The 115,000-nt window shown below is 38.9% G+C and overlaps 4 protein-coding genes and 2 non-coding genes across 8 annotated transcripts; 2 read left to right on the forward strand and 4 right to left on the reverse strand.

Annotated features, from left to right (window-relative positions):
- Positions 1 to 4,045: 4,045 nt before the first annotated feature.
- Positions 4,046 to 34,707, forward strand: LOC135100524 (apoptosis-inducing factor 1, mitochondrial-like). The gene is made up of 14 exons (XM_064003496.1): positions 4,046 to 4,205; positions 6,430 to 6,593; positions 8,236 to 8,797; positions 18,162 to 18,268; positions 19,189 to 19,319; positions 20,639 to 20,814; positions 21,338 to 21,523; positions 23,035 to 23,234; positions 24,167 to 24,307; positions 26,127 to 26,238; positions 27,968 to 28,152; positions 28,470 to 28,625; positions 32,036 to 32,143; positions 34,091 to 34,707. Exons 1-13 carry the CDS (start codon positions 4,121 to 4,123, stop codon positions 32,105 to 32,107), a joined length of 2,277 nt encoding a protein of 758 aa, XP_063859566.1. The 5' UTR covers positions 4,046 to 4,120; the 3' UTR covers positions 32,108 to 32,143; positions 34,091 to 34,707.
- A 1,814-nt stretch (positions 34,708 to 36,521) lies between these two features.
- On the reverse strand, positions 36,522 to 36,718 carry LOC135100986 (small nucleolar RNA U3). Its single transcript, XR_010268992.1, has one exon. It is a non-coding gene; the product is annotated as a small nucleolar RNA U3 (small nucleolar RNA).
- A 2,983-nt stretch (positions 36,719 to 39,701) lies between these two features.
- On the reverse strand, positions 39,702 to 39,898 carry LOC135100988 (small nucleolar RNA U3). Its single transcript, XR_010268994.1, has one exon. It is a non-coding gene; the product is annotated as a small nucleolar RNA U3 (small nucleolar RNA).
- Positions 39,899 to 47,924: 8,026 nt separating this feature from the next.
- LOC135100525 (uncharacterized) lies at positions 47,925 to 50,918 on the reverse strand. The gene is made up of 3 exons (XM_064003497.1): positions 50,472 to 50,918; positions 49,674 to 49,870; positions 47,925 to 48,469 (listed from the first exon to the last, which is right to left on the reverse strand). The coding sequence occupies exons 1-3, from the start codon at positions 50,650 to 50,652 to the stop codon at positions 47,987 to 47,989; spliced, it is 861 nt and encodes a 286-aa protein (XP_063859567.1). The 5' UTR covers positions 50,653 to 50,918; the 3' UTR covers positions 47,925 to 47,986.
- Positions 50,919 to 55,897: 4,979 nt separating this feature from the next.
- LOC135100526 (uncharacterized) lies at positions 55,898 to 85,679 on the forward strand. Of its 3 annotated transcripts, none has more exons than XM_064003499.1 (18): positions 55,900 to 56,074; positions 56,786 to 56,912; positions 57,815 to 58,174; positions 58,761 to 58,921; positions 60,194 to 60,308; positions 61,371 to 61,512; positions 61,860 to 62,053; positions 62,198 to 62,310; positions 63,523 to 63,760; positions 64,671 to 64,843; positions 65,542 to 65,677; positions 66,787 to 66,934; positions 73,865 to 74,052; positions 74,226 to 74,413; positions 74,919 to 75,045; positions 76,170 to 76,238; positions 76,634 to 76,741; positions 83,888 to 85,679. In XM_064003499.1, exons 2-18 carry the CDS (start codon positions 56,786 to 56,788, stop codon positions 83,968 to 83,970), a joined length of 2,670 nt encoding a protein of 889 aa, XP_063859569.1. In that variant the 5' UTR covers positions 55,900 to 56,074; the 3' UTR covers positions 83,971 to 85,679. The 3 variants fall into 3 exon arrangements, with proteins under 3 accessions (XP_063859568.1, XP_063859569.1, XP_063859570.1); XM_064003500.1 differs by lacking the exon at positions 83,888 to 85,679 and adding an exon at positions 78,767 to 79,323; XM_064003498.1 differs by lacking the exon at positions 83,888 to 85,679 and having other exon boundaries at positions 55,898 to 56,074; positions 76,634 to 78,708.
- LOC135100527 (serine protease nudel-like) lies at positions 85,454 to 89,633 on the reverse strand. Its single transcript, XM_064003501.1, has 5 exons — positions 89,389 to 89,633; positions 87,132 to 87,843; positions 86,807 to 86,908; positions 86,283 to 86,471; positions 85,454 to 85,593 (listed from the first exon to the last, which is right to left on the reverse strand). The coding sequence occupies exons 1-5, from the start codon at positions 89,410 to 89,412 to the stop codon at positions 85,454 to 85,456; spliced, it is 1,167 nt and encodes a 388-aa protein (XP_063859571.1). The 5' UTR covers positions 89,413 to 89,633.
- Between the last annotated feature and the right edge of the window lie 25,367 nt (positions 89,634 to 115,000).

Raw genomic sequence — 115,000 nt, forward strand, 5'->3', positions numbered from 1 at the left:
AAATAAAATTTTGAGGCACTGAACAAAATTGGTCCTGCCCCATTTTGAAACTAGAAATATCTGATGTTTAGCGCTCTGTGGCTTCTCTACCTAAACTGTTTGATTCATGTTGCCTGTAAACTAAAGAAATAACAACTTAAAGGCTTAGCAGTATTATAGAACAGTACTGACTTGCAATGTTTGTTTGTTAGTTTCTCTGGTGGCATTAAGTATGATATCTAATTGCGGGGCGTCGTGTTTGTGTCAGTTATGTCATGTCCCCTTTGAAGCATGGACACGCTGATAGATATGAATGAGGGCGGGATAAAATGACGCAGAGAGGCTGCCGGCGGAGATTGAACCCTGGCAGGGCACTCAAGGCAAACTTGTGGGGGCGACATGTTACCAGTCAGCCCGAGACGGTGCCCGACGAGTGAGTGGATTTTGGCCGGCCTTGACTGTCCTGCCCTCCAATTATGTTATGGCAGGTGGCGGGTTTCTGTGGTGTCCGTGATATTGTTGTTGTAACTATAGATGTTGCAAAGCATATGGTTGTTGTGACTATGGTGAAATGTTTTTGCAGACTATGTATTCTAATGTCTATGTTTCCGGTATTTTACCATTTACTGATTACAACTTAATTTTAATCGAAAGTTCTGACAGCCGGTGAATTTACTCAGATGTACCTGTTAGAAACAGGAAGAGATACACAGAACGAAAGTTAAAAAAAAAAAAACGAACTTTATAAACTGATTTCAGAATAAGTTTGCAACTAACACAAAGTACATTGAACTATAAATTATCTTCTCAATGTAGGATACCTATACCATAAAAAGTGTGTGTGTGCGGTATATTTTTTTTTCATGCTACTCATTTTTTTTTTTTTTTTATGCTACTCAATAAAGCATTGAGTTTGGAAGTCAGAAGGGAGGGCATGACCCAGGGATATAGAGGCATGTGTAGAGGCATCACATTTGAGTACACATCTTGCTATCAATGAATGTCCTTTCTTTGGTTTCTTAGACACACACACACACACACACACACACACACACACTGTCAACACGCTTATCCTGTAATTTTTTACTACCGCTTTCGACTTTGTTCGAGGACCGGTACCTCATTGGGCCTTTTTATTTTCTTTTATTGCAGTTTTGTTGCCCTTGGCCGGTGCCCCTTCTACATAAACACACACACACACACACACACACACAAATCAGATGAAATGTGCTATATTCATACTTGTACCTCTGCATTATGGAACAATTTAATTACAGTACATTAGAACATAAGAAGTAAGGGAACCTTCAAGAAGCCGTCATGTTTACACGTGGCACACCCTGCATGAAAAAAAAAAAAAAATGTTTCCACCTCTCATCATACGTAAATTGACTTTCTTTAAAAGCGCCTTCATGACTCAGCACTAACAATACGATTACTGAGTCTATTCCATTCATCTGTCACTCTGAGAACCAATTCCTTCCCATTTTTATTTATTTCTATTTTTAATCTGACTTTATGAAGTTTGATTCCATTTTCTTTTCCTATCCTTATTTTGCTTATGTTACCTTTGTTATATATATCCTATGCTATTTAAAGACCGCTATCAGATCCCCTCTTAATAATCTACGCCTCTCTAATAAATATAAATGTAAATGCTTCAGTCAATTAGAATACTTAAAGGTGAGGAACAGTTTTGATTACCTTTCCGCTAATATGGAACTGCAAGATGAGGAGGCTGAGATTCGCATGATTGCTTCGGTTTTGTCGACATTAATTTAAAACCCATTCATATTCCTCACAAGGCTTATGATCCTGTTGAATTCTTCATATGGGCCTCAGGTATTCTGTGCTTACTCTCTGGTCTCTAAATATCAGACTACAAAACTCATTTTTGGGTATGATTTGCTTGCATTCATTCTATCCCAAAAAGAAGTGACGTCTCTGATATCCAAACTTCTTGTCCTATCCACTCCTACGCTGATGATACCACCCTGCACTTTTCCACGTCTTTTCATAGACGTCCAACCCTTCAGGAGGTAAACATATCACGCAGGGAAACCACAGAACGCCTGACTTCTGATCTTTCTAAAATTTCTGATTGGGGCAGAGCAAACTTGGTATTGTTCAATGCCTCAAAAACTCAATTCCTCCATCTATCAACTCAACACAACCTTCCAGACAACTATCCCCTCTTCTTCAATGACACTCAACTGTCCCCCTCTTCTACACTGAACATCCTCGGTCTGTCCTTTACTTATAATCTGAACTGGAAACTTCACATCTCATCTCTAGCTAAAACAGCTTCTATGAAGTTAGGTGTTCTGAGACGTCTCCGCCAGTTTTTCTCACCCCCCCCCCCACCAGCTGCTAACTCTGTACAAGGGCCTTATCCGTCCATGTATGGAGTATACTTCACATGTCTGGGGGGGTTCCACTCATACTGCTCTTCTAGACAGGGTGGAATGAAAAGCTTTTCGTCTCATCAACTCCTCTCCTCTAACTGACTGTCTTCAGCCTCTCTCTCACCGCCGCAATGTTGCATATCTAGCTGTCTTCCACCGCTATTTTCATGCTAACTGCTCTTCTGATCTTGCTAACTGCATGCCTCCCCTCCTTCCGCGGCCTCGCTGCACAAAACTTTCTTCTTTCTCTCACCCCTATTCTGTCCACCTCTCTAACGCAAGAGTTAACCAGTATTCTCAGTCATTCACCCCTTTCTCTGGTAAACTCTGGAACTCCTTGCCTGCTTCTGTATTTCCACCTTCCTATGACTTGAATTCCTTCAAGAGGGAGGTTTCAAGACACTTATCCACCAATTTTTGACCACTGCCTTGACCCTTTTACGGGACTGGCATTTCAGTGGGCATTTTTTTTTTTTATTGATTTTTGTTGCCCTTGGCCAGTGTCCTTACATAAAAAAAAAATTTCAAACTACCACTCTTGCCTTTGAATTTTTTTGTTTTTACTTATTTACTTTATTTATTTATTACTATAATTCAATAAAGAAAATCTAAAACATGTACCACTTCATCATCTTCTGCATGGCTGGCTGTTTCCTTGTAACTTTGGGATTTATGAGCAGAAAAAGAAACCCTTCATAAGATTCATGCAGATGCTAGGCTCCACGCCCAAGTTGTGCCGGTATGCCAGATCCTTTGCAGGTTATGTAAGAGAGAGAGAGAGAGAGAGAGAGAGAGAGAGAGAGAGAGAGAGAGAGAGAGAGAGAGAGAGAGAGAGAGAGAGAGAGAGAGAGAGAATGCAAATCCTACTGTCTATAATGAAGTGGGCTATCCTTAAAATGTTTTCAGAAGGAAGCATGGTTGGCATGAAAACCACTGATTGCTTGTAGCTAAACTGCTTTTATTTTTTTTCAGTAATTACTGCTTATGCCCCCTACCGCAAAGGGGCTTCTAAATATACGTCCAATTCATAAGAAAAAAAATTATGTAAGAGGCCTTGAAAGAATGGTAGGAATAATTAGGTACACATTCACGGACCTTAGGTATGGAGATAAATATAAGATATTACATAACAGGTCTCTGTCTAGCGCTGGTGGAATTCATAGTCTTCTAAAACTTTATAAATATATTAATTTTGTGTCCACAAACGCTATATTAGCTGTTTTGTGCCATTAGAATATGTAGTTTTGATCATTAAAAATAATATTGAATTTTATACAGGTATGTGGATACAAACTAAGTTGAATTTTGTAGTAAACAATAGTCTGTGAAATCTATATAAATGATTGATTGTTATATGTGAGTATATATCTCTAATCTATACATTTTTACGAATAAATCCAACCTCTTTATCTTGTTTGTAAGACTGTAAACAATAAACAAATGCACTACTAGAGTATAGCACCAGACCTGTGGTACTGTGTCACTGAAAGTGTTACAGCAAACTAATACTTTTGCTGGTGTGGAGGGAAAGAAGTAAAAAAAAAATCAAAACTAAAGTGAAAACAAAAGGTAATAATCATTATGAAAAACGACGGAAATAAGAAAATACAACTAAAAGAAAATGAGCCGTTGCAAATAAAGATCTACAGCTGTGCTCAGCCAGTATTGGAACTTCTCTTTCTAGCGCCGTCTGGTTCACCGTAAGGTTAGAGTGGGGCAGCAGCAGCAGCAGCAGCATGTACCGGTGCCGGGGGCTCGTCAGGCGAGTGCCTAATTCTTCCAGGACTGTGAACTGTGTTACAAAGCATGGGGAAAAAACAGGTAAGCCTCAGAGTTAAGCTTGAGTCATGTTAAGAACAGAACGTGTGTGGCCGGCTGGCGCCAAGTGTGCCCTGCCCCCCTCCACCTGTGCCGGCGAGAGCTGCCCAACTCTCTCCTCCACAGGCAGTGCTCCGGTAACAGTCACTCAGTCTCGTATGTAGTGCGTAGGAAGGCGAGGGTCAAACTTATCCAGGAAATTTATGTCCTTGTAATACCTTCATCCAGTAAATACAAGGTATTCTTCGTGGGTCTTGGCGGGGTCGTGAGGTCCACATGCCCTGTGACCTAGCAGTGGCACTGACCGCTTGATGTGATGCCTCAATTTCAAACGTTTTTGACCTTAAATGAGTAATAGTAAATCTACAAAACAGTTTCGTTAATTTTGTTTGTGTCCTGTTGACTAACCGGAAAAATGGGGCGCCCAGAGTGAATGCAGGATTGTGCCGTGGGGGAAAACAGGACAAACCTAGCAATAACGAAAAGACTTTAGGTGCCCAAAGACAACAAAAAAGTAAGAAATACAGTCCAATGTAGGGATTATCCTTGTATCAGAAAATTTCCCTTCTTGTCCAATCAAACAGCACAAATTTGATAAATTGTAATGTGGATATTGATAACATTGAAAATAGGCTAGTACTACAGTTTTGCACAACACAGCACCTAGGTATGGCTGTTTTCCTGCCATACATCAACTTATTGAGAGTATTTTGAATTCCTGCATCACTTGTTAGACCAGTAATTTCAGTGATGATGATTTTGAACAATATGACCAAATTTCCATCTTGTCTCTGCTTCATGGAACCACCTTGAACTTTTCAGCATTCAGTGTAAACATTATAACCTATTGTTTATGTGAGGGATTTGTTGGTCAGGTTGGAGCTTGATCTGCCTATACATGATGTGACTGATCCAGCTATGTCATTGCTTCAGCTAACCATTCAATTTGCCTAATCATCTGTTGCGTTTCAAATCCTTGTATCAGATGTCATATTTATAGTCTCACAGTAGCCACTATCAAGGTAAGAAATAGTTTTATTGGCTAGAATCACATGGAGAGATTGTATCTAGTGAAGAAGTGACAAGATGTGGATTGAGGGAGGTGAGTATAGTGCTGAGAGTGAAGAGATTGAAATAGTTTAGGCACAGGGTGAAAAGAAAGATTGGTGAGATTTTGGGGAGTGTGATTGGAGTGGAAATGCAAAATTGCCATCCAACAGGGAGGCCAAGGATGACATGGAAGCAGGGCATTGAAGGTCTGGCAGCAGTGGGCATTGATGAGCCTGAGGCAATGGATAAAGGTTGTTGGAGGCATGTCATCATGCATCTAATCTACCCAGCCTCACAAGGGATCATGGGAAAAGCCTGACAAAGATATGAGGCTCATTTGACTGGGGGATCCATTCATTAATGCATGAGGCTGGATCTTGTTACTGTGGCTCCTTATCGCTATCCTCAAGCTGTGTGACATAAGGAGGATTGGTTTCTACTCCTCAAAATTTGAGGTAATACAATGTACTAGAATTGCATCTCTCTGAAGCAAAGTCCTGATCCCCAACTTCAGTATCCTTATGGCAGCTTCCAAACCTAATTTTATATAACTTAACTAATCATTGAGTGTACAGCCATTGAATCTCTTAATTTTTAAAACTTAATCATATATAAGTATTGCCAAACATGCTGAGCACGTGTGAGGGTTTAAGAGTATTTAATTGATATTTTGTTTCTAAAATCCGGTTGAATGACACATTTCCAAGTTTGCAGGGAAAGTGAAGATTTTAAGTTAAAAGAATTGAAGTTTCTTCATAGACTTATCAAATATATAAAAAGAATTGAAGTTTCTTCATAGACTTATCAAATATGATGTTGCTTCCTGCAGATTATTTTCTTGCCAATTTATTTTCACTTGTGTAGCAGATTTATGTGTAATACTATTGTAACTAGTCTAACATTGTTAAGTCATGTTATGTATTTCTTTTTTCCAAAGTTTCTCTGAAGTAAAGTTACAAAAATTTTGTTGAGTAGTGTGAATACATGATTGTTGAATTTTCCGAAAGGTAGGTAACCACTAAGGTCCTCTGGTGTGAAACTAGTTATTGAGGAGATGGAGGTTTATTTTTGGGCTAACTATTAAGGAGTTAGGGGCTCTGCTCTCAGGCTAATTACAAAAGTGATATAGGTAGTTGAATAATACTACTCTAAGATGAGTGTTCCTTATAATTTGCAGTCAATTCAAGCAGAGGGTATGCTGATCTACCTTACAAACCCCCATCCATGAATGAACTTCCAAAACCGCAAGGATCATGGTCTCAGAGGCATGAACGTATACAAAGAAAGTACAATCTACAACTGGCTGCTGGCATTGGATTCAGTGCTTTTACCCTCTTTGTTGTAAGTATTGGTGAAGTTTCACTTTTGATCACTTTATAGATATATACTAATCATGTTTTGCTGTAGATATATAAAATTTCAGTAAGGCAAGAGATGACTTTAATTACATTACACTAGGTTTATGGGTAAATAGATTTATTTATTCATGAACTTATATTGTCAATAATATATGTCTGAACTTCAACGAATCCTGAGTGAGATGCTTAATTTTTCAGCATGTGAAATGTTCTCATGGCTTGCCTTTTCTATACATCAGTTGATAAACATTACTAGTGGCTTATATGATGCAGACCATAGGTAGTGATAACCAAGTCATATGCTGCTGCTGTTGCTGTTTTTGCTGCATGTTGTTACTGCTTCTGTTTTGATTTCCCAAATCTTTTTTAATATAAATGTTCTGACAGTCACTATGAGCATTAATCTGTTGAGACTATTATAGCATGGAGAGATGTTAGCTAAGTATAATTGGAGCTGAACTTCTTTAATTTTGTTTATTTATAAACCAGCAACTACCACCCAATCTGTTGTACAAAGAAACACTGTATTAGGTTAAAAGTGCCAGTTTTGTGGATATTATAGTCTGCTTCATTTATGAAGTTATTCAGGTGTGACTTGGTCAGGGATTTTTTTCTTACACTATGTACAAGAGGATTTATAATTCCACCTTGAAGAGCAACTACTCTCACTGCCAAAGCTAGGGTGAGGATTGGGCACTGGTGGATAGGCTGACAAGTGCCCTTAACCCATTAGAGCTAGATTTGACAGTGCTGTGAAGGGAATTTTCCAGTGAGCCTTACCCAGAATATCTTTATAGATGCAAGGCAAAGTGTATCCAGTAATGGGAACTTTTGGTTTATAAAGTTTGAACTTGAAAGTTGACTAGCCACATATGATTGGCTTATACTCATGTTGGACAAAAGTATGACAAAAGCATGCACAAGCCACTTCACTAAGAGAACAGTCAAAGCAATCCGGAAGTAATTTTAGTAGGGTATGTATTTTTGAGTATTATCAGGAGAAGCATTCTGGCCATGCACTCCATAGCCAGATTGGAAGAATGTTGTCTCTGCTGTATCTGCATATTGTAAAACTTGACTAAAGGGACATAGCACTGTGACTGATAATTCACTCCCATTATTATTAATCCTACAGAGAGACAAGATGTGACATCTTATTCCAGCTAATGCCCTTTCAGGGGGTTCCCTTCCTAGAATATAGAAAATTTATAGATTTTATAGCTTTGGGAATTGGTTTATTTTCTTCCTTGAATATTGAAAATTTGATGATTTGCAGGCAGTTTGAGATCTAATATTGCACATTTTCTGGTTGCATTTGTATTTTAGGAGATATGATAGTATGATTGTAATAGCTGCTGGTAGTAAAGTGCAGTTCACTGGAAAGCAAAATATTACTTTGTAGTGATTTGCTAAAAGAATTTAGACTCCTAAGGTGCATCTCTCTAAAGGTGATAGGAATGCTCTGTGTAATCAGAAAGAATAATGAACTGGAATGAATACAGATTTTTATATTTTAAAGGATTGTTTGTGCTGCTGCTTTTGTTGTATTATGAAGGCAATGAGGATATGATTTATTTGAAAAGGATACTATTCAGCCACTAAGTATTTGTTTATTTTTTTTCCAGCTTAAATCAAGTGGAATGGTAGATTTTGGACTGAATCCAGGGAAGGCACAGTTTCCTAAGCCAGACCCTGCAGCTGCTGGAGCAGTGGAGGAAGAAGAAGAAGAGGAAAGTCCAGTAGCAGAAGCCTCTGCAGAGGCTGTCGAGGAAGAGGCTCCTGCTCCAGTAGAGGAAGCTCCTGCTGCTGTAGAGGAAGCTCCTGCTCCTGTTGAGGAAGCTCCTGCTGCTGTAGAGGAAGCTCCTGCTCCAGTAGAGGAAGCTCCTCCTGCTCCTCCAGTAGAGGAAGCTCCTCCTGCTCCTCCAGTAGAGGAAGCTCCTCCTGCTCCTCCAGTGGAGGAAGCACCTGCTGCCCCAGTGGAAGAAGCTCCTGCTGTTCCAGTGGAGGAGCCACCTGCTGCTCCAGTGGAAGAAGCTCCTGCTGTTCCAGTAGAAGAAGCTCCTGCTCCAGTAGAAGAAGCTCCTCCTGCTCCAATAGAAGAAGCTCCTCCTGCTCCAGTAGAGGAAGCCCCTGCAGCAGTTGAGGAGACTCCGGTCGCAGAGGCAGCACCAGCAGCTTCTACTGAAGGTAGTTAGTTATCTGTCTGTCTCATGACTAATTTGCTCAAAAAATTACCTCATTAAAATTTTTAGGGCTTCCAGGATCTTTCCTTTTGAAGGAAGTGCAAACTGCCATAGTAGAAACGAGTATAGAGTAGATCTGATAGTGCAGCTGTATTTTAAAATGAAATGTGTTACCAGGTTAATGGCCTCTTACTGGCAATATCTCTTGACATTACTGGTAGGCAGAGAGTATAGATTGCTGATATTTCATATTCAGGTTTTATTGTTATTTATTGAAACACAAGGTTGATATGAATGTGACTGAAAAATGCCAATGGTGCCACAGTCAAGGTACAGATACATCACTAATTTACTGGCTTCTTTGGTTCCAAAGTCTAGTTTGATAAACTATTTTGATGGGCAAGCCAGCCCTTTAATTCTTCAATAATTCTTTAGAATAAATTACACTGATCCATTTATCATAAATCTGCAATGCCTCCAAAGCATCATGGATTGCTAGAAGAAAAGTAAAGAAATATTAATATCATATCCACAGGCTGATATTCCCTCTGAGAACATAAGCAAAATACAACATTGCTCTAACTTCATCATTTTTCTTTTTTTTTTTTTTTCTGTAGGACTCAGATTATATTGTATGATAAAATTAAATACATTATTGTTCAAGGTCAAGGTACTAAACAGCTTGAGAAATGCCTGTGGTTACGAGGCATGGATGGTGAATATAATGAAAGTGTAGTTAAAAGCATTGGTACGTAAAGATTAAAGAATTAAATGTGGAGTGGTTGAAGGTCTGCATATTGTGCTGATTTGGCCATGAAGGAATGGCAGAACACATGCTGAGGAAGTAAAATCGGAGAATAAAATGCTGGAGTATATGGGAGAAAAGTATGAGAAGACAATGAGAGACTTGTAGTTATTTCCTTGAGCAAGTTCGAAGGAACAGATATAGATGCATACATATACTACAGCAGTCTACAAAGGCAGTTATAAATAGATCATCATAATTGTTTACAAACTCCAACCTTATTAAAACCCATGTCAGCATTGCTTAACTGTGCTGAGTACAATTATCATATTGCACAGTGTTCTGATATTCATTCAGGTCCTGGAATCACTCCCCGCACATAAATATCTTCTGTGATGTGAATTTAAATCCCTGAACATTCAGTTAATGAATTTTCCCAGTTTTGAATGGAGTCCTTTGCCTTCCTGATTTACAGTTCCCTTATGTCCAGTACAAATATTAAATGCCTTAAACATGGCCTGGAGGAATATAACCAACAACGCCATTGCATCACCAGCTGTTTTATCTCTCCAGTTGTGACAATACCTTAACAATTGCCATTCTAGAAGTGTTGGTGATGACCCACAAAGTGCCACTAATATCTTAGTATGGGTTTTCATCAAGGACCTCATTTGTGTCATTGCCAGATTCCCATTTCCTTGCTAAGCCCCACTGCCTCCACAACTTGAATCTTGCACAGCACCAGCCATAGAAGGGCTGTGTGTCTGTCCATTAATTTCCTCACCAGAGATAAGTTTTTAAGAAGTCTTCAAGTTAACCATAGTAATTGATTCTAAGTAAAATGGTATCCATTGAAAATTAGATAGTAGAAATTAATGTCTAAAAGATGGTTAGGTTATGGAGTGGCATAAGATTAAACTTAGAAATACCCTTACATTACATCACGTCCAGCCCTGCCACTGTTCACTGCTGCTACCTCACCTGTGACTTTGAACCAAAAAGATTGCTCAAGAAATTAAGTATATAAATCATCATGCAGAGGAAAATCAACGTGTGGGTGAGTTTGTCATTGAAAATCTGTCCAAATCAAATTCCTGTTCCTAAGAATTTTCTGTAGGGAATGGTTGTGATAGAAGTCTTCATTTATTCCTGTCCATGCATTTCCTTCTTGCATGCTTTAATCCTCTTGTTGTCCTCTTATTCCCTTTTCTCATTCCAACTCTATCCTTCCATTTTAGTGGAAATTAGCTTATTACATGCAGTGCTTGTATCATACTCGTTATACTCTTTTGGTCATCTCACTTTCTGGCATTCTCACTCTGAAAAGTTTCTAGATATAAATCTTGATCTCAGTATGTGCTGGTGTTCTGGTTTGATGTCAGCTAGCAGACACCTGCATGTCTCTTTGAAAACAAGCTAAGATTTAATGTGAGAAATAAGCCAAAACTTTCACAAAATTAAGTGATAACCACAACGGTATGCTCTTTAAACAATGAAAATGAGTGCATGCAATACAGCGTAGGCTATAGTCTCACCCTGTAAACTAGTTTGCCGTCCATGGGGATTTCTATCTACCTCTTGTAGCTTTGCTCAAACTGAAGGTGGTGGTGAGCTATCATAGCTGGTAAATCAGTGATGTATCTGTTTACAAATATTGATAGACCTTGACATGTGTTCTAGAATTGAAAATTTCAGAGCTAGTCCACTCCTTTGAGCATTTGATGCTCAAATATTTTTTTATATCCTTATAAAATGATACAGGTATTCAGGTATATCTGATACAAAATATTTTTTAAGCGGTAAGTGTGAGGCATATATTGTAAATATTTCCTGCACAATAAATGTGCAATTATGTTACTTGTTTCATTATTCTCTTAGGGATTTGACCAGTAGAAGGCCATTATTAAGAAAGCAGGATACAAGAGTATTATTGATGACTTGATAGATTAAGCTATGCAACTTTTCTCTCTCTCTCTCTCTCTCTCTCTCTCTCTCTCTCTCTCTCTCTCTCTCTCTCTCTCTCTCTCTCTCTCTCTCTCTCTCTCTCTCTCTCCTTTGATATCACTAGCAGCAAAATATAGTTTTCATTTAATGCAGTGTAATTCAAACATAATTTATGGTTCATATGCACAAGTAATGCACAGGCAGAAGAGCGTAAGTAACATCAGGAACCTCTGTGGTGTAGCTTTGGAGCAAGAAATAGATAGATGGGAGAAAATATGGTTGTCAGGCTTGCTCTGCCTCTTGAATTTTTCCCCCCTCCAGTAACTTTTGATGGGAGTATTTTGTGTGTATATATATATATATATATATATATATATATATATATATATATATATATATATATATATATATATATATATATATATATATCTGTTATTTTCTTCTAATTTTCATTATTACATCAAACATTCCAAGTTGGTTGTGTTAGTTTTATCCCAAATTCCTGCTTCCTAACTGAGAAAGTAAAGTGAACATTCAGATAAAGTACCCTTAGCAATATAGATTTTCTTGGGCATTTTGACTTGTTTCCAGTGGCCTAAGGGGATATCTAACTAAACTACATATTTGATGCAACAAAAAGAATCTACTCGCTAAAAAAAAAAAAAAATACCTCCCAGTTTTATCCCAAATTCCTGCTTCTAAACTGAGAAAGCACGGTGAACATTCAGATGAAGTACCCTTAGCAATACAGATTTTCCTGAGCATTTTGACGATTTCCAGTTGCCTAAGGGGATATCTAACTAAGCTACATACTTGATGCAACAAAAAGGATCTACTCACTAGAAAAAAAAAGAAAAAAACTCAGTGTTGCTTCTCTTGTGCTTGTGTGCTACTCATGTATAAGTAGCAAAGTTTCATTGGTTACTTACGTAAAAATCAGACATGGATGTGACTCGAATCCTCAAGGTTTATTCTACGACATCTTTTTATGCACATCAGTTATATAATATGTATGTGCACAGATGTAATTAATGAGAATACTGAAGCAGGGAGTAAATGTTATTGATGTCCAGAATGGGTGGAGAAAAAAATTTAAAAATAATACATGGGATATTACATATGTAAAGATAGGACTTCTGTTTTCATGATTACTGCTATTCTGAATTGAAAAACTATATTCCTCCCTTTTCTACCATAGCCTTACTGCACTAGCTTTTGTATCTGATTTCATTTCTTTTCTGCCTAGCTTAATTTTGTGAGAATTAAACAGTATTTTCACTCCATCTCTTTACTTATAAATGCTAAAACATTGCTTTGTTGTGTTTTTTCCACCTTCCTGTGACTTAAATTTAAGAGAGGAGTATCAAAATGCCTTTGTAGCTGAATAAAATTGGCTGACTCCCTTTTGTAATTGTACTTTGTGTGGAATCCCTGATCTGGAATGTTTTTGACTCTCTCTCTCTCTCTCTCTCTCTCTCTCTCTCTCTCTCTCTCTCTCTCTCTCTCTCTCTCTCTCTCTCTCTCTCTCTCTCTCTCTCTCTCTCTCTCTCTCTCTCTCTCTCCCCCAAAAATTTTAGAATGCACTTATGTATTTCTTCATAAATTTTTTGTATGACTTCTCCTTCCATGCTCCATGTGTATGTGCCCCTTATCAGCCATACTTCCCCCTTCACTCCATCATCTACTTCCCCTTGACTCCACCACCCACTCTATTCATACTACAAGCTTGTCCTGCACATTTGACCACAACACTTTTAACCTCATTTCTTCCACATGGCTGTAACCTTACTCTTTCACTGCATCCTATGCACCTTCAAACCTCTGGTACTCCACCTCTCCATATCTTTTGCCCAACTCATTCAGTTTCAAAACTTTGCTGTCACAATGAACTTGCCATGCTCTCAGCTTCCACAACTTTCTCTTCAATAGACAGTGGTCGGATATGCCTCCACTTCTTTCTCTCAACATCTCATATTCAGCAATCATTTTATTATATTTCTTGACAGTCATATAATCCATCACTACAGCAACCTCTCCACCCACTAGTCTCACCCGAGTACATGAATGTATAATTATCCTTTCCTTGAACATATTTCTTGTACTCAATCATGCTTAATGTATAACTCATTTTACATTTCATTCAGGCTTATCATGGTACTGGCAGACTACTAGTAATTATTTTTATAAGTAACCCATATTATAGATGTGAGGCATGAATAGGAATTATTAAAAGAAGTGAGTTTTCTTTGGGAATTGAGTCATGTACTGTATCAGGAATTATGGAATATAAAGATGTGGCAATCCCACCACACTGTAGTCTTGTTAATTTGTGGTGCTGTGTGTATGGATGAGCATTCTGGTTAATTTAAGGTCTAAACATTGTCATGCCAGAGTGAAAGCTGAAGAGGAGATAAGAGTAAACTCATTCTGGTTAGCTACCCTTAATAATGGGTCATTCCTGAGGGAAAGAATGCTGTTTAAGCTTGGGAGACTGTTACCTAAATAGCCTGTGATAAGTATTAAGGAAGACAGTTATTATCTTTTAGGCAGTATCTGCCCAAATGCAAAGCTGATGAAGAAGAAAGGATTTTTAGGAAATAAATACTTCTCCAGACAGCAGTAATAATATCTAGGCATGATTTACTGATGAGCAGCATAACTATCAACATCTTTATATTGTTGCTACCTTCTTAAGGTCATGAATAGCCTGTCTTGAAACACTTACATAACTGTGTCAGGGGATTCTCAGTTGACCATACACTCTAAGCATGAAACTTATCTCCCATTACATGCTGATAGATGGATATAAGGTGGGATATTGGTGGGAGGACAGCATGGGGACAATACTTTTTCATTCAACTTCCCAAGAGTTAATGAACTAATGGCTTTATGCTGACTACTGGGGGAGAAAGGAAAGGAGAGTTGTACAGAGAAGACAGGAGGGAGTATGAAGAGAGTGGGGAAGGGTACATGAAGAGTATGTCAGGTTGCAAGCAAATGTTAGCACACTGGGCGAAGAAGTCAGCCCAGCCTTGTACAGATACTTCATGACCTTGATTTTACCGTACACACACATACACACACACACACACACACACACACACACATATATATATATATATATATATATATATATATATATATATATATATATATATATATATATATATATATATATATATATATATATATATTTATATTTTTTTTTTCTATTATTATTATTATTATTATTATTTATTTTTCTCTAGCAAGTCTGATTCAGCTTTTTGGAGAAGATGCAACTCTTATTTAATATGCACTATTGAAATGGACCCCATCACTTTGGTCCTTTCAAGTATCATCACCTTCTGTACCCTTTGTATATGTTATGAAATTATTGCTAGCATTCTCTCTTAAAATTATGCATATTCAATATTCAGTAGTTACAGGAATATTATTTGTAAGCAGTGCTTTAGAAGTGAACAAAAGAGGGATGCTGGATGACATTAATATTAGGAATGCCTGAAGAGAGCATTACGGTAATTTATTAGATGAGATGTTTGACCTTGACAAATTCTGAACTGTTGCTTCTGCTCAAGTCCATTTTTGATGATGGGGAGCTGCAAAATGAAAAAAAATATTGTTAAAAGAATAGTAAGACTGGTATTATCTCTTTAAAAATGTGCTGAGAGAGTAAATGGGCAGAAAATATTGTTATGGGGAATAACTGAATGAAGGAAATTTAGGATAGTGATGCCTCCTGCTGACAAAGAGGACACTGAAAATTTGAAGAGGAGGATACTTGTCCTCAGATATAAGAAGTACCTAAACATGCCATGTGTGTTAGGAGTGTAGGGATGGTATGTGATTTTCCTACAAGTGTTAATGGTTAATGAAGTGGATGGCTTGTGTAACTAAAATTATATGAGACAGGTTTGGTGTGCTATATAAAAATGAAAAAGAAAGAATTAAATATGGATTGGTGGGATTAGCATAATACTATTGAGTTGCTGTGGTTACTCTTTTTAGGAACAGGTTGAAAGTAAGCAATCTTTAAAACAGAAAGGAAACCTGGGTGTAGATAGACTGAAAAGTTAGTAATTAGAATGTACCTTAACTTTAATTCTTAAAGGGTTGAATGAACAAATAGGGTGTCTAAAATAATTGATTAGGAGTACTGTTGGGATTTATTACATCAATTTCTTTACATTTTTTTTTCATATCCGCCTTGTCTCTTTTACCCCCTGAAAGGATGATGTAGACCATTTCTGGTTTCTTATAATAAGCACATACATTATGACAAAGGAGGAAAGGATTGCTAGCCTTAATTTTCATTGGTTTGTAAGACCACTATTTCTTGCTTTACATTCCACACCTATTCACAATATACTATGAAATGAGACAAGCCACAACTGTCTCCACAAGGCTTAGGATTCAAATTAGGAATCCTTCACTAGTAAGGTGAGCAAGCTAACCCAATAGAAGAGGTGAATAAGCCAAAATATCTTGGTTTTATTCTGTGCAGGGATGGAAAGAAGGCAATACAAGAAAATGAGAGGATCCTGTGGTGAGTCATAGGAAATAATCAGTAGTGTGTGTGCAAAAAATCTGTCATGTCTTGTAAATATGAAAGGATTTATGAGTGGTGAAGGTCAGATGCAACTGTGAAGTAATTGGGTCACCTAAGAGGAAGAAAGGATGTAGGTTAAAGCATCTTGCCTAGTCAAACTCTTTCAACTTTGTCTGTCAACATCTACCTTTCCTTCTTGCTGGAAGTTTGCCTGTTCCTAAAAAAGGGTGACCATTCTAATCCCTCAAACTACCATCCCATTGCTTTAATTTCCTGCCTATCTAAAGTTTTTTAATTTATCCTCTTCAGGAAGATTCTTATACATCTATCACTTCACAACCTTCTATCTGATCGCCAGTATGGGTTCTGTCAAGGCTGCTCTACTGGTGATCTTCTGGCTTTCTTACCGAGTCTTGGTTATCCTCTTTTAGAGATTTTGGTGAAACTTTTGCTGTTGCCTTAGACATAACAAAAGCTTTTGATATAGTCTGGCACAAAGCTTTGATTTCCAAACTACTTCCTATGGCTTCTATCCTTCTCTGCAACTTTATCTCAAGTTTCCTTTCTGACCGTTTTATTGCTGCTGTGGTAGACGGTCACTGTTCTCCTTCTAAATCTATTAACAGTGGTCCTCAGGGTTCTGTCCTGTCACCCACTCTCTTCCTATTATTCATCAATGATCTTCTAAATCAAACTTCTTGCCCTATTCAGTCCTATGCTGATGACACCACCCTGCACTTTTCCACGTCTTTTCATAGATGTCCAACCCTTCAGGAAGTAAACATTTCATGCAGGGAAGCAACAGAATGCCTGACTTCTGATCTCTCTCAAGTTTCTTACTGGGGCAGAGCAAACTTGGTATTGTTCAATGCCTCAAAAACTCCATTTCTCCATTTGTCAACTCAACACAACCTTCCAGACAACTATCCCCTCTTCTTCAATGACACTCAACTGTCCCCCTCTTTTACACTGAACATCCTCAGTCTGTGCTTTTCTTATAATCTAAACTGGAAACTTCACATCTCTTCTCTAGCTAAAACAGCTTCTATGAAGTTAGGCATTCTGAGATGTCTCCACCAGTTTTTCTCACTCCCACAGCTGCTAACTCTGTACAAGGGCCTTATCTGTCCATGTATGGAGTATGCTTCACATATCTGGTGGGGTTCCACTCATACTACTATTTTAGGGTGGAATCAAAAACTTTTCGTCTCATCAACTCCTCTCCTCTAATTGACTGTCTTCAGCCCCTTTCTCATCGCCGCAATGTTGCATCTCCTGCTATCTCCTACTGTTATTTTCATGCTAACTGCTCTTCTGCTCTTGCTAACTGCATGCCTTTCCTCCTTCTGCAACCTTGCTGCACAAGACTCTTCCTCTCACCCCTATTCTGTCCATCTCTCTAATGCAAGAGTTAACCAGTAATCTTTATCATTCATCCCTTTCTCTGGTAAACTCTGGAACTCCCTGTCTGCTTCTATATTTCCATCTTCCTATGACTTGAACTCCTTCAAGAGGGAGGTTTCAAGACACTTATCCTTTAATTTTTGACCACTGCTTCAGACCCTATTCGGGGATCGGCATCTCATTGTTTTTTTTCTTCTTTCTTTTTTTTTAATTAGATTTTTGTTCCCCTTGGCCGGTGTCCCTCCTACAAAAAAAAAAAAAGGGAGAGAGAGAGAGAGAGAAAGTGTAGGTGGTTATTGGTGTCAATTGAAGGTATGGAAACATGGAATGGGATGCCTTTTCTTATGGTTTGGGTTACTATCCATACTTAGCACACATCCAGATGCATGTACGTTTTATATTATCACAAACTGACAGAAATACATATGCAATCATGTGTTTGTAATAATGTCACTGATGGAAACTATACTTATAAGAATATTTTACCCAAAATTCTATTAGTTTGTTTGCATGTATTTAATTAAGAGATGACAATAATCAGGCTATTTCCTACATTCATTATACTCTGAGTGGCTTTATCTTCTTGGCTATGTATAGCATCACCAAATATTTCCAAATGATAGAGCAAATGTTTAATATTTTCTGGACAGGATTTGCAAAAATTGTAGTGTGATAACTAATGATATACTTGGGTGCCATTGTTTTACTGAAGCTTTGTTATGACAGGTGCAGCAAAGGTAATACCAGAACATGTGACTTACCTCATAGTGGGTGCTGGCACCTCTTCAGTGGCAGCTTTCAGAGCCATCAAAAGTAGAGATGCTAAAGCAAAGGTGAGGATTTGTAGCATGAAAAGTTTGGAAATTTCCTAGCTGAAATATTCCTATGACAAGATGTAATCTTTGTTGAAGTTAATGGCTTATTTATACCAAGTTTATGTACTTTAAATGTTGGGGTAGGAGAGGCAAGGCATGCATATGTGCACATACAACTTCAGTGTGTTATCACTTTAAGACCCTTCCTGTGGCACCTTCAGCTTATAAAGCCAGGTATCACAAAGAGCCATATTTACAAGTTTGGGAATTTTGTGATTCTGAGTTCATCACTTAGCCAAGAAATGCAGCTGCCATTTCCCTGACTCCCACAGGTCCTGTCCAGGTTCATTCTTCCCATCAGATCTAGGATTTGTTGACCAGCACTGAATTCATAAGGTTATCTGAGCTCCCTACTCTCTAGACGTGACTGTGGGATTTCTGCCTATTTGTAAGGCTAAATATGGTGCTGAAATTTTAGTCAATAAGACGTCAAACATTATGTGACAGCACACTTGATAGCCTCTCTGGATCACAACTTTCAGAAATTTTTCTAGCAGTGGAAGGACATGCCTCTGAAAATTAGGAAAGTTAACTAAATTTCACTAGCTTCAGTTATCTGATAACTTAGTGTTCTAGTGTGAATCTATAGGATATATGTAGATTTCCATTATTGCATCCTAAGCTGCTTAATTGCAGTTTTACCATTATTACCCTTCTTGAGATATGGTCTTACTGTATGTTTCCATTATTGCTGCACTCAGTTCATGGGAAATTGAGTTATAATGTCTGGGAAACTGTGTTATGATGATGATGCAAGAATATTACTTTCTCTATTATTTAATGGGTTATAGAGACAAAAATCATTTAAAGTTTCTTCTAGTCCCTTCCTCAAACTCTGAAGAATATGTTACAGATATTTTGTCTTGCAATGTTTCCAGATCTTGGTGGTGTCTGGTGAAGGTGAGAAACCTTACATGAGACCACCTCTCAGTAAAGAGCTGTGGTATACAGAGGATCCTGACACAGCCAAGACTTTGCGCTTTAAGCAGTGGAATGGGAAAGAGAGAAGGTAAGGCAGAATCTAATGTATATTATAATGGCTAAACCCTAAAATTCACTGATGAATGTGGCCTGAGCAAGAGTGGTTTTTTGTTCCCATCACTACATTATATTTTTACATTTCATTCATTCATCCTCACTAGATGAATACAACTCCTTGGATATTCATTCAACATCTATGATGTTTACACTTTACTTGAACGTGGTGCTTTGGAGAAGGGAATTAGTGAGTTGCTTAATTGATTTTATAGCATAAGAACTGAATACCACCAGGAATACTATATGATAAGACTTGGAAAATAATTAAGTTGGTAATTTTAGATATGCAATCACAGAAGGATAGAGAGTTTCTTAGGGAAAAAAAATGCTTTAATCATTGTGTAGAGGGAAAAGATGGACAATAAGTATGGAGATCATGAAGCAGTACCAAAATAATTTAAGTTTTGACATAAAAGTAAAGCCTAGATGTTGAATATAATTCAAAGTTCCTGGATTCAAATGTAGTTATCATAGAGGTACCTAATGGCAAAATTAGTGACTATGAAACACCTACAAACTATATATTGGCTAAATTAGAATTCTGTAATGATTAAAAACAAATTGGAGAGCAGTGTGGTCACTTTTTAATTTCTTTTACTTTGATTTTTGCCATTAAATTTTATGTCCATGGAAAAAAAATTCAGAATTAACTGAGCAGTTAAAGAAGAAAACATTAAATGTTCGAAGTTTACTGAATAGAAGCTGCAAGTTTTGACAGAAATGGGGGTAATTCTAGGGAAAGACACAACACTAATCTCTGTCAATCACTGCTATCAGTATTCTATGTCTGTTCCAAAAAAACATCTTCAAAGGGGATGGCCATGATAGGGTTCAACTGGGTAGAAGCTGACTGCTTCATAAGAGGACAGCTGAGGAATATGTTGGAATAATTATGACCACAATAAGCCTAGATAACAGGTATTTTTGCTGTGGTTATATTAGAGACAACAGTACTAATGTTCATTGATTGGTTGGGAGATGTGCATGAGAGAGAGAGAGAGAGAGAGAGAGAGAGATCTGTATTCTGCTGATATTCACTCTCCCCACAGAGAAGTAGCCAGAAGACAAGAAGTCTAGTGTTCTAGCTGAATGATAAATGACAGGTCCAGCCAAGTGGGCAATGCATGTGCACATATCTTTTGTTAATCATTAGTATTAGTGGAAAAGTAGCTAATAACTATTACCTATATTGGGCATCATATTGATTGAACCAAAGATTAAGTATTTACAAAATTATTTTGAAATATTTAGCTAAAATTAATGCATTATTTTCATATTGTTAAATTTCAGTATCTACTTTGAACATGAAGACTACTATACTCCAGTTACTGAGTTGGCCTCCAGAGAGAATGGTGGCATATCTGTGTTGCAAGGACGACAGGTAGTCAAGTTGGATGCACATAAGAAACGAGTTTACCTAGATGATGGAACTGAAATATCTTATGACAAGTGTCTTCTTGCAACAGGTATGTTTGAGAATAAAAGGTTATAATTATAATAAAGTGTGAATAAGAAAAATTTAATATAATTGTAGTAAAGTATAAGAATAGGAAAGAAACTGCTAATAGTTAGTCATTGATGAAGTCCATAATACAAAATATTTTTTATAAACACATGTTAAAAGAGCCATTTCTATGAATTTCTGTCTGCAGAGAATTATTGTCCTAATTCTTCAAATTAATTAGTTAGTTAATATTTCCTGTAACTGTTGTGAACCAACTCCTCATCCCTACCTTTTGTAGACTTGTCAGCCTCAGATCTTTGGGTTTTAACAAGAGTTAGAAGTATGTAGTATTTTGACACTCCTTACTAATATTAATACATTGGAAAGCTGTAGAACAGACTGATACGATTTCATACACTAAAGAGATAAGAGTTTTGGGAGGTGGATGGCTTCAGGACCATGAGAGAAGAGAGATACTGTTTGTTTGGTTGTTTTGTAACATTGTTCAATGTTAATATTGAAAAATTTTAAATTTTTTCATGCAGGTGGATCACCAAAGCCATTGCCAGTCTTTGATAAAGCAGGAGATGATGTTCTCAAGAATGTCACACTGTTCCGCACCATTGCTGACTACCAACGCCTGAATGAAGTGGCTCAGCAGGGAAAGCACATCACTATCATTGGTGGAGGATTTCTGGGTTCAGAAATTGCCTGTGCTCTCGGACATAAATGTAAGGAGGATGTCTCGTTGATTTGAAGTTAATTTTTAATTTTTTACATTTCAAAATTCAATATTTACAATGGTAGGGTCATCTTGTTAAAATTATATATATATATATATATATATATATATATATATATATATATATATATATATATATATATATATATATATATATATATATATATATATATATATATATTCAGTAGGGTACACGACAACGAATGTAATTCATTCCAATGTAGTGTTTGTTATGGCAAATAAGCCTTACGGTGCCTGAAGAATCTATGGGAGAAAATTAACTGGTTCCAGGGAACCAGATAATAACATAAAAAAATACATAATAAAAAAAATACATAAAATGAGCACATTAGCACTACTACACTTGAGATAACACAACAAATATATACAGTACCCTTCTGAGTTTCCCGCCTAATCCTAAATTCTTACCATCCCAAATATCACACATTAGCACCTTGAGTTTTGCGCTGCTTTGACAAATATCGGTCACATTTACCTACTGTTGGCGTCTCTCTCTCTCTCTCTCTCTCTCTCTCTCTCTCTCAAAGTAAAAACTCCTAAAGATTGCTAAATAGAATGAGACTGAATGAGAATAAAAATGGAATTACATATACGAGAATAAAAAAGAATGGGAAAGGACGAAGTGCAAATGATATAAAATGAATGAACGAGAAAGAGAGAGAGAGAGAGAGAGAGAGAGAGAGAGAGAGAGAGAGCGCAAGCACTTGCCACTTGCTTGGTATCACTCCCTTGTCCCTTATCTCTGACAGATAAAGTGGAGGTGAGGTGACAGGGAGGGAGGTTTGAGACAAAAGGAAAGAAGGGAGAGGAAAGAAAAAAAAGGGAGGAAGGGACAGGCAGCAGATAGGTGGCCAGCAGCTTGCACAGCTGGTGAGATAGTCTTGCGAGTTTTACTTTATTATTCCCTTTACTTTTTTTAATCAAAATTTCAGTGCTCGCATGAATGGCAAGTTTGTCTTGCCAGTTTTGGTTTGTTATTCTGACTAAATATTTATTAAAATCTGAGTGCATTATTGCAGTTATACATTATAACGACTGTGTTGTCGTGTACCCTACTGTATATACTTTTCTTGCTAAACTTATGACCAATATTACAGCAATAGTAATACAGCCTGCAGAATCACGTGTTACGTTGGTGACGTAATTGGGATGTGGACCATTTAAAGCACTTATTATGTGAATCTTGTATCCAAACCAAATAAATACATACACATTAATAGAAAATAGGAACCATGCCTCTTTTGCAAAGTCATAGGATGTGTCACAAATGGCAGAGTCATCATATGCAAGGTGGTTAGGTCTATTGTGGGTTTATGCTCCAATGTTGCAAATATTTTTGTTACATGCTGCAATACCTTAAGGTTAGGAACTCATCAGTGCAAATCCATAGTTAAGTAATTATTTACAAAAGTTCTTCTGTAGTTGTATATGATGTCTTTTTTAAACACTAAAAGAATGTTTTGCTTACTAACACTGTAGCCAAATCCACCAAGAGCTCAGTGACACAGGTGTATCCTGAGTCTGGCAACATGGGCAGGGTCTTACCTGAGTACCTTTCCAAATGGACTACTGAAAAAGTTAAGGCTGAAGGTGTCAGTGTCATCACAGACTCATCTGTTAAAGGAGTCAAGAGTACAGAAGATGGAAAGCTGTCTCTGTCACTTAACACAGGCAGTGAAGTAAGTCTTAGATGTAAGATATATGTAGAGTAAAGTGATATTAAAAGGGAGAAGGTTTTGATGATTATAAATCTTGTGTGGAAAAAGCATTAGGAATAGACTGGATAAAATCACTATGATGTTTAAGTATGGTATAGAAATTCCAACTCATCACATGTGCAATATGTGATGTGCAACTTAGCATGGAAGGGAGGGAAGGTACCTAAGGACTAAACAAGGTTTAGTGTAGTATCAGGCTATAGTAAAAATGATAAAATGAAAGGGAATAAGAGTGTACTTGAAGGCATTGAGCATACCAGGCAAGGTGTATAACAAGTCCCTAAGCGAGTATGCAAAAAATTATGAGTGATTGACACTGGTAATGAACCAGGCACAATAAATAGGGATGGGTTGTGCATGTCAGGTTTTGTAATGGAAAAATAATAAAGAAAATGTTAGTTGCACATCAGGAAGAAATCAATTAAATCAATAAAAAGCAAAAGACTCCATGATTATGACAGTGAGCACTAGGTTGGGTGATAGCAACAGGACACAGCATGGTAGGTAACTTTTGTTCAGGAGTCTATGCATGTGTCTTTAAGGCAGGTAATGCACATGTACATTCAGCAAGTGTTGTAATCATGTGGTCTTTTCTTCCAGGGGCTAAGTGACCTAAGATTTGTTTTATTTTATTATTTGATTATAGTAATGATGATGATGATGATGATGATGATTATTGTTATTATTATTATTATTATTATTATTATTATTATTATTGTTATTATTATTATTATTATTATTATTATTACAATTTTGTGTTGTGTCTGTGTGTGTGTCTAGGTGCCCTGTCTTAGCTGATCTACTATGCACAGGTTGTCAACTTGATATAAGGATATATAATTCTGGAAATTGATACTATCTTTATACATGTAACTGTTTATTAACTTTTCCAGATTGTGACTGACCATGTGGTTGTGGCTGTAGGTTTAGAGCCCAATGTGGAGTTGGCATATTCCTCTGGTCTTGAGGTGGATAATGACCACGGAGGATTCAGAGTCAATGCAGAATTAGAGGCTCGATCCAACTTGTGGGTGGTGAGTACTAGGCAGGATTCTGTTATTGTTGTCAAGTCTTTGGAATATCTGTAGTTTTCATGATGTATTTTCAGTGTGAATTTTATTTTATTCTAGAAGGACATCCAAACTTATTAAAGACTTGTACCTATGTTCTTGCTGCTCATTAATGAGATTGTATGTATGCATGTCATTCCCAGTGATAAATTTTAAAGTTTTCTTCAATATGAGAAGTTTACCACTAGCTGTAACTAGTCTGTCATTCTCAGTGTCTCTTGTAGTCTCATTTAAGCTATAATAATTGGTGCATTTATTTTGAATGAAAAGCTATAGACCACTGTGTAATATTTTGCATGAGAGCACTCCTTGATTTTAATGTTTTTGCTTTTAATCCTTGTTTGTTTGCACTGATTATTTGTTTCAGTCTTATGAGGGCGTTTTCTTGTATTAAACTTGGCCAATGTTAAATGAAATCATAGTTTAATATTAATATACATTACCCAACATGAGCTTTTCACATAAAAATCAAAAGTAGGACTAATAGTTTAATCAGATCAATTATATTAAAGTAACTAACTTACTTTGCATTAAAAAAAAGAATTAAGCTCATTGAACTTCATAATTACATTTGTTGTTGTTATCATAAAAAAAGATCTTTTTTTTTTATGCATTTGAATATTTTTCTTGTTAGAGATAGCAGTGGTTCACTGGTGCCTGACTTAATGCAGGACCAGTACAGTATCAGTACACTCAGTACAGGACAGACTTGAGACTTCCTGTGCAACTTTTTCCCATGTTCCTATATATATATATATATATATATATATATATATATATATATATATATATATATATATATATATATATATATATATATATATACTTTTTCCCATGTTCCTATATATATATATATATATATATATATATATATATATATATATATATATATATATATATATATATATATATATATATAGTTTAAATCATTAGATATTTTGGTCTTAATATAACTTAAATAATTTTTTTTAATACACTGTATTAAATTTTTATTTAAATCATGTTTTTTTTACTCTCAATATAACACTTAAGTAATTTATAATATGTTACATTTAATTTTTATTTAAATTATGATTTATTTTACTCAATATAACACTTAAATAATTTTTAATACAATATATTTAATTTTGATTTAAATCATGACTTTTTACTGTGATTTAAATTATTTAAATCAGTTGATTTAAATAATTTTATATAAATCAAACTAACCCTGTCTGGAGGTGAAGTACATTATCATTATTGATGATAAAGAACCCAAGTTGACAGCAAAATTTCTTGTTCCCAGTATTTTTTTTTTTTTTGTTTTTGTTTTGTTTCCTGTTGTACATAGCTGCAACTAATACATGTTAACTTGCTAGCTCTTCAACTATTGAAATAGAGATGCTTGGAAATCACAGGTAAACATGCCATTTTTTCATTGTACTCAGCTGATCAGAGAGGAAGAAAAATGGTGTCTGACTGTTGTCTAATTTAATGTATCCTGGAACTTAAAAACAGCTTGTATTTCAATGTATACACAACATTTTCTTCACTTACTCAGTCATTCATTATCCAGAGACCATTTCAAATAAGGTGACCATCACAAGGCTCTACAGAGCAAAAGCCAACTGCCTTGAAGTATTACACTTAGGAAACATGGTAACCAGAGGAAGCTTAGATGCCACATATTTATTCTTTAGTTATGTAAGCAGTAATCAATGCCAAGTGGCTAGTTGGGCTTAAAGATCTTAGTGTCTCAGAATAAAGCCAGCAATTTTCTTATTGAAGATGATTTCCTCACCAGGCTGGTGATGCAGCATGCTTCTATGACATCAAGTTGGGCCGACGACGAGTGGAGCACCACGACCACGCCATTGTGTCAGGCAGACTAGCAGGAGAGAATATGACTGGTGCTGGTAAGTATGTTTATGTTTACCTCATTAATGTGCTCATTTGTTTTCATCCACATATGAAAGTAATGTATTAATTTCAAAGAAATGGTTCTTGTTTGTCATTTGGGATGCCAGTGCTCATTATTTGCAGTAAATCTGACTTTCTTATTGCAAATTGAATAAGAAATGTCTCTGCATCTAAAGGCCAAAGTTTCACACCAACAGGAGGCTGAAATTTTTAAGATTCAAATTAAAGTTATTATAAAAAGTATTTTTATTGCATACATTACCACAGTAAGTTGGGAGGCTGAAATTTTGATATTGAGATCATAAAAAAGTATATTTTATCTATTCATTTCCAATGTAGATTAACAGGTGACAGTGTCAGGTGGGTGTGATATATCAAAATTTAGATCTAACAACTTTAGACAAGCAGACACTGTTCACCTTAACATTATTGACTAGCAGCTTTAATTCAGTTATACAAAAACGTGTTTCATCGGGGCTGAATACTTGACATATTATACACAAGTAGCACTGTATGATATTCAAGTGTCCACATAAAGTTAATTGTTCAACTTGGACAAGCAAGATAATCAAGGTGAGGTAAGAACATAAGAAAATAAGGGAAGCTGCAAGAAGCCATCAGGCCTCTACTTGGCAGTCCCTGTATAAAATATACGTACCTATTTCCACCTATCTTCCTCATGCATAAATATTTCCACCTATCATCCCCATGCATAAATACAGTAAAATCCCTCTCATCCGGCATTCAAGTATCCGGCAGCTTCAAGTATCCAGCACATTTTTCCCCAAGCCTTAAAATCAATAAAAAATTAATGTGTACTCATAAAATCGATTAAAATTCCCGCGCGAGGCATACTTTGTCCCCTCGCCACCAGAGCACACTGCTTCGCGGCACCCGTGGCCCACTGCACTGTGTTTACTCAGTGACTCAGTCCCGCGTGTGCACTGTTTATCGCCTGACGCCTTCATCATGCCTAAAGTTGTAGAAAAGAGGAAGCGTGTTGTGCTTACACTTAAGCAGCTGATCAGATCAGCTGCTGATTAAGATCAGATGATCTTTGTTATGGTAAGATGCGTGAGTGTAGGGTGGTTATTGTAGACATAATTTCACTTCTATTCAAGTATCCGGCATGTCGGCGGTCCCGTTGATACCGGATAAGAGGGATTTTACTGTATGTCTAATCTTCTTTTAAAGCTCTCTAATGACTCAGCAGTAACAACCTGATTGCTGAGTCCATTCCATTCATCTACCACTCTATTTGAGGTGTTACCAATTACTTTCTGGTTCCCAACCCTTTGAGCACACATTTGTTAACAAGAAACATACTTAACTATACATGTCAAAATATTTCAGCAATTTAATATATATATATATATATATATATATATATATATATATATATATATATATATATATATATATATATATATATATATATATATATATATATATATGCCTTGAGACTTAGGCATCTCACCTTATGAAATACAAGAGAGGCAGATGTTAGGATAAGAGGATAAATGTTGTATAAAATAGTAAGCTGCTGGAGGAGGTGAAATGTTTGTAAGCTCTGAATGTCATGTCTTGTGGATAGAGGGATAAATATATAGATAAATTATGGAATAAATGAAGAAAGAAAATAGGTATGTTCAGTAATTTGGTAATTGATTATATTTTAGTATGAATCAAGTGACATGAGACCCTAATCTTAGAAATTATCAACAGGCAAGCCTTACTGGCATCAGTCCATGTTCTGGTCTGACTTGGGGCCTGATGTTGGTTATGAGGCCATTGGCATCGTTGACTCTTCTTTGCCAACTGTAGGTGTCTTTGCCAAAGCAACGACCAAGGACACACCCAAGGCTGTGGTTGAGGCAACTGGAGAAAGTTTGAGGTCTGAAACTGAACAGGTATGTCAAGAGTATAAGAAAATGTAACTGAAATATTATATGAAAATTCTGTTTCTCTTTCTCCACACGCTCATACATGAAGGGATTGAGAAAATATAATCTTAATACTATTATCTCAAATTCTTTGAAGGTATGTGTTTATACAATTATAGTCTGTTTATTTTATTTATATTTTATTTATATTTTAGATGAGTGAACAGTCTTTTTCAGTATTTAATAAGACAAATGTGTTAAGAACAGCATGCATTTCAAATATTGGCAATAATGAAGTTTACATCAAATGAAGGAAAGCAAATTATTATAAAAATCTCTTTCAGACTGCTGACACTACTTCCCTGATGTACTCAAGTGCTCCTCATGCTCCACTGAAAGGAGAGGACTATGGCAAAGGAGTAATATTTTACCTCAGAGACAATATTGTGGTGGGCATCGTACTCTGGAATGTCTTCAATCGTATGCCCATTGCTAGAAAGGTAATGTTTTGAGATGATGCTACTGGCTAACATTATCCTTAACAAGTTTTCTGAGGTATTTATTCAATTCATATTGGGAGAAGCAGGTGCCAGAGGCATGAATCAAATTGATAGAAAGAATATCCTTATCCATTAAGAATATATACATTTATATAAATGATGTTGTATGGGAGGTAAATGTGAGAATATTCAACACAGGTTTAAATCTGATGAATGCAGTTTTAAGTGATAAGTTGGCTAAAAAGTAGACTGCTGTAAGTATTTAGGGTTGCATATTGTTATGCATAGAATAGGTAAAGTAAAGCTTAAAATGAAAGAAGTAAGAAATACATGGGGAGAAATGAGCAGTGTGTATAGGTATAACTTGGAATCAGTGCAAAGAGTATGTTGTACAGTCAGATCGCTGGTAATGTGGAGGTTTGGCTGTGCTTTCAGCCTGCATTAGACATGATTTGCATTAGTTTTAATCAAAGCAGCAGCAGGAAATGATAATGATTCCAACCTGGCTGAGACAGGCACCTCATAGGGTTAAATTATTTCCAGACTACTTATAAGATTCAATTTTTATGCCATCATAAGATGGCCACAAACTTTTGGATTGGATGTGTATGGGATTAAAAAAAAAAAAAAAATTCCAAGATGTGAAACAGCCTGATAAAACTACCAAATGTTAGATCTCATTGTGGACTCATTGTGGAAGGAGTAGCTAAAAATTAAACAACCAAGAGTACATGAGTATGATAGATTCAGAGAGTGCACGAGGGAGATCTTCAGAAACAGAAGGTTAGAGTAGTGAAGGATATGAGAGAAGATGGCATGGGAGGGTTTGAACATGCAAGGCAGTAATAGGACAGGTATTTTATCAGGTATACAGGATTTTGTCAGGTATATAGGAAAAAGAATAAGGAAATAATAGGTCCATTAAAGGCAGTAGATTGGGAGCTGGTTCTGAGAAGGAGGTTAGTAAAATTCTGAATGAGTATTCTTTAACTGTCTTCACCCAGGAAAATGTGCAGGAAATGCTGAATACAGTGAGCTGATGTTTAGAGCATAAGAGAATGAGATGACATATTACCATAACTAAGGAGCTAGTGGAACAGGAGATAGATAGGCAAAAAAAGTTCAAGACACCAGGACCAGATGAAATATATCCCAGAGTACTCAAGGAATGCGAATAGGTTATTAGTGAACTGTTAGTTTCTGTCTTTAGGAAATCATTCAAGTCAGGTGAGATACTGGTAATGTGGAGGCAGTGAATGTAGTACCCATTTTTAAGAAAGGAGATAAAACTTTAATATCTAATTATAGATCTATCAGCTTAACTTCTGTTGTGGGTAAAATAATGGAGTCAGTAATAGTGAAGAATGTTAGGGAGCATTTAGACAAACATAACATGATAAATCAGTCACAGCTTGGCTTCATGAAGAAGTCTTGCCTGATGAACTTGTTAAGTTTTTACTGTAAAGTTTATGAGGTGGCAGATAATGATGATAGTTATGACATCCTGTATCTGGACTTTAGTAAAGCGTTTGACAAGGTACCCTATCAGAGGCTCTGGAGAAATGTTAGGGCGCACAGGATAGATGGGAAGGTTTTAGGGTGGATAAGGTCATGGCTAAGCAACTGGCAACAGAGAGTTGTAATACGGCTCTAAATCCGACTGGGTTCATGTAATTAGTGGGGTGCCACAGGGATCAATATTAGGGCCATTGTTGTTTTTAATATATATCAGTAACTTGGATAGTGGAATTAATAGTGATGTTAGTAAATTTGCAGGTGACATGAAGATAGGTAGATTAATTAGGTCAGAATCGGATGCAATCGCCTTGCAGGCAGATTTGGATAGGATGAATGAATGGACAGACAGATGGCAAATGCAGTTTAATATCAACAAATGCAAAGTACTTAGTGTAGCTAGAGAAAACCCACACAGTAGGTACACAATAAACAACAAAGCTCTGGTGGGTTCAGGGTATGAAAAAGATTTAGGAGTTATAGTTATCTCTGAACTCCATCTATGAAAGCAATGCATAGAGGCCAGAAACAGGGAAAATAGGGCATTAGGATTAATTTTTAGGAGTGTTAAAAGTAGAAGGCCCAAAGTAATGTTAAAGTTATATTTGGCGCTGGTCAGATCTCATCTAGACTATGCTGTGCAGTTCTGGTCTCCACATTACAGGAAGGGTATAGGTCTATTAGAATCAGTACTAAAAGGATACAGGGAATGAGGAGTATTCCATATGAAGCGAGATTGAAGCTATTAAATTTACATTCTTAAGAAAAACATAGGATAAGAGGGGACCTGATAGAAGTCTTTAAGTGGTATAAGGGTTATAACAAGGGGGATGTAAGCAAAATTCTTAGGATCAGCAACCAGGATAGAACAAGAAATAATGGGTTCAAGCTTGAAGAATTTAGGTTTAAAAAGAGATAGGAAGGAATTGGTTCTCAAATAGAGTAGTAAATAAATGGAACAGACTCAGTAATCAAGTTGTTAGTGCTGAGTCATTGGGGACCTTTAAGAGAGGATTAGACATATTTATGGATGGGGAAGATAGGTGGACGTGGGTAGGTATATTTCATACAGGGACTGCCGCGTGTAGGCCTGATGGCTTCTTGCAGCTTCCCTGCTTCTTATGACAGAAATAGATTATGACTTGTTGCCGTCATGCTATTGAAGTAACTTCTTAAAAATAGGCTTTGTATGTAGATAAAAACAAATTCAAGGTAGTAAACACATTAATAGCCATCAGATAAAACTCATTGTCTTCACCCTCTTTCCCATTGCTGCAATATTGCATCTCTATCATCTTCTACCACTATTTTCACACTTACTGCTCTTCTGATATTGCTAACTGCATGCCTCCTCTCCTCCCATGGCCTCACTCTTTCATTCCTATTCTGTTCACCTTTCTAATGCAAGAGTTAGCCAATATTCTCAGTCATTCATCCCTTTCTCTGGTAAACTCTGGAACTCACTGCCTGCTTCTCTTTTTCCTCTTTCAAGAGAGATTTCAAGACACTTAACTTCTGTGTTTTTATCATTCTATCTCATCACAATAGGCTGAGAATGATTGGCAAGAGAATGATTGGCAAGAAAGAATAAGGGGAAACACTCTTACAGGTTTATTGGTAATTCTCTGTAGGGAAGATAAGGCACATTCTGAGACCCATTGGTGTTGGTTGTGTTGCATGAATAGATTGTACATAGACTGTACATTTCTATGATTTTCATTAAATTATTGTGATAATTTTGTTTTGTATCTGCATAAAACTGTGATGAATTATAGATATCAACACTCAAACACTTTTAGACTTTGGAGTTTCATATTTAGGAATTCAGGATAAAGAAATCTCTGGTTTATTTTTGTTGGGTACTGTGAGTTTAATTTTTTTTTTTTCTTTTGCAGATTATAAAGGATGGCAAAAGCTATGATGACCTGAATGAAGTTGCCAAGCTTTTCAGTCTGCATTCAGAATAAAGAAATAGTAGTGTGACTGCTCAAGAGTTCCATAGGGTTTGTACTGTACATGTTAATAAAATCATCATTGTTGAATTCAGAAAATAAAAAATCGAGTGATGATTATAACTCAGTGCCATAACATAATGTAAATTTTGGGAAAATCATATTTCAGTAGGATTGAACATAGTTTTGTAAAGCAAGCTTTGCCAGAGTGCCTTTTTTTTTGCAGCACTGCGGGTGATGGTTATGTTTTTAGTGCAGCCTTTTGGGTTAATTCTTTAGCAATACGTACACATGGTGCAACATTGGATATGAAACTTCTTAATAGTTTTAATAACAATTTGCCATGATAAAATTTTTAATCATTTGTGGATTGTTTTAAAGAGAATCTTGCTTGGAGTCTGGAACAGAAACTTTTCATATACTTATTGTTTTTATTGCCTCATCATCAAAAGTTTAATTTCTAAGTAAATGTATCACATAATATCAGCAAATTTTTTCAGCAGCTGGAAGAGCATTATTGTTACAAATCTGTGTATTTTCCTCCAGCACTTATTAACCCTAAGGGTGCAAGCTCAGACTTGCATACAGCAAGCTTTTATCTCAGAAAGTTACTTTAGAAATAATTGTTAAAATTAAATATGTTCACTATGTGACAAAGTGGATTCACTGCCTTCAAAGCCCTTTGTTGCCACCTACTTGCAGGGATAGAATATGAAGTACACAGTATTTGTGTATACCTGATTACATCCAGAAACTCCCAACTTTAGGGATTCTTGGCAGGAATTAAGTCAGGAAGTGAAAGTACCTTAGTTTTCAGGTAGATGTCAGCAAGTGAAAGTACTTTAGTTTTCAGATAGAGTTGTTAACATTCCAGCCTATCTATCTGCTATAGTTCATTTGTGTAAAAACTTTGTGTTACTCTGTATGTAGGTTGTCATTCATCAGTTGCTCTTCAAGACGTTTTCAAGGTTATATATGTTCCTTTCGGTGATGGTGACACTTTTAGGATAGTTCTATATAACACTGTTCTTTGTTGTTGTGATACATATGTTAGTGCAGTACTGCTAGGCTGTTACTGATTGATAGTGATAATAAAATGGGGTTAGAGGGGTCTGAAAGTTTGATCATAGCTTAAAGAGGAAGGAGGAAATTGCCAGTTGAGTTTATGAATGTGCAGGTCATATAGTTGAGTGTAGGCTGAGTGTGGCATCTTGACCCCAGTGACTTAATGCTGTGCAATGAATGCCATGTGCAACATACAATTTTACCTCTGGTAGCGTGACTGCAAATTTTTTTTTTTGGCTGAAGGCATACTGAGACACACGAGTCTGAATATATATATATATATATATATATATATATATATATATATATATATATATATATATATATATATATATATATATATATATATATATATATATATATAATTTAACTTATATTTTAAACTACAGAAGTATTCTAATGTGTATAATTACATAACATGTTTCTGATACTAAATGCATGTCCAAAGGGTTAATAATAAATTCAAGTATTCACTAACACATTACCTAGATTGTGTACTCTTGCATGTGCAAGTTGAGCAGTTATTTGGTGTAAACAATCAAATGTCACATGATGTTAGTTTGCATAACACGATATGAAGCACTTGGCCTTGATTAAATGTGAGTATTTGTTTGGTTTAAATTTAGATATATCAAGTTTTATCATAAGTAGAATATATCAAATTTTGAATCTTAAATTCTATTTTCAAGGTGATGTGCATCATCATGCTGATTAGATTTGGAGGCATTTTTTGTTCCAATCCAACATGGTCAGATTTATTTTTGAATAATGAACACTAGCATCCCAGATGATAACTAAGAACCATTCCTCTTAATTACCCTATTGTGTTCAAAGAAGGAAAGGTCTTTTGCATTTCCAGTGTGATGAGTTGGTTGTGTGTGCACCAGGCTAGTGGCTCCAGCAATCTAAAATAAGCCTCTCCATCTCTTTTAGGAAATACTTTAACTGCAAGAGAAGGAGTTGGCCATCACTTCCATGTTCCTGGAAAATGAAGAATACAATTTTCTGCTTTTCTAGCAGGACCACCGTCACAGCTTGTGTACATATCTAAAGATGCTCTTGGCAGTAGATAAAAAATTCTTTCCAACCACTGTAACTGTGAGAGACCTTTTCCATAAAAAAGAACTGAAGAATATTTGATAGGTTTAATATTTGTAGAAAATTTTACTTGGGAGATAACAACAAAGGAAGTTTGGCTTTGGTATAGTGTTTCTGGAGGCAAGTTTTGTGTTAGCTGAATTATTGTGAAAAATCAAAACTGCACAATTCATGATTACTATATTAGTTCAGTGGTAAGGATAGATTAGTACATATTTTTATATTTATTTATTTTTTACAAAGTATTACTTTGTTATTATTGTTTATTATTTTTTTCCATGTCTTGTAAACTTCAAGCTTGCTAGAATAATTTATTCTTAAAATATAAGGGTTATATTGTGATGTATGAAAGAAAATGTGGCATGTGTAAATATACACTGTAAACTGTGTACAATTTTGTATATAATGTAAGTGATAGAGCTCATGAAACTGAGCATAAAGTATTTTAGTAATGATGCTTTTATTGAACCCACAAATAACAAAAATGAAATATTCATATTCTTTATTGGAATACAAATATGGTACTTCAGTGTGTTTGCATTTATACTTAAAATAATTGTTATTAGAAATAAAAGTATTTTATTCATATTTGAATATCACCAAATTCATATTCTTTGAATAATCTCAAGTTTATGACAGGAAATAATAGTGGTTATTTCTTACAACTCCCTGGGTGGTTGTGTTTTGTAGAGGTTTGTGGGCTTTGGCAAGCATGTCTTAGATTCTTACTTCATTAACATTTGCCAATAGATGGTGGGACAGGCTTGTTGGACTTTCACTCTCCTTACCACTTAGATATGTGCAAAGAGCTGCACTGTTTCAGGGAGGGAGCTGTGAATTAAGGCTTGTTGGGACTACTCTTTCCTTATCACTTGGATCTGGGACGACTTTCTATGGTCTCGGCATCCTCTGTGAATTTGCTGAATAGATGAGACACCAATGACACCAAGAAACATCAGCTAACAGCATAAAAAAGCTAGATGAACAATAGGTACAAATATAGCAGCCTCCTCTAGGAAAGCCATAAGGATACTACTGAATGGCAGACACAAGTGCTTCCCTTGCCAATAGACTCCAAGTGAAGATGCCCTAAATGTGTGTCTTCAAAGACCACACCACTGACACAGAGAGAGAGAGAGAGAGAGAGAGAGAGAGAGATTCTCTAATTCTTCATATTGTTGAAGAGGAGTACATAAGTTAATATTTTTGTAATTCATTCATAATTGATGAAGCTTGCAATGCTGAAAGTGAGTGAGGTTGGAGATAAAAGACTGAGGTATCTTTACCTCACCCAATTTCTCTCCATATTGAACCAATCATAGCCACTGTCAAAAGTCAACATAATAAAGATGTTTCCACAACATGTCACGTCCCCTCCTGTCAAAGACGTCCCCTGACAAGTGCAGAAGTACCTAGTTGCCATGTCAGGTGAAGAGCCAGCCCAAAAACGAATTCATCGACCTAATTTTGGTCATGAAGAGATCCTGGTGATGACTGAGGGTTGGCTGGAGAGATAGGTGGTCCTTAGGGACAAAACTGAATGCCTCTGCCGGACTCACCTTCCACAACTCTTCCTGAGGAAGCGATGTAAAGAAAGCAGCAAGCGGCTGGACAAGACCAACATAATATTGGCGAGAAAGCAAGGCGTTGCAGAATACGGCTGTGATGCAAGAGTTGATTCCAGGGTTAGGGTGCAATAATGTACGTATGTGTGTGCTGTGTGAGGCCGCATTCTCAAACATTTCCATCTTTTTTTTTTTTTTTTTAACAGGTCCTGGTGGAAGTTTAGAATTTCAGAGGCATTTTTCACGTTTCCAGTTAAAAAAAAAAAAAAAAAACTAGGGTAGTGATGCCCAATTAGATAAAATAATAATCATATAATGCATAAACCAAATACTGCCAAATATTCCTTCTAGTAGCTACTAGTAAAAGCAATAGTAAGAAAGACAAATGCATTATTACTAAATGCACCAGCATCCTTTATACCCGACTGATGAGGTAAAGTGTGAAATAGATTCAATGTGTAAAATGTAGTCAGAGTAGTGCTGCCTGTCGTCAAGCGAAGAGTTAATTTGTGATGTGTGCGGGAGGGGGCAATGTTCAAATAAAAAAAAAAATAAATAAATAAATAAAATAAAAAAGTCCCACGTGACCTTAAAATGAGAGAGAGCCAACTATTACATCTAAATTCAATCATATTTTATGTCCTCCCTTACGGAAGGCGGCCATAAGCCATTTACAAAATAAAGATCACTATAGTATTCACACCACTCAGCCTGTGCCCGACCCGCCACACACCTATAAAGGTGGTAGACGGTCCTCAAACCTATTGGATACCCATTAGGCAGCTTCCCGCTCAGGGACGGACACTTAGCCTCGTCATCGTGGCGTGATGTTACACCAAGTTTCGGTCAGGGAACTTGGCAATCATACTATAGAAGTGATCCTATGAAGTATGATCATGCCTTCCGTCACCTCACCTTCACTCCAATCCCCGAACACTGAACACCTGCCTCGCCTCAAAAAAACTTCTTAAGGTATTTTGCCAATATGTGTGATCCACCATCACTTTCATAAAACCAACACCATTGTTATTATCTAAATAACATACTACTAAAAACACCTGCAGAGAAATAACAAAGATTAAATGCAAAAAAAGAATATTTTAAATTTAAAAAATTAACATAGTAAATAGTTACCCATGCAACAGTTTACGTTTTCTGTCTTTAAGGCAGCGTCCCAGATCATCGGATACTACAACAAGCTGATATATACAGGTAAGTGACTGTCACTTGTTGCCGCACTAAGCTCACAAACACACACACATACACACAGGGGCAGGAGGCATAAAGTGCTGCTGCTGTAACACACTGAAAACACAGACATGAAGAGGTGTGTAGCATTTGCTACAAGGGAAATCATGTTACAGTTATTATCACACTAAACCAATACGCACATAGGCATGTGGAGTGTTGCATAATGTTGTTGCAAAGAAAGGAAAGATATGTGTAACAGACCTTACACATGTTGCTGCGACACAAAGTAGGCATTACAACTGTTGCTTCACTAAGTTAACTCACACACTGGCAAGGAGTGTAGCACCTGCTCCTGTACACACTTAATAACACAAAGTATTATATGGTTATAGTATGTCACTAGGCTAATTCAGATAGCTATGAGGAGTGCAAAACACACACACACACACACACACACACACAATCTATTGAAAGCAGGAAAAATGAGATCTCACTGACACATGAACTCGTTTCACAATAATATATATATATATATATATATATATATATATATATATATATATATATATATATATATATATATATATATATTGGCCTACCGGAAGGTAGGATTAGCCGGCAGCCCCCCCAGCGGCAACCCGGGGTGCAACCGCCAACCATGGCCATGGACACAGAGGGTCGCGCCCCCTCAGCCCATCCCTCCACTCGCTCAGACAGAACCCCCACCCAACATGGTGGAGCCAAGCCCCGCCACCCGAGCAGAAGCGCACAAGAAAGGGACCCTCATGGCGACGCCCCAGCCTGTGCGACGGAAGGCCCAGCACCGACAACAGTGAAAAGGAGAGTCATGGCCCCGAGTGATCCTCTCCACGGCGTGCCCGCCTGTCTCAGCGAGGAAACCCGCGCGGTGGTCAACTGCATCATGGTATGATGCAGCTGATGGCAAAGCTGCTTGCCAGCCCCGATCACGTCCCCGCTGGGCAGGACGATCTGGACGCGCTCTTCCAACAGGAGACGGCCACGGCCATCTCTGAGTGCGGCCTCCTGCCACCACCAACGAGCTCGAGGGACCCACACCTGTGCCCCCATCTCCAACCACCAGACCACCACCACCAACATGGAGAGATGTGCTGAGGGCGCCACCCACGCGGACCAGCCTGCAGGGCCCCCCAAGCTCAGAGTCCTGCAATGGAACGTGCAGGGCCTGCAACTCAAGAAAGACCAAGTTCTACAGGCTGTTTTCGAGGAGCACCTTGACGTTGTGCTCCTCCAGGAAATACTGACGCCCGCCGACTGTGAATGGAGGGTGACAGGCTACACCCTTCACTCGCTCCCCACCGCGGAGGGCACCTGCGGCTGTGCAGCACTGGTGAGGAGCGCCATCCCCCCCACCGCAGAGTCGCAGCCGGCATGGAGGTCCTGGTGCTGGAGCTGCAGGTGGGAAATCTCCCGCTCCTGGTGTACAACATATACAGGAGCCAGCGACACCAGCTGGAGGCTCTCCTCCCACTCCAGTCTCGGTTGCGGGCGATCTCAACGCCCACCATCCCATGCTGCAGTCACCGTTCCCAGCCAACGAAACGGGCCGCCACCTGGCTGTGCTGCTCGAGGACATCCCTCACGTAAGCTTCCTCAACACAGGGGAGGCCACCCACACCCGGGGAGGGAGGCTCGACCTCACGTTGGTATCGAGTGATCTGGCGGCCGGCGCTACATGGCCGCCTTCACCATCATGGCTCGGGACTTCTCTGCCGAGATCTTGAGCCCCAGGTCCTGGCACTTCCCGCTGATGAGGTTGAGTGCTTGCTGCGTCCTCCGGAGCTTGCTGCCCCTTCAGGTGACCACGAGGGCGAGGTCATCGGCGTAGCTCAGCATGACGGTGCCCGCATGAAAAGGCAGTGCCACTAGCTGCTCCATCAGCAGGTTGAATAGCAGGGGGCTGAGGATGCCGCCCTCGGGTGTCCCATTCTCGAATTCCTTGAAGCTCGACCTCAGGCCCTGAAACCTAACCCTGGCGCAGCGGTGCTGCAGGTAGTCGCGGAGCCAGGCCAGCAGCCTCCCTCGCATCCCTTTCCTCACGAGTGTGTCGAGGATGGCATGAGGGCTGGCTAGCTCGAACGCATTCTCGAGGTCGATGAAGACGATAACGGCTGGGCGGTGATCGATTTGGGTCAGCAGGGAGAGGATGCTGTCTGCCGTGCTCACTCTGCGGGTGTAGCCGAACACATGTGGTTGAGAGGGCCTCCTGCGCCACTGTAGCCGCGCATGCACCATCCTCTCAGCTGTTTCAGCCGTGCAGCTGAGGAGAGAGATGGATCTGATCTTGGCGGGGTCTCTCGGCTTTTGGAATCGGCTTCCTTCCACGCGGGCGGCAGGCAGCCCGCTAACCATGAGGCGTTGAGCATGGCCAACAGCGCGGCGCCCCCAGCCGGCCCAGCGTGAGTCCGTCACGTCAGCTTCCTCCATCGCCTCCCTGACAACCTCGTCACGGTATGGTCGCAGCTGTTGCTGGATACGTCGTGTCTGAGAAGGGAGCTAGTCAGTCACTGGAGCTTCTCGTGGTGAACATGGTAGCGAGCCTCTGCCTCCTACAATGGGTGGGCCGGGCGTCTAATATTTATAATTTACTTCCTCCCTTGCGGAAGGCGGCCATAAGCCATTTACAAAATAAAGATCACTATAGTATTCACACCACTCAGCCTGTGCCCGACCCGCCACACACCTATAAAGGTAGTAGACGGTCCTCAAGCCTACTGGATACCCATTAGGCAGCTTCCCGCTCAGGGACGGACACTTAGCCTCGTCATCGTGGCGTGATGTTACACCAAGTTTCGGTCAGGGAACTTGGCAATCATACTATAGAAGTGATCCTATGAAGTATGATCATGCCTTCCGTCACCTCACCTTCACTCCAATCCCCGAACACTGAACACCTGCCTCGCTTCAAAAAAACTTCTTAAGGTATTTTGCCAATATGTGTGATCCACCATCACTTTCATAAAACCAACACCATTGTTATTATCTAAATAACATACTACTAAAAACACCTGCAGAGAAATAACAAAGATTAAATGCAAAAAAAGAATATTTTAAATTTAAAAAATGAACATAGTAAATAGTTACCCATGCAACAGTTTACGTTTTCTGTCTTTAAGGCAGCGTCCCAGATCATCGGATACTACAACAAGCTGATATATACAGGTAAGTGACTGTCACTTGTTGCTGCACTAAGCTCACAAACACACACACATTCACACACACGGGGGCAGGAGGCATAAAGTGCTGCTGCTGTAACACACTGAAAACACAGACATGAAGAGGTGTGTAGCATTTGCTACAAGGGAAATCATGCCACAGTTATTATCACACTAAACCAATACGTATAGGTATGTGAAGTGTTGCATAATGTTGTTGCAAAGAAAGGAAAGCTATGCTTGTTGGTACAGACGCGCGATACACATGTTGCATTTGCTACAAGGGAAATCATGCCACAGTTATTATCACACTAAACCAATATGTATAGGTATGTGAAGTGTTGCACAATGTTGTTGCAAAGAAAGGAAAGCTATGCTTGTTGGTACAGACGCGCGATACACATGTTGCTGCGACACAAAATATGCATTACAACTGTTGCTACACTAAGCTAACTCACACATTGGCAAGGAGTGTAGCACCTACTCTTGTACACACTTGGTAACACAAAGTATTAAATGTTCATACTATGTCACTAGACCATTTCAAATAGCTATGAAGAATGCAAAACACACACACACACACACACACACACACACACACACACACACACACACACCTATTGAAAGCAAGAAAAATAAGATCTCACTGACACATGAACTCAACAGTTTCACAATAAGGAAATTATATATATATATATATATATATATATATATATATATATATATATATATATATATATATATATATATATATATATATATATATATATATATATATATATATATATATAAGCCAGAGGCTTAGATATTCAAGCCTAAACAAATCCCACCCATTCCTTGCAGTGATCTCCAGAGAAGAGCAGATTCAACTCGTGTGGTCTTATTTAAGAAAGGAAGACCATTTTGTTTAACTGAACTGGGTCTACTGATAGGGAATTCTTTCCTCATAGTACAACTTAAAAGATTCTACCACTTTCCTTTCCCATAAAACTTATTTGTTGCCTTAATACTCTAACATTTTGCAGTGCACACAACAAAACCCTTTCTTAGCTTAGAGATGTTATCAACCTTTGTTAAACATTGCTATAGATACTATGTATATATACATCAGTAAGTCAATTACATGTCTAAGTATCACATACTCCTCTCTAGATCATTTTCTCAAAAATAGTGTGGATACACACCTACACTGGTGACCTGTGATAAGTGGAATCCCACAGGAGGTTGGTTTGGCTACAGTTGTTTGCTATGCTATATAAATGACATGGTGGATGGGGTAACAAGGTATGTGAGTCTATTTGCAGATGATGCTAAAATTCTGAAAAAAGGTGAGAAATGAGAGACCAAGGCTGGAATAGGCTGCAATGGTCTGGTCACCCCATGAGAGAAAAAAAGTGCAAAAAAAACTTGGAAAGAATTCTAAGAGTAGCAACCAAGATGGTGCCAGAACTAAGGGCTCTGCCATATGAGGAAAGACTCAATAAAATGAATCTTTTGACACTGGAAAAAAGGAGAGTGAGAGGAGAGCTAATAATGGTGTAAAGGAGGGCAAGCAGAGTGGAGAAGATGAATAGAGAAGATATGTGTGTACAGAATGTGAGAGAAACTAAGACTCAATAAGAGAATGAAGATGACCACCTACCTGCAGGAGAGATGTGAAGAAGTACAGTTCCCCAAGCAGAAACACAGTAGCATAGAATGGACTGAAAGAGGAAGTGGTCTGTACAAGAAAAATCAACAATTTTTAAAAATAAGCTGCACAAAAGTAGGCATGGAGATGTGACAGCATAAGCATAGTTCCTCTCCTGTATGTATGTGTGTATTTACTAGGTAAATACACACTACACTACACTTTGTCTTTCACTCTGCCCTGCTGCCCACCTATTTCTTCAAAAAGGCTCCCAAGGGACCTGCAAGAAAGGAATATGTTCAAAAATGCATGTTTCTGAGGCAGTTGCAAAGAATAGAATAAGATGCCTTATAATAGCTTCCCTTGCTCTATAATCGCAAATAATAGAAAATATTTTGTTATATTATAATATTTGCAGCCTGTCTTGATAAACTAGGATAATAAATAGAGATACCTAAATAAGTGATGGAACATGCCCAAAATTTGCAAATAGTGTGAAAATACCAGCAAAGAGATGCTTTTATATTTCATAATTGCTGTACCATCACATATTTGACCAACATCAGGCATCATTTAGACCTGACATGTATTAACCAGATTACAGCATGTTACTATATGCTGCTTCTTCAGATATAACAATCATTAAACAAGAATAACCAATGTGTGTGTTTGTGTCTCAGCCTCAATCACAAAGAAATAAAGAATCAGTCCTATATGACTGCTTTCATTGAACTGACAATATCAAAAGACCTGGAAGATCAGCTATTTTACTTCTAAATGGCATAAATCTCAAGCAGCAAGAGGTGAAGGCTGCTGCAGTCACTGTGAGGGACACCTTGCCAATGAACTGTACAACACTTTATCCCTGGGCAACATGCCAGGCAATCCCACTGGTCTGTTCTTCAGCAGTCAAGTGGGAAGAGCTCCAAGGAGCTTAGATTTGAGGTGTTTAGGAAAACTGAAGCTGGCTTGAAACTCAAGAGAAAACACAAATTACATGCCTGGCAACCCCACTGGTCTGTTCTTCAGCAGTCAAGTGGGCAGAGCTCCAAGGAGCTTAGATTTGAGGTGTCTAGGAAAACTGAAGCTGACTTGAAACTCAAGAGAAAACACAAACTAGTGTTATGGAAGGAAAATGGAAAGCTGAGAAAAGGAATGAATATGTGAGGAATGTTGATGAAGGCAAGGTAAATGGGCTGATTGCAAGGTTATTATGATCAATTAATAGATGACATTAACCAGGAATTAAAACAAATCTTAATTCAGCCTGCACATATAACTTTTCCACAATACAAAAAAAGGACATACATTAAAATGACCAGCAATGCTACCTTAAAGGGTCATGATAAGGAGTGCTGGAAAGCTGGACAGGACTACCATAGAACCAGGGACAAACATCATGTGTATAGGAAGTATGAAATATGAAGGAAATAAAGAAAAAAAGAGCAAAAGTTAAACAGAAAACAAAACTGACCAGGAACTTGAAAAGTACAGATCTGATGATCCTAAAGCATACTGGAGAAAAAAAAAAAAATGTCTGATCTCCATTACATTAAATGATTTTCAAGAACATTTCAGGCAGCTGGCTAGAAATGACAATAATGATGATAATGAAGGGAATATTGCAAATGATCAGGCTAACACTGATCCTGATCCCCCACCAATAGTAAATAATCCAATAATCAGGGAAGAGATGGAGAAAAACATTAAGAAATTAAAGAACTATAAATCCCCAGCAACTGAAATGATGTTAATTAATACATCAGAAGTACACATTTTGTGCCACCTGTATGCCAAACTGTTTAACAGAATACTTACTACTGGCATCATGTCATCCAAGTGGCTGGTTAGTGTGGTAGTACTTTATAAAACATGGTCGACATCCTGCATGATAATAACTACTAGGGGATCACCTTGTTTAGCTGCATGGGGAAGCTGTTCACCTCTATACTAAATGAAAGATTCAGTACTTAAATGCCTTGAACATTATTGATGAGGCACTAAAGCACACACACACACACACACACACACACACACACACACACACACACACACACACACACACACACACAACAATGTTTAAATAATTAAATTAATTCTCTTCAAAATTAAGTATTAGACTTTAAGCCATGGAACAAAATGAAACTTTTTTTCTTTTAAGGTCCAAGTCTAATGTCTTTCAAAACAGACCCCTTGTGACTCCACACACTTTATCCATCTATCCTTCCATTGGTGGAAAAATTTTGAATGACTACCAGGTGCACCAATTCAGCATATCTCTTTGGCTCTCAAATTTCCACCTTTATAGTGGCATCTGTAGCCAAAGTCCTAGAAAAGTCTGATATCTGGAAAGTGGAAAGACTGGCATACCTAAGAAAGGAAGGAAGGAAGGAAGGAGCTGGTCCAAGAAATCCTATGACAAAATTAATGTGCAGCTAAGGTTTTGTCATAAGGCTCTCTTGCGTGGTCTTCTGTGACTACTTTCTTTTACACATGATCAACGAATTCTTAGCCAAACACTGAATTCGTTGATGCTGGGCACACACTCAACCTCGTGACGGTACACATGGCAGCCAATACATAACAGGACCTACAGAAATGTTTCCAACAATGTAAAGATTACGTACTGCGCACTCCAAAGGGCGCGTGCTCTAGTGCAAAAACTTAAAGAATCTGAGTTATGCAAGTACAACTAATTCTTGCCTGTGCACCTGTCTTTACAAGTGAAAGAGAGCAATATTGCACACATGATGTGATGAATGTAAGGCTCAAGTGATACTCAGCGAATCAGAGGTTCATGATCTACTCATCCTCTCGCCTTCTAAGAGCCTTGCCCCACACCTGCCCTCTTAGCTTGTGTAGTTTCCATCTGCCTTTCTGCTCTCAGTCAGCAGGGTCTCTTCTTTGCTAGTCGAGGGCTGACAGTTGCACAACATCGGTAACAAATCCACTTCACTCACCACACCACAGTAACAAATCACACGTGACTCGACCACTCGGGGACGGGACAGCATCTGGCAAATGAGGTGTTAATCATTGCTATTATTCTGTGCCTTTAACGACATTTTATTTTATTTATTAATTTTTTATATATACAAGAATGTCTTCGTAATTTTGGCTATAAAGTTCTGTAATAGAAACTTGATTTTACTAAGAGTGACTACAGTGTGCTTTACGCAAGAAAACATTAGTATGTAGCTGATGCATGCACTCACTGCAAAAGACACAAACACACACCACACCATAAAACTTCATTTAAAAAATAGCAACGTGGTCTGCCCACAATCTTTAATCTACTACTTTCCTTCAATTTCCTTTCTTTTACTTCTGTCCAAACTCTTCAATATTCTCAATCTTTCTACAAGCAAAGCAAAGCAAAGCATGCAAAATATATCCAGCTGAAAAACAAACATATAATTATGTGTATCTTACTTTTACTTGTGTGCGTATTGAGATATGAATAATAAACCATTAAAATTCTAATACTTTCTTTCGCCCTGTACATCGTCCTAATGGCAGCAATCATATTGTATGAGCACAGTCTCTCTCTCTCTCTCTCTCTCTCTCTCTCTCTCTCTCTCTCTCTCTCTCTCTTTTAGGGAGGTGAAGAAAAGAAGATAGCTAGCTAAGAGAAAGTGGGTGGGAAGAGAAGGGGTGAAGAAAGTAAGAGAAAAATAGATTGTGGGCTAACCACATTGCTAAATTGTTTTATATTGTTTATTTCAAGTAACAGTGAATTTATTTATCTATTCTTTTTTTTTTTGGTGGGTATAACATTGACAAACAACAAAAACTGCACTCCATTGTTGTTAATTAAACTATGTAACTTATTACTTGTATTGCAATTATTAACAAATTAGGTATGAGCTACACACTATTCATATTTCACTCCGGTAGTCACAAATGTGCCCCCAGAACCACAGCTGTCCCTAAAACACACACTTCTGGAAGGTAAAACTGTCTCTGCTATTAGGAGAGAGAGAGAGAGAGAGAGAGAGAGAGAGAGAGAGAGAGTGTATATATTTACATAACTTCAAGCTTGTTGTAGACAGAACCTCCCAGAAGGGACACAACTATATCCTTTCCTAATAAAAACTGCAAGGCACTGTGACCTGAAGTGAACACTATGAAATGTGTAAAGGAAAAACAAAAGAAACAATTGTTACAATAAAACATTTACTCCAATTCAGAGTCAACAAAGAATGAGTTTATTTGTAAATGCAGATTAAAGTAGGTCTGTCTCGTCCTCCTCCCCTGGTCCTAAGTTAGTCATCCGTCCATGTCCACGTAACTTCTGGATCCGATTCAGCACATGCTATCCTGTGAAAACTAAAAAGAAAATAAAAAATGTCACATAATAATTGCCTGTGGTGATTTCAAACTAATAATGTTGCTACTTTTAGGGAACCACGTGTGTGTATTATCTCGTGGAGTCGCTAGTGTTTCGTAATGATCGATTTCACTGGCTCGTATGGCTTCCCAGATTTTCTTTGCTTTGCAGTGGTTGGAAATATTAAGAGGAGTAATATTATAATATTCGTGTAATTTTTTGGTGTTCATTTGATCCGGCTCATTGCAGTGAATGAATCTTACAGCTTTATTGAGAATGGTATGCATTTTCTTTTTCTGGGTTGCTGATGCAGCACATATTGGAATAGATGGATATTCCAGCACAGGAATTTGTAGTGTTTTAATTAAAATTGCTTTCATTTTAGATGTCAAATTCTGAAAACGTCTCAGTTGTGTTATGATACCTTTACTTTTATTGATGGTTTTTGTGATATGACTCAAATCCGGTAACTGAAATTTGAAGCCCCAATAGTTTCCCTGTATTAGTGGTTTCGATTTCTTTTCCGTCTCTCTCTCTCTCTCTCTCTCTCTTAATGGGTAAGTATTGGAATGCTTAGTACCCGCTTACCGGAAAGTTGAGGTTTACAAGGCAACAGCAGACACCCTAACTTCACATTTCCTCATGTAGAACAATATTTCGCTTGCAGGGCCAGCGATGGTAGTGAATGGTAGGTAGAATAATCCCTAAAAGAAATAGTAGATGCTGGCATTTTACAAATCCTTCAGTAAGAAACACTTCCATTCTCAGCCATGACCTCTCCTTATGTATTTGTTGATGATGCCTTTCCTTTAAATCGTTACTTGTTAAAACCTTACGCTAGAAGGGATCAGACAGCTGATAAGAAAATTTATAGTTACCTTCTTTCTCATGCTAGGATAACATCTGAAAATGCCTTTGGTATCCTTCCAGCCAGGTTCCAGGTATTTAAACAGCCAGTAAAAAACATCTCCAATAATACAAAGGGTATTACACTGCTGCAAGTCAAGTTCTAAGACACTTTTTCCCAAGTAGATTTCATTGACAGGGAAGACATTAACAGTGGAAGGTTGCTGCATATTCAAGGTGCCTTTGAAAGGCGGAGTAGTTGCTAGGGGGCACGTACAGTCAATGCTACACAAGTACAAGTATGTGAGATATTAACACAAATTTTCAACAGAGGAAGCAGTGGCTTGGCAAGCACGTACCTAAGGCGGCCCTCCATTTTTTATTTTTCTAATGTTATGTGTTTCTTTGTTGGGCTTGGCATTTGAGCATTTTATTAATTCATTTTTTTGTGCCCTTAGACAACCTCTGATGTAAACAACTGAAAAAAAAAAAAAGTGTATACACTGCTCTGACTCATGTGAATTGTAATTCTTAGGAGAGAAATATATTATAGTTAACTTGTAAAATGTCTTTATTTCAAGTTTACCTACTTGCATGCATCATGGCCCACCATTTTTTGAGGGCTATCTAATAGAGCAAATACATGGAGGTAAGACAGGAGTTCCAAGCATGTTAAGTCATTTGCTAAAAATCATGTTTGTCTGATGGCTGATACTGCCACAAGGAAAAGTATGTAGTCTAAAGTCTGCTTAAGAAAAGATCCTCTAGAGATGACCTGGTGGGGTGGTTCCATAAAGAGTCTGAGCAGTGTATCCAAAGTGGAGGGAGAGGCATGTGGGTATGATGATCTGTCTGGCAGTCATGTGCGTTCCTTAATATAGCAGGTGTAATGGGATGATAAATAAACACCATAGTAAGTGAATATAGAGTATATTTGTGGTAGCTGTACAAAAGTAGTGTGCAAGGACAAAGCTCTTACACATTTGCCGTTGGTATGTCATTGGCTTCTGCAATTAGTTGTATCAGTTTTTGCATAAACCATATTTGCTTGGCATAAGGGAGTTTGTCAATAGAAGATTCTACAAGCCTTCCCATACTTGAAGCCTCCACAGACACAGACTTTTTTTGGTCAATGTAGTTTCTTAAGGTAAGTACACAAGTGTCAATATCAGGATTGTCACTTGATGGTCTCTTCCTTCTCCTTGTCACCACACGCTTCACTGGACATTTATTGGCATTGTTAACAACAGGGGATGACTCTTGAATGGATCCATCTGATGGAATGTTCAAAGCATCTGGTCCACTACTGCACCCAGATGACAGTGGGCTGGACACTCCTGAAGAGCCACAGGTGATAACCTGTGGCTCTGGTGAAACAAGACGGGGAACCCTTTCCCCCTCTGTCAAGGTGTCATCAGGTAAATTCAATGCTGGCATCAACTTTGAGTGGGATGATAGCTGTAAAGAAATTGAAAATCAGTGGTAAAAAAAACAGCTCAAGGGGTTGTGTAGTCTGTGTGGTGTCAATTTATGTCCACCTGTCACTGAATAAGATGGTACAATTTGAATATTGTGCTCTGTATCCTGTTTTCTCAGCAAATCTAACCCATGATAACTGTAGCCTACATATGAAAACAGTTGCAGCTGAAAATTGACACTGATTTTTAGTCATAACTATAGCCATATAGTCGTCATCCAAGGCTGAGATCAGCTTTGAAGAATAGTCTTGACCAATCAGCATAGTCTTTAAGTTAATAATAGTCATCAAGGTGAATACTATATCACCTTTGTGGAAACCATCTTGGTTCCAGTGGAGATGGTCTTTGAAGCTGAACCGAAATATGATTAACAGACATCTTATCTCATACATGAGAAACATTTAAGAATAATGTATGGTATCTGCTCAGTATCAGGCATGGCAAAATGTGAAGTTGGCAGTTGGCAGACTCAGTGGAGGAATACACAAGTGATGAACTACTGGTCCTGGGGTGATCAGCTGACCTTCTTTCTCTTATTGTGACCCCAACTTACTGACTTTGAAGGCAGTTTCTTGAAAAATATTTTGCCGAGATTCAAAGTCACCAACATTTCATGGGAAACTTGGTGGAATATTCTGCCAACTCTCAACCATCAGCATGTCAGTTATTTTCTCTTGAGTTGGCAAGATATGGTCACAAGAAGAGGAAGTTCAGCTTATCGCTCCAGTAGTTTGCCACCTGTGTGTTCCTCTGCTGAGTCTGCCACAATGAGTTCAATAAAGCTTGCCTTTAATATTACATTGCTTATAATTTTGTGATTTGAGGTTGAGACTTAATATAGTGATGTACCAACTTTCTTTTAAACCTGTTTATTAATTAACCACTGTTGTTAACTTCTATTCTGATGTATAAATTTTCTCTTAAATCTGCTTATAGATTAACCACTGTTGTTAACTTCTATTCTATGTGTATAGGCAAAATGCTGTTTTCCACAATGGATGCCAGAGACATTTCAGTGCAGCTTCTGAGTAATGGTCATTAAAGGTGATCACAATAAAATATCACCTATGTGGAATCCATCTTGATTCCAGTGGAGATGGTCTTTGATGCTGATCCAAAATATGATTAATAAAGACATCTTATCACCTCATACATAAGAAATAGTTAAGAATAATGTACTGTACCTGCTCAGTATCAGACATGGCAACACTTGAAGGTGTACCACTGGTATCTACCATGCTGTCAGCCAGGAACATGGCTACCTTGAATAAATGCCATTTCTGTGGGGGCTGTCCAGTGGAGCCACTTGGTGCTTTCTGAATCTTCCGGTAGATAGTCACAAAGTATGTCCTGATATTCTTGAACTTAAGCCGGACATGTTCTGCAAGATGAATATATGCTCTTGGTCAACAGTTCAATCAAACATTGGTTTACTAATATTAAAATGATGATGATGGGGTTCAAGTTTACAAATACCTAATGTTCTTAACATACTGACATTAAAAGAAAAGTTGGCAGGACGCTTTATCACTATTTTTTTTAGATCTTTTTTTTTCTTTAGAGAGATTTACATGTTTTCAATTAATCTGATATTTCTCAGCAAAGAATTATCTTTAGGGAGTTAGACCTTCAAAGTAACATCTTAATTTGGAGTGGCAAGCCAGCCACAGGGATCATATGGGTTTACTAAATTAACCTTAACCTCAAATCACGAAATGATAAGCAAAAATTTTAAAATATTTACAAGAGCATATAGGTAAGGGATTAGTATGCATTCTATACAGAATAACGAAATAGTATATATTGAGGTGGGCTTTTGGTTAGCTTAGTTTAGGATTACTGTTGTGGAATTTGCGGCAAAAGTCACTTTGCTTTTAATTGAGAGTGAAAGTGGCTAAAATCACATTGAATTTTGTCCTCAGGTTAACCTATATTATCATGGATTGGCATCCTATGGATGTTTTAAGTTAAGTATAACTTACCTCCTTCAAGCTGTTTGAGTTCCGGAAACTGTTGTCTGATGGCATCAGCAATCTTGGAGAAAATCTCCTGCCTCAGCTTGCTTTTGTGGTAATTCTTATGTTTTGGATCCCACACACTACGGTGCTCTCGTACCAGCTCCAGGAGCAGTTCCTCCGAATCCCGTGTCCAGGCAAACTTCATTGTGGCTAACACACACAAGGGTAACGAACTCCTGGAATTGGTTCTGGGTCTGGTGAATGTCGTAAAACCTCGCCTTTGTAACAGCGCTTCCCTTTTCCTATTGCATAAATACTCTTTCCTAGTTCTCAAGCTCTTCTCTCCTTTTTTTTTTTTTTTTTTCAAATTTTCCAAAATGTTCTTCCTCTTCTTGTGACCACAACTTGCCGACACGACAAAGTAACCGACATGATGGTCGAGAGTTGGCGGAATATTCCGCCAAGTTTCCCCTGAAATATTGCCGACTTTGAATTTCGACAAGAAATTCTCAAGAAATTGTCTCGTGTGACCGCGCTTTTAATAAATCCGTGTGGACCCTGCCGCTCAAAATTAAGATGTTCTATCTTCCCCACCCCAATATTATTGGATTACATACCCAGTCACTTACCTAGGGTTTTTTTTGATAACTGAAACTTTTGTAAAACATTTCTTCTATAGTCTTTCCGTCGCAAGCTAATAGTTTTTGAGATAAGAGTTTTTCAGTTATTATTTGCAGAGCTCCCACTTCTGGGGATTTTGTCCCCAGTTGAGATTTTTTTTTTTTTCATGCATTTAGTGACAATCTGGAGATTTTGTCTTTTTTTGTGATATTCTGACAATTAATGGACTTACAGCTGTTATTACTATCCTGATAACGATAATTATTTTTTAGTGTTTATTAAATGGCAGTGCGCAATTAGCTACCGGAATCAATAACATTGTTCAGCCAATTATGTGCAGGCTTGGGCTCAGCTAATTCAGCCAGTTGCCACTTGCCAGTGTGTTTACATCAGACTCCTCACCGGTAGTACTCAATACACAAGCACAGTATTTTATTTTATTTTTTTTTGTGTGTGTGTTGTAAAATATAGTACCTTCAGTGTTATGCAGGATGTGAATAAGGTTTATATGGTAAGTGCGTTGGCTACAGGATGTCATGACATTCTATACTGAAACTAATAACGTAAATACTTTAATAACCGCAGGTTTTGTGAGATATTTACCTGAGAGTACTGTCTAGTAAGGTTTTTGAATGGCTAACTTTACGTTTCGCCTCACTAAACTAGTGAGTGTGTCAGCGGAAATTTACTCATCAAAAGAAAATCCAAACATTGTGCTACTATTTTTTTTTTTTTCGAGGGAAATCATTGTCAGGAGGGAATTATTATTTTTTTTCCAGTAGTCACTGTAGTATGTTATGTGTATAATGATAAAAAAAAAACTGAAATACTCAACAGCTTTTTTTCCTATTATTAAAAAAAAAAGATTTTTTTTTTTTTGGTACTATAAGTGCATCTTTGTACTTTTAGTCCAATCTAGGGATTTTTCAGCACGAATCTAGGGAATTACTGATCTGCCTTTGTGGGAGCACTGATTATTTGGACCACGCGGAAGGGCTGTCGCGGATCTGTTGAACTCATATCTTCACAGTCAATACTGCTATCGCCTATCGATCTTCTTCAACTTTAATATTGATTGTTCCAATCACGTTTTATTAATTATTTGATACCCAGTCATATGCGATCACCTCTCATGCCTTAAAAGGGCATAGAATTCGCAACTTCCCGCTCCGACGACTCCAGCGCCAATGAAAACTTTAAAGGCGTGTTTTACTCGAGGCAATTTATGGCTGGTTTTAGCCGGGAATTTACAGGCGGGAGTGAAATGCAACGGGGCGTGGCTGAATTGTCACCCCAGCCGCGGAACCGCTCTCTCGCTCTATAACTTAAATAAAATAAATAAATAAATAAAATGAAATAAATAAAGAAAGAAAGAAATGAAATAAAAAATAATAATAATAAATAAATATAAAAAAATAAATAAAAAAATAAAATAAAAAGTGAAGTTCAAATAAAAGAAAACTGAGCTTCAGTTTTAAAAAAGTGAAGTTCAAATTAATAAAAACTGTGCTTTATATTGAAAAAAATGGTTGAAATATAAGATGAACTTTAAAAAAAAAAAAAAAGCTGAAGTCCACATTAAGAAAACTGAATTTCATTTTAAAACATCTGAAGTTCAAATTGAAATACGTGAATTTTAATAAGAAAAGCTTTAAATCAATAAAAAAAAAAATCAATAAAAGATAAAAAAAAGCTGCACTTTAATAAAAAAAAAAGTTAAATTCTAAAACATGGAATTCTTATAGAATTACTAATGTGCAATTGTGGAAATATCGCAGTGACAGCATTAAGGTCTATTCACACACATTAATGGCGTTTCAGTGCCGTGTCAGTTGTGTCAGTGAAATCCGTGACGTTTCAGTGACGTCTGTTCACACATCCATACTGCCTGAATCCAAGATGGCAAAGTTTTCAGACGTTGAATTGGCAATGATTGTCATATATATATATATATATATATATATATATATATATATATATATATATATATATATATATATATATATATATATATATATATATATATATATATATATATATATATATTTTTTTTTTTTTTTTTTTTTATATGAAGAGGAAGAGGCTGAACATAAGCTGAAGGAAAGAATGTAAATACATGAGACATGAAAGAAAAGAGAAAGTGAAGGAGAGTTTGCTACGCTGTGTGGAGTTCAATGATAATGGAACATTTTTTTTTTCCCCCAAATACGTTGTTTGAGACTGCTGTCCATATTCATTGGTTGTGACAAATCATGCAAAATAGGATGATTCTGAACCAAATGAATAATTAGTTCATCATGCATTCTTGTGTACAAATTCACAGCACTAGTCCGGCGTCCGCGAAACACTGAAAAATATCTGTGACGACGATATTAATTTCACGGAACAGAAACGGAACTGACGCGGAGACTCAAAACACGGTACTTCGCCGGACATGTGTGAATTCGTCAGCCGAATTAAAAGTAACGATATTTTTTTCCACTGACATTGAAGTACTAAGCGGACACGACAATGATACGCTACTGATGTGTATGAATGGGTGTTAAGGCTTTTTGATGAAGATCAAAGTGTGTAAGTCCTCGTGGAGTCATGCACTCTGATAAAGGCAGGTTTACATGGGGCAATTCGCTGCTGTTTTTAGCCGAGAATATACACCCGGGAACGAAATGCAGCCGGGATTTACAGCCGGGAGACACTGTCGGTCGTTCTGATCGGCTGTCTTCCCAGCATTTTTCCAGGGTTAAATGAGAACAGCCATCAAATATGATATTGAAAACAGGAGGAATATTGTTCGAAAGTGTTTTAGTAATAGCCTAACTATTGACTGTACCACTATACTCGTATACAATAAATTAATAAAATATTTCCATTTATTTACCATAATTTTGGAAAACACGCGGTTTGTTTACATTGTCACCGAGGAAGCCGGGCAGGAGCCCAGCATGTGTGTACCAGAAGGCTCATGAGCACCACAGCCTGCAAGACGATGTAGACCAGGAATGAGTCCACAATAATTTCTTCTTTTGCTTTTTCTTCAAGCACTGCAAAATTGCAACTATAGCGACCAGCTCGTCGGAGGAGGATTATATCTTAATTGTTTATTTTTTGATGCAGCTGGCCAGCAGGCCAGCGGCTGCTCTCCATCGTGTGAATGCTTTTGGCTGAAACTTGCTGGCTGCTCCGGGTGGCTGGAACCAGCCAGTTGGAAAAACGGCCCCGTGTAAACCCGCCCTAAGTTCTCGCAAGAGTTTGTAATAAACACTACTTGTATTCCTCCTCGTTAGCAAGGAATGAATCCGCAACTGTTTCTTGTTTTGCTTTTTCTTCAAGCATATCAAAATCATGGCCACAGCAGCCAGCTCGTCGGCGGATTCCATCTTGATTGCTTGTTTTGATGCAGCGGGCCAACGGGCTGCTCTCGATCGTGTGAATGCTTTCGGCTGAAACCTGCCGGCAGTTCCGGGTGGCTGGAGCTAGCCGGGAGGAAAATTTGCCCCATTTAAACCTGCCCCGCCTTGATAAAAAGTATGCACATTAGGTTTGATTGTTAGTTAGGTTAAGTTGTTAATTAGGGTAGGTTGTTAGGTTAGATTAGGTTAGGGAAAGAAGTGTGGGTTGGGTGGTGGGTACAGGAAAACTAAGCAGTTCTGATGGAAGTGTCTCAAATTCGTATGAATCAAATAAAAACAATCAGAAAAAAATAATAAAATAAATAAATCACCGGCGTACACGAAGACTTATAAAAATCTACTTTTTTTTTTTTTTTTTTTTAAAGAACAAATAATGAATTAATTTATTCAGATTAATTAAAAAGTCCGGATCCATGTTTTGCCTTTTTCAGCCGACATTTCCAAGAATGCAAGTCTGTGTAACCAAATTCGGTGATAAATTGTCGGTAGAGAATTGCCGAGAGTAATAAATCTCGGTCGAGATTTCCCGGAAATTTCAGTCGAGTTTCCTGTGAAATACCGTCGATTTTGAATCGATACAAAATTCTCGAAATCTCGTGTGACTGCGCCTTTAGCTTAATCCGTTTTATTCTTTCAGATTTGCACACCTGGTAAATGACACTGGAAAATGCAGGGTAGTTGATAGGACAAGTTTGAGATAATTAATTTATATGAATTGTGCTCTCTCTCTCTCTCTCTCTCTCTCTCTCTCTCTCTCTCTCTCTCTCTCTCTCTCTCTCTCTCTCTCTCTCGTGTTCTGTGGCCTCATCCGCTTTCCATTCATTCATGTTCAGCATACTTTGCTTAGAACTATTGACTTGCAAGTCCTACTGTACTGATCTCTGATGACTAATTGCTACTTAGTTATTAGCCTTGAAAAGAAAGTGGTCCGCAGGAGCAGATCACCCATTACTCTTCTGGTTTGTCTTCCAATTTGTGCCAGTCTAATTAACTCTTCTTCAACACTCCTTCCTCTCTTGAATCTCGATCGTCCCTACACCTCTCGAGATTCATATAAGTAGAAAAGATGGGTAGCATTTGACAGTATTTACATAAGGATGATTACTATTCGTGTTTCAGAAGTATCGTTTTCTACATTTAATTTACTTTTTGTTAAATTAAATAATCAAATATATATTTTAGCAACCATTTTTTTTTATCTATTTATGGCTAAATACTATCAGGAAAGATTTCGAAGAATTATTTGTACAAAATTTTACTCTACGTAGTAAGTTTTTTATTTTTCAGATTTCGCCTTTTCTCTTAATTGAAATAATTTTCGAGATTAAGTTAAAAAAGCTAGTTATATTTTTATAGCCATTACAGACTTGTTTAAATCTGAATAAGGTCGTATGAATTATTTGGAAATTCTATTTCCCGGAGAAATAAAGTGGAAGTTGGGAGCCGGAAGCAAACCGATCTCACCGTGTAAACAAACTGCAGTGTTGAAGTGTTCGGTCAGCTACTGTGGTATTGTCATAACTCTGAGACAGTAATGGTGGTGACGTGAATGACATACTTGTAAAGGAAAACAGTGATCCGCGGCAGAGTGAGGAAGTGAGTGACAAATGTCCGAGACTACCACATTACCCTCTATGAGAACTAAAATGAAAATGTTTTGTTGTCAAGTTTATGTGTTCTTACTCTAATATATTTTGACAGGCTCGACGTTACATGTCCATTGGTGTTGTTTATGAAACATTTATTCATTTATTTACCTATTCATTTACTCCTGTATATTATTTTTGTGGCACACGTTACATCTTTTTAGTAATAAGGACTAATACATGTGACATCACACGAGTGTTAAAGGTACATTTATGGGGATGGGAAGTAAATAGTCCATATCACTGTCAAGGTTTGTTTTCTTGGAGCAGGCTGAGGCAGTTCCAGGGACATTAAAAAAAAAAAAAAAGCTATCGTTTGATTTTTGTTCATTAAGTTTGGGTTAGAAGTATTTTAGGTAATGGATTCAAGTATGTTGACAAGTGTGTGTTGTATTTAACTGTATTACATCCAACTTTAGTGTACTTTTTTGCTGTTTATTGTTATTGTTATTATTATTATTATTATTATTATTATTATTATTATTATTATTATTATTATTATTATTATCATCATCACTACTACTACTACTACTACTACTACTACTACTACTACTATTACTTATTACTTATGTGGAATTGCTAACCATTGTTCTTGTGTGTGTGTGTGTGTGTGTGTGTGTGTGTGTTGAGATGACTATTAACGGAAATTTTTGATCTCCAGATGGAGAACTGTTCCTACGTGTGTGCAGAATGCTTGCAAGCTTTTGATTCTGTTAATGTCTTCAATAAGCATGAGTGCCAGATAAATACGATAAATAGACAAGAATCTTCATTTCCTTTTGAAGAAGGTAAGAGTGTTACTTACTGTACATTGCTTCTCTTTGTTTAACTTCATCAACTCAATTTTTAAGGGTGAGTTCTCATAAAGGGCATTGTAGTTATGCTAGATGCTAGTAATTCTCTAAAAACAGATGACAAAAGAAGGACTATATGAAAAATAAATAGATACCTACTATATAATATCTATAAGGTCCTAAACTTTTCTATAGAGTCATTTCACTCCCAGTATAAAAAGTGTGTATGGCAGATAGTTTTGATTATAGGAATGTAGAGTGGGTGAATGTGATTGGTGATTATGGATCAGAGGAATTCTTGCGATAATTTTCCAAAGGAGTTAGAAAACCAAATAGTGGTGATACTTTAACATTATAAATTTAGTCTTATTAGATAAGGATAAATAGATTTGAATTTTGTATGTATGAGGGCAACTTAACATTAGGGATCATCACAAAATAAGGTATAAAATAATATTCATGACAAGCATTAACACTAACTTACTGTAAACACTTGATCTTAGGTAATTAAATTCCCTGCAAGAGATTAAGGGAACTCCTTTAGAGTGACAAGGATGAGAGTAATGAAAGCATGCATGAGAGATGTGGTAAGAGCACAGTGCAAGTGGGGTGGAGTGTAGATTGGTGGAGTGCATGAAAAGAAACACTTAGATTATTTTACTATTTTGAGGGGATGAAAAGTGTAAAGTTTGTGAAGAATGTGTATATGAGTGAAAGTAAAGGTCTTATTAGGAGAGGAAGGCAAAGGAACAATCAAGAAAGGAGGGAGAGGTGGAGGCTGTGCTGGCACCACTCTTGAGGGATACTACTGGAGGGAGACAAAAGATAGGAAATAATACAGTATGTAATAAATTCATGTCATAAAAAAATTAAACTTTTTCTTTTCAATTTTGCAGATCAAGCACTGATAAAAAATTCAGCCCTGGCATCCCATCCAGCAACTACAGTTACTTATATTGAATTAACTGATGGAAGGAAAGAAGAGCTTCATGATTCCATTTCCCAGAACCCTATTCAAACTGTACAAAAACAGGTAGGCGATGAAACAGGGTCATCTGGATTGGCAGACATAAGAGGATCCTCATTTTCTAAGTCAGCAGATGTGGAGTTAGATGAGAATGAACCTAGTAAGAAAAATGTGAAGAAAAGGAAAAAATATGTAGCCATGGATGAATCTTACCGTCTCAATAGGACCATGAGAGATAAGGATTTCAAGCTTGCAAGGAGTAATTTTTATTCCTTCAAAGACACTCTTGGTAAGTCAGCATTACTTTATTACTTTTTTTCTTTCTAATTAAGTTTTTATCTCACATGCACACACACACACACACACACACACACACACACACACACACACACACACACACACACACACACACACACACACACACACACACACACACACACACACACAAAGATAGCTTTATGAATGTAGTGATTATTAAATATATTGATAAATTGGTGAATAAATCAATAGATATGTATATAGATTTTTTAATGGAAAAGAAACTGGAAAAGAGTTAAAATTTCATGAACATCATAAACCTTTCCTTTTACTTCCTTCTGTATTCAAAAAATAAGAATTTGCACTAGTAAAATTTTCTCTTCATCTTCTGTAATTTCCAAGGAAGCTATCCAGACTGGAAGCTCATTCATTTTTCAAATCAAATTTGTATAACATGCTTTTTTCATTGGTAGCTAAATACTTTCATAGCAATCTGTGACAAGTATTGTTTGGATGTGGCTCATCATCTTACCAATTGAAAGTTTGAGAGTAGGATAAAAAATGTAAAGGAATTTTTTTATATGCATGCTCATGATTTTGCAATTTTTATTTTGCAGGAGACTGGGATGAACGATCTACTCAGCTGCTTATTCAACTTATTCACAAATATCCTCTGACATATTTCTTGTTGCCTGTAAAGAATGAAAGAAGAATGGGTCACTGGGAGAAGTTGCATAAAGAAATGGAAACAGCTGGATATAATTTCACTATTCTTCAGGTAAAACTTATGTATCTCTAAAATCATAATTTGGAAATGCAGGTTCTATGTTGATATGATAAGCGTGTGTGATATGATAATTTCCACACTTATTTTCAAGGGTCTAGGTTTTTATAGTGACTTCATCACAAGTCTTCTTTGGTCTCCTTACAAGTACGGTAGTATCCAGTCAGAAGAGTTTAAAACATTATTTCACTTTATTTTCCTCGTCTTCTTCATCCTTTCTCTCAGGATGACCAGGCCAACAGACTGGGTTCTCATCACTTAACCTTTGTATTTAATTACAAGTCTCCACAGCTTTCATATGTTTTGCCACCTTTCACTGCATCATTGTATATTCACTCCTTCATATTAAATCATATTAACTTCAGTAAGCATAAATCCTTTAACAAATTTATCTCTATTGTTTAGGTTCAGTGTTGTAGTAAATTTCTTATCCATTTCTTTCATATTATCACCTTCATTGTCTTCTGGAGTACTTAATTCTGAGTTTTCTGTCTACATTCATCCTCTCAACATGGCTAAACCATCTTTGCCTATTCCTTTCTCCTGAATAGATTAGTACACTCATATCTCATTCTTTGGGTTTCTGTGATCTGCCCTGCCATCTAGGTCACATTTAAAATTTGGCTCTCTCAGGTACCAGCAACAGATACTTAAACTTAGTGTTCTGTATTCCAGGATTCCAAGATTGTCCAAAATAAAATGCATAAAGTCTGAAATCACTGCAGCTGTTAGGCAATTTTCTCTATGTAAGCTCCTCAGGGTGTACTTGTGGTACATACCATGTGAAATTAGGGATGTATTCATTTGCTGCTTTAAAAAGGGTAAAAGTGATTGCTTTACCATTTTGCCTTTTCCAATACAACAGGTTTTTCTTATAGTTCAATATAAAAAAACACTTCTTGATTTTACGTCATTGATTGTAATATGGTTATTGCCTTACATTGCAACAAAGTAAGTTTACCTTTACAACTACTAAAGCTAAGACACTAATTTATATGATATTATATGTATAGTCCTTTTATATCTCAATAATCATGAAAAACCCATTTTCCACTACACTGTTAGGCTGAAAGTTATTATTTTAATTTATGTCTGCTCTAGCTTATTAGCTTCATCATTCTGCACTGTGTGTTGGAAACTACATTGTTATATCTTATTTGTAAATTGAGTTGTGTCAGTCCAGTTTATGCACAATGTAAAAAGAAGTTTGCTAATTTATTATTTAGCTAATTCATTATTACTTTAAGTGATTCTTTTTGCCTTCAGCTTCGTATGCGATGGAGAGAGGTGCTTCAGAAGTATCGATGGACGGTGAATTACAATGATTTCCATGAGATCAAGAAGCGATGTGAATACTTTGATGAAATGAATGAGCTCTGTGGTAGGTGTTGTATCTGAAAGCTTGCAGTGTGGGACTACAATCTCAAATGAAGAAAACATTAGATTAGTTGAATATTCTATCAGAGTTTGATAATAGTGTTAATACCAAATATACTAGGCACATTAAGAAAGCTAGGTGTTTTTTTTTTTTTTTTTTCACCATATCTTTGAGTGCATAACTTTCAAGTCATTATGTGTAAAGAAAGGGTAATTTCTCATTCTGGTCTGCCCTACACAGTACTACCACTGCATGATCAACATTACCAGCCTATACCACTACCACAGTCACGTTATTGTCTTCATGAACCCATATTATCATCACACCACACTTAGGTTACTACTATCACCATACCACTCACAGTCTATACCACCACCACCACACCACTATCACCACACTATTTTCAGACTATACTGTCACCATCACGTCCAATATATCACCATCACCAATGTCACCATCTCATAACACCACCAGCCTGTACTATCACTACATTCAATCATAGCTCACATATCATCACATCATAACTAGCCTGCACCATCACCTCACCATCACAGCAAAATCACCACCACCACCACGCCCAATACACTGTATTATCACAGCTGACACATCACCTGATACACCATCAAAACTCTTTCAATCCCCATGCCTCACCCAAGTACTATACTTTATAAATACCTTGCTTTTTAAAACTAAGTACTTCCAATCAGCAACCCTCACTGTTTTCTTTCCTAATTTTCATTTCTTTCAGGCATACTATGCATACGAAATGTATGTGCAACAACTACATTATTCACCATAGCACTTAGATCTCTCAGCAATACTTTTATATTCCAACTCCAAACTCTGCAAACACCCAATTGTATTTATTTATTTCTGTATTTCTCTGCCTGTCCATCATTTTATTTGTATTTATGCCTATATCTCTCATTATATTTATTTAATGTACATAACATTGTATCTGATTTAAACGTACAGGAAGTTTCATTAGTGATGTAGTTTTTAATTTGTGAAAGAGGTTCATATTTATGCTGTATATTCCTTGAAAGTCAGTTATGCAACCCACAGGTGACTGGGACAAAGAAGCCACCCAAGCTCTGCTCAGACAAATGCACCGTGTGAAGCGAGAGAATCAAGGGAAAAAGATTGTAAGGATTGGCTACAGTGGATGGGAGAAAATAACAGAAAATTTGAACATGGAAGGACATAAGTACAGTATTCATTTACAGTATTAATTTCTTTGTAATTCTGAGATAAATCAAAATGCTAATTACCTTTTTCCATATGATAAGTTATTTCATCTGTCTGTATAGCAGGCTGACATGACATCCCTATCATAATTAAAACATTATGCCTACACACACACACACACACACACACACACACACACACACACACACATATATTCCCTAAGACTAAATTAAGATCCATCTTAAGGAGAATGATATAGGGCTGCAAAACATATTAAACAAATGTATCAGCTATATAAACTGGCATCTTGTTTTCAGGAGCAACCCTTATTGTTGATACTTCAAATTAGGTGGACTGATTCTGCAGGTACACAATACAGATGGTTGAGGGAAGGTGGCGTAACTTAGTGACACTATACAAGACCATGGTTGACCACAACAGTATACCAAATGTTGAGCCACAGACAGTGGCATATAAGGAAGACCTTGAAGAACTAGTAAAGTATGTCCCTCAACGACGTAATAACTATGAAAAGAAGGTTGGAAGATCAGTTAAAATGGGTAAGAAAATTGTTTCTTTGCTAAAGTATATCTGCATCACCTCATTTGCAGTAATTGTTAATACAACGTCTTATCTCGGTGATACAATATTAAAAAAATGAGTGAAATAATTGATTAACAAAAATTTCTGTAATTTGATTTCAGAAAGATTCCCATCGAGTGGATGCCGCATCCTTTTACAAGCTTACAAAGACTGCATAAGTCTTTTTATGAATCCAGATATTGATAACAAAATTGTATGGGATGAGATTACTCAGGTATTTTATGCATGATTCTTATGGATATTAGTGATTTTCTTTTATGATTAGGTTACAATTTTCTCGGCATCTTTTTTACAGGATATAACATGAGTTTCTGTAGATATTGCTAGAGATGAAAGACTAAAAGTACAGGTTATTTTAAGTGGAAAATTGTTTTACATTCATACACATTTCGAGGCCTTGTTTAGCCATGGTATGAAGCTCAAATGTGGCTGGACTTCAGATATAACGGCTGGGTGGGTATCCATGTCAGAGAAACACCATAACCACATGCTCCATGTTACTGTATTCACTGTCACTGTCTTGCCATGAAACTGGAAGTGACTGGCTGGCAATCAGCTGATTTGCCATTAGCTTCACTCCTTCCCTCTCCCTGCCCAGGAAGGCATGGTGTCACATAGCCTTTTATTTAATTTGTCGTTAATTACAGCCATACTATCATTTTGTAATGTTTTTTGGTAAATCATCTGCCTGTTAATACCACTTGTCTCATTACGGGATACTGTAATGCCCTGAAACTTTTAGAAATGATGATTGAATAATTCACAATTTTACCATCTGACATCCTGCATCAACATGACCCACTATGGATACCTGGCTGGCTGTTGTCAGCTGGCCGTGGCTAAACAAGGCCTCAAAATGCATATTGGCATAGAACATTTTCCGCTTAGAATAACCTGTACTTTCACCTCTAGCAATATCCGCAGAAACTTGTGTTACACCCTGTATTATATTTTGTCAGACCTTTAAATTATTCTCCTAAAATACCTATAAATATACCTATGCAGCCTTAACAATTTCTGCAAGCATGCATTTTGTACCTGCCATAAGTAATAATAGTGCAAAAAAAAAAAAAAAAAAAAAAAACTGAAGACTTGGTAAAATGAGCAAAGGTTTTATAATGTCACTAGAAATATCAAGGAAAGTTAATGGAAGTATATCTGGTCAAAGTTACAGTAACAGTACTCTAAAGTTGATGAGTCAAGTCTCTGTTTCAGTGTATGTACTGCACTCATAATATTGGCAGACTATCAGCTGTTGGCAAATTTTTTTATCTTTGTGTAATTTTATGTTACACACTTTTTGTGTCTTTTTGGATTTATGGGTGATACTTTGCAAGTTGTTTAAAAATATTATTATGAATTAAATCATTGCTGATATATTGCATAATTTTATGTTACTTGAGAAACAATAATGTTTTACTCTCAGAAACTTGAAGATGAGGGCTTCAGTTTTGCAACCTGTAAATTGAAGGAGATTCTCACAGGAATGATAAAGGGCTTTGAAAAATGCCAGCATCACAACAGCTTGCCAGGAGCCATTCGCAGGGATGTGCCATACTACAGAGAACTGGCCGAGGTATATGGAGTGTATGGGCGCTGGCCACACATACAGATTTCAAGAACAATGGAGATGAGAACTAAAAGGAAATATCGTCTCAGACTACGTAAGATATGTCTGTTTTTGGATTTTTCCTATTTGAAGTGATGTTTTTTACAATATTGTCAATAATGATAATAAAGATTATTATTATAAAATGAAAGTTATATTGAATGTTGTATTTTTATTTGAAGATATAATAAAATATTTATCTATCTATCTATCTATCTATCTATAGATAACTTAGCATAAAAGAAAACGGTATGCATTAAAAGTTGATGTATATGGATTTATAAAAGAAGTACTTAAACACATAAGAATTTAGCAAAATTATGAACATTAACTGGGCATACAAATACCAGGCATACAGTACATAGTATACCTGTCATCACCACAGCTAATAACAGAAAAGAGAATAGTAGTGGCCTGTGAATAATTCCAGCATCACCTCTGTGTTATAGAAGAAAATTTCTTCCACAGTATTTTTGGCTTGTTGCCCTTGCACTTGGTATCATCATCATCATCATCATCATCATCATCATCATCATCATCATCATCATCATCATTATCGTTAGTAATGTCATGTTGCATAAAGCTCATTTCTGGAAGGAGTTATGTCTGTGCTGAAAAATTTGTGAATGAAATAAATGAGTAGAAATACTGGTTAATTATCATCAAAGGGCAATATTTCCCAAAGCTCTTTCTTATCAGCTTTCTGTTCCTTATGAAAGTCTATGAATGCCATGACCCTAATGTTGTTCTTTGCCATTCGTTTATCCTACCAGCTGTTTGATGTTGATACAGTTCATGACTGGCAAGCTTAAATGTTTTCCTGAGAGTATTTTGTGCAAAAATAAATTTAATAACATTCATAAAGATATTGAAAGTAAAGTGAAACATTTCACTTTATTTCCTCCTTCTCTCACATTTCCAGTGTTTTAAGGAGATCCTTGATAACAGACTTTAAACTCCCACAGAGGTAAGCCAGCAACTGTGGCTCTTTGAAGAATCACAAGCTCTTCTGCAAGTCTATCCTGATATACTAGAAGCACATGTGAACCAGTATTCAAGTCATCAGCCCAGTGACCTTTGGCTCCAAGTAGCAAAGGCATATGCTGCCACTGGCCACCCAAAACGAGATGTTCCTGAGGTTAGTTACTGGCATAAAAAAAAAAAAAAAAGAAAACCGAGTTTCTTTTATTTCTTATATGCTTTTAAAATTTACTTAAAGATGTACGAGTCACTTTACTATTATAAATTTTGTTCCTGGAAAAAAAAAATGTTTCCTGGTTTGCAGTTTTACAGCTATCCATTTGAATGCCACCACATATTTGGAGAAAAGAAATTTGTACAAAAATATATAAAATCAGAGAAACATTTTTGTAAAAAATCCCTCAAATTTTAATTACAGGATGTGTTAAGAGGTATTAATGCCAGCAAAATGTGTGATGTTTATGTATAAATATTATTTAGAAAGACTTGCACTTTGTAGAAGTATTAGACTGTGAAACTTTTCTCTACAAAATAGCACTGTAATATTTGAATCAGTCACTCAATCAATACCCAAATACTTATCCCTTATGAGGTAGCCAGGATGGGGTCCTACAACAGTTTATTGATTCATTACAGGACAGCTGGGATACTTATTAAAATGAGTGTGATGACAACAACCTCAGATATATTGGATATATTTCAAGGAAATTATTTGTTGAAGATCTGTCAGTTTAGTATTTCTTCCTGTCTTGATGGTGTTTTCTGTATTCTATCATATTTATGTTCTTTCTTGGTTTTCTTGGTAGTTGATAATCATTGTGTTGATAATGATACCATTATAAATTTTACCTACAGATTGCGGTTCATGTTGGATTGCTACGACAAGGCTATGCTCAAAATAATAGGTTTCCTTTCATTGAAGAGATGCGAAAAGTTAAAGAAACAGAAGAAGCTGTATGTTATAGTCCTGATGTTTCCAAGTACACAGGGGGTAAGTCTTTGTAGATATTGTATGTTTTTAACTTGCCATTCAAAATTACAATTTTTATAGTACAGTTATCTTCATTTCACTCAAGAATAAAAAAAAATAAAATAAAATAAATAAATAAATAAATAAATAAATAAAATGAGTTTGTATTGTGGTGCAGCTGCATCTTCAGCTTACGACTTGTTAATCCTTAATGGGTGGGTGATGGGTTTTCCCAGAGGCACGATAAAGGCTCAGTGATAGGTTTTTCCAGTTTGCCTTTTCCTGCTCACATTTTGAAGTTCATGCTCTGCTTTTTGGTCAGTGTGACACCTACACCTTCATGCAACTATAATGCTCTCACTCATTGTCTTTGTGATTGTCATGATGACAAGATGTGCAGTGTGCTTCTTCTATTCTGTGTCAGATTCTGACTCACACTCTCCAGGGGCAGTGTCTTTAATGTTTCATGTGACAGTACTAGTTTCCTTATGTGTACAAATATGTAAGGGAGGCCATGTGAGCCGCAATTTAGTGACTGATGTGAAAATATGGCGAAATGCAGGTTTCTTGTAATTTGTATTTGTTCTGTTGAAGAGGTAAATGCAGATCATGAAATTACATATGCTTCCTCAAAGTGACAGTACATGGTAGTGTGTTCATTAATGTGCTACAAGAGGTTTAGCATGAGTAAATGAAGGAGACAGCATTATGGCCTAGGGATGTGAATACCTGGCTTCCATGGGTGCCCACAAATCCTCTCTTTTCTCTCACCATCTGGTCTGAATCCTGACTGACATTTTATTTTGTGCTGCTCCATCCAGTGCAACATCAGGGTTTTGCTTGATTTTAATTTTTTTATGGCATTACAATTGAGTTTCAAAACAGAAAAATAGACATAATTCAGAGTCATAGAAGATCATGTTTTAATAAAGGGGCACATCCATTTTTTTAAATTTTCCATTTAAACATCAGTAAATTCTTTAGCACAGATTTGATTACATTTCTGCAAGAAAGGTTTATGTTAATTGTATTCTTCATAGTAAGTATACTTAATTTTCATCTTGGTTCTTCCTTCATGATGTACTTGCAAATTTTTCTGCATCACCAAAAGCTAAAGTTTCTTCTTTCAGAAGTGGAGATTACCTACTGGAGTCATGAAGCTGTTAACCTTCTTCTGGACTTGTATATCAAGTACCAGTCAGCAGCAACTTCTTCTCATGCCAGCAGAAATGAAGTTTTCTCAAAAATTTATGATTCAATGAAAGACACTGGATATAAGTAAGCATTTATAAATAATTAAATAAGAATAGAATCTAGTTTCACTCTCTTGAGAACACATTCATAGGTGTATTGTGATGCAGGAACAGTTGCCAATTACATTACAGATCTCAATAATTTATTTCTTCATTTGTTAATTTGCTTTTAGACAAAACTGGTATCCTTACATGGGCACACCCTTTGCTTGCATGAATACATTTTTCCACAGTTTTCATTGTCAGTTGTAAGTTTGTGTATATAATATTTTGGTTACATTATGATCTTTAAGGTGACATCCTGCTGAGAGGGGTCCTCTTTAGTCACAGTTTGATACACAAAGATATGTTGAGCCTTGAGTCTACATCTTAGTTTCTCCCAAAGTCCTCATAGTCTTTTATTCTATATCTATTCTGTCTTTGCAATAAAAACTTAATTTTGAATGATTTTTTTTTATTTTGTAATGTTTGCTCTAATGTAAAGTAAGCACACATGATAAAAAATGTACAGTGGAATCTTGGTTACGGAACACCTCCCTTTTCGAACAAATCAGTTTTTGAACAAAATTTTGAACTCATTATTGCTTTGGTTGTGGTACCATAATTCAGTTCTAGAACAGTTATTTGGTTTCAGATATTAAAAGACTTAGCAAAAGCTACCATTTATTACTGATTTTAAGTTTCTATAAATATTTACTTCATTTTTATATATTTGGAGAAAAGAGACAATGTTAGACAGTAATTCAGTCTTTGAAATAAGGTAAATGTGATCCTGTTGAAAAGCTTCGACGTAAACGAACATTTTGCAGCACTCAGGAGTTATCCCGAGCCACCTGTGCCCTTCTTGATGACTTCCAATGTCATCTTTACTGCACAACTACATTTTTTCAGTAGCTTTTCCCAACAGCAAGATGTCTAAGTGTTATGTTAGCCTTCATTTTGGTGGTAAGTGGGTTGCTCTTTTCTGTGTCCTTCTGTAAGGCTTCCCTCACTATATTGGTGACAAAGAGAATACCTGCACAGTCTAAACAGTATCTTCTGATGAGTTCTGTGCCACTAAACTCATTCAATACATCCTTTCTGGGTAAATTATTTGTAAGCTGGAGATGTTGTGAAGCAGATATCTTGGCTGTGGGAGTGTCTGTCATAAGCTGCTAAGACAGGAAAGACCGGTGTCTGTGAACGGAGTAATCCATTTTAGATTGATTCTTATGGGGAAAATAGTTTCGGTTTTCAAACATTTTTGATTTTGAACAGCATTTAGGAATGAATTGAGTTCTAGAACCGAGGTTCCACTGTATATTTAAAAATGTTCTCTACCATGCAGATTTTTGGTGGTGCTAGGGCAGAGGTTGGCAACCTGCGGCTCTGGAGCTGCGTGCAGCTCTTTCAAGAGACATGTGTGGCTCCTGCCACCTACATAAAATTGTCTAACTTATCGTAGGACACGTAGAAAAATGAGAGAGAGAGAGAGAGAGAGAGAGAGAGAGAGAGAGAGAGAGAGAGAGAGAGGCGACGAGACATGAGGTCTACATCTATAGTACGAATATCATTCCCGTATGATACACGTCTATTCAACCACCCAAGCCTCTGCCCAACACTGCCTGGCAGTGTAGGCAGGCATCTCGTTCAGTGAAAACGCACTCCCATAGTTACTAGGATGGCTATTTTTCCTCCTTCTCCTACTAGTACTGTTATACTACTACTACTACTACTACTACTACTACTACTATACCAGTACTACTACTATACCAGTGCTACTACTATTACTACTACTACTACTACTACCACTACTACTTCTACTACTACCTCTACTACTACCTCTACTACTACTACTACTACTACTACTACTACTACTACTACTACTACTACTACTACTACTACTACTACTACTACTACTACTAATTCATCATCATTAGCAATACATTTTCAAGATAACGAGGCGATGCTGACTGAAATATTAAACGAAACTTAATACAATGAAAAGCGTAACTAAAACACGTCTACATCCACCCACTAGCTACTACTACTACTACTACTACTACTACTATTACAACTACTACTACTACTACTACCGCCACCACCGTCACCACTACACTACTACTACTACTACTACTACTACTACTACTACTACTACTACAAAGAATAATACCTCCACCCCATGTTTATTGATATGTCAATTAGGGGCTCCATTACTTGGAGGTCATTAGCCCCAGCTCCCGCTAATGACTGTGGCATCCAACCATATCTAATACTCTATAATATACACATTAGTTGTTAACTACTACTACTACTACTACTACTACTACTACTACTACTACTACTACTACTATTACTACTACTACTACTACTACTACTACTACTACTACTACTACTACTACTACTACTACTACTGCTACTACTATATCAGTACTACTGCTGCTGCTGCTACTGCTATACTACTACTACTACTACTACTAACTACTACTACTACTACTACTACTACTACTACTACTTTTTTTTTTTTACTACTTATTAATAATACCTCCACCCCATGTTTATTGATGTGTCAATTAGGGGCTCCATTACTTGGAGGTCATTAGCCCCAGCTCCCGCTAATGACTGTGGCATCCAACCATATCTACTACTACTACTACTACTACTACTACTACTACTACTACTACTACTACTACTACTACTACTACTACTACTACTACTACTACTACTACTACTACTACTACTACTACTACTACTACTACTACTACTACTACTACTACTACTACTACTACTACTACTACTACTGCTACTACTACTACTCCTGCTGCTGCTATTATGACCTTTTCCTCAGTGAAAGATATTAAGACGTAATCAATTACTGGAGAAATGGCATCGAGGAAGAGGAAAATTGATGATGAAAATAGAGAGTTTAGGAGTGAATGGATTGAGCATTTTGCATTTGTTTAGAATTCTAGAGAGCACTTTTTGTGCCTCATATGCAGTGAAGAACTGGCCAACAATAAAAAATCCAACCTTGAGAGGCATTTTCAGAGGAAATACGGTGACTTTGCTGAAAATTATCCAGTCGGAGATGCCAGAAAGAAAGCAGTGGAGGAACTGCAGCTCAGAGCAAAGTGGAGTCAGAATGTATTCACGAAATGGGTGAAGTCCTCCAATGATGCAACTACTGCCAGTTTTGTGATAAGTCATGACATAGCAAAATATGGAAAGCCTTTTACAGATGGGGAATATATAAAAGATTGTTTCATCAATGCAGCAATGCATCTGTTCAGAGAATTAAAAAACAAGGATGAAATAATTAAGAAAATTAAGAATGTACCATTGTCTGCTAAAATGATGAGGGACAGAGCATTGAAACATGCACAAGACATCACCGATCAGCAAATTGTGGACATCAATTCAGCCTGTGGCTTTTCAATTGCTTGTGATAAGTCATGTGATGTTGACGACATTGCACAAGTTGCTCTTCTTGGCAGGTATGTCAACTCTGAAGGCCCACAAGAAGACTTGTTGCCTTTCACTGGTCAAACTAGAGGTGAGGATATATTTTCAACAATTATAACCTGCCTTAAGGAAAAAGGAATTCAGACCAACCACATTATTTCTGTTGCAACTGATGGTGCACCGAGTATGACAGGTATACATAAGAGGTTTGTTTCTCTCTTAAATCGAGAGCTGAATCGTGAAGTAATATCATTTCACTGCATTGTTCACCAAGAGGCATTGTGTGCACAAACTTGCCCATCAGAGTTCACTGAAATAATGGACTTAGTCATGAAAATTATTAACAAAATAATGGCAAAAGGCTTAAACCACCGACAGTTTCGTGAACTTCTGGAAGAAGTCAATTCCCAGCATTCAGACCTCCTCTTACATAACAAAGTCTGTTGGCTTTCTAGGGGTCGGGTGCTTGCATGTTTTGCAGCATGCCTTGAGGAAGTGAAGAAATTTCTGGAGGAGAAAGGCCACCATGAATATACATACCTTAAAAATCCTGAATGGCTACAGAAGTTTCACTTCTTGGTGGATATCACTTCACATTTAAATGAGCTCAGCAGGAAACTACAAGGAAAGGGAAACACTGCTCTGATGCTTTTGGAAGAAGTCCTTTCCTTTGAATGAAAACTATCTTTGTTTGTTTGAGATGTTGAGAGAGGCTCTCTGATTCACTTCCCTTCATTAAAGCAATTTGGAGAAGGAACAGACTTTGAGCTGGATATTGATACCATAAAAAATGCACTAATGAAAGTGAAAAAATCCTTTGAAGGACGTTTTCAAGAATTCAGAAAAGAAAAGGCCACGTTGTCATTTGTGGTCAACCCCCTTGATGTAGATACAGACTCACTCAATTTTTCTGCTTTTTTACTGGAGTGAATGAAGCAGAACTGAAACTGGAATTAGCTGACTTACAAGAAAAAGACTTATGGACTTCAAAATTCAGAGGCATGGTCTCCAATATTGAAAACCTGGAGAAACAATATGCTACACTGGCATTTCAATACAAGTGGACTGAATTGTCTGGGCTACAAAAACGAGATCAGATTGTGTATGAAGTGTGGAATTCCTTACCAGACACTTACACACACATGAAAAGATATGCCTATGGAATTCTCTCTATTTTTGGATCTACTTACCTGTGTGAACAAGTGTTTTCTAGCATGAACTTTATAAAAAACAAACTATGCAGCTGATTGAATGATGCAAGCCTGCAGTCCTTCCTGAAACTCAAAATGACAAAATATTTGCCAAACATTGAGCATCTTTCCAAAGAAACACAGGAGCAGAAATCACATTAATTAAGACTTAATTCTCTCTCTCTCTCTCTCTCTCTCTCTCTCTCTCTCTCTCTCTCTCTCTCTCTCTCTCTCTCTCTCTCTCTCTCTCTCTCTCTCTCTCTCTCTCTCTCTCTCTCTCTCTCTCTCTCTCTCTCTCACAACATTCCCATCCATTTCTTTTCTTCATTAATTCTCTCTCTATTATTATTATTATTATTATTATTATAATAATAATAATAATAATAATAATAATAATAATAATAATAATAATAATAATAATATTATTATTATTATTATTATTATTATTATAACTACTACTACTACTACTACTACTACTACTACTACTACTACTACTACTACTACTACTACTACTACTACTACTACTACTACTATTTAGCAACTACTGCTACTACTACTACTACTACTACTACTACAGTACAATTTGTATGATTATTTTGTCTATGGTCATATTACTTAACTTTCGTATGGAGGAAATTTGTTAGGTTTTGTAATCTACATTCATAATAGATTTTATGCTGTGGCTCCAGCAGCACTGTGTTCCTGTCAAATCTGAAGAAAGTGGCTCTTCTCTAATTCTGGGTTGCCCGACCTCTGTGCTAGGGTATTCTTAAGTCTCATTAACCATCCTTCTGATCCTTTGAAGCTAAGGATGTTCAGGTGTGCCTTTCTTTTGGGCAATGACTTACATTTAAAACACTGATGATTATGCAGCCATGCACAATATGGTAGTTACAGAACTATCAGATAAACTATGTAATATATAGAAAAACCTTATTCTTAATTCATGTTCATCTGAGATAAACATTTTATAAAGATTAATTACAAAATGTCTTTGAATTTTGCCATTCATATCAAATCAATAATTTAGGTACAGTAAAATCCCTCTCATCTGGTATTCGAGTATCCGGCAGCTTCAAGTATCTGGCACATTTTTCCCCGAGCCTTAAAATCAATAAAAAAAATTAATGTGTACTCATAAAATCAATTAAAATTCCCGCGCGAGGCATACTTTGTCCCCTTGCCACCAGAGCGCACTGCTTCGTGCCACCCGCGGCCCACTGCACTGTGTTTACTCAGTGACTCAGTCCCACGTGTGCACTGTTTATCGCCTGACGCCTTCATCATGCCTAAAGTTGTAGAAAAGAGGAAGCGTGTTGTGCTTACACTTAAGCAGCTGATCAGATCAGCTGCTGATTAAGATCAGCTGATCTTTGTTATGGTAAGATGCATGAGTGTAGGGTGGTGATTGTGGACATAATTTCACTTCTATTCAAGTATCCAGCAATATTCAAGTATCCGGCATGTCGGCGGTCCCGTTGATGCCGGATAAGAGGGATTTTACTGTAAAGGGTATGTGCAATAATGAAAAGAAAGTTGCTGAATCTGATCTTTTGTCACTGTTATTGCTGTTACCGTCAGATAGGTTAATGGAGGAGAGGTAAGTTTGTCCTTGCTGGGTGATTTGTTGTCTTTCATTTAATCCCTAAGCATTGGGTGTTTGGTGTGGGAACCTTTTCTCATAATGGGTTTTCAAGAGAAAAATCATTCTTACTCTTTAGGGTTATATTTCCTTTAATACAGATCCTAGAATCATGAAACTTACTCCTTAAGAAGTCTCTATCTTTCTTCTTTCTAATGGTGTTTTTGACTCATTGTTATTTTAGTTCAACCAGCAGTAAAGGTTGAATAACAGCCACCCAGCAGATCACCTTCCATGTTTCTTGCTTTGTATGAACTACCAAACGGAAAGTCATGAAAAATTGGTAGGGAACAGCTTTGTAAGTGTTGTCAAATAACGATCAAAACATTTCTCTTCCACCGCTTTATTTAAGGTGGGAAAATCATCTGGTATATATATGCATCACCCGTTGGAGCCCTGAGATGCGCACCACTGCATCACCCATTCCTTGGGGAATAAAGAATTACTTTATTTGTGAGACATAACATGTACAGGGGTAGGGATGCTGATAATTATTACAGCCTAATTGATTTTTGAGTCTGTTCAGTTATCTGCCACACCATTTGAGAACCAACTTTTTAACTTTTTAACTGGTGCTATTCTTTTTCTTTTTTCTTTCTTTCTTCTCTCTTTTCTTTATTTTTTCTTTTTAAAGGCAAATTAACTTTGTGGTTAAATAATAATCAATGTATATGTTTGACAGATACACAAAAGATGGAATATCAGAGCAGTTTAAGTTTCTTTTGACTCAATACAACACAAGAAAGTCAAATCCATGGATGCTTCCTCGTGTAGGACGTCAGAGCCACAATCCTGTTGGTGCACCTTATGTAGACAAGTTGCAGAAAATCTTGGAACTAAGGAGACAGATGTCATTAAGTTGGACCAAAGGTATGAACCAATAAACTGTCTTAACATTAATTTTGAGTTGTTAAAAAATTTATAAATTCAGGGATTACAATTGTATTAGATATAATGCAATTATTTCATGCTTATTTGACATTAAACTTATCAAAATTTTTCTTTGAATTAACAAAATTTTGCTTTTAAAATCTCTTCAATAGGAGTGAAACCGCTCCTGCCACAAGCTCAGAAGATTTTGTTACAAGTAGCTTGCCAGAAAGCTGAGGAACTTCTGATAGAGTTGGCAACTGAAAGAGAAAAGAAGCTCTTACTTGGACAGATAATTGATGGAGTTACTGTTCACCTTAGGACACATCAACTCATAGATCCAGTCCCACACACACGTCAGGTATGGGAATAGTGTAAAGTTTACATTGAAGTAAATTTTGATAAGTGGTTAGTATGCTTGGCACTTAGCCAAGAGGTTACAGTTAACCCATTAAGCAGCAGGCAGGCCGATGAAAATAATTGGCCCTAGATGGAATTTTAAAAGAAAGTGCAATTCTACTGTCATATTTCCTACAGTACTTCTTTAAAAATTATGAAACATAATCCAAAGGAAGCACACATCCATTAATTTTATATGTTGGTGGGAAAATTATAAGTGCTATAATTCAGCCATGAGTAGAAATAAAACTATATTTTAATTCTGTGGTTGTGTGGTTTTGGTCCAGTGTGTGTCTGACTGGTTACTGCTGTGGGTGTAGCTAATAGGTACTCAGCTTCATCTACCCTTTGAGTTTGTTAGTCAGTTGTGTCACTCTTTGTTTAGGAGTTAAGTTTGATATAAAATGGAAGACTTAAGGGAAATACCAAATTTACCTCGCATAAATTAGATTCCTCTTCCTTCACAGGTTCGCCTGCACATTGCTGATGCCATAAAGAACTTCGACATGACAAATGAGAACAAAGATATTGCACGCCTCTACAAGCTCTTCAAAGATTTTGACATGCTGGGTCTAATTTGTTATTTATCTCTTGGTAAAGATAATTCACTGTTGTATGTATTATTACACACACACACACACACACACACACACACACACACACACACACACACACACACACACACACACACACACACACACACACACACACACACACACACACACACACACACACAGGAAAATTTACCTAAGTCTTGCTAAGTTAGCAATATTTGACAGTTATTCTCATTGCTCTTTAAGTGTAAAGATTTATTAATCCAGGATGCAAAATTATGTTTAGGTTTCTTGCTCCTCTTTGGTTCAATAATCTTTTACAGTCTCCTTTCTTCCTAAAATTTCTTCCAGCATGAGTTATCCTTCTCATTTCTTGTTTCCCACTATATCCTTACCTGTTGCTCCACATCTGTATGTTTCTCCCAAACCTCATCTGTTAAATTTAATCTCATCCTTCATCCTCTCAAGCTGCATGTTTCAATCTTATAGAATGCTGCCAGTACCACCTCTTCCTCATACAGCCTTTTTTTGATATTTATTCCAGATTATATATATTTAATAATTGTGTTAATTTCTCCATGTCATTATTGGTTCTCTCTCTCTCTCTCTCTCTCTCTCTCTCTCTCTCTCTCTCTCTCTCTCTCTCTCTCTCTCTCTCTCTCTCTCTCTCTCTCTCTCTCTCTCTCTCTCTCTCTCTCTCTCTCTCTCTCTCTCTCTCTCTCTCTCTCTCTCTCTCTCTCTCTCTCTCTCTCTCTCTCTCTCTCTCTCTCTCTCTCTCTGCATTCTCTTTCTCTCTCTATTTTTCTTTCTCTTTCTGTCTTTTCTCTGCATCCATATTTCCATCCATAGCAATATGTGATTCTGTATGTTTGAAACAGTATATCTCCTCAAGTAGTCATTCAGCTAACATGTATCTCTTACTGTTTATCATGCTACACCTCACTAAATTTAAGGTACCTTGTGTAAGATAATACATAGTAATCCAGAGAAAAAAAATAGCATTTTTTATTTCATATTTAGAGAATTACTAAACAGATTTTACTTCTTTCTTTGTTTGTGGGATTTCATGTATTGGCATTGACAGCTTACTTTCTTTTATTGTACTTTTTTTGTTTCTCTGTTTATGAAAGTACTCTAATTATTGTATTTTCTTTTTTACTTCAGAGCCTACAAATTATGATTACAGAATGGAGTCTAAGAAGAAACCATCTTTAACAAATTCTGTGCAAAATGGTAAGTTTATATAAACAGTTCTCTTAGGTATGGACTACTGTGTAAATACATGTAAGTAGTTTGTATAATTCCATTAAACTAAGTGCATATTTTGATAAAGCAGTTATGATGTGGTTAGTAGACATGATGAGTATTTAATTCTCACACAAAAACTATAACCTTATCAGTACTTATTTCAACATGAACCTTTTACCTTATTGTTTGACTGTCTCTTACCTTAAGGTGGAAAATACTTTTCATAAAGTTTCTAAGTTATGTTTAAAAAATATACCTTGATCTTAAATAATTTTTCTATTTTTTAATTCTTTGTTTAGCCTGAGAAATATTTTTTGTTGCCTGTTTTGGATTTGCCTTACCAGAAGAAATGGAGACAAAAGACTGGCATGTTATTTCAGGAAATGGTTCAGAAATAGAAGAGGATTCTTCCAACAACATCAACACAGGATGGATTTTGGAAGAAGAGTTTGATGCAGTGAAAAATCAAGACAAGGCTGATGAGGCTTGTGAGTATCTAGCTCTTGCCATATGTCACATGAGCAGAGTAGGTCAGGATCATATGACTGTTGTTAGCAAGGAAAGGAATGTAAAACAGGAAAATATTACAGGTATTTTAAGTAACACAGGCACAAATTCAGAGCATGTTAATTGCTTAGAAATTTTAGATTCCTTAGACAGAAATTTAGTGATGAAATTTGATAATGCTAGTGTTCCTACTTCAGGCAAATCTTTGAAACCACAACATGTAGAAGGTATGGTGACAAAAAATACAGAAACTACTCCATCTTTCAGTAAAAACATATGTATGAATACTTCTAAGAGAGTTTGTGCTGATGGTGTCTATGGTAAGGTCTTTGGGAAAGTGCATTCTGCATTCCCAGTTTCTTGTATCAGGCAAAGTAATAGTATGCTGTATACCATTTCTGATGAATCTGATAGCAATTTTAGTTTACTGTTGCCAAAAGAACTCACATTAAATGTGGAAAGTGCTCTTGCTAATGAAAAAGAATTTACTAAAAAACAAAGCAAGAGTAGAATTAATAGAAGATTGTGTCCAGAGGATTTTATGCTTACTATCAATGATTCAGAACCAGACACTGTACTAAAGAATGAGGCCATGAACTCTGAGGGTGATGAGCAATCAGACTCTGTATCTCAGAATGCTGAACATAACCTAAAAACAAAAATTATTAAAACTCGTTCTGGCAGAAAAACTCGCTTTACATTTTTTTCTCAGACTCTTAATGATGATTTTGATGACAGTGACTTGCCCTGTGAAGACACTAACTCTCCATCAAAAAAGATAAAGTTAGAATTTGAGTCAGACAAATCTCCCCTTATTAAACGAAAAAGAGGAAGGCCCCGAAAGGTCTCAAGTGAAAGTCTTGCTCTTGATAATAATGTGGTTGATGATATTACTGTTGTTCATAGTGATTCCATATTGTATGACGAGTCATTTAATCCACAAGAAGTTAGAGGTTTTAATTTGCCTTTCAAAATGAGCACATCATCACCAGATCCCATCCTGTCACTCATCACAGGTCATATCACAATGAAAACTCAACAAGAAGAGAAGTTATTGAAAATGATGAAAGACCATCAAAGAGAACAATCTGATATTTTGAAGGAAATTGGCAGTATCATGGATGAGCTATGTGATAAGATGAAAAAAAAACAAATAATTACTTGCAGTGACTTTAGTTTTAAGGAGTAGGCATTGGGTGTCAGCCATTATGGAGGCAATCTTGGGGTGGCATGCATAATCTGGCTGTCATATATGGTAGTCTTTCTGTGCCAAATTAATTCCTGTAATATATATGGTCTTCCAATTACTGTATGAAAGACATTTACATCTTTTATATCTTGTGAGATTTCACTACCCATTAATTTCTTTGTTATGCCTTTTTGGTAAATTTTTACTTTCTTGACTGTCTCAAACTGTGATGGCTGCCATGTTCTTGATCTTGCTCTTGCTGTTAGCATTTTAACCTAAGTAAATATAACTAAACTTAGCCTAACCTGACTAAACCTAACCTAACTTAACCTAACCTAACTAAACCTGACCTAACTAAACCTAGCCTAACTAAACCTAACCTAACTAAACCTAACCCAACTAAACCTAACCCAACTAAACCTAACCCAACTAAACTGGTAAATATGAAATAGAGCCGCAGCAGTAGTAGGCAGCTTCCCATTTATTTTTGGTGGCTAGGAGCATTATAATAAATTTCTCACAGGCATATATATGGGGTTGAAAAATGCTCAAAATAAAAGGCTCTATCTGATGAGAGAGGTAATAATTGCCACAGTTCCATGGGCAAGAAAGTAATATAATACTATCTTTTCTTGGATGTCACACTGCATTTGAGGAATGGTGATCCAGTATAAGAAGCACTAAAATTAGACTATGACAAAATGCCCAATTTACAATGTTGTTGTTGTTGTTGTTGTTGTTGTTGTTGTTGTTGTTGTTTGTTGTTGTTGTTGTTGTTGTTGTTGTTATTTTATTAGCATTTTTCTCTTTTGGTCAGGTATGAGCTATGGCATTTTAAACATCTAAACAGTTAAGTGTCAGAAATTCAGGTCTCAAAAACCTGGATTTATATGGAAGGATCGGATTAAATGAATATTGACCAACTGATCCTTAGTGCAATGAGTGGAATAAATTAAAGAAGAATTTCTACATTTGTACAGTTTGATTTAGTCTCACCATGCTACACCTGGCTTTTGCATTTCCTTGGGACTTAAATGCACAGTGTCCTCTTTGTCAGTCATCTTTTGATAGTATAAAGGTGTGGACAGGAAGTGTGAAGATCTGCATCTTGCCTGGATGAACTGCTCTCAGTAACTGTTGACAGTAGAGCAAATGAGCAAAGAGTATTTCTACCTTCAAATCTCATTCCAAATAAGCTACTAAATTTTGCCACTCCAAGGAAAATGCACATCATAAAGTGGAGAATGGCTAAACTGTAGGTTAAATTTATAATTTTTTTGATGAATACTTGTAAGACAATATTTGTATCATACAACTCTCTCTCTCTCTCTCTCTCTCTCTCTCTCTCTCTCTCTCTCTCTCTCTCTCTCTCTCTCTCTCTCTCTCTCTCTCTCTCTCTCTCTCTCTCTCTCTCTCTCTCTCTCTCTCTCTCTCTCTCTCTCTCTCTCTCTCTCTCTCTCTCTCTCTCTCTCTCTCTCTCTCTCTCTCTCTCTCTCTCTCTCTCTCTCTCTCTCTCTCTCTCTCTCTCTCTCTCTCTCTCTCTCTCTCTCTCTCTCTCTCTCTCTCTCTCTCTCTCTCTCTCTCGTTGGATCTCAATACAGTGAAAGCATAGTGAGGAATGTCAGTTCATTGAAAAAAAAAAAAAAAATCTTATCTGGTTGTCATTACTGTGAGGCCTTTTATAGAACTCAGGTTGTTTTATAAGGTGAGTCATTTAGTAATGTACATTTTGCAGATACCAGTAGATAGAATAGGGATGAGCAAATGAGGAAATTTCTTTAGCCTCAAATTTTATTTTGTTGGATGTGTGGATGAAATCAGTATTGCTATCTAAGTGCTGCAAATATAACAAATTTACTACCCATTTTTAGTTTCCAATATACATACCTTTACCTCTCTTTTCCAGTATACAGTGCATTATACTTACCTTTCTGTACTTCACAATCCATTTTCTCTTCTGATATACAGTGCATCACACTTACCGCTTGTTTATAATCATAGCATTCATGTTTTTCCATTAATGTGGAGAGGAAATAGCCTTGTCATCATTGCAAATTCCTGTGAAAGACTATCCTTTGATTGAAAATAATCCTCTTCCTATTTGCTAAATTTCTGACACATACCATAATGATTCTGTAAAAGCTTTTCACTAGCTTTAGCATCCATTGGCCCTCACCACATATGTCTGCTAATTTGTGCCATAGAGTATGTGTATATCAGTGTTATAATGCAGTTTCTCCATCTTTCTTTTTTTTTCTATTTTGTGATGACTTACATTTTTTTTCTTTTTGATCTATTATAGAAAAGTACCTACACACACACACACACACACACACACACAACTATTACTTCATCCTTATCAATCACCTTTCTGACATAGAATTACCTATTATAGTATTTGATTTGTATGTTGTTGCATCTGTTTTAAAATAGTAATTGTTTATGCAAATGTATTATAATCTTAAGAGGTCTTTATATCTGGAGTGTTTTGCTGCATTTTAAGTACAGCTTTTTGAATGACGTCCCCTCTATTAAAACATCAGACTTTTGTAGACTTAGATTGTTATTAATACTCATCATGTGATTTGTGTTTATTATTTATTACAAAACTTTTATACTTCAAAATGTAGTACAACATAAATATATCACATAAGCTTAAAAATACAATATTTTTCATTACTGTATGCAGCCATATTTACATGTGGACTAAGATCAAGCAAAATAATGACTTGTAGGATGGCTGTGGGATAGATGATATATTTGCCAATGGCAAAGCATTGGTGAGGTCACATGAATTATCACTTACTGAGACCTCAACATGACAGCCAATAATGTAAGCATAGTATATTGACCAAAAGGAAAAGAAAAGAAAAGAAAAGAAAAAAAAGGTATCCACTAGGAAGTGATAATTTTGCTATATGTTTATTTATGGAATAAGTATACAAAAGTTATTTTATCTACCTAGGCAAAAATATGGACTAGTGAATGCTTTTCATTCAGCATGTAGAACCACACAAAGGCATTTTCAGCTTTATTTGCAGTATAATGTATCATATGAAGCACTGGAATAAACAATAAGACTACAAATACAAACTGTATATGTGAACAAAAAGTTGAACGAGAAGTGCACTACTTATGAAGCTAAATTGTGGTACTGAAGATTATATTGCTTTACGTAAAATAATGCATTGCACATTCTAATTTTGTTTAGCAGAAAGTTGGAGTTTTAGCAAATGATAGGTATATGCATACTGCACTGGATGGAAATAAATTCTTAGGCGTATGTGAAGTTCATCCTAGGTGAATTTTTACCTGTGACAGTCCATGTGAGAGTCACTGCAATGGACAAAACAACTGTAGCAGCAGAAATAAGCCCTCTAACTTGGTAGCAAAACTTATGTAGAATAAAGAATTTGTCCAAAGAATGAGGATATGTCCACAGATGAAGACTGGTGCAGCTTACAGACATGATTTACCATTCTTAGAAATGACAATTTGTGCCTCCAGATGTACCAGACATGTTAACTCAAACCTGTTCAGATATCTTAAGATTGTGATTTTGTATAATTTAAAATAGTCACAGTAAAATCTGCCTGTTAATGATGAGGACCTGTGTTTGCTTCATATGTAAAGATAGGAATGATAATGCAATAAAATAAAATAAATCATAAGAGATCATGAGGCTTGATGCAGTGGATGCAAATGTATGTTAAATATAATTTCTGAATTCATTGAAATTTGTTAAAATAGTTTATTTGACTTTTAAAGTATTGCAGTAAACAACATAATCTATTTGTAATTTTTGAAAAAGAAAATTAATTTGGTCTTTAAGCCTGATTTTTTAAATATTTTCTTCTAAGAAGGCACAATGTCCTGAATCAGCCCTGGGTGCAAGGTTTATGAGCCTTGACTGATGGATATCAGGACATCACTGACAAAAATGTTTCTTTCTTTTCTTGTTACATCTTTTAAGTGATGTTAATAGCTTTTCAACAATGTATGTCACAAGAAATAAAGGTAATTTTTTTTCATTACTGTGTCCAAAATCCAAATCCCCAAAACTCTCATAAAACAAGAGATATGATCAAAAGTAAAACCTTCAGTTCTGTGTTAGTGGTGGGAGAGCAAAGTATAACAAGCATATTCACAGTGTTCTGAATGGTAGGGAGAATGGGCCTGCAATAAGGTGCATGGACTTGTTACAGCAAGGAACATGCCCCCTGTGCCAGTTTTGAAAGAGCTGAGAAATCTCAGCCATCATTTCTGGCATTATCACTGCAATATGAGGAAACTTGCTGAGAGAGTTTTTTCCTTCTCTCATATATAGCACAGCAACCTTAACCAAGGCTCTCAACTAATACATGATAAGTACAGTTTCATACAGACTAGATAACATCATATGGTCCTAGACAGGACAAAATATACATACAATCTTTGGTATTTCTCAACTAGATATACAAAAAGGACTCCTCTCACAACATCAATATGTCAACATTGTGATGCAATATATTTCTCCATCTCATAACACCAATATACTAAAATAGCAATTGACTTTGACAATTTGAATATACATCCATTTTCACTTGGTATATAAAACTGTCCATTACAAAATGGATGAAACACACACACACACACACACACACACACACACACACACACACACACACACACACACACACACACACACACACACACACACACACACACACACCACCTTTTTCATCCTCAGATTGATAATATAGTATAATTAGCCATGCTCTTGGTTAACTGGATTATTTATTCTGTATCCAAGAGAGGTTCTTCTATTACCCTGCATATCCATATTGCTGACTGCACTGTCTGAATCATCAAACTGGCTATTTTCTTCATGGATCATTGAGTAAGAAGTTCTAGACACAGGATCACGAATGGAGACTGGTTTTGACTTTGGCCAAGTACTTAAAAAATCCTCCATTCTTGGCATGACTTGCAAAGTTCGTCTCCAGTCCCTGACTGGGACAGGAGCAACTGATTTCTGGGTCACAGTCTGTGGTCTGTCATCTACACCATGTCTATTCATCTCCACTGTATCACTCTCTGTCCTAGTATCACTGGCAACTTGAGACTGGGTTGGATGAATGTCTTCACTCTGTTCTGTTAAGTACAAAACAGATGTGTTATTTGGATCTTTTGGATCCAAAGAAGAAGCACCAACATTAACTGACTTTGAATTATTTCTGCCCTTAAGATGAAAGAGCTGTATATAGTCAGTTCTTGTTGTGCTCTGCTCTTGTAATCCTACAGAAGTATTCCCTGGACTGAGCCCTCTCCAAGCACTAGAAGTAGTCGTATTCAAGAGAGAAGCTCCCTTTCCCGGTGGGAGAGAGATGAAAGTCCAATTGCAGTTCTGTTCATCACTGTTGTCGCCACACGAGTCCCGACCATCACAGACGAGGGCAGCTGGGATGCATCTCCTGTTCCTATAACATAAATAAATGTCATGTTTGATCACGACTTCTCTTTTTAGACAGCTGTGCTTCTTTTCCCACTGACATGGCAGATTTTTTTTTTTTTTGAGTTAATGTACATGTATGTAAATACATACTTATAAAGGTCAAAACTGGGTAACATATTTTTTTAGGTCACAATTCATATTGATACTCTACTTGGATGCACCATGTCTCAATAAAAGTACCTCTTCTCATTGAGAACAACACTTAGATATGTAGTTACATAAAAATGCTTATCATTAAAACATCATTTATGAGTGTTAATGTGATTGACAACAATAGTGATGTTACTTAACCTGATGGTTAAAATCAATATATGAGCTATAAGTATATCAATAATATGTATTTAAAAAGATTTAAAATTAATATCATGTATGGTAGTTATGAAAATACCATGAAGGAGTCAGTTAATTTGTATGATGAATACAGCTGTTCTCTGTTTGCCATAGTTAACCATGAGATGGATCATCACTCACCGGCATTGATACTCGTTGGATTGGCACCGTCCAGAGCAACCGAAGGGTTCATCTGACCCATCCCTGCAATCCGCCAACCCGTCGCAGAATTGGTACTGGGGGATACACTGACTGCTGCGGCAAGTAAACTGAGTGTCAGGGTTGGGGCACACTGAAAACACACACAGGTACCGTCAGACACTGAGAACTGAGATCCGCTGTTGAGTGGATGTGTGCGGGAAAGGGAAAAGGAAAAAGATGGGTGAAAAAAAAACAACAGGTAAGCAGAAGCCAATTTCTTTCCCAATTTCAAGGCTGCATTGCAGTGTACACCATTAAATAACAGAAGAGCCAGAAGGCACATGATTTTGTATCATGTAGATTGTTATTTTCATAAGGACCACTGTATTCTGATAACATTTCATTACAGTTACAAAGTTTGAGCAACATTTAATGTAAAAAAGAAAAAAAAAAGTTTGGCAAGTGCACAGTTTAAAAGTGAGGTTTTCAGTTAGCTCAATGTTGCTGTGTCACTTTATTCTTGAAAATTCACACACTACTTGAAATCTTTTCCCATTACAAAACTGGCTGTCTACTTCCTGCTTAATGGGTGGTTCAAAGCAGGTAGATGTTAGTAACAGGGAAAAATAAAAATTATTACATCTGCAGTGCAAAATAACACATAAATCCTCATTCTTATTTGTTGAAAATTAGCTAAACATAAAAAAAAGGCTCTACCGTGCAAGAGAAAAAGCCTTACCTTCTTTTGCTGTAGCCATGGTGAACCATCAACATCAACCCAAGTCCATGCAAAAAAATAAAATAGGAAAAAATCATGCAGTATCACAGCATGCATGAGCAATAGTCCAACAAACACTGCAAACACATGCATAAACTCTTTCCAATTTGTAATTATACTAATCTTGCAGTTAATTTGAAATGAAATACAAATCAAATTACACCATCTAGTAGGGCTAAGGGAGTTAGGATTTGCTGCAGACATTGCAATAGAAAGGTCAGGAGGCATGTGGGAGGATCGAGGGTTTAAGTCCGAGGGGTAGCGAATCTCTTTGTTCTCTGCATCTGCATTGGGTATGCCTGAGTGTGATTATTCATCTCTGCTTTTACAGAGTTGTCACATGTATATTCTTTTTTTTGTCTGTGTAAAGCATATATTCAATATTTTCTACAAACTATCACCATTTTATTTTTCAAAGGGAGTAAACAGAGGAAGTGTTAGAGGGCGTACACAGGTACGCTGTCTTTTTCTGGTTTCTACAGTGCATACGGAAATGTGGTATTTTTGACAGTAACGTGAGGTGAGGCAGAAATACTGTGATATTTACGTGGCAGCAAGAGGAATGAGTAATACATCAAAATAGCTTTTGGATGTAAGCAAGAACCAGGATGAGTGTAGAGCCTATTCAGGCAAATCATTTTCAAAGAAAAGTTATCATTGGTAGTTCTGTAACTTGGTTTGCAGGTATCAAATGAAGCTCTAAAGTGTGTATACCTGTGCTTGTTCACAAACGCAGTGCATATTACTCATTGTAAAGTTAATCAATCTCCTGGATGAGACTTACAGGTGGTGCAGTTGGCTTCATCTGAGCCATCCCAACAATCCATTTTGCCATCACACTTTGAGGTTACAGGGAGACATGAAGTATTGTTGCCACACTGGAACTTATCTGGACCACAACCTGAAGGAGAATGTAATTAATTGACTCAGCTATCTCTCTTGTGTATTACTTCACTTTAATAAATGTAAAATATATGGCTGAAGGTACTTGCTGTTTCTTTCTGGTTGTGATTCTTAGATTAAAATGTTTTCCTTAAGAAGCTTTAGATACAGAGCCTGGGTGAAATATGATAATATATGAGTATATAAAACACTGTGTATGATGCAAGTATGTTTGAAGATCTTGAATTATGCTACTACCTACTGCAGCCATCACTGGAAGACTGGTTAAGGATTTTAAAATGTTAAAGATGGCAGGTGGGGATGAGCTGGAGATGAGGGGACTGACATGAGGACAGAGTATCCTTGTGTAATATGGTGTGGTTCAGCATGACACTTCTGCTTCTTAAAAATTAACCACGTCTTGGTATTTTTTTTTTAATATGTTTAGCTTTCTTCAGTCTGAATACATTCATTGTTCTGTTCACGTTGGGGTTCTGATGATAACAGTATGCATATAACTTGTGATAAACTATAATAAGTTTGTTGCTTTTTCTCCTTTAATATCTACACTCAAATGGTTTCTTGCATTGATAATATTTTCCTCAAAAAGCTGTTAATCACAGCCTTCATCACTCTTTCACCTTTGTCAGTAATACCACAATTGTTGTAATTCAGTAAAATTATGTAACTCTTTCAGTTAACACTTACTGCAGTGCTGCTCATCACTCTGATCATAGCAGTTCATGTGTCCATCACACCGCTTGATGAAAGGGATGCACAGTCCATCAGCACACCGCCACTCATCATGTAGACAGAGAGAGGCACTGTGGCACTGGAAGGCCCTGGACCCAAGAGCTTGGCACACTTCAGTGTCAAGTGCACAGAGCCCTCCGCAACCTAGAAACATAAGGGTTTTAATTTTAAAAGTATATCTCTTAACTTTTAAACCTATATGTATCTCTTCTCTGCCTACCAGGTTGAGATTCCACTTAAAGATGGTGGCTAAAATAAGATGCCATTGCTCACTATATGAATGAAAATACAGTGGAAAGAGTCCTCATTCCTAGAGATCAGTCCCTCTTAAAACCTTCAACAACATACACAGAATGCAGTGGCACTATCCTTCCAACCTGGCAAAAGTGTGTGGTTAGGAGTGCATAAAATTACTCAGCTTGCCTCTTTATACATGTAGTAGTATCTAGAAAGAAAATCAAAGTGTGCAATGTGCTTACCAGTCCTGTCCCCTGAGTCCCGTGCAGGCCGACATGTAGGGTATAGCTCTCCCTGTAGTCCAACACACACCTCCCCAGGCAAGCATGAGTCACACAGCCGCTCTGTGGGGTATACATTTTTATTGCACTTGTATGTATGAAAAAAGAGGACAACTAAGAATCAAATTAATGTTTCAATTAGATTGTTATGTTGTTTTAATATCATAAAATACTTATATATTCTGCTAACATTTTACTAATATAAGAAAATTAACTGAAACTTGATACACTGTTCATGAAATATTTTAGAGATATTAAATGAACATTCTGAAAAAGCAATATTCACCATTGACAACTTCATCCACTCTCTCTTCTTTCTGTGGCTGCTCTTCCCTCCATGGTTTTGAGGTGCTTGTGGTGGTGGAGGTGGTAGTGGTTGTAGTTGAGCTGGTGGTGGTGGTTGTGGTGGTGGAAGATGTGGAGGTACCAGTGGTGTGGTGGCATTGGCATGGTCGAGTCTCCATGTCTCCTCTTGAGCCATGTCCAGTCAGGCCTGATGGCAGGCAGGGCTCAATGCTGTTCACCAACAAGCCTTGACCTGCATCCAGCCGACATTCCCGGGTTCTGATCTGGTCATACTGTGGGGAGCATGGGGAGCAGGAAGACCATGGACTCCAATCTCCCCACCCAACATTGAGGTTTGCTAGATGATGAGAAGCCTCCATGACCACTGTGGAAGACTCCTGCATGCCACCAGCAGTTGTGCTGGTGGTGGTAGTAGTGGTTGGTGGTGGGGTGCTGGACGAAGGTAAGGTGTCCACTAACACCTCAGTGAACCTAATGGACGTTATATCAACAGAGTATTGCCCCAACCATTCATGCCCATGACGGTTGTGGAGCCCTCGGAGGAAAACTGTGCCTAACTTCTGAGCAGCAGCCACGTCAGCTGTATTGAGCACCAGCTGGGCCCGAACCAGTAGGGAGCCTTCTGACAAGGATATGACTTGACTGTGGTTGTATTCATGAGCCCAAACTGATGCTTGAAATAACATGTCCAGCTGAAAGAGGAAGAAAAACTGTGAGCAAACAAAACCAATGTATCCACAGTAGTAGACAGTATGGTAGTTAAAATGAGGCATTTAACTTCTATTTTGTGTGTGTATATATATATATATATATATATATATATATATATATATATATATATATATATATATATATATATATATATATATATATATATATATATATTCTGTTAGATAATATTAAAATAACAGTAATGAATTCATCTGAGGTTAGATTAATTAGCTTAGTTTAGATTTAGACTCATTCAGTTCATTATTTTACCGCTTATCTCTCCACTGTGTTGGTCACAAATAAAAAAAAAAAAGGCTCAGAAATAATATTCATTGTCTATATATGAATGGGATAAAGTTATTTTCATAATATCTAATCTGTTTATTTTACTAATTTGAAAATTTAAGTTGAGGCCTATGTTATAGTACAGTAAAATCCCTCTTATCCGGCATTCGAGTATCCGGCAGCTTCAAGTATCCGGCACATTTTTCCCCGAGCCTTAAAATCAATAAAAAATCAATGTGTACTCATAAAATCGATTAAAATTCTCGCACGAGGCATACTTTGTCCATTGGCCACCAGAGCGCACTGCTTTGCGCCATCCGCAGCCCACTGCACTGTGTTTACTCAGTGACTCAGTCCCGCGTGTGCACTGTTTATCGCCTGACGCCTTCATCATGCCTAAAGTTGTAGAAAAGAGGAAGCGTGTTGTGCTTACACTTAAGCAGCTGATCAGATCAGCTGCTGATTAAGATCAGCTGATCTTTGTTATGGTAAGATGCGTGAGTGTAGGGTGGTGATTGTGGACATAATTTCACTTCTATTCAAGTATCCAGCAATATTCAAGTATCCAGCATGTCGGCGGTCCCGTTGATGCCGGATAAGAGGGATTTTACTGTAATGCTTGATTAGCGAACGTGAATGTAATATGAGAGTAACTAAGGGATTTTGAAGTCCATTCTAGACGAAAATGTTGAGAACTTCACCTATAATCTGACGTGTATATATATATATATATATATATATATATATATATATATATATATATATATATATATATATATATATATATATATATATATATATATATATATTGTTGACTAGTTAGTTGATGTTGAAATCTGTAGTTGGTATCACTGCTGTGGTAACAAGGGGTGAGCGGGTCACGTGACCAATCAGTGGTGCCCAAGACGTGCGTGTCGAGTATGCATCGCCTTCCTGGCTGGTGATTCTGACATTTAAAGGGAGAGTTGTATCTTATAAAGAATGGAAGGCTTTGCCAAACCAATAACTGCGGGAAGAAGGCTTTTAAGCATTTTGGTAAGTGACTGTCTATTTCTCATTGTATTTATCCCTAAGCTTTATTTGTTTACTTATTTTTTTTAATAACATGTAAATTGAGCTGAATTTTGTCGCGCAGAAGCGGGATAATATACTTGTATCCAACATAACCAACAAATACGTCTACAAGTAGTAAATGTGTGGCCCGTATTCACACACACACACACACACACACACACACTCACCTCGTTCTCGATAGACTGGGCCATGGTTCGGTACTCCTCTGACGTGGGATCCTCGAGGCCGGGCCAGAAATTCTGATTCGTAATCCTAAACTCCCCCTCAACCACACTGCTCCCTGGAAAACAAAAAAAAACAAAACATGGTTAGCATGACAAATACTTACTAAGGAACACTGTATAATTTCTTAATTCTGCATCTTGCCTTGTCCATTTTTCTCTTATCAACTAATAGGCGCTCTCTCCCTCAGGCTGCATTGCCCTTTCTACCAATCCAAGTTTTCCCACCCACCTCTTCTTACCCGCCTCTCAAAAATTCTTGACTCCTTACTCCTAAGACACGATGATATAATGGTACCATTATTTATGAGACGTGGTGATATGTTTGGTTCTAATGTTTATCACCGGTTTCAACTTATCAAACATTAATACTGCAACTATTATACTTACTCATACTATGCGGAATGAACGAAATAAACAATTACAGTTTGTACAAAAAAAAAAAAAAAATGTATAGAGAAGTAAGAAATTCTGTATACAAAACACGTATATTCAACACAAAACAGAACGTCAAACAATCAGTGCACTTGTATATTTGTTTGTCTTCTTGTATCAGCCCTAAGCATTCAAGCCACTTAAAACAGCCAGTTGAGCTTCACACGGAGAAATGCCAGTGTGTGCACGCCTTAACACAAGCGAAACCTTTTAATGCCTGGTGGCAGCGCCCTTGCACAAAGGAACTAAATAACACTGGTAAATACGTGTGCTGAGATGCCCCGCGGCGAGAACAATGTAGCCAGGATCTGAAGGGGTGTGTGGAGGGCGCCATACACTGGTAAGGGGAGGGCTGAGCGTGCCTGTAATATTAGCTCCTAGTCATGAATTATTAATGGGGCTACGTGTGATGGCGCCTGGGGCTTAATTATTCGAATGAGATATCGCGGTCCTTCGGCATATTAGCTCTCGAGGGGTTTCAGACTAACTTGGCGGCACCGTGGCCTAAAGTTGTTGTCGGCGGAGATTAAGACGCAGGGACGCGGGAAGGGAGGAGGAGAGGAAGGTCACGAGGCGGCGATGAGACGTTAGTTATTCAGCCTGCCGGTCTCGCCCAATACCCGCCTTACTCGCAGCCCACGGAGGAGGAAATGGCATAATGAGCATGACAATGGCGGGATAAACGTCTTGCTGGCAGAGTATAATTTCCTCTTACACCTCGGATCCATGTTGGGTGTTAAACGGAACTCGAGCCAATCATCAGTGGCTAATGCCGAAGTTAGTTTCCACTTAGTCAGTTCTCTTCAATACGAACTTTATCTCACTTGTTTCAATGAAGCGTCGATGAATACCAATGAGAGAAAGAAAAGCTCGTGACGCTGAAGTAAGCGATGTGCGGCCGCTTCACTTAACGGTAGAAATACAAAGAAAGGTGAACAGATAATGTAGTAATGCCTAGTATCTGTATCTGTATCGTGATTGGTACAAAACTACAAACCAGTGGAGGACACGTAATTTTACCTTGGCTACGATACCTAAATCTCAGAGAAGATACCGTAAATTTGAGGTGATTACTCGGCGAGCATAGATTCCCCGTTAAGACAAATATACACAAGCAGCCCGCTCCTCCTCCCTGCCCCCGACACACGACTTTACATAACAAAGAGCTGAATCCCTCAATCTATTGGCTGCGTGAAAGCCTCGGTTATGCTTCCCTTCCAGAGCTCTTGTGTCGTGGTGAGAGGTGAGGTGAGGTGGAGAAAGACCCAAAGGAAGGAAGGAGAAGGAGGAGGAGGAGGAGGAGGAGGAGGAGGAGGAGGAGGAAGGGAACCATTTAAATAAAGATATTCCTGGCTGAAATATGAGAGAAAGGAAAGGTAAGGAAAATGCGATAAAATGCACGCAGGCAAGGAGACTTAATAGGAAGGCGTAAGGGAAGAGGTTAACATACGAGACAGAATAAAATGTGAGATGCAGATTCAGAGGAGCTTAGTGTGATGTAAGAGTTGGTGCATGTCTGACCTTCACGCTAATGCACCTAAGGTCTTTTATCGCACCTCAATATCCATGAATATATTAAGACATATCCCATCCTCACTTTCTGTGACGCTCAGACTTGTATGTATTACTCGCGCACACCGAGTACCGTCGCCTCACCGAGTACTAGTAACTTGACTTGAGCAGGTGGTGGCAAAGGAGAGACTCGACTATCATAGAGGGGAGATGAGTATGAGGACCAAATAGGAGGGGCACAGGTTGGCTTGCGGTAGTAGAGCAGTAGAAGGAGGCATGGCGGGCGTGGAAGGAGCACCGCCACTGAATTTGTAAAGTAATGAGGGAAGGAGGCAAGAACTCCTTAAAATACGCTCACTCTCCAAAATAATATACGGGAGGCGGCCCTATTTAGCACACATTGTGGAGCCCCGAACACAGGGTGGCGGCGATGAGAGGTGGGGAAGTCTCTCTCTCTCTCTCTCTCTCTCTCTCTCTCACACGTACACATTAATGAAGGAACTTCACGGGGTACGAAGGCAACTCTCGTTTTTCGTGTGCGTAATTAATAGCGCCGAGGCGATGCTTTTCTTTGCGCGGCTCAAGTCTATTAATGACCGCGTGGAGGAGGTGACGATGCTTGCTTGTTTCCGTGACAAGGCGAAATGGTCTCCGTCGCGTTTTTTTCTTTATATGTATGCAGGCGGTGGAGGAGGATGGATGGGTTTATTGTTTGTCGCTAGCTTAGTACAAGTGTCGGGAGGAAGAGTGAGGAATGGCACAATACACCAGATCCGAAGCGAGGTTTTCGGTGACACACGACTGGCCGAAAGAAGTGAGGGAGTAAGAACAATCACGAGGCTCAATCTGGATGTTGTAACGAGGTGAAGTGAATGGTGTGTTCCCCGGGGAGTCCCTTGACGTGAACTCTCTTCGAAGAGGGTGAGTTCATGGGTAATGAGGCTGCCATGTGTTGCTGTCTGGGGTGAAAAAGGACGAGGCTCCACGTCAGGTTCTTCTATGAACCATTCTGATCCTAATTAAGGTCTCGCGACTCAGCGTTTATCGGCTGGAAATGGTGCACGGCTTGGCGCGCGTTCACTACCCATTCATTGCCTTGCTCCCACAGGTCAAACTCTCTTGTTCGTCTGCTTGCTGCACACAACGTTTAATAAGTGTGATCAATCACTGTGTGTGTGTGTGTGTGTGTGTGTGAGCGCACTTGAAGTCCTATTCATTCACGTGATTTTATGTGTTCTTATTTAGTAAATAAGTTAGTACATATATTCAAATTTGACGAGTCTTTGAAGCCATATCATATTTGTTACTATTCTGTACCATTTAAATTCTCCTTTGTACGCATAAGGGATAATGCAAAGAGGCCATTTCAACCTTCGTCAAGTTGCTGTTCCTTCGTTGCACGTTTTTTCAATACTGATTAGCCAAAATAACCCCATAGAATGAAAAGATATGCATTTCGATGGTTAATTTGTTAAACCAGTGTGTAGTGTTGTCGTTACGAAAGGTAACGACACTACTGCACTATGCTTGGTTTGGGGAATCCATCATCGAAAGATAATTTCTACAATGATTTCTCTGCCAGATCTGTTTAAGGAAAGAGGCCTCGAAGAAACGGTGGTTTTGGGAAAGAAACTGTTCCGTTGCAATACTGCCTTTACTCATGTTTATCTTCAAAGTTACAATAATGACTGGAGTCTGGGTGGAAATAGTGGAAATATTATAATTTGTCCTCTGCTTCGCATGCCAAGAAAGCGGCTAACCATGCATTGGGCTGCGATGTCATGTTACGTTTTGTGCATCTACCCGATGGCCCTTCACACCTCATGGGCTCCAATGTTCACTTGGTCAAAATTAGCAGTAGTAACAACGTGTACTATGTTGCTACGAGTATCTTGATGGCAGCGTCCTGATTGAGGCACACGAGGAGCTTCATGTAGCGATAAGGCGGCGTGTAACCATCCAACTATTTGATGTAGTGATTGAAGAGCCCACACATCCATAGCCTCAGGTTAGTTGCCTCGCGTGTGTGATGCCTCTCCAGCTTAGTTCGGCGACGTAAACAGTGCTCGCTGTCTTAGTAGAGGAGGCTTGATGGAATGCGCGGGCGTTGTGGAAGACAGAGAAGTACAGACAGACGAGATGTGAGAGAGAAGGTTGGTATATAAGGAGGGGCTAAAGGCAACACTGTGACAAGTGAAAAAAATAGTGAATGCAGGATGTACTACATGAAAGATATGAAACACGTACCCGTTAGACGCTGCATAAAAAAAAAAAAGTGAAAACAAAACGCATAATGAGAGCATCTGGAAAACTTCGGTAAGGTAAATTACAAGAGAAAGACGAAAAAACAAGGCAGCTTTGTCCAATAACGAATAGCTTGTGAATTAAGTGATGGTCGCGGACTTGGAGAATTAAAATGGCCGAAAACAAGCCTTGAAAGTAAATTCCATGGGGCATTACTTGACGAAGGACAGAGAGGAGGGAAGGTGGGATTGAAAAGAAAATCAGGAAAAGACAGTAAATGCTCACTCACACACACACACACACACACACACACACTGCTAGCGATGCCCCACCACCACCACCATCACCATCAACTCATGTTCCTACCTTCGCCCCACAACTTGCCGCCGCGCTGAAGGGACCCATGAATATTCTACCATCCCTCTTGTACTCCGTGCCGTGTTGAGCGCATCTGCTGAATGATTCAAGGGTTCAGGCAGGGGTGCTATTTCTTTTCAAGGAGTTCCAGTGTGTTTAGTAAGAAGTGCGCGGCTCGGGAGGGAAGGGAAGGGAAGGGAAGGGTAGGAGGGAGAGAGGGATAACACACCACTCCCACCCACCCACCCATCTCCAAACATCTAACTTCAGTTGCGTCAAGAGTTGAGTTGCATTTTCTTTACGTTTAGTATTCCATTATGTCTTCTCTGGTATGTTCTTGTATTGAGATGTACAGTAAGAGATATTTAAAAGTACTGGTATTACAATTTTCTGATGCTTTGTTTACGTGAGAAGAATGTTGCTCGAAGCTTCAGTTAATGTTGTATTCTCTGTAACTATTTTTCTTCAAATACGAAAGAGCATTCCCTGAAAGGAGACACGAGACACACATGACAGCGACGTAACCTTGTAGTTTAGAGATGCGCTCATGCTCACTCTTTCCTTGTCTCCAGTTTTATTCATTTAAGTGTTTTCGCTCAGAGGAGGAAGGGGGGGAGTCGGGGACCGCGGAGGGAGGGAGGGAGAAGACGATTTGGTTTTGTAGGCAAGTCAGAAACGGATTTCTAGTGTAATTGTGTTTGGCATTTCATGGTTATCAGCGTGTGTGTGTGTGTGTGTGTGTGTGTGTGTGCACAGGCGCGTGCTAGTATGTATGTATGCTTATTCCAGTGTCCGCTCATGACTGTATGCAGGAGTGGTGGTCCAACTTTTGTAGTGATGCTATGTATGTGTTCTGAGTATCCTCTTGTGACAGACCATTTATATACGGCATTGTGTGTGTGTGTGTGTGTGTGTGTGTGTGTGTGTGTGTGTGAGGCTAGATCACACACACACACACACACACAGGGTCGGCCGCGGCGTTATGGTAATGAGGGGAAGATAGATGACTCGCTGGGATGACCCTCGTCCCTCTATGGGCCACCTTCTGTTGCCTCTGCTGCGGCGGGACCTCAGGCGCTGGCTGGCTGACTCTGGGAGAGGGGCGGCACGAGGCGAGGAGTACACCACGGCCACTATGAATATTACTGCCACCACCACCACCACCACCACCACCACCACCAGCACCATTACCAATGTCACTATCCTTGCAATTTTTTCCTTATCATCGTCCTCGTCGTCCTCCTCCTTGCCACATTCCTTGCCATCTTGCTCTTATTCTTGTTTTCTCTTTTTTTCCTTATTATTTTCATCCTCTTACTACTACTACTACTACTACTACTACTACTACTACTACTACTACTACTACTACTGCTACTGCTGCTGCTACTACTACTACTACTACTACTACTACTACTACTACTACTACTACTACTACTACTACTACTACCGCCACCATCACTACTGCATGTCCCGTTAAGTCCAAAGATACAATTCTGAGCTCTGCGGCACAAAGCCTAACAACGCTATTAAGATAAACAAGGGCAAGATTTAGAGATGAAATATTATTACGCCGCCTTCCCTTTCTCACTGAGGCTCCCTTCAGGCTCCTTTCCCTCAGCAAACACTCCTTCCCTTCCTCCCTCAATCGACACCCCGTCCCACCTGCTTACCATACGCGAACGCCTTCCCTTCAATATAAATGCGAAAAGAGAGTGAGAAAAAAAGGCAACCGGTGTGAAGGCGCGGTCATTGCTCAAGTAGGGACCGTTCTCAACTTTAAAGGCCATTACGGCGTTCACAAAACATCCATCTCTCTCCGCCGCTTCTGGTGTTGCCATCTGCAGCCTCTCTCACTCTTTCCGGCGTCTCTCTCCGTCGCCGGCAGATTTCTCACCACCGTCGGGAAACAGACAGAGAAGGGAAACGCAAAAAAAAGGTGAAGTCAACGCCCTGATATAAGAACAGCAGGAGCAAAACAAAAACAACCATTGTCACGTAACTTTTGCCGCTAATGCCGGACGTGGCGTGTCTGAGGATGGACGTCAGTGAGAATTATCGACTAGTTAATGCTGGTGATGACGGGGCGGAGGCTGGCGGTCGCAGGTATCGAAGCCGCCCCACGTCCACGCTCAGATCGTTGCCTTTCTCATTAGTTAACTGGACCTGAACCGACTAATGAATAACAAGTACATAATTTAGCTTGACTGTCCCCCACAAGGTCTTCCGGTGTACATAGCAGTCCTTTATCCTCACCCTGCCACGCCCTCTCGGTCCTCCACTGGTCAGGTTAAGTGTTTTTTTTTCCCTTATTTTCTTGTTTTTACTCTTGGAAGGTAAACGACTCGCCCCTTTCGACGAGAATTAATCGGCATGATGGATGATAATGGCTCGAGCGGCTCTGGTTATGCGCTACACGCGAAAATTATTATGAAAGAACCGCTTCAGGTGTGCGCGTACGTATATACACACCTGACCATGACGGAATGAGGAGGTGCTGGAGCCTCGCGGCGCCGTGATGGTGGTGGTGGTGGTGGTGATTATGATGTTGACAATGATAATGGTGATCAGATATTATTATTATTATTATTATTATTATTATTATTATTATTATTATTATTATTATTATTATTATCATTGTCATCTTTATCTTCACCATCACCATCATTATAATCACTAAAAGAAGAAAATACTAATTTCTTATTTCATCAGGATATTTAAGAGTAGAGGAGACTGAGGTATTGTACACAAAAATAATCTTTAGCAACATTCCCTAAACACACTTTCTCTCTCTCTCTCTCTCTCTCTCTCTCTCTCTCTCTCCTCGTGCCCACATTTTCACCAGCATCGGATTTACCCAAGTTACCCAGGGCTCAAACAAAGGCCAATAGTGTGAGGGAAGGCTGTTCTCTTCCTCCACTCCCCCCTCGGTCTCCCTCACCCCCCCTCACAATGAAAACCCCTCTCTCCCTTCCCTCTACCTCTCTCCTTCCTTTCCCGGTCTCATTGCTTTCCTTCCTCTCTGCGCTTCAAGTCTTATTTGTCTGTTTGTCATTTCACGTCAGTCTTTCTGCTGGTGTGTGCGAGTCTCAGTCTCTCTCTCTCTCTCTCTCTCTCTCTCTCTCTCTCTCTCTCTCTCTCTCTCTCTCTCTCTCTCTCTCTCTCTCTCTCTCTCCCCACACATTTTTTTTTCAACTTCCTTCTCACTTCACTCCGCTATCCCTGAAAAATTCTCCCCCTAGTGCCTCTTTCACTCTTTCCTCCTTCTGCTCCTCCTCCCGTGTTCTCAATAACCCGCCGTACGTACCCTGGGTAACGCTTCTGGGTGTGGTGCTTGGATCGTACTTCTGGGTCAAGTCGAGGAGTAACCGGTTGTTCCTCTCATTTTGGTGCTTGTTTGGGACTTGATACAACGCAGGACGCCCTCTTTCTTACGTGTGTTTAATTTCCTCGCTCTCAGTCGGCTATGTTTCTTCTCACTTTGCTTTAATAAACGTTTGTGGGGTGGGTGGGGAAATGTTCGAGGTGGTGTCCTTACTGCATGGCGTGTTTTTAAATGCTTGGTGTGTCGCGTATTTTGTCTTTACCGCGCGTTAGTTGGCTGAAGAAAACGAAGGAGATAAAATATTTTCTCTTTCAAGGAGGGAAGGAGGGAGGGAGGGAGGCAGAGAGGGTAGGGAGGGAGGAAGGAAGGAAGGAACGCTGGCTTGAGGCAAGAAGCTACAGTTAAGGACAAGTCTCTTATCGCGGACCCTGGTAAATGACGAGAAAACATAGCACCTTCCCAACTACCGTCCGCCCACCGACCCCTCCAGAGAGAGAGAGAGAGAGAGAGAGAGAGAGAGAGAGAGAGAGAGAGAGAGAGAGCACCGTAACTGGAAACGAGATGGGTGGCGGTGGCCGTGGTGCCTGGACGCCATGAAGTCTGAGTGCAAGGCCATGCAAAACCGTAGGCCACACCTCAATCCCTGAAGCCATAAGTCACCACCTCAAACCATAACTCAGCCCCCTCCAGATGTACTAACTCACCCCTTCATGGCATAACTCATCTCCTCAAGCACTAAGTCACTCCCCTTCAAACTGCGACTCCTTGGCCCTTCCCCCTCATGCTATAACTCATCCCCTCACACGGTCATTTTCCCTTCAATCTCAAACTTGGTCTCGAAACAGTGAATCACATCTCAGGCAGTGTTTCGAACTAATCTATGAGTCTTCCTTCAACTCATTCCCTTAAACTTTCCTTTCTTGTTCTTTCTTCATGCAGTAACTTATCTTTTCTGTAATTTTTTTCCCCTTCAATTTTAAACAGGGTTTCGAAACAATGAATCTCTTCTTAAGCGGTGTTTCGAACCATACTTTTTTTTCTTTGACCCATTCCCTTAAACTGTGACTCTCCGACCCCTTTCATGCAATAGTTCATCTTATACTGTCATTTCCCCCTTTCAATCCCAAACCGGGTCTCGAAGCAGTGAATCCCATTTGAAACAGCGACTCGAATACTGCCATACGATCCCTCCCCAATCAACAGCACTCCTTCTAGGAATCTAAGTGGTCCCTTGAGTAACAACTTGACTCTCCAGGTATACATTTGATCCCATTAAACGGTGACTCTGAGGTTCCAAGGCTCAGGTCTCAGCTATACTCTGCTCCTTGGGTTGGTCTTAAGGGTTAGTAAGGGAAGGGCTGATATCTGATGTGAAGAAAGGGACAGGAGAGTAAGGTGGTCTCTCTCTCTCTCTCTCTCTCTCTCTCTCTCTCTCTCTCTCTCTCTCTCTCTCTCTCTCTCTCGTACAAGATTCCACTAAGGATGAAGGCCAAGGAATACAAATATATTAGAGAAAACGGGAGCATAAAGATATTTGTATGCACCACCTCCACCACTACCACCACCACCACATCAAACACGAACCCACTGGCATTCCCCTCCACTCCCTCTCCCTCTCTCACTCCAGTCCGTGGCCATCCATCTAGGTTCACATCCCTATAAATAATAAATGGCGCACTGCAGCTCACTTCATGTTGCCCCGAGAATAGAAAAGTTTTTGCATTAATTCCCCTTTTGTTGTTGGGTAAAGCAACTTGCCCGTTCCTCAGTCCGCCATTACCACCCACCATCACGATTATATATATATTTCTCTCTCTCTCTCTCTCTCTCTCTCTCTCTGACCACTTGAAACTTGATAGATATGAGGTTTGTTTTCTATTTATTTGATTTGATTTCTTTTTTTTTTTTGGACAAATAAATTACATGTCTCAATAAGGATATGTAGATATGATATTTGAGAGAGAGAGAGAGAGAGAGAGAGAGAGAGAGAGAGAGAGAGAGAGAGAGAGAGAGAGAGAGAGAGAGAGAGACTTTAGAATATACTAAATTAAGAACACAGAAAACCTCTAGCCGAAAGTTTCAGCATTAAACACGTTTCAGTGGCTCGTTTGAACCCTCGTTACTGGAGGCTCAGGAAGCAGCCGTTTGGTGGGAAGGAAGGAGAGAGAAGGAAAAGGAGGAGGAGGAGGAGGAGGAACGAGACTTTAGACTTCAGACTTTCTTTTGCCTCTTTAAAAAGCCGAAAGCAACATATGTTATTGGCAAGGCAGGATGGAGGTGGAGATGGCCTTGGGCAGAGGCCTGGCCGGGCTTAGTGGGGAGTACAGAATGGGATCAGTCCGTAGAGGGCGAGGGAGCGCAGGGCTTAGAAGTGAGCGAAGCTGAGGAGAGGAGGGGATGAGCCGAGGGATGTTTGCTTGGGATTAAAAGGGGTTTGCTGTAATACAGAATACCATGGCAGGTATTACTTTACTGTAGATGAGTTATTAATCCACTGAATACTACAGACATCAGAACTTCTCAATTTATTAGTTAATCATAATATATATAGTTTTATTTGATGAGTAATTAGACGAAACATGACCACTTCATAACGAAAGTACCATAAAAAATTCCTCTAATGACATCTGAAATATAATGACACTGACGCTCTATTGAAAGGAAGGGGGAAGATACCATGCTGGCTCTTGGTTGTGTTGAGGGCAGGAGAGGCGAGGGAGCTGAGAGGTGGCGGTGTGTGGTGGGTGGTAAGGGGGAAGGGGGAGGTGAGCCCGTGTGGAGTCATTGTCTATGCAGCGCCCTTTATTCATCTCTCCTTAATGCACCAAATGGAGTTCAGGGTTAAACAATCGCTTCACTTTTGCCCAGATTTTTATTCGGGGCGATTCTCTCTCTCTCTCTCTCTCTCTCTCTCTCTCTCTCTCTCTCTCTCTCTCTCTCTCTCTCTCTCTCTCTCTCTTTTCTCTCCCATGTTCATTATTCTTCTCAATTTTTACTCTCTATTTTTTCAGTGTTGCTCCTCCTCCTTCATTCATCTTTCCAAGTGTTCTCTTTCACCACATATCTCTCCCTCTTCCTTCCGTGCCTCCTCCTGCTTCCTAATTCTTCTCCCCTTGTCCGGCCGCCTTGCCTCCATCCTTCTCCCTGTCCTGCCTCGCACGCACACCCGCCCTTTCTCGTGCACATTTTCCCTCTCACGTACCCACCTCCCTCCCTACCCCTGCCCTCGCTCCACCGTGCCCTTCATACACCCCGTCACCTCGCCTGCTCTCCTCATCCTGCCTGGACCCACCTCTTCACGGGGACTCGAAGATCATACGCCGAACAGATTTGGTGGAAATTGTGTAAAAGAGTCACTCGCACCGATCAAGGACCGAGATAAGAGGCGCTAAAGAAAGAGGGAAAAAATATAAACGCAAGACTGTGAGGAATGCAGCTTAAAGGGATAGTGGGAGGGAGTAGGGATTAAGTCGGTGAATGGCCGAAGGAAGAGGGATAGCTGGGCGATTTCTTGGGTAAAATTTTATATATATATATATATATATATATATATATATATATATATATATATATATATATATATATATATATATATATATATATATATATGAGAGAGAGAGAGAGAGAGAGAGAGAGAGAGAGAGAGAGAGAGAGAGAGAGAGAGAGAGAGAGAGAGAGAGAAAATTACTTGTATGGAGTAAAGGAAAGTTGGAATTCATATGAGTATTTACACACACACATACACACACACACACACACACACAAAGCACATTTAGTCTGTCTATGAAATACTTGTAAAGGTAGATGAATACTGGGAGCGTAAGGGGAAGAATGGAGCAGCACGGTGGGGATCCATCAGGTGTGAGGACTGTGAAGAGGAAAAATGTAAACAAAAACGCAAGCACCCAAGATGGCAACACGGGGAGTTCGGGGAGAAAGAAACGAGAAGAGAAAAAAGTGTGATGTTTTCTTGTTCTTGGAGAGTGGACACCCTTTCTCGGGCAGGGGTCGGGGAGGGGCGGTGTAGTGTGGAAGAGGCAACGGAAGAATCCCAGAAAAATATGAGAGATAAATGGACGCTAGGTGGCTGTGATCTGAGAGGGCCTGGAAAGCCTGGAAAGCTGGGAATAGTAAAGGAAGGAAAGAGAGGACATTTAGACCCATTTCGTAAATTCGGAATACTTATTTCTTCTTCTTAATTTCTCTGTGAATTATGACTTATAATTATACTACTACTACTACTACTACTACTACTACTTCTGCAGCAAGAGTAATCCGTAATGTTTATCTCCAAATCATATCCATATTTTTCAACCTCACTTGATTGATCCACAGACCATTAAGTAATCAACCCAACTCCAGATCCTGCCGCCTCCCTCATACCTCATCATCACCCACCCAGACCTTTGCCTTCACTCTTCCCTCACATATGCCACCGGAGAAACACCAACATATCTTTACCTTGGCTGTCTTCTATTAATCTCATCATTCTTCATTCACTCTCAGCAACCTTTCCATCTTTTCTCGTCACCACCAATCCGTGGCATGTAAACACACACACATGCACACACACACACACTCTCTTTCTCTCTCTCTCTCTCACCCCTGCCCTCACCCCGCCGTGGCCCAGCGTACACCCTCAGACACTGAGCGGCGCGGCAGTACGTCCAGCCAGTACATGGGTGGGGAGGCGCTGTGGTGAAGCGAGAGTGTGCATCCCCCTGCGTGTTGATGGGAGTGTACAAAGGCTACGATGATGATTATCGAAGCATAATGAAAGAGTAGCGCGGTACGATAACTGCGTCACGAGATCCCCGGCAGATCAGAGGGGATAACGCCGAGGCTGGCTGCGGCGTCGACACGATGCTCTCACCGCTAACAAAGGCCCGACTCGATGCAGAAATTATGCCTCACTTTGGATATAATGGCAGCGCTGCGCCCTTCTCCTAGAGCTACTACGGGCAAAAATGAATTAATATCGACTTTGTAGAGTAGGAAAAGGAACGTAGATTGCTAGGAATGATGGTCGCCCTTCCCTTTGCTCATAAAAAAGAAGAAAATAAAAGAGACAGACAAGCAAAGCCGTGGTGAACTTCAGTCCAATGTGGAAATTATGCCTTAATTTGGCTAGAATGTTGTTTGTGTTACGCTGCGTCTGAGCCCCGGGCCAGCTGGGCAAAAACTGGATTACAGGTGATACTATAGTAGTTGAACGTACGCTGGGGAGAAAGGTGGCAAAAAAGACAGTGGGAGGGGCGAGGCGAGGCAGGTGTGACCTACTCTAAGGCGTGTGTGTGTCTGGCATCCATGCGGGGGGTCGGGGAGTGGCTGTGGCGGGGCAGGAACCTTATCAGACCAGAGAGAGAAAAAATGAATGCATGGTCTAGTGAATAACGTAACAGTTTTAGTACTTAATCCTCTTTAACATTCACAGCACTAGGAAAATGCATGAGAAAAAAAAAATAGAGGAATTACTTTTTTTTTTATGGTACAAAACGATTCAAGAGACCGTAATACTAAAAAAATAGAAGTCTTAAAATTTGTAGATGACTATGGAAAAAAAAAAATGTCTAGGACTGAAAGGACTAAGGGAAGACGTGCAGAATTTGAGCAATAGGAAATTATAGCCAACCTGTTACTGGAGGGGTAAACTGGAATCCTGGAGCTACCGTGTGTGTGTGTGTGTGTGTGTTGGGGACAAGAAAGGAGGCTCATTCCCTTCCTGTACTATGCTTCACTTTCAGGCTCATATTCCAAGGAAATTGAAATACTAGGACTTGGGAATACTCTCGTAGGAGGACGCGTATTCGACTCATGTATAGATAATTGAGGCGGTACTGGCACGTCCTCCTCGCCCCGCCAGCCTGCAGGAGTAATTCATGGAAGCGGTTTCCCAGCCTGGACTATTTCTGTGAGCATTAGTTTGGTTATGGATTTTGATATTTTTGAATGAGTGCGGAATAATTAATTCTGGTGTATTACTGACATGAAAGTTGAGGAGGGGAAAAGTGCGGGAGAGAGAGAGAGAGAGAGAGAGAGAGAGAGAGAGAGGAGAGAGAGAGAGAGAGAGAGAGAGAGAGGAGAGAGAGAGAGAGAGAGAGAGAGAGAGAGAGAGAGAGAGAGAGAACGTTCAATAAAGTGAAATTTGAGTTTAAAAAATTAATTGATTATTTCGAGCGATGTATTCAATGAACGACGTGTTTTTTTTTTTTTTATCAAAGTGTTTAATAAAGCAGAGTAAACAAGGCCCTTGAATGCCTTTTGTTCTCGTAAATCATAACATTACACTGGAAAGAAAAAAAGAATGAGTGATGGACGGTGCCTGTATATTAATTCGGTGTAACCCTCATTAATTTTCAATGGGATGTAATTCAAGTGAGCAAGGAAAAAAAAAAAGAGAGGGAAAAAAGTACACGTAAGTGCATACATATATATGAGATTCACAGCCACCCTTTTGTTTATCCCGTATATAATTAACATGTGATATATGTGAGTGTGGTTATTTGTGTTCCTTGACTCGAAATATCACAGATTATTCTTTTTAACTGACTTTTATTTATCTATTGTGTGACTCGCAAGATAATGATAAAACAAGAAGAATGCGAAGGTCCAGCTGATTTACACAAGGCGTTTCCTGAGCTCTCAAAACATATCATTTGCTATTATCATCATCAGTAAATCTATCAAGCCTCCTCTTGAAACTGTCTCACCATTTGAATACTTAATTCACTCTTTCTAAGTTTGTTCCACTCTTTGACAACTCAGAAATACGATATATAATTGACAAACAAGATAGAAGTAAATATGAATGAGGATTGAATGAACACAGATAGATAGATGGATAGATGTATAGACAGACGGATAGATAGATAGATAGATAGATAGATAGATGAGTAGACAAATAGACATATAGATAGACAGTTTATCGACCACAACAACATTACATAAAAGCCAACATTTTATCATGAATGGTCCAACATAAATCAAAAAGTTTCTGTATTTATAAAAGACTAAAATTTCACCACACTACACACTACACACACACACACACACACACACACACACACACACACACACACGATTCATTACCCGAGAGAAAAGCTGGAATACCGAAAAGGACAATGGAGAAATTAAAAGAAGGATATATGGAGGAGCAAAAGAATAGCTGTGAGAGAGAGGGAGAGGGAGAGAGGCAGGAGGACCGAGAATCTGAAAATATTACGTGAAAAATATGGAATAAATGGAGAGAGAAAGGAAAGGCAACGGGAAAGAGAAGGAAAAGGTACAGAAAGAGGAAGAGAGGAGGAGAAAGAGGAGGAGGAGGAGGAGGATAAAAGAATAACAGCGGAAAAATGAGGAGAATGCGAGGAAGAAGAGGAGGAAGAGGAGAAAGGAGTGGAAATGAAAAAGAAAGTGTGTAGGAGTGTTATTGAAGATTTAGGAGATGAAATAAATGAACGTGACAGGGAACGAGAGAGAGAGAGAGAGAGAGAGAGAGAGAGAGAGAGAGAGAGAGAGAGAGAGAGAGAGAGAGAGAGAGAGAGAGAGAGAGAGAGAGAGAGAGAGAGAGAGAGAGCAAGCAATGGAGGACTCAAAATACCCAGAGAGGGATGTAAACAAGAGGTGAGTGGAGGCGGGAGATGGAAGCAATACAAGGAAAGAAAACAAAAATAAATACATAGAAAAATACACACGTATAGACACACACACACACACACACACACACACGAGACTTTCTACCCATCACTCAATACAGGAAACCACTTGAGGGTGACTTTGAAGTACCGATGGGAAGGCAGGAGTAGGAGGAGCAGAAAGAGGAGGAGGGGGGAGGGGAAAGGGGCGAGTCCACTTCGGAACTTTTGGCCCCGGCTGAAAATTGAAAACCGTAAGGGCGAAATGTGACCAATTTTTCCTAAGTTTTTTAAGGATGAAACTCCCCCTTGAGGTACATGGCAAAGTGGCCCTTAAGTTCTGAGTCAACACGCGCGAGAGACTTCCTTATATTTTTTTATTTTGCTGTGTAGGTGGGTGTGGGTGGGTAGCTGGTCCTGGGTGGGTCTTAGGAGGAAGGGTGTGGGAGGATGGGCACAATAAGGGGATGAGAGGATGAGGGGATGAGGGTAGGAAGGAGAGGGCAAGGACAGGTGGAAATAGGTGAACATAGGTAGGAGTTGTAATTCACCTGATGTCAGAGAGAGAGAGAGAGAGAGAGAGAGAGAGAGAGAGAGAGAGAGAGAGAGAGAGAGAGAGAGAGAGAGAGAGAGAGAGAGAGAGAGAGAGAGTGCGTGTGGATGGGAATTTCATGTGTTGCAGAAGTTGTGTCAGTTTTTTCCTCGCTCTTTTTTCCGTTTTTGTGTGTGTAAAACGTGGATCAGAAAGTTGTGGCGATTACAAACTTGTGTATTGCTGATAGGAAGATAAACGCCGGCGCTGGGAGGGTAAAAATTCTTAGTGTTTTGGAAGTTTATATATTGAAGAACCTCATGACAATATAATAAATGGAAGTTGACACAAGGTACACGTTGCACTACGTAACTTTTTTCTTTTTCACCATAACTAGAACAAAGAACTCGAACTTCATAAATGGTATAAGCTTTTGTAGTTTAATTAGTCCCCCTTCATTTTTTTTTTACTTTTCATCATCTCCACCTCCTCCGTCTTTTAATTTTTTCCTTTTTCTTTTTTTTCCTGTTAATCTTCTCTTCCTCCTCCTATTTTCCTCTTTTATCTTCTCATAATTCTCCCACGTCTTTCTCCTCTTACTTTCTTCTTTACAAATTAACATTTTCCTTTAATTCCTCTCCTTCCTCCTCCTTTTTTATTCTCCTATTTTCTTCCTTATAGTTTTCCTTTCTTCTTCATCCTCCTCCCCACACCCCTCCTCCTCTTCCTTCTCCTTACGCTAACCTCTTTGAAAGCCGCAAGTCGCTCTGTCTTCCTCGTTACACACAAAAATCCCTGCCCATTGAGCCCTTTTGTTTGCCGAGTCTTGTGGCCCCGTCACGGACTAACCCCCACAACTCCCACAGCCCCCCAACCCAACCCTTCTTGCTTCACCCAACCCCTGCCCTGTGCCCGCATACCTCGACATATCCCAGAGAGAGAGAGAGAGAGAGAGAGAGAGAGAGAGAGAGAGAGAGAGAGAGAGAGAGAGAGAGAGAGAGAGAGAGAGAACCCAATCATGTAGCTTGGATGATCGGAGGCGTTGGACAAAACACATTTCCTCCTGTCGGCTCCTCTTCACAGGTTGTTGACAAGTATATAGCACTTCTTCTTTCATTAAATTTCAGTTTTCTCTCTCACTAGTTTTCCCGTCTTCTACTCTCTCTATTCATCCTAACATTTATTTAAGATAATCTATGTTCTTATAATTTCATAGCGTCAACAATCGAGACATTCAATACTACAGTCAATTTCTAAACTTCATGACATTCTCTATTATCAGTTACAGTAGAACAAGTAGATATCAGATTATAAGGATGAGGAACTTCAGATCATTTTGAATTCTGATTATGAAAGGAGGCATCGTAAACTTAATGAAACATGGTAAAAGCATACAAGAATCTGATAAAATATAAAGGAAGCATCAAAATCTTTAAAAAAATATGAAAAACAAACATCAAATCTTAATAGAATATGATAGAAACACGAAAAACTTAATATAATATGAAAAAAAATCATTGACTTAATAAAATGTGTATAAAAGCATAGGAAATTATAAAAAGCATAAACACAACAAATTATGGAAAAAAAGCGTAAATGTCTTCTTAAAACTCTCTAAATGGCATCAAGAATATACTAAAACTGATGCTGTAGTACTGGAAGAGTTAAGATGGAAGTAAATGTTCTCTCTCTCTCTCTCTCTCTCTCTCTCTCTCTCTCTCTCTCTCTCTCTCTCTCTCTCTCTCTCTCTCTCTCTCTCTCTCTCTCTCTCTCGACAGATCGCTGCTTTAACTTAACCGCGCTGTACTTAGCAAGATTTTCACTCCCAGCACACTTTTATTATAACACTTCTCTCGCACTGCCAAGTCTTCGTGGCGTAGAGTTTTCTCCTTGCCGAACTCCCATCTCTCTCTCTCTCTCTCTCTCTCTCTCTCTCTCTCTCTCTCTCTCTCTCTCTCTCTCTCTCTCTCTCCTTCAGGCCAGTTCTCCCATGCGACCTCCCCGCCGGCCGCTCTCCCATTAAATATTCTCCGCTCGTCATCGCTTTTAAGAACTGATGGGCAGATTCTGGGAGCGTTTTGACGTCGCTAAGTAATAGTTATGGTGACGGCAGCGAAGGTGTGGCGGCTGTGGTGGTGGTTGCTTATGCTGTAGACATACCAGGATATGCTAATGGTGGTTGTTATATTGATTTGGAAGTTGTTGTCGTAGGCTAATAAGGCGAGTGCATGTAATATTGAATACGTGCTTAAATCAAGATGCTGGTAATGGTTAAGGGGGTTAAATGTTTTAGTTGATTATTTTATACAATTTATTTTTTTTTATTCTCTTGTAATTATTTCGCTTTTTTTTGCGGGGGTGGAGGAGGTGGGTGAGGGTGGGCGGGGGAATAGAATAAGTAGGAAATAGTCCCGTTAATACCATTGATATTACAGAAAAATCGTAAAAATCCGGTAATATCTTTGTGTCAGTCATCCTTAAGGTTGGGCTGGCTGGCTGGCTGGCTGGCTGGCTGGCTCATCCACACCTCCATCCACATCTTACGTACACGGAGCGGTCAGGAGTGTGTGTAATCGTGGTCTTAACGTGGCGGTGCGTCTGGCCGCGTCACCATGCCAGTCACCGCGCTAATGACTTCAATCGTCTCATATCTCTACGGAAAGCGCTCAAGAAACGGCCTCCTCACCCTCCCTCCCTTCCCTCCTCCTCCTCCTCCTTCGTCTCCTCCCTCGCCGTGTCCAACACCTCAACCTCGTCCAGCTTGAATCCCTTAATGTGTCTCCTGATAAACCTGATTGGTGAGTCCCACCTTGTAACACGCGATGGAAAGGGGGGTGGGGAGGAGCCGGCATCCCCCACAGGTATAATTATGGGATTTACCTGGGCACCAAGTTAAACAGGTGAGGGAGAGCAAGAAGGGAGAGAGAGAGAGGAGCGGTTGGATTATTTTCGAGTCACTGAACAGAGGAGTCGTGTGCTGGATGTGGGAGCCGTGAGGAAATGGTCTTGGTGAGGGAAGGAAGGTCATGATTACACCGCTGAGCCGCATCACAGGTGTCCAGCCCATACCAGCTGCCGCCGCCAGCCTCCAGGAATCGTGAGTCAGGAGCCACAAGGAGAAAATCACTCGAATTTCGTGAAACTGAAGGAAATATCCCAAGAGTGGAGAACGAAGCACAAAGGACGTCAGATGAAAGCGAATACGAGAGGAGAGAACAGAGAAAGTCAAGATGAGGAAAAGATGGAAGGAGGGAGAAAATAATTAAAGGAAGAATGACTCCTCGCTCAATTTTCGAGGACTTAGAGGAAGAGGGGAGCGGAGGGGGTAAGGCGACACGATAAGAGGGAAGATGAGAGGAGCTGTTGAAGACGCAAGGGAAGCAGATAACAAGGGGCGGAATGGACTGGGTGATAGGAAAGAGGAAACCGAGGAGACAGGCGGAGGAAAAATGTAGAAACCAAAGGATAATTGAAGAAACATTATTGAAAGAGGAGAAGTGAGGAAGGGGACGATGCAAGGGTGAATATTGGAAGGAGAAAGAGGAATAATGGTATGAGAGGCGTGAGGGAAAGAGAGGATAAACAGACACCGAGATGTGAAATAACAGAGAAAGACGATGCCGACGAAAGGGGATGGAAATAATAGGAAGGCAAAAAGGGATAAAAAGACGTAAAGGAATGAAGAAACGATAACAGACAAGGAGGAAGGTGTAACAAGGAGAGCGGGAAAAAAGTGCAAGTGGAGGAGGAGGAGGAGGAGGAAGAGGAGGAGGAGGAGGAGGAGGAGGAGGAAGTGCACGAGAAAGAAGTGGAGGAGGAAGGGGAGAGAGAAGGGTGAATGGTGAATCTTGACCAGAGCACAAGGCAGGAGTGTTTCGGAGGTCAAGTGGTGGAGATGACCTTACGTCCGACAGGTGACCTCAGGAGGTGGGCCTGTGACCCTGAGTGGGGCGGACGCTGCCTCACCGCGCGGCACTTCCCGGCACGCTGAGAGAGGCCCCTCACACTCCAAGGGGGCACGGCCAACTTCTAAAATTACTGTGTATTTAAAGGGCGTACTTTTGAATGTAAATTTATGCAATACTTACGTCCGTCGGTTGTATCTCAGGGGAGGAGGAGGAGGAGGAGGAGGAGGAGGAGGAGGAGGAGGAGGAGGAGGAGGAGGAGGAGGAGGAGGAGGAGAAGGAGGAGGAGGAGGAGGAAAGCAAGGAAAGAAGAGGATAGAAGAAAATAAAGAATAAAGAAAGGGAAAAGGATGACAACAGAGACAGTAGTGGGAATAGGAGGAGGAGAGGAGGAGAGGAAAGAAGAGAAGAAAAGAAGTAAGAGAAGGAAAAAAAACAAGAAAAAGGACAAGGTAAAAAGACAATGAACTGGAGAGAGAGAGAGAGAGAGAGAGAGAGAGAGAGAGAGAGAGAGAGAGAGAGAGAGAGAGAGAGAGAGAGAGAGAGAGGACAAAGCAAGACTTAAGATGAAGGAGAAAAGATAGAACAGTGGCTGGCGGTACGTACGCTATTCGCTATAAACTTGTTGATATAATACTCTGCTCGGGTGATGTCGTGCATGACTTATGAAAACTCTCTCTCTCTCTCTCTCTCTCTCTCTCTCTCTCTCTCTCTCTCTCTCTCTCTCTCTCTCTCCCGCGGTTCCACTTGGTTTCCTCTCACTTGTACCATTCTCTCTCTCTCTCTCTCTCTCTCTCTCTCTCTCTCTCTCTCTCTCTCTCTCTCTCTCTCTCTCTCTCTCTTAGTATCGCGTTGTTTTTTTCTGTGTGTTTCTGATTCTTTTCCTCTCCTCAAAATGGAAGCCCTCACAGTGTCAAATTCCTCCCTTTATTCCTTGCTCTGGTGTAATTCTCTCTCTCTCTCTCTCTCTCTCTCTCTCTCTCTCTCTCTCTCTCTCTCTCTCTCTCTCTCTCTCTCTCTCTCTCTCTCTCTCTCTCTCTCTCTCTCTCTCTCTCTCTCTCTCTCTCTCTCTCTCTCTCTCTCTCTCTCTCTCTCTCTCTCTCTCTCTCTCTCTCCTTCGTCAGGTTGCCTCATCGTGCCTCCCTCCTAACACCCCATCCCACTCCTCCTAGCTCAACCAACCTGAACTTAATGGTAGGGTACTTTCAACCCCTTCTCTTGACCTTAACCCATCCCTATCCACCGCCCCGTCCCATTCCCACACCCAACATCCATCTACTACTCCTTGACAAACTCTTTATAATCCATTCTTTTCCACCTTTTCCTTCTTATTGGTGTTCTAAGTTTTCTTGCTTTCCTGTTGACGTATTTAATTTATCTGGTTTAGTTTACTGTATGTGAGATTGTGATTTGTAATGTATGATTTTTTTTTACTTTTTTTTGTTATTTATTCTGTCATGTATTTGTTTGTTTTAGTACTCTGTCTGTTTATCTGTTTGTCTGTCTGTTTTGTCTATCAGTTTATCTATCTATTTATCTATTCATCTATCTCTATGTCTTTCTGTCTTCATCTATATCTATCTATCCATTTATCCATCTTTCTATCTAGCTATCTGTTTATCTATCTATATGTCTGTCTTTCGATCCATCTATATCGATCTATCCAACCATTTATTTATTTATGTTTATCTTACCACTCTATCTGTATCTATCTCTTCATCTATCTATCAGTTTTTATATCTATCAGTTTATAAGTCTCTATTTGTTGTATTCTCAGAGCAGGTATCCAGTCATCCCAGTTCACAATCTCCTCATCTTTTATATAAATACCTGATCCAGTTCTGCACTCAACCTCTACTATCACTTACTTACTTTCTCCTCGTTCGTTTCTTCCCTACCTGCTCCACATACACGTACGTACACCTAGCTACCTTCATCCACCAGCTCCACTTATTTCCCAAACGTGTAATAGCAAGATTCTTACTCTCATTTCACGTCTCCTTATCCCATCCCGTGCATCCCTTCATCCCTTTCCACGCATCCCAGCTCTCATCCTATCTGTACCTTCCCCCTCTTCTCCTCCTCCTCCTCACACACACATGCCTCCCTGCCCCATTTCACTTCTACTTGTTCCCATTTCACGCCTCGTCAACCTATTTTCCACACTCCTGTCATCCTGCGCCACACCTCAGCATTACCACACGCTCCTCTGTCACACCAATCAAACGTCACTTCACTTTTTCCTTCCCAGAGTCCATCCCGCCCCACCTCAACCTTCCCTTCATGCCTCACCCGTGCGGCCTCCATACCCCGCCTCTACCCCTTTCCATACCCGACCCGGCCAGGCCCTACACCCGTGTCCACGCCCTAAATACAGCTCCAGTATTGCGGCCCAGTGAAAGTGTCCGTGGGTGGGTCTCGCTTTGGCGGTAGGAGGGCACGAGGAGGAGGAGGAGGAGGAGGAGGAGGAGGAGGAGGAGGAGGAGGGAGGTCACCTGTCTGCCTGCCTGCCCGACGTGCAACAGACTCTCTCTCTCTCTCTCTCTCTTGCTTCTATTTTATATATGTATTTATTCTCTCTCTCTCTCTCTCTCTCTCTCTCTCTCTCTCTCTCTCTCTCTCTCTCTCTCTCTCTCTCTCTCTCTCATTTTAAGCGCGTCTACCATTACCAGTCATTAACATCCACCATCACCACCACCACCATCAGCACCGCGGCAGGAAAACAACAGGTCCTGGACGCCCCCAGAACCAACTCTCTGACTTAAACACTTTCTAATCTGAGGGGGACGCGGTGCTGTGGCGTGTAGTAGTGGTGGTGGCGGTGCTGGTGGTGGTGGTGCTGGTGGTAGTGGAGAGGAAGGAAGGGTTGGGTATGCGGGTCTGCAACACGCACGTCATTGAAACACGTAGTAATTTTCTATGTCACACTAAGAGGAGAGCGGAGTCCATACCACTTACCACTTAGTCCCTCTCATTCTCTCTCTATCTCTCTCACTCTCTCTCCATCTCCTCTTTACTTCCTCCATCGCTTTTTTCCCTCCTACTCCTTATTTTTCTCTATTTTATTTCCTCCACAGCTTTTACCTTCCTTCTCATACTTCTTTCTTGCCTCTTGCTATCCACCTTGCTTCCTCCAACATCATTTGTGGTCCCTTCCCTCCCTCCCCGCCTCCCCCTTGCTCTGGGTCCGCCACTGGCTGTCTCTGCTACCCCTTAAGAATTCCTTCGCAGCGCCAGCTTAATGCGCGCACATACATGACTGTCGGCATAAACGGGGCGAATCCCTCTCGGGTCGGATTCTCCAGCGTGTTAAGTAGGTGACGGTAGGAGCGGCGGAGGCGGCAGTGGCGGCGGCGACGACGATGGCGGGAGGCGAGGGGCGGGTGAGGACAGGGTTGGTTTGCTGTGTGTGAGTGTGTACCGAGGCTGGGGTTCTGCTGGGGTGGTTGTGTTGGGGACGCCCCGCTCCGTCACTAATGTGCTCGAAAGGACGTCAAGATTTATTTGTGGAATTTACATTTGCGTTTTTGAACCTATTTACGGCTGGATTAGGATGATATTTCACACTGATAAAATAATGTTGGCTGGCCCTCTGCTGTCAGAGCGAGCGAGCGAGAGAGAGAGAGAGAGAGAGAGAGAGAGAGAGAGAGAGAGAGAGAGAGAGAGAGAGAGAGAGAGAGAGAGAGAGAGAGATTCCTTTCATTCAACAAAACTTCCTCTATTACTTTCTGCCTCCGTCGGAGAGAATTAATGGCTTGGAAGTCAGTGCAATCAGCAATAGGTTAACGTGTTGCCGCGAGCCACCGAGGAGGGCGTGGTGCTGAGAGAGAGAGAGAGAGAGAGAGAGAGAGAGAGAGAGAGAGAGAGAGAGAGAGAGAGAGAGAGAGAGAGAGAGAGAGTTTGTGTGTGTGCAGAACCACGAAACAGTGCTGCAGGCAACTTAGGGTGAAGGGGACGTAGTAGATAGCGGCAGCGACAGAGGACTCCTACATATACTTCCCTGCCTCCCTCCCTGTTCCTCCGTCTACTTTCAACCTCCGTGTCAGACCCTCTTCCACTCCACCTGGTAAACGTACTACACACAGCTTCACTGCGCCCTACTCACGCGTCATCTGGCTAGCTGCTTGTCTGACCGACCGACTGACTCTATGGCTGACTTACCTGTGGGCTACCAGACTAAGTACTGGCTATATGGGTGACTGACTGACTGACTGACTGACTGACTGACTGACTGGCTAGCTCTTAATCTTTAACGGATCTCAAAAAGGAAGAGAAAATAAAAAGAGAGGACAGAAGAATGAATGCCCGACATGGTGTGGACGATCGAGGGGGCCGGTAATGCAAGGGTCCTCGCCGCTGTTGTCGCCGCGATAGCAAGGGTGTGACGCAGTGCTGAGCTGATAACGCGTCGCACACCGCTAAATGGAAGCAGATAACTCGGGAAACTGATAAATGGACGAAAGTAGAGGACATGACATGGAAGGAGGAGGAGGAATGGGTAGGTAGAGAAGGAGGAAGGAAGGAAGGAAGGCTGGGGGTGAAACGAAGGAGGGTAAGGAGATAGAAGGAATTTAAGGGCTGGCTGGTTGGCGTAAAAGGGGCGTCGCAATGCTCTGCTGACCAAAGATTACCACAGCGTGACCAACTAAACCCTTCTCCCCCCACACTCCCTCGAGTCCCCCCTCCCCCTTTCCCTCCATGCCTTCCTCCCGCTTCATTCCGCCCTGCTGTCCTTCCCTCTTCCCTCCTTGTACCCTCCGTCCGTTGCCCCTCTCTCTCTCTCTCTCTCTCTCTCTCTCTCTCTCTCTCTCTCTCTCTCTCTCTCTCTCTCTCTCTCTCTCTCTCTCTCTCGCAGGATGTTTTTACCCTTGACATTTTTCCGAGGCATTTTCTCACCCTCTCAATTTTGTTATCTCTCTTTTTTTTTTTAATGTTTCTTTCCATCTCTTCTTTCACTCCCTCACACGACTCCCTTCAGAAACAAAATGGAAAAAAATACAGGAATGGGAGAGAGGCGAAGATGAATACACAAGGAAGCGATGAGAGAGAGAGAGAGAGAGAGAGAGAGAGAGAGAGAGAGAGAGAGAGAGAGAGAGAGAGAGAGAGAGAGAGAGTTGCAGCAGAGTAAGAATTTCGATAAATATTTTCTCTTTCTCTGCTTTCTTCTTTTTCTCCTGGTCTCCTCGTTCTTCTTTTTCTCGTCATTCTTCTTCCCTCCATCCTCCTCCTCCTCCTCCTCCTCCTCTTCCTCCTTGCAAGCCTGGACGGAAGTTGTGTTAACTTTGCACAAGTTAGTTGTCTCTCTTAAAAGATCGACATCCTCGCATGACCAGGAACTTCATCATAACAGGATAATTTGAGAGTGCTGGCCCCCACGCACTAACAGCCCACCCGTCACTCACTCCTGAATAACAACCCCTCTTACTTATTTTACTCTACTTTTACTTACTCCATTACTTACTCTGGGTGCTTGTTTTCCCCTGCTTGTTTGCTGACTTCTTACTAATTTGCACATTCCTACTTGTTGTCACTAACTACACATGCAGACAAACACATACACATAGACACTCACTTTTCATTCTCCGTCTCTCTTATTTTACTTTTTTTTTTCTTGACG

The sequence above is a fragment of the Scylla paramamosain genome, chromosome 5, assembly GCF_035594125.1.
Source record: "Scylla paramamosain isolate STU-SP2022 chromosome 5, ASM3559412v1, whole genome shotgun sequence".
NCBI lineage: Eukaryota > Metazoa > Arthropoda > Malacostraca > Decapoda > Portunidae > Scylla > Scylla paramamosain.

Bases quoted from the DNA above. Each gene is read 5' to 3' on its own strand.
- LOC135100524 (XM_064003496.1), top strand. From the start codon at position 4,121: ATGTACCGGTGCCGGGGGCTCGTCAGGCGAGTGCCTAATTCTTCCAGG. The intron at 26,239-27,967 runs GTAAGTATGTTT...AATTATCAACAG, and splicing joins AGAGAATATGACTGGTGCTG to GCAAGCCTTACTGGCATCAG. The intron at 28,153-28,469 runs GTATGTCAAGAG...AATCTCTTTCAG, and splicing joins TGAGGTCTGAAACTGAACAG to ACTGCTGACACTACTTCCCT.
- LOC135100525 (XM_064003497.1), bottom strand. From the start codon at position 50,652: ATGAAGTTTGCCTGGACACGGGATTCGGAGGAACTGCTCCTGGAGCTG. The intron at 49,871-50,471 runs GTAAGTTATACT...TTCATCTTGCAG, and splicing joins ACTCAAACAGCTTGAAGGAG to AACATGTCCGGCTTAAGTTC. The intron at 48,470-49,673 runs GTACAGTACATT...ATTTCTTTACAG, and splicing joins CCATGTCTGATACTGAGCAG to CTATCATCCCACTCAAAGTT.
- LOC135100526 (XM_064003498.1), top strand. From the start codon at position 56,786: ATGGAGAACTGTTCCTACGTGTGTGCAGAATGCTTGCAAGCTTTTGAT. The intron at 60,309-61,370 runs GTAGGTGTTGTA...TGCAACCCACAG, and splicing joins TGAAATGAATGAGCTCTGTG to GTGACTGGGACAAAGAAGCC. The intron at 64,844-65,541 runs GTTAGTTACTGG...TTTTACCTACAG, and splicing joins CAAAACGAGATGTTCCTGAG to ATTGCGGTTCATGTTGGATT.
- LOC135100527 (XM_064003501.1), bottom strand. From the start codon at position 89,412: ATGGCCCAGTCTATCGAGAACGAG. The intron at 86,909-87,131 runs GTGAATATTGCT...TATACCCCACAG, and splicing joins AGTGGATGAAGTTGTCAATG to AGCGGCTGTGTGACTCATGC. The intron at 86,472-86,806 runs GTAAGCACATTG...TTATGTTTCTAG, and splicing joins GGACTCAGGGGACAGGACTG to GTTGCGGAGGGCTCTGTGCA.